The sequence below is a fragment of the Neovison vison genome, chromosome X, assembly GCF_020171115.1.
Source record: "Neovison vison isolate M4711 chromosome X, ASM_NN_V1, whole genome shotgun sequence".
Classification (NCBI taxonomy): domain Eukaryota; kingdom Metazoa; phylum Chordata; class Mammalia; order Carnivora; family Mustelidae; genus Neogale; species Neogale vison.
The window spans coordinates 95,948,280-96,091,923 of NC_058105.1; the positions used below are offsets into that span (position 1 = coordinate 95,948,280).

At 42.0% G+C, this 143,644-nt stretch overlaps 4 protein-coding genes across 5 annotated transcripts; 2 read left to right on the top strand and 2 right to left on the bottom strand.

Moving 5' to 3' along the window:
* The first annotated feature begins 1,316 nt into the window (after positions 1 to 1,316).
* Positions 1,317 to 74,727, top strand: MED14 (mediator complex subunit 14). Of its 2 annotated transcripts, XM_044235624.1 has the most exons (31): positions 1,318 to 1,769; positions 7,563 to 7,589; positions 9,886 to 9,991; positions 16,105 to 16,278; positions 16,944 to 17,073; positions 17,539 to 17,667; positions 17,998 to 18,105; positions 18,648 to 18,780; positions 19,783 to 19,933; positions 20,714 to 20,825; positions 31,081 to 31,206; positions 33,097 to 33,175; positions 37,198 to 37,357; positions 40,851 to 41,045; positions 41,428 to 41,562; positions 44,471 to 44,547; positions 50,332 to 50,492; positions 50,583 to 50,729; positions 51,767 to 51,858; positions 52,810 to 52,962; positions 53,284 to 53,553; positions 56,902 to 57,042; positions 58,603 to 58,714; positions 61,313 to 61,444; positions 63,281 to 63,463; positions 64,418 to 64,653; positions 66,831 to 67,010; positions 67,542 to 67,649; positions 69,307 to 69,432; positions 69,834 to 70,026; positions 72,577 to 74,727. In XM_044235624.1, the coding sequence occupies exons 1-31, from the start codon at positions 1,555 to 1,557 to the stop codon at positions 72,648 to 72,650; spliced, it is 4,365 nt and encodes a 1,454-aa protein (XP_044091559.1). In that variant the 5' UTR covers positions 1,318 to 1,554; the 3' UTR covers positions 72,651 to 74,727. The 2 variants fall into 2 exon arrangements, with proteins under 2 accessions (XP_044091560.1, XP_044091559.1); XM_044235625.1 differs by lacking the exon at positions 61,313 to 61,444 and having other exon boundaries at positions 1,317 to 1,769.
* Positions 74,728 to 76,996: 2,269 nt separating this feature from the next.
* On the top strand, positions 76,997 to 95,110 carry CXHXorf38 (chromosome X CXorf38 homolog). Its single transcript, XM_044235005.1, has 7 exons — positions 76,997 to 77,223; positions 77,374 to 77,508; positions 83,487 to 83,606; positions 85,618 to 85,767; positions 86,270 to 86,449; positions 92,086 to 92,268; positions 93,771 to 95,110. Exons 1-6 carry the CDS (start codon positions 77,008 to 77,010, stop codon positions 92,245 to 92,247), a joined length of 963 nt encoding a protein of 320 aa, XP_044090940.1. The 5' UTR covers positions 76,997 to 77,007; the 3' UTR covers positions 92,248 to 92,268; positions 93,771 to 95,110.
* A 2,999-nt stretch (positions 95,111 to 98,109) lies between these two features.
* MPC1L (mitochondrial pyruvate carrier 1 like) lies at positions 98,110 to 98,661 on the bottom strand. Its single transcript, XM_044235574.1, has one exon. It carries the CDS (start codon positions 98,659 to 98,661, stop codon positions 98,110 to 98,112), a length of 552 nt encoding a protein of 183 aa, XP_044091509.1.
* A 20,710-nt stretch (positions 98,662 to 119,371) lies between these two features.
* Positions 119,372 to 140,936, bottom strand: ATP6AP2 (ATPase H+ transporting accessory protein 2). The gene is made up of 9 exons (XM_044235928.1): positions 140,758 to 140,936; positions 133,887 to 134,017; positions 131,932 to 132,063; positions 126,343 to 126,438; positions 126,024 to 126,161; positions 125,111 to 125,164; positions 123,521 to 123,670; positions 122,645 to 122,764; positions 119,372 to 120,420 (listed from the first exon to the last, which is right to left on the bottom strand). Exons 1-9 carry the CDS (start codon positions 140,795 to 140,797, stop codon positions 120,226 to 120,228), a joined length of 1,056 nt encoding a protein of 351 aa, XP_044091863.1. The 5' UTR covers positions 140,798 to 140,936; the 3' UTR covers positions 119,372 to 120,225.
* Between the last annotated feature and the right edge of the window lie 2,708 nt (positions 140,937 to 143,644).

Below are 143,644 nucleotides of genomic sequence, written 5' to 3' on the forward strand. Positions count from 1 at the left end.
ATGATATTGCGTGTAAATGTCCTTTAAGGCCACAAAAGAGGGAGCAAGTGACTATACTCCAAAGGTTACACCTTCGGAAGACAGGTGAATGGCTTTCAAGAATGACTGAGAATTACACAAGTGGACAGTAAGAGTATTTTAACCTTAAAGAACAAGGGCATCTCCTGGAGGAAATCTGCGAAAGGATGTTTCAAAAAAGGGTCGCAGCAACTGACTTTTATTAACAGTAGATTTCTACCTTAGCTGCAGGAAGAAAGCGTCTAAAAACCTCGAACCCAGACCTCACGTCAGACCACTTAAAGCTGAATCCACAAGCGTGGCACAGTATTTTTTTAAAGCCCCGCCCCCCCACGCCCCGCGATTCCAACGTGCAGAGTTGAGAATCACCATTTTTCAACAGGAAACAAAATACTAAACGTGGATTTTGAAGGGGAAAAGTGAAGGTAGGGCACAGAAAAAGAACCCTGGGAGGGCAGGGCGTCTACTGCAAGAGCAGGAACAAGAACCGAGTGAGAGCCAGAGGTAGAGGATTTAAGGGCTGTTTCTGTGGTAGAACTCCCAGAATTTCGGGGTCGGTAACGAGAGCGGCGTATGTCCAACTCCATTAAAGTGAAGTTTTTCTGCCAGCAGCCCTGCTCTTAAACCCCATCATATTTTCTCACATCTTTTCCCACAGTTAAGAAAAAAAAAAAATGACGGAAACGTTTTCTATCCCACGAAAGGCGCATGAGCAGACTGTGGGAGGAGCAAAGATCTGAGAAGCCACAAGAGCGGCCAGAGCCGCTACAATTTCTTCGCGATTCCAAAACCACAACTCACGAACACCTTGGGAAGGAGCCTCCCCAGCAGTATTTGCATCCCACTGGGGAGCGCTGATAAATACCTCAGAGTAAATTGGAGCCTTTTAAGCACCGAAGGGCGGCGAGGGCAAGGGCGGGGCAACTACTGACGTCCGCGGTGACGTTGCCGGCTCCGCCCTCACACCCGCTTCCGGTGACGCGCGGCCCCCGCTTCCGCTTTCCCGGGCTGCGCGTGGGCCCCGCCTCACTCCCACGCGCCCCCAAGCGTCACGGCGCCGGATAGCCGGAGAAAAAGCACAGGTTGCTGTCGGAAGTCCCCCTGCAGGTTCCCCTTCCGTTTTGCCTAACGACTTCCGCTTTGGGCCGTCAACATGGACGCTGCGGCTGCTTGCCGAAGCGGCCTCTGATCCGTTGTGGAGGCGCAGCTTCTCTGCAGAGGCTGCCCCGCTTCCCCGCCCTCCCCGCCTCCCCCTCCTCTTCCCACCTCTCCCCTCCCCGCATCCCCCCGCCTCTCCCCGTCTTTCCCCGCCTTCCCCCGCCTTCCCCCGCCCCTCGCTCCAGTCGCTGGGGCCGGCGGGCTCGTCGCTACATGGGGGCGGGCCTCCGCGGCCGGCGCACGGCTTCCTGTTCGGAGGCGGCCTGGCGGTAGGCGGTGGCGACTCTGCCCGCGCCCACTTAGGCGCGGTGACCGAGCGCCTGGGAGGCTCGAGGGCTTCATCTTGTGCCGCTGCGCCAAACCCGGCCCTGCGCCGCCATGGCCCCAGTGCAGCTGGAGAACCACCAGCTGGTCCCGCCTGGAGGCGGTGGCGGGGCCAGCGGTGGTCCCGCGTCAGCCCCGGCGCCTCCTCCTCCCGGAGCCGCCGTAGCGGCGGCCGCAGCAGCCGCGGCCAGTCCGGGCTACCGGCTGAGCACCCTCATCGAATTTCTTCTGCACCGGGCCTACTCCGAGCTCATGGTGTTGACGGACCTGTAAGTGCCGCGAAACCCATGCCTGCTCCCCAGAACCCTCCCTCCCCCCGCTTCCCGCCCAACCGGCTTAGAGAGGCTCGCACCTCCCCACGGGGCTGCTGTTTTCTCCTTTCCTCTGAGCTACTTAGTCTAGAATTTCTGAACTCTTGGGGCTCAGAGGAGGTGGAGGAAACGCTTTGCATTTGGGGTCTTTCTGGAGATGGAGCAACGGAGAGTGGTTAATTATGTGTGTTGTTAGACTCACTGAAAATTCTATCTTTGGGGGTTTTGCTCGAGTTACCAGCAGAACCCTATTTATTTCTTGGTTGGAAGCTTTTAAGCCAAAAGCCCAAGATTAGGGTTTAGGAATACATAATGTTCGAATTCCTAAAGACAGAAAATCTGTTTTACAGATTTAAAATTTACATTTTAAATTTAGGTTGTAATTGTTTCTGCCAGGGTTTGAACTCAGGAGATCTATTGTGTATAAATTAATCAAAAAATTTGGTTTGCTTTTTTTCCCTGAAATGTTTGAGAGTGTTTGAAGTCTTAACGCGTTTAGCGTAAGTAAAAGGTTTATTGTAACTGGTCTTCTGTTACTGTTTCTTTGAGTATGAAGGGAGTTTGTAAATCACCAAGTTACCAGTGAAATGCCTTGGGACATGATTAGGTTGTTAATCCCTTCAAAATAGGGTCAGAATACACTAATTTTCAGTGTGTGAAGAAAAGACACCATACTATTTGGGGGGATATATACCTTAAGTACTGTTTTTCATTTTAAAAATCCAGGTTCAGAAAAAATAAGAATTTTAAGTTTTTACTTAGTTTTTATCTTTTATCTTGTTACACTGCAGATCAGTGTTTTCAGTTGTATACATTAATACATAGATATTAGCCTGTAAAGTGGCATAGTAATTTGTTACCTGAGACTTAAAATATTTGTTTGCAGATGACTGAAGGAGTTAGAGTAGGTTCCACTTATTCCTGTAAAACATTCTCACATAGTTTTGACATGTGGTACTTTATCGAATGGAACAGAAAGAAGGCTTCCCCGTCTATTTAAGAGAAACTTAAATAGCTGTTGTGATTAGGTGTCATTGTTGCAATATACTTCTCTGAACCAATTACTATTGGATTTCATAAAAATTTAAGAGTGTTCATGAAAATTTTTCATATATGTGAAGATCACCTACCCAATGTATAGCTATGGAAAAATGTTGAGAACTGCTGTCAATGATTGTGTAATTTGTATAATTTGTTCTTTCATAGAGGATTTGTAGAAATTTTTGAATTATATTGTGCTCTTTATTATACAACTTAGTTATGAAGAATGTCTATTTTATTGCAGTAGAATAAGTGCATAGTTTTAATCCTGCACCCTTTATGTGATGATGGTTCCCATACTTCTGTCTGCAGCAGAGACCTCTCCACTGAACTCCAGACTCTGTATCCAGATGCTTACTTTTATGTCCTAATAATGTGCCTAATGGGCATTTCAGTCAATTCCACTTGATATATCCCCCCACCCCCAAACCTCTTCTATCTCACTAAAGAGTATCCCCATTCTTCCTGTTGTGTCTTAGGCCACAGATTTGGAGTAATTCCTCTTCCAATTCCATGACCAGTAGTACATCAGCAAGTCTTGTCATCTCTGACTTCGGAATTTGACCACTTTTCAACATTTCCATCAAGTGTGAATTCTTCACCCATGTTAACTGCAGTAGTCTGCCAGTTGATACTTCTACTGCTACCCTTTCCCCTTTATAGTTTTTGTCATCCATAAAATAGCCAGGATGATCCTTTTGAAACTTTTCTGCTCTCAACTCTCCAGCGGGTCTCTATCTCACTTATGGTAAAAAGGTTTTATAGTCACCTGTATATGGAGTGACTGTAAAAGGTCCAAAGCAGTACACTTTTGAGTACAAAAGGTGGTGCTTTTAACAATAATGTTGGGGGCACCTGGGTGGCATAGTCAGTTAAGCATCAGACTCTTGGTTTTAGTTCAGGTCATGAGATCGCGCTCCATCCTTAGTGGGGAGTCTACCTGAGATTCTTTCTCTCCCTCGGTCCCTCCTGCCCATGTTCTCTCTCTTCTAAAATAAATATTTAAAAAAAAGTAATGTCGGAGCAACAGGCATGAACCAGAACTATCTTGGGCAAACCAGAACATGTGGTCTATCTATGCCTTCACCTCCTTTACTCTTTATCCTCATTTCCTAATACTCTCCTCTTTGCTTGTTCTGTTTCAGCCACACTACCTTTCTTGATGTTTTTTGATAGTGCCAGACACACTCCCACCTTAGAGCCATTGCTTTCCCCCCAGAAATCTGTGTGGTTTGCTTTCCTATTACCTTTAGGTCTTTGTTCAGATAGAACTTATCAGAAAGACTTTATCTGACCACCCATGAAAAGCATTCTGCCCCTGCCTTCTATTCTTTACTCACTGCTTTGTTTTTTCTTATCGCTACTGGGTATCCTTAATTTATTATCTGCTCCCTCTCCACTGGAAGCTCCATGAGGATGGGAATTTTTGTTTGGTATGTTCCCTGGGCCTAGAACATAGTTTGGCATATAGTTGAGGATTAACTAAGTATTTATTGATTTAATACATTAACAAATGAATTGTTAGAATTATCATTGTAGACCATGGAGGATTTATTTATTTTTTAAGGATTTTTTTTTAATTTATTTGACAGACAGATCACAAGTAGGCAGAGAGGCAGGCAGAGAGAGAGAAGGAGGAGGCAGGCTCCCTGCTGAGCAGAGACCCCCCCCCCCCAATGCGGGACTCCTTCCCAGGACCCTGAGATCATGACCTGAGCCAAAGGCAGAGGCTTTAATCATTGAGCCACCCAGGCACCCCTTGACCATGGAGGATTTAATGGGAAAATACCTTCCTGCTCTTGATACTTGGGTATATAAAATAACTCTTTTCTCTTTTGATTTGTGCTAACCAAAATTAGTTTTAGGAACTTACCTTGGTGTTCTTTTTTTTTTTTAATTTATTTTCAGAAAAACAGTATTCATTATTTTTTTCACCACACCCAGTGCTCCATGCAATCCGTGCCCTCTATAATACCCACCACCTGGTACCCCAACCTCCCATCCCCCCACCACCACTTCAAACTGAGTCCTCAGATTGTTTTTCAGAGTCCATAGTCTCTCATGATTCACCTCCCCTTCCAATTTACCCCAACTCCCTTCTCCTCTCTAACACCCCTTGTCCTCCATGCTATTTGTTATGCTCCACAAATAAGTGAAACCATATGATAATTGACTCTCTCTGCTTGACTTCTTTCACTCAGCATAATCTCTTCCAGTCCCGTCCATGTTGCTACAAAAGTTGGGTATTCATCCTTTCTGATGGAGGCATAATACTCCATAATCATGTATTTTTCCTTGTTCCCGGTGGGAACTGTCAGAATCAATGTATTGATGTAAAACTAGTGTGCTAGGTCTACTTTTTAAGAGTCTTATTTTTGCTGCATTTGATGCTTGTCTGTGAACTATTGAAAGTAAAAAGGACTGCCTTGATAATTTCAGTGGTTTGTTTTTGGCCACAGATTTCTGGGTGTTTTTTTTTTCCTTCTGCTTATCTACACCCACCTCCTCTCTGACATACATGCTCTCATCTCAGAGTTTACACTCTGCCTTGACTTCCTAAGGAATTAGGTTCTACTCCTTTTTTTTTTTCTTTAACCTGTTTTAATTAAAATTAGAAAAAGCTAGGATCTCAGTTATGTAAACTTGTCTTATTATACTTCAGTGTAAATAAATGTCTGCTACTTCCAAAAATTTGCATTTTGGGGCTATTGCCCCAAATCATGGATTTGTTATCCATAAAGGAATTTTAAATAGATTAGGAGGAATTGGGAGGAAAGGGATGCAGACAACAAAGCCTAATCTTTGTCCCGGAAATGATACCGCCTCTACATGAGATGATCCTTTTAGGGTCTCTGGGGCAGGTGGGAAGAGCTGGAACAATGTTTCCTGTTCTTTCTAACCCCCCCCAAAAGGCTCTCCTCTTTTGTTTCTCTCTCTTATGCACACATCAGCATCCATAGTTATCATTCTCGCCCTCCCTTGAGGATGAGGGTTGTGGCTTCTCAAAAGGAGTGTTCTCAGGAGCTTTCACGTGTAGAGGAACTTGCCAATAGCTGTTTTCCTTGCAGTCTTAAAAGGCCTTAATTTCTGCTTCATCTGATCCTGCTGGCCCTTCCACCTTCTACCTAGTTTCCTTTACCATCCGAATCATAATTTCAACTTCTGTCTCACTGTCTGCTCTCAGAATTATTGTTAACTACAAGCCAGAGCTCATTTTGATAGTTTCCCCTCCTTGTACCTTGAACTCTGGTTTTATTTTTTCTGCACCTGTGGCGTGTGGGTGGGAGAAGAGAATCAAAATGGCTCAGTGTGTTTTCTTCAAGAAGGGATTAGATGTAAAGGAGGCTTTACAATTGCTCAGGCCGTTGAATCCTGAGCCATGCAATAGAGGTTTCCAAAATGCGGTGATTCAGGAGGCACATCAGGACCTTTGTAAGCATCAGTGGATGTGAGAGTGTTAATGGTATAATTTAACAGGGAAAATGGTGACATTGGTTGCTGGCTATTGTACTGGAGAACTAGCAAAAAATAAATCAAAACCTTACTGGAGCTTAAAAGTAATCATGTACATCTAACCACCATGCAACATCATAATTACTGTAAAACCCTTGGCTGGCACTGGTTCTTTTGTGTGCTTAGCTTCCAGTTTTGCCCATCCTGATAAAACATGGAGAGATTATTGCTTGGAAGCAAGGTTCCATTGGATATAAGGAAGCTAGCAGCTAGTATTCTGCATCTGTGTCTGTTTTGGTTTTAAAAGAATATTTTCGGGGTGTCTGGGTGGCTCAGTGGGTAAAGCCTCTGCCTTCGGCTCAGGTCATGATCTCAGGGTCCTGGGATAGAGCCCCCCATCGGGCTCTCTGCTCAGCAGGGAGCCTGCTTCCACTACCCTCTCTGCCTGCCTCTCTGCCTACTTGTGTTCTCTCTCTGTCAAATAAATAAATAAAATCTTAAAAAAAAGATTTTATTTATTTATTTGACACAGAGAGATCACAAGTAGACGGAGAGGCAGGCAGAGAGAGAGGAGGAAGCAGGCTCCCTGCTGAGCAGAGAGCCCGATGGGGGGCTCTATCCCAGGACCCTGAGATCATGACCTGAGCCGAAGGCAGTGGCTTTACCCACTGAGCCACCCAGGTGCCCTAAATAAATAAAATCTTAAAAAAAAAAAAAATAAAAGAATATATTCGGGGCACCTGGGTGGCTCAGTGGGTTGAGCCTCTGCCTTCAACTAAGGTCATGATCTCAGAGTACAGGGATTGAGCCCACCATCAGGCTCTCTGCTCAACAGGGAGCCTGCTTCCCCTGCCCGCCCCCCCCCCCCCGCCTACCTGTCTGCCTACTTGTGATCTCTTCTGTCAAGTAAATAAATAAAATCTTTGTTAAAAAAGAGTATTTTCTCTGACTCTATGATATAGTAGTGTTTAATGTAAGATGTGAGCTTTTTAAATGTTTGAGGTTCATGCAGTATCTCTTGGATCATCTTGAATGGAGAGGAATGTTCCTTTGTTGGTTTTTTCCCTTGTAGCCATATTGCTAGAAACCCATAAAAAAGATCAGGTAGCCACATAAGCCTGTAGTGGCTATTTATCTAGTTTTTCTGAAACACTAAGGTATGTAATAGAGTCAAAATAAAGACCGTTACCATATTTTGGTGAAGCTTTGTGTATATTTAGTCAATTTCTTTTTTCTTTTTTTTTTTTAACCTTATAGATTACCAAGGAAATCTGATGTGGAAAGGTGAGTATGAAAGAAACCTTAAATCTCTGTCTGTGTTGGCATATCTATGAGAGTGTATGTGAGGAAGAGAGTGAGTGAGTATTGGCGGTGGGGGGGGGGTTGTTAGGGCTGTGGATCCGAAACCTAGGTCCAGAGAACCTAGGGTGATGTTTCACACCATTTGTTTAGGGAACCCTGGGAAATGTCATCCTTGACATTCTTGGTGTAGACCAGCTCTGGACCTTGTGTTCTAGAAACCTTTGTTGTCAAGTCCCTGAAGAGGATAGGAAAATGTAGAAGGTATAGAACTTAATAGAAAAAGCTGAGGAACAGACTGAATTAAGAAAGTTGGCCGCAAAGATGCTATTAGATGTCTTTAGAGAATTGACATTTGCATACTGCTATTGCTGTTTAATAGTTGAGAGAATTTTGATTGAGTTGGAGTTTGGGGCTTAAGACATAACTAAACACCAATGTTTCCATAGGCAAAAGGAACAAGATACATGAAGGTTTCAAAGTAATCCTGTGATGGAGAGTTAAGTTGTAGCCATAGAATTGGCTACTTGACTGTATCTCTGGCACTACTTATGCTCCTTGGTTATTTTTTTTTTTCTCCTAAATACCAAGTCACTAAGGAAGATTTATTAGTGACTCTGCTCCCCACCCCCCCCCACCAGCTATCTTTCTGATGGAATTGGATCAAAAAGGTAGAGATGGGAGAGACCACCAAAGCATACCTTTGTTATAGTTTGGCTGGTCAGTTTTAAAGGAAGGAAATGTAAATCTGGGTTTCTTCTGTCCACTCTGGGGTCGGAAGGGAAGCTGGGCCTTGAAAAACTGACTCATGCTGCTGATCACTGAGATTGCATGGTGTCAAAAAAAAGTCATGTTACAGTAGTTTACAAAGGTGGGTGTTTGCTTTCCAGTACAGGAGATCATTTGGGAGCCAAGTTAATAATATACAGATATGTTTGCTCTAGGAGAAGAGCAGAGAGCTCATGTGCTCTGTAAGTCATTGCTGAGTTGGAGTACTGAAGTACTGGGGCTCCCAGCCCTGAGATGGTGCCAGATCTTAATGCACATTTCCTATTTCTGCTGTGCTCCAATCCTGCCTGTGATGCTCTGCTTGTTTTGTCTGTTAAGATGCTTCGTAGACACTGGCAAAGAGTCTTAATTGTATCTGTGCCCTTGCTTCTTCTCTTCATACTACTAATAATCATATTGATGGTTGGATCTTAAGGAAGCCTTTTCAGGGTTTTTTGTGGGCTATGCACACATGCTCTCGCTAGGACTTAGACTCTGTAGTCCTCAGTCAGGATTATACTTCAACAAAAGCTTTTATTTTGGTGCATTGCCTCATGGCATTGCTGTTGGTGAGATAGAGAGATGTGGGTTGGATCTGTAGGCCATTGCAACTGTACTGAGATTATTATAGGTCAGAGTCCACTTGGAGGGAGGTTGATGTACTGCTGGGTCTTGTCAACAGGCCTGCAGAATGTTTTTTTCAGTATCTTAAGGTAAATTACAAAAGTGATTTTCAGTTTTATAGCTGACTGGAAATTGAGAGGTTTGGCTAACACACTGACTGACAAAGCTTTTAAGGCTTTATGAGATGATAAAAATACTGATGAGTATTGTGAGAAAAAGCATTGTAGTGCATATAGCACAAAAATAGATATGGACAGACCATCTAAGCTTTTATTTTTAGTGCTCAGCTTACTTTAACTTTGTTTAGATGATTTGATATCTAAATTTGTTGCTGCAATTAGTTTGGTAAAGAGTTGCATAGTTCTTTGATTACTCAGGTATTTAAATCACGCTCTTGTAAGATGGGAAATGGGCCCTTGCTTTTGTAGAAGTGAGACAGTTTCAAGCTTTGGTAAAGATCTGTTTCAGTTCCTTTCTCATACCAAAAAGGTTGCTAATACATAACTCATAGTCTCAATTATGAAATTCCTGACTCTTAATTTGTTCTCCTCTGGGACCTAGTTAACTTATATTGTACATTTGTATCTGTGAATTGGGCATAATTCAGTAAACAGCTTTTTTTGTCATGCAAAATTAATTTTAAAAATGTGACTGTGATTTATTGCTAAAACATTTTTTTGGACTTATTACTTGGAAGTTGAAAATAAAAAATGCAGGCAGTATACAAAATGTGACAATAATTCATATTTAGGTAAATACCTTATTTAGGTGTTTCATTTCATTGTAATGGTTATAAACAAAGATTGATTCATGTTTTAGCCCAGATGAAATAAATTGTGAAATACTCTTTTCAAAACGTTGGTTCATTAAGAAATGTTTTATTTTATAGGAAAATAGAAATAGTGCAGTTTGCTAGCCGGACACGTCAACTCTTTGTTCGACTATTAGCTTTAGTAAAGTGGGCTAATAATGCTGGCAAGGTGGAAAAATGTGCGGTGAGTTAAACTTTTTATTTTATATAAAGTAACCTTTTGGAATGTTAACTTATTATAGACATAGCTTCTAATTTTAGCTTTAATTTATATCTGTTGATTTCTTTCGAGAGAGTACTTAAGTGAGTAATCCTATTTCTGTATGAAAATGTGTAGGGAAGCCTGGGTGGCTCAGTTAGGTAAGCGTATGCCTTCAGCTCAGGTCATGATCCTGGAGTCTTGGGATCAAGCCCCACATAGAGCTTCCTGCTCATCAGGAAGCCTGCTTCTCCCTCTCCCCACCCCACCCCCTGCTAGTGCTTTCTTTCTCTCTTTCTCTTTCAAATAAATAAATGAAATCTTTAAAAAAATGTGTAATATATTTCTGTAGAAACTTAGTATTTGATCACCTAAGCAGGAAAAAAGAGTTGGTCGTATCTGGAGATATCATTATTCTAGAAGACATTAAATATGAGACTCAAACTGTAGGGGGAAAGAGCTTTACATTCGTATGCTTCCTTAGAGTAAGCAAAGTATTTCCTTGAATTTTACCTTTTGATTCTTCAGAATCCTCTGAGTATGGCAGAGTTGGTATTTCCTTCTTGTTTTACAGATGTGGGAGTAAGGTACTTAGGAGGTAAATGTCTTCTTCAAGGTCACGGATCTGGTAACAGCATTTATGTGTTTGTTATTCATCTATTGATTCTCCAAACCCTTTAGTGAGCACAGGGCATAGGGTATGGCAGATGAGATTTTTTTTTTTTTTAAAGATTTATTTATTTATTTATTTATTTGACAGAGATCACAAGTAGGCAGAGGGGGGGGGGAGGGAAGCAGGCTCCCCGCTGAGCAAACAGCCGGATGCGGATGCGGGGCTCCATCCCAGGATCATGACCTGAGCCAAAGGCAGAGGCTTTAACCCACTGAGCCACCCAGGGGCCCCAGCAGATGAGATTTAACTAAGGCACAGCCCTGCCCTCAAGAAGGTCATACATAGTCTTTGTCTGTTAAGTCACCCTTGAATTCAAAGGAGTGACACGTGATGAAGTTGTACCAAAGATGCTAAAATCTGCCAAACCCCCCCCCCCCCCGCAACAAAAAGAAAAGGAACCCAAGTTAGGAGCTCATAATTTGGGGAGGATGGCGCAGTGTTAACAAACAAGGCACATGATTACTCCCTTCTTTTTTACTTCAGTCACTTCCCATGAGGAGAAGGAAAGAGAGTAGGGTGCCCTTTCATAGTGGAAAGGGTAGAGTAATTATCATAAAATGAATAAAGTCCTAAAATAATGAGAGCATTTATTCACTTTAATTGAGGTCAGCTCTACAAGGCCAAGTAACCTTCTAACCATTGTCAGTTATATTTGGAAAGTGGGTAGATTCTCTGAGCTTGACATTGATGCTCATATTTATTCCCATTCAGTTATGTAATAACATTAAAATGTTTTATCAGTTTTTGTCAGTGAAGGCAAAAAAACAGCTTTACATTGGTTAAATTTTATTTGAGTCCTTTTCAAATTTCTCTTAAAGTTTACTGGACTTCCTGGATAAATTAAAATGAGCAGCCACCTGGTCAGTATGGAGGTACTGTAATTTTAGCACCCTGACAAGCTAAGTTGAAAATATTTTTATAGTACTTTTATATTTGCGACCCTTTCAGGGTTTGCCTTTTCCATAAAATCCCACTTCAGAAAGGAATCTAGGACACAGTTGTGTTTCTGTACATGATTTCCTAACCTCTACCCTCCATTGTAGCTGCTGCTTTCACTGTCCTCGGTTCTACTGGGTTACTCATCGTTAGACACAGAGCCTATGTGAAAGTTGCTAAAGTGAAAGGAGAAAAGGGGCTGTGAAAAAGTTGAGAATTGTAAATTCTAGAATAACAATTTTTTTAAGTTAAAAATAAAACCCAGTTTTCATTGAAGTTGATACTCAATTGGAGCTCTACCAACCAAGCTAGTGACAAGACTGGAAGAATTCTACCAAGGTACATTCTAGCCACATACCTTTTGTCTATAGGAGTAGGCTGTCATCCTTCTGAAATAAAATCTCAATCACAGGTTAGAGGGAAAATATTTTGTACCCCATATATTGTTTTTCTCATGGGGGGAAATGTTCTTTGATTCATCTGTTGTCAGTATGATAAGGAAGTTAAAGTTTGTATTTAGAAGGTCTTTTATCTACTGTAAAGCATCATTCGAAGAATAGTTTGATTATAAATGTTAATAAACAGACTTATGCCAAACTTATTTATCAGAAAGTTTTATAATTCATTGTTCTGGAAATTTGGACACCAAATGTAGTAAATCTATTTTGACTGAAATGAAGAAGCATGGTATAATATTTATGAAAAGCCTAGGGTTTCTTTTCAATAATTACTTAACTTGGGGTAATCTTTTGTTAAAGATGTTCAAACTTGTAATGAAAAGTTAGGAATCACTGAAGTATATCAAATCCAAGTATTCAATTTTTCAAACCTGGTGTTAAATCCCTACTTATATCATGAGTATTTCCATTACTTGTTTAATACTGCTGAGTTGTGCTTCAGTAGCATAATGTCAAGGAAAATCCAAGACTCTTGCTTTTGATATTGAGCTGTATTGTTTTTTGAATTGGCTGTTCAAATAAGTCACATTCTGAATAAAGTCTCATACTGAACTTATATAAACTTTTGGTATTTTTGTTTTGTGAATGTAGATGCTGCAATGTGTTTGTTAGGGATAAGGTCCATCAACTGGAGAATTAGAGGATTATTCATGTTTTGACTCTTCTGTTCTCAACCTAGTACCATTTGAGGTTCTTAATAAATAATTATTTTTAGCCATGCCGGACATATTAAGTGTGTAACAATGTATAAATACACAGATTATAACTAACAGTAGAACAGTTCATGTTTTATTTAAGAAAAAAGAAAATATCTCATATTCCTGGAGCTCTTTAAAAAACAGCTTTATTGAGCTGTAATTCATAGACCATACAATCCACCCATTTAAAGTGTACAGTGGTTTTTAGTATATTCAGATATGTGCAACCATCAGTCAATTTTAGAACATTGTTATTATCATCTCAGAAAGAAAATATGTAGCCTTTTGCTGTCACCTCCAAGTGCCCCCCCACCCAGCCCTAAGCAAGCACTAATCTGCTGTCAGTAGATTTGCCTATTCTGCACATGTCATATAAATGGAATTGTAGTAGGATAGGGGCTTTTGTAACTGACTTATTTCACTTAGCATCTAACATTTTCAAGGTTCATTGTAGCATGTAGTAGTACTTTGTTTCTTTTATAGTTGAATTGTATGGATCTACTATCTTTTGTTTATCATAAGTTTATGAAGGTTTAGGTTGCTTCTAGTTTTTGGCTGTTATGAATAATGTTACTGTAAACACTCATGTACAAGTTTCTGCATAGACATATGTTTTTATTTCTCTTGGGTATATGCCTAGGAATGGAATGGTTGGGTCATATGGTGACTGTGTTTAAGTCACTTGAGGAACTGCCAGACTGTCTTCCAAAATGGCTGTCCCATTTTACATTCCCACCATCAATGTATGAGCATTCCAGTTTTTCCATGCTGATACTTGTTATTGTCTGACATTTTGATGCTAGTCATCCTGTTAGGTGTGAAGGTGGTATCTCATTGTGGATTCGATTTGCATTTCTCTGCAGACAAGTGATGTTGAATATGTTTTCTGTGCTTTTGGGCATTTTTGTAGTTTTCTTAAGAGAAATATCTATAAAGTGCTCAGTTAAATTTGAAAAGACAATATTAACCATATAAACAGCTGGCATGTGAGTGGTTAAAAAAAAAGAATGTGATGATCACTAGGGACCTGTATAGTTTTGTTAAAAAGTTACTCAAAACTAAAATTTTATGTTTTTTCATTAGATTTCTGAGTCAGAGGTAGTATATTTTTCATTAATTACCCATATTAAAGGTGAAGCAATGTGGTCTAGATGAACTATAGAACTCCACTAGGGTTGATGCTTGTCTTCCCAGAGGGAAGTCTTTGGTATTCTTTGGCCTTGACTATGATCTGATAAGCATTTTTAACAGCGTCCTGGAGATTTGGGATGATCTAAATCAGTAAAAACCAGCTCAGAAGTTGAGAGAAGAAAGGGTTCAGTCTGTTCAACATCTGACTCCTGATTTCAGCTCAGGGTGGGTAGTGGTTTCAGGGTCGGGGGATGGAGCCCACATCAGGCCCCGCCCTCCATGTGAGGTCTGGTAGAGATTCTCTCTCTTTTCCTCTGCCCCTCCTGCTTGTCCTCTCTCTCTCCAAAACAAATAAATAAATCTTAAAAAAAAAAAAAAAAGTTGCGAGAAGTAGGATCCAAATGGTTTTAATGTGTTAGAATCAGACAGATTACAGTCCTCCTTCAGTTTCGGGGTGGAAAAAGGACCTTGCTTGGTAGATTCATATACAAAATATCAAGGCCTTTTAGTGGAGTCCCAGTTTGCTGTGTGTTAGCACTGTCATTGCTCTTAATAAGTTAATGGTGGCATTGATAGAAATCCATTTTAGTAGTCATGCAAGGTAGCACTTCTGGGCAGTCTAAAAGAAGAAACATTTTTTTGTTCTGGTTTCTCTGATTGTTGGCTTTCTTGGGCAGGTGGCTAAGTCTCTATTTTCTCATCTCTAAGGTGATAATAATTATCTAGTTTTATCTATTTCCTAGAGTTGTGAAGATCACATAATAAAAATGAGTATGGAAATACTGAGAAAATGTAGGGCATTTTGTGATGGTATTGTGGGTGTGATGTGGTATTAATTCTGGATACCATGTTTTAAGTTGACCACTGATATATTGGAGCATTTCCAAGGCAGCAGAACAAGGGTGGTGAGTTGGAAATTTGGAGATAACCGACTAAATGAAGTAACTTGGGATATTTTAGCTTGGAGATGGGGTGGGCTTCCGATGTTTGAAGGACATGAGAGACATTACTGCTCTAGAATAGAAGATAAACATTTCAAGGAAGTAGTTTTTAGCTCCTTGAGAGCTCGGCTAGTTCAGGTACCCTTATGAAATGCAGTAGAGAACTGATGGAAAGGATTTCTATTTGGGGCATGAGTTGGCCTAGATATCATACAACAGGCAACATTTATGGAGTATTTTATGTGTTCTGGTTAGTGTTCTGAAGGTTTTATAATGCATTAGCTCTTTCTAAAAAAAAAAAAAAATATATATATATATATATATATATATATATATATATATTTATTTATTTATTTAGTGTATTTGAGAGAGCAAGCATTCGAGAAGGGGGAGGAGCAGAGGGAGAGAATCTCAAGAAGATTCCCTGCTGAGGGCAGAGCCCAGTGTGGGGCTCCATCCTATGACCCAGGAGATCATGATCCGAGCCGAAACCAAGAGCTGGACACTTTTAAGTGACTGAGCCACCCAGGCAACCCTATACGCATTAGCTCTTAATCCTCAGAACAACCTTATGACGCTGGAAATCATTATCTTCATTTAACAGTTGAAAAAACCGAGGCTCAGAAAGGTTAAGTGACTTGCCTAAGGTTATAGGGAAAGTAAGTTGCAAAGGCAGTCTGGATCCAGGAGTCCATCTTTTAACTACTTTGTTACCAGCCAACTCTAGAAGTCTATGAAAGTAAAGAGCCTTTTATTCTATTTATTTTTCCTAACTTCTGGTACGTATGTGTAATGTTAAGGATGGGGAACAAATTGGAAAACCTTTTACTTAAAGTGATAGGAAGTTATTGTTTTTAGTGCCAAATACAAATGTATAAAATATTTCTTCACATCACTGGAAAATTTCTTTTTTTTTTTTTTTAAAGATTTTATTTATTTATTTGACAGAGAGAGATCACAAGTAGGCAGAGAGGCAGGCAGAGAGAGAGAGGGGAGGAAGCAGGCTCCCTGCTGAGCAGAGAGCCCGATGTGGGACTCGATCCCAGGACCCTGGGATCATGACCTGAGCCGAAGGCAGCGGCCTAACCCACTGAGCCACCCAGGCGCCCCCATCACTGGAAAATTTCTTGAAGAAATGTTTCAAAATGTGGAAAACTGTATTAATTTCCTCAAAGTTTACTTTGGAATGAATAAATGATATTTGAAGTGCAAAGCAGCTTGTTCTCAATGAAGCTTAATACATTTACCCTTCGCTTTAAAGATGATTTCAAGCTTTTTGGATCAGCAAGCCATTCTGTTTGTGGATACTGCTGATCGCCTGGCCTCGTTAGCTAGAGATGCCCTAGTCCATGCACGCCTGCCTAGCTTTGCCATTCCGTATGCAATTGATGTACTGACTACTGGGTCTTACCCACGACTGCCCACCTGCATTAGGGTAAGTGCATTGCTCACCATTCCTATTCTTAAAACTTGAAGGTTTTTGAATCAGGAAAAAGAAGTTGAAGGTTTTGGTGATGAAATCTCCTCTGTTAGCCCAACAAAACAAATATTATCTATTTTTAAAACAATTATTTCATGTAATTCACTTTTTTCTCTATAACTAAAATTGTGGTTTTTTGAAATAAATTGAGGCCAGAATATGAATACTATCAAAATGGATGACTATGTCTGTGTGTGTGTGAGGTTAAGCATGTGCACATTACCTTAGATCTATTTCAGATGTGAAAACACTACATGCTAGTTGCTTTTTGGAAGGTTTTTTTTTTTTTAATTACTGTTGTGGTAGTTGTTTACTGACTTGGTGCTATTGTATTTTATACTTTCAAGAAGTGGTGGAAGTCATCTAGTGACATGAACTTGGTCTCGTAAATAGAGCATGAAGAAGATCGTGTTGTATTACCATCTTAGCTGGGTGACTGGTGGAATCATTGGCATTCTAAAGCATGATAGTAATGGTCATGTTAGTATTACTGGATGTAAACTACAGAACTGAGTTGAGATTCTCTTGCACAAAGTACAAAAATACTATGTTAAGACAGGCACAGATAAAAATTGTGTCTCTTTGTACATTATTTTCAAATCACGTAATGTTTTTCGTAGGATAAAATTATTCCTCCAGACCCAATTACCAAAATTGAGAAACAAGCCACACTTCACCAGCTTAATCAGATTCTTAGACATCGGCTTGTGACTACAGATCTTCCTCCTCAGTTAGCAAATCTTACAGTTGGTATGTACCTGAAGTTTTTTTTGTTTGTTTGTTTTTTGTTTTTTAAGAATTAACTTATTAGAATTTCTTTTAAACAGCTTTTGGGGTTTCATTCAAAGGAATACTATTTTGAATTTTTGGCCTGCAATTCAGGTAGTGTTCAGATATGTGACTTGTCAACCCGATCATTTCTCTTATTACCTGGGGATAAAATACTGGTATGTGAAGCAGGGAGATCACGTGGGACTGTGGGACCGGAGAAGAGAAGAAGCCCCAGAGTTACACCTCAAGAGAAAATTGTTAGTTGGTGTTAGAAGGGTTAACTGCCTTTGGCTATTGCTTATGCAGGAACTACCTAATTTTTTGGATACTTATAAAAGAACTTGCAAGCTAATTAAAATTTATTTTAAGTTAGACTGAACGTTCTAAGTTAGTAGGAAGCTGCTTATTTTCTAGCAAGTAGTCATCTTTTTCTTCTTCTAAAAGCAAATGGCCGGGTGAAGTTCCGAGTTGAGGGAGAATTTGAAGCCACCTTGACCGTGATGGGAGATGATCCAGATGTTCCATGGCGTCTTCTCAAGCTAGAAATTCTAGTTGAGGATAAGGAAACAGGAGGTAAATTATGAACACTGACTTTAATTCTAAATATCAATTCAGATGTTTGGTGTTTTTATATTACTGAAACATTCTTACAGAATGATAAGTTTAGCAGTTTATCCTGTCATTTGAAGCAGGTGTTAGGATAATCATACCTACCTACTGATCCATAGAGGCTTTAGTGTTTCTCAAATATAATGTTCTCTGGTTTAGATAGATAACTTTAGTTCTTTCCTTCTTTCTTTCTTTTTTTTAATTTAGTGTTAGTATACTCTTCCTTAGTTGGTACTATAATATGATCTGTACACTTTTCTGATTAACCACCTTCTTTTCTCCTGCCAATGGAAGATGGGCGAGCCTTGGTTCATAGTATGCAAATCAACTTTATCCATCAGCTGGTGCAGTCTAGACTCTTTGCTGATGAAAAACCTCTTCAGGACATGTATAACTGCCTACGTATCCTTTTGAAATTTGAGACATATATTTATAAGGAATTCGTGTGTGTCTCTCTTCCACATATTTCCATTTGTCCCCCCATCCTGAACTATAGCAGATTAACCCCCCCTCCTTTTTGGGGGTAGAAACAGGGCTGGGGAACAGGTCAGTGTGAAGAATAATTATACATCTGTAATAAACTAGATTTAAAATTTTACTGTTCACTTTGCAGGTAAAAACTAAAATGAATTAGAAATAGTACTACCTGGAGGAAAAAAATAGTGCTATTTGGTCTACTCATATTTTCTAAACTGTGATGAATTAGTGGGCAACCTGGACCTTACAGTTCGTTTATGTTGGTTCAAAATTAAATATAAAACTTCTTGCTAAAATTGTGCCACAAATTATATCACTTTTTAGTATATGTCATTGGAGAAATGTAATTCCTGAAATTTCTTTCATAGCCAGCTTTTGGGGAAATAGAGCTTTCATTAAGTAAAGTTTGCTTGTGCTTCATTTGCTGTTATAGTGATTTATTAAGTTTGCTTAACGAGACCCATCAGATTCTTTCTGCTTATCGCTTCAGTTAGAAGTGCTACATTCCCAAACTCTAATGTTAATCCGAGAGCGGTGGGGAGACCTTGTGCAGGTGGAAAGGTACCATGCTGGAAAGTGCCTCTCCCTCTCAGTTTGGAAGTAAGTGAAGTTGATTATGGTGAGTTCATCCTATGACTGTTAAAATTCTTTTTCTTTCTTTTTTTCTCTCATGCATCTGATTTACTTTATACCAACAGTTGTGTACCTTTCAGCAACATGATTTTATATAGTAAGGTCCCTGGTATATAAACCACATAGGACATCTATAAATGATACCTCTCTTAGAACGTGGCATGTTTTATACACATAGACCTCTATTTGTACTAAGACTTGTTGTTCTTAAAAAGTTAGATTACTCTGGGCTCATACCAGTTTGCTTGAAAGACCATTTTAATTGGTGGATATGTTTTTAAAACATGTTTGCTTGTCACAGTTCCACATTTTGAATTGTGCCTTTTAAAATCTTTTTTGGGGAGGGTTTTGGGGAAAATCAGTATCAGGCTGTTTGCAGTCCTCAATTCCCTGGAACTTTGCTTGATTCCCATTTTCTGTAAAGGAATTAGATTAATAGACATCTCTTAGAACATACGTTGTTTTGTTTTGGGATTTGTGTGTCTGTGTGCATGTGTTTTGTTTTTAAATTGTGTGTGTGTGTGTGTGTGTGTTAAGAACATAAGTATTGTGTTGGATTATAGAATAGCTGTCTTCTCAATATTAATTTATTCCCTCCACAAACATTGAGGGCCTCTCATGTTCTAGGCTCTGGCTGAGGTACACAATAGGTAGTTTCTGTTTTATTCCAAAAGTTAACAGGCTGTTAACAGGCTGGAAAAAATTTTTATTCATATTTTTTTTTCTTGGGGTGCCTGGGTGGCACTGTCAATTTAGTGTCCAACTCTTGGTTTTGGCCTAGGTCATAATTTCAGTGTCATGAGGTCAAGCCCCATGTTGAGCTCAGCACTCAGTGCAGAGTCTGCTTGGGATTCATTCTCCCTCTCCTTCTGTTCTCCTGCCTGTGTATGCTCTCTGTCTCTCTGTCTCTCTCTCTCAAATAAATAAATCTTTAAAAACAAGAAACTATTTCTTTTTTTTTCTCTTTAGTCAACAGGTTCTTGGGAGAAAAACAGGGACGGCATCTGTTCACAAAGTTACAATTAAAATCGATGAAAATGATGTGTCTAAGCCTTTACAGATTTTTCATGATCCTCCTTTGCCAGCTTCTGATTCCAAATTAGTAGAAAGGGCCATGAAGGTAAAATATCGCAGTATATTTTAATATTATTTTGATTAAATGAATATATGTAACTTAATATTTTTACTTAAACTTCTAACACAAATTCTTTAAAATACCCAGTTGTTTCTAAAACTCTTTATGAAATTTGTTTTAAACAAATGTTATGCTTTTGCTTTTTTTTAAATAACTAATGTCATATGTGTAATTTTTAAAATGTTCTTTCAAATTTTTTAACTTAGGTCAGATCACCATTTTATTCTGAAGTGCTGCCATTGATAACATTGAATGTTAACACTGAATTGCTGCCATTGATAACATTGAATGTTACCATTGGGAATGTTAACATTGAATGATAACATTGAAGTGCTGTCCACTGATAACCAACACATTTACTATCTTGATATATACTTTCTAAAATGTTAACTGTGGTCTTTAAGCTACCAGTACCATATACTATATATTTCTTTTTAACTTGGACCTTGCTTTCTTTTACTGGTTAAAAAATCAGTGTGATTCGGGGCTCCTGGGTGGCTCAGTTGTTAGGCATCTGCCTTCAGCTGGGGTCATGGTCAAACCCGGCTCCCTGCTCAGTGGGAAGCTTGCTTCTCCCTCTCCCACCCGCCCTGCTTGTGTTCCCTCTCCTATCTCTCTCTCTCTGTGTCAAATAAATAAACCTTTAAAAACAAAATCAGCGTGATTCTAAAAGGAACTATCTTAAAACACAGTTATCTGCTCTCAGGCTTATAAAGTCAATATGTTTACATTGCACATATGATTCTGTTATTCTTGTTTATGCAGATTGATCACTTATCAATAGAAAAGCTCCTGATTGACAGTGTCCATGCACGAGCTCATCAGAAGCTCCAGGAACTGAAGGCCATTCTGCGAGGCTTCAATGCCAATGAAAACTGTAGGTTCTTTTAAACTGGCATTTCTGCCTTTCTTTTGTTTATGTTAGTATCCACTTTTATGAAGCATCTTTCTTAATCTGACTTTTTTCCCTGATTTTGTGGATGTTGGGCATTTCTGCATTTGAACTTGTGATCTACCAAGCTTATCCTAATTTTTCTCTTAATTTCTTCTTATTTAGCTTGGCCTTATTTCTGAAATGTATGCATAATTGAACCTCCTTAAAGCTTTTTTTCCTATTGAAATGGAAGTTATTTTAACATCTTACTATGAATCTTATTTCTTGTAGGTCTTCTAAGAATAAGGCGGCTTTGCAGATACTTACAATGTTATTTATAAAATACACCTCTTTGAGGGAAGCAGAATTTATCCCTGGTCTTTTTAAAGACTTTTTTAAAAAGTTACTAATACATTAGCAGGATTCAAAATATATACACACGAAATGCAATATCTTCTGGTTTACTTACTTAGTAAGTATGTTTAAAGCTTTGGGGGGCAGTCAGTTAGAAAGCCAGTGCTTTCATTCTAGAAATAGGTTCACAGTATCATAATGAGCATATTCACTCTCCCTACCCCAGTTGTTTTTGGTTGTGATTACCTTGTGCCCACAGTGAACAGCCTTTAATTCAGTGAGCTGGTATAGAGGAAATCCATAAAAATATGTCTTTAATGGTTCTGGTGGCAAAGGTACTGCCTTTCATCATCACAGAGCCAGCTCAGTCCATTATGCTTAAAAAAGCAGCTTCTTTGGTACCACTTTGCTGAGCTAGGTAAAAATACTGCCTGAAGGAAAGATACTCAGGAAAATAAACTTGTATTTAGAATACAATAGTCATTTCCAAAAAAGCGAAAGAAAAGAGGTGTAAAAGAGGGTCTGAAACAAACTAAAGACTAAGGGGAAGGGCAGCTTAACTTAACAAAACTGCAAGTGTTGGCCTTAGATCTTGTGTGAGGGGGCATGCTCACTAATTCCATTGGGGCTTAACAGTAGAGTTTTTGGGTTTTGGTAATTTTAATTGTAAGATGCAGTGGAAGTCCTCATGCCCCACCCACCCCCATTTTAATCCCTCAAGCAAGGATGTTCAATATAAACCTAAAGTTTTTGATTGGAAAGTATAATCAAAACTTTCTTTGGGGTTAGAAAGCGTACATCCCCCCCCCATTTTCTTCTTTTTTTATGAGTTTTGAGATCAAATTCATATATAGTTCACTCATTCAGTGGTTTTCAATACACTCAAGAGTTGTACAGCTAGCTCCACAATCCAATTTTAGAACATCTTAATTATTCTCCAAAGAAACACTGTATCCATTAGCAGTCACTCTCCTGTTAACCCCTCCCTTCAGCCGCTGGCAGCCACTAATTTACTTTGTCTCTTTAGAATTGCCTGTTCTGGACATTTCAGATAAATGAAGTCATATAACGTGTGGTCTTCTGCATATTGTTAGCCTAACGTTTTTAAGGTTTGTCCATGGTTAAAGCATGCTTCAGTGCTTCATCTTTATGGTCCAATAATCCATTGTACAGATAAACCACATTGTGCTTCTCCATTCGTCATTCACGGGGTTGCATTTCACGTAGGTTTTGGATGTTGTTGTGTTTGGTGGGGTCCAGAGCCAACAGTCAAGAAAAAATTCTTGAGACATCTTTGGTGCATAATAACCTGGTAGGGGCTCTTCCAGTTGGAGTTAAATCCCCTGCTGTATTAGCCTTCCAATTCTTTAAATAAACCCTGCCTCCAGGATTTGTATGGGGTGGGTTGCTAGTGACTGTCAGATCAGGTGTAGGGAGGACATGGCTTGCATATTCATTTAGAGATTTTTGAATTAACCCAGCCTCAAGTGAATAATTTAACAAAGCAGTTATATTCTCCATCTGTTGATAGGTTTACAGTGAAGAAAGGTTTTTCACATAGTACCTCAAAAGGACTTAATCCTGTTGGTTGTTTTGGGGCAGTCCTCATTTGGAGAAGCCCTGCTATTAAAAGAGTAATCCAGTTTTCTTGAGTCTCAATGCTTAAAATCTAGTATCTATAAAGATATGTTATTGAGATATTTTCCTTTTTAATCAGAGATAGCCAAATCGGGACTAATTTGTTTGTAAAACAAGTCCAGTTTTAACAAACTTATTTGTGACTTATTTATGACTTACATAAGCTCAGCAAGAATAGTGAGTGATCATAGAGATCTTTTACAATTGCTTTGCTGGAACTCTTTATAAGGAATCTCTAGGTTTAACTTTTAGTAGCCTCTCTAGGCCAGAAGCCAAGCCAAGTGCTTGCCTGCCATACTTGTAGTTGGGCAAATTCATCTTCTTTAGATCCCCAAAATATCTGCACCTGCAGGAAGTGATATTCTTTATGTACCTGGTATGGCTGCTGGGAACTCTGTAAGGTTGGTGTCAGGCCAACAGTTCCAAGGGGCTCTATGGGCTCCATGCTTCATAAAGTCAACCTTAGTTCCTTAAAGCTGTCTGGTCATATCTGAGTCTATGCATGTCTCTCCCAAATATGGCAGTATAGTCAAAGCCTTGGTAAAATAACCAGTGTTTCCACTGGTGTCCTGTTAATGAGGAGAACAGATTCTTATTGAACTTAACGCAAATAACTATAATTGCCAAGGAAGAGAGAATACTTTCCGAGACCTTTTGAGTTCCAGAGGGTTCAGGTAGAGAGAAAAGTTAAAGGCTTCTGTTTATTCAGATGAATATTTTATCTTATTTTTTATATCATAAACATCATAAGAGAAAGTTTACTTAGTCTAGAAGTACAACTACTAGAGAACAAGCAAAGTTTTAAAGAAGAGTCATAAACTATAATCATCCTCCGTTTAGTTAGTTCTGGAAATTCTTAACCATTTCAGTTTTTATGATCTTAAAGATTTAAAAAACCTATATTTGTCAAAAGCCCTTTTTATGAATCTCCTAGAAGATGAAACACGTTCTGCAAGAGAATAAGAACAATAACCATAAATTTAAAAAGACTCAAAATGGACATGGTAAAGGTTTGATGAGAGGTTACAACATAGCTGGCAAGGAAATCTGGTTATTTCTGTGACACATACTAGTTCAGTAATCAGAATATTAAGTAATGACCTTATACCAGAACATACTAAAACTTTAGAACTGCATATCATCTCTAGAATGGTTATAGCATTTACCCAAATGTAACCTAAGGCCTATTATTTAACAGTACTTCCAGAATAACTTAACATGCCAAATAAAAAGGTCTAATGAGTCAAAGAGACTTTATTTCCTATTTAAATGTTGGGAAGTTTGTTTAAAAAAAACCTCAAAAGTGGGGTGCCTGGGTGGCTCATTTGGTTAAGTGTCTGCCTTTGGCTCAGGTCATGATCTTGGGGTCCTGGGATGAACCCAGCATCAGGGCTCCCTGCAGCAGGGAGTCTGCTTCTCTCTCTGCTCCTCTCCCCTGCTCGTGCTCCCTCTGTCTCTCAAATAAATAAAATATTTAAAGAAAAAGTCCCAGGCACCTGGTGGCTCAGTTGGTTAAGCATCTGCCTTTGGCTCAGGTCATGATTTTAGGGTCCTGGGATCAAATCCCACATCAGGCTCCCTGCTCCATGGGAAACCTGCTTCTCCCACTCCCCCTGCTTGTATTCCCTCTCTCACTATCTTTCTCTCTGTTGAATAAATAAAATCTTTTTAAAAGAAAAAAAAAGGAAAAAAAATCCCTTCATTTTAATCTTAGTCTGCCCTGACCATCTTTAAAATTCTTTTCCAAAGATATCCCTACAACAAACCTTCTGCAACTTTTTCATTCAGAGTTACTTCCCTTAGTTGTATCAGTCTTGATTACATTTAGCAGAATTTTAACTCTTAGAAACCTTAGTCTCCAGTGAAAGCTAAGTAGTAACAAATTGTGAACTGTCGGGGCGCCTGGGTGGCTCAGTGGGTTAAAGCCTCTGCTTTCAGCTCAGGTCATGATCCCAGAGTCCTGGGATCGAGCCCCACATTGGGCTCTCTGCTCAGCAGGGAACCTGCTTCCCTTCCTCTCTCTGCCTGCCTCTCTGCCTACTTGTGATCTCTCTCTGTCAAATAAATAAATAAAATCTTAAAAAAAAAAAACTCTTTAGATAGCAAATTCAGGAATCAGTTAAGCACAAAGCATGTTTACTGACCCAAATATCCCTAGTTTCTCTGTACTAAGAAGTCAAAACACAAACTGACATCCAGTAATCAGTGCTTTAGCACTTTTTTCCTATTTGGAAATATCTAGATGTCCAGTGAATTCAGTCTCACTCACCCAAGCAAAACTTTAAGTTTCAGGTTACCAAAGACTTTGAAAGGTATCTTAACAATTACCCATGAAAGCTGGAGACAGTTAACCATTTTAAGTCCTCTTTTTGCTAACAGATTGCAACAGAGATAACAGGAGCTTATTTGACCTTCTGTAAATCTTGGTAGAATAAAAGTTTTACCTTTAATGCTGCTAACTTTAACAGGTTTTAAACGAAGTTAAGTTTAAATACTGGATTATATTCTACCTGACTCCTCTTTTAAAAGTCAGTTTGTTCCCCATTGTCCTTTTTTACCTGGGAACTGGCAGGGAAGTCTCAAGTGGGTGGTATTAAGTCCAGGGGATGCTCTTTGCTCCTTGATAGTGAGGGGAGGAGGAGGAGTAGCCTGTGGTACAGGAGGCCCCTAGGGTGGTACAGAGGCCAGTTATGCACAAACTCAAGGTGGTACAAAAACAGGAGGAGGGGGAGGCAGAAGAGGCGAGGTGCTGCCCGAACGCAGAAAAAAGGGTTCCCAACTCTAGAACTCATCAGCTCCAATAGAGGCGTGGATGCCATGTTTTCCTACCAACAAAAGGAAATAGGCAGTCCATGTTAGGCCACAGAAGACAGGGAATTTCCCTGAAACAAGGGGATTTTTGGCAGCTCTTTAAAGTCCCCATCCCAAGGTTGACTAACCAGAGAGAGTTGGTTCCGATTATATCCATTTACCTGGGAATTGAGGGAGAAGTCCCTACGTAATGCTAGAGTAGCCTGGATCTATTAGGAACAGTAAGAGTCAGAGTCCCCTTTGCTAGGAATGGCCCGTGTTTCCTCTACCAAACTTGGGTTTATTCAGAGGAGGCCTATGTAGATAATTATCATCCAGTATATCAGGAGGGAGTTTACTGGTCTGGTTATGACCAAACACGTTCTGCAAGAGGTCCTTAGGTCCAGGTCCTGATTTAGAGCCCTGAAGGCCTGGATGGACTTAGGGTACTTTCATCTATTTGCTGTTTCTTACAGAAGAGATCTAACTGATAGATCCTACTGAGGTCATACAGTACCTTTCTTAAATTTTTTAATCCGAGTGGTTTCCAGTGAGTTAAAAGGCATCCCAAGGGAGAGTTCTTGGGGACTGAAGAGAGATGGTTCATTATCAAACCCTTTCCCTACCCCCGCTTCCCAGGTGGGGTCCCACGCGCAGGTTATGTCAGGTTCCTGATGTCAAAGCTACGCAGGGCATCCCTTGAACAAAATCACTATGATCGCTGCCACCGTAAAGGCCCTGTAGGAGGGAGGCCTGCCTTCCCCTCGTTTCCCCATCGCATTCTAGACTACAATGGGTCCATATGCTGGTATGGACCCAGTTTACGTTTACGTGAAAGCCCCATCATGCTTTGGCTTGCCTTGCTGAAGGAATTACTGTGAGGGCCATACCACACCTTGGCTTGCCTTGCCCTGAAGGCCACGCTGCACCTTGGCTTGCCTTGCCCCAAGGGCCCCTCAGTAAAGGTCACACTGCACCTAGGCTTGCCTCACCATGAAGGCCGCAAAGAACCTGCCATTTTTAATCCATGGAAAATAGAGGAAAAGATTTTACAAGAGGAAGGGACCCAATTTTATAACTTAAGTAGTTAGAGGATATTGACAGAAAACAATAAAGGTAGAAATCCATCATGATCTAAGCGACATTCCAGCACATGTAGTCTTTACAGCCAACTTCCCTAGGAAACAGTCCCCAGTTGGGTTTTAATTCAGTTGGATACTGGTTCTGGCTGGCTCCCAGTGGAGGTCTTATGACCAGAGATGGAGTGGAGGTCTCATGACCACCAGAAGTGGCTAGACCAGAGATGCGGGAAGGGATCACATTTGACCAGTGAGGAGGAAACCTCACATGTGAGTCTTAAGATTGGTAGCCGTGCTTGTCACTTAGGCGGCCAAAGACAAACAGCTTTGTATGAAGGCAAGAATAAAGAGAGGGCATCAAGTGTCTGCGTCTCATTACCATTCCTGCCATTGCGGTAACTTGAAGCCAAAAGGCAGGCTTTCTCGAAACTTTGTAGATTAGCCGTGGGCTAGAGTATTGGAGCCTAAGCATTCGACCTGAAAATGTTCCAATAAGACCGTACTCCTTGAAGAGCTCCTGAAATGAGGGTAAAGGGAAAGCCAACTTCTCACCAATTATGTGCCGAAGCTCAGAGTCCAGATGAAAAGATATGAAGCCCCACGTTGGCTCTCCAGATAACACAGTGTTGGGCTGTTGGGCTGTTTGGTGGGATGCAGTCAACGCCTAAGAATTCTTGAGAAGTCTGTGGTGCAAAATGGTGGTGTTATTAAAGCAGGGAACGGGACCCATGGGCAGAAGGAGCTGCTGCCCCAGGACTGTGAGGTCAACTGATGGTATACTTTGGGGTGGGGCAAGTAAAGATAAGGGAAGTTTCAAAAGGATGTTCATATGCTAAAAGAAGACTAGGAAAACCTGAAGCCTTGCTATTGTCAAACTGAGGTTTTTCCCTGTAGCAAGGCTTTAACATTAAGATGATAGTGGGGGGCTTCCTGGAGGATAGTTCTACTCTGCCTGCCTCAAGTATTTGTCAGTGGGCTGCAGGTTATAAGGACATTTAATTTTATCTGCATTTCCTTCTGCCTTTATTTCCCACATCACTTCCCCCCTTTTTTTTTCCTATGATGAATAACACTGCTTTGAACATTCTTGTACAGGTTTTTGTGTGGACCTGTTTTCATTTCTCTTGGCCATATATCTAGTAGTGGAAGGGCTGGGTTGTATGGTAACTCTGTGTTTTACCTTTTTACACCTTTAATACAACCTTAAAATCCCATCCCCAGTAGTGTGTTGTGAGGCTTCCAGTTTCTTTGCATACTTACCAGCACAGGTTACTGTCTTGGTTTCTAGCCATCCTGGTGTGTGTGAACTGGTGTATCGCTGTAGTTTTTATTTGCTTTTGCCCAATGATTCTTGCACATCTTTTCATCTGTCTTCTATTTCATAGTTTTAGCTCTTACATTCAGATTACTTTTTGAGTTTACGTTTGCATGTGGTGTGAGGTAGGGGTCCACCTCTTTTTTGTTTGGGGATATGTAGTTGTTCAGTGACATTTGTTGAAAAAACCAGTTTTTGCATTTTGCTTGGTACCCTCGTAAACATGACTTCTCAGGATTTTTGCAATCTTATTTTTTTTTAAGATTTTATTTATTTATTTGACACAGATCACAAGTAGGCAGAGAGGCAGGCAGAGAGGGGGGGTGGGGGGGGACCAGGCTCCCTGATGAGCTGAGAGCCCGATGCGGGGCTCCATCCCAGGACCCTGAGATCACGACCTGAGCCAAAGGCAGAGGCTTAACCCACTGAGCCACCCAGGCACCCCTAACTTTTCCTAATAGTAAAATTCTAAAATTCATTTGTTGGGATTGCAGAAAATCAAGGAATCAAGGTTTGTGACCTTTTTTTTTTTAATTTGTTAATATTTGCTACAACCTTTTTGTGATCTTTTGATAGGCTCTGGTTTACTTTAGTATCCACCATAAACAAGGCCCAGTAGTAGTAGTAGTAAGTGAAAAACTCAGTGTGATTGCCCAGGGGATATTGAAGTTACTTTGAAAAATAGACTAACCAAGTATTTATGTAAGAAGAGTTTTGTGTCTTGTTAATATAAGGTGCAAAGATTTTTCTTCAGTGCCTTTTTATAGAGATTTCATTGGTTGGGTGGCCAGAAGGTCTGAGTTGAGCTGCATGCTCTTGAGCAAGTAGCACTCTTTGGGCCCCATTCTCTTCTGTAACTCAAGTATGTTAGTCCAGGCTCTTCCTAGATCTCTGACTGGTGGAAGTGTGCTCCAGCAGTGATTTTCATGTTCTGCACATCCATATAGAGTCCCGGGTATGAGAGAACAGTGTTTTGGAGGCTGTACTGTGTTTCAGAGGAGACGTAGGTGCTTGCGTGTGGGCTTGAGCTCCTCAGACCTGCTTGAATCAGAAATGAGGACTGCTACAGGAAAGGGCCTACTGACCCACCATTTTACAACATACGCTTTAACTTGTTTTTAAATTTGTGTTCATGCATTTGTATTCTTCATGCAGTCTTACTTGATCCCTTTAGTGATGGGAAAACATGCTTTAGTCACATCCTTTACTGGGACCAAGGACTGTTCTTGGAATCTTTTAGTGCAATCATCCTTAATCACCTGGCTTTTCTTACCACTCTTCACTGGAATAAGCCAGGGAATTGAGTAGTTTGGACAAGGGAGCATTTCAAGGGAGGGCTGGGGGAATGTATAGACAGCAGGTTTGGGACAGTCTAGATGGCAGTGTGTGGTCGCGTATTGTGGGGAGGAATGTCTCAAGGAAGAGCAGGCAGAACTTTGGAGAGGTCAAAAAAGGCAGTGCAAGGCATGTAAGGTCACTTGCCAGGTGGCCCCATTTGCAGCATTCCTGTCTCTTGAAAGCCAGGGGAGTCTCCCTTGTGTTGCGGTGTGTCAGCGCCAGAATCAGGATATCAAGGGCAGTTCGGAAGCTGTGAACCACGCACAAAAATAAAACAAAACTGGTTTTTTGCTTTGAAGAATACATTTCTAATCCATTAGGAATTGTAACAGTACAGATATGTGTTAAAAATCAGCAACCCTGCTTCAGATCTATAAGCACTCTTTATTATATTAACAGTAAATTCAGCAAAACATAATTTGAACTCAGTTCTCACACTGCTCTGAATTACAAAATATTGTAGAAGAAATTTGTACCTTTTTGTTCTTTTGTGTTTGTTTTAGGTGACAGCTCCGCTGGCTCTGTGTGTTAAACATTTTCTTTACAAATATATAGTAGATCTACTTAAAAGCAGTTTATTTTCTGATTTAAATATGTCTCCTGCTAATTTTTGGCTTTATTAACTTGTTTGATAATTTCTTTGTATAGATAGCACCAATGATAACTTCACCCATTTTAATTATTGTGCAAATTCCTAGTAAGAGCTTTTGGTTTGTTGCTTTGCTTCTTAAAGGACTACAGATAATGTACATTGTTGAGCACCTTGTTTTTTTAAAGCACCTTCACAAACTTGTCATTTCTTCCTCCTAAGGACCCATGCCATGGACAGGAAGATGTTATTGTTCTTGTTTAACAAAGTAGCACAGAGAAGTCACCTGGTGAAAGGCTGGGCCTACATTACCACTCACCTCACTGCCTGCCTTTTCTTCTGTGCTGTAGCGTTAGAGGAACGTGGTAACTAGAAGAGCATATTCCTTTTATAACTCCTCAGTCTAAGTAGCTCTGTGCTTTCAAGGCTTTGTTCCTTTACTGGGTTTTGTTTTGCCAGCTTGTGGGACTAAGGGGAGAGTTAATTGGGCCTGGTGGAAATAACTACGAAGCTCTAGAACAAGTATATTGGCAGCTTTGGGAATTGGTGTTTAACAATTGCTTATGTTCTTATTTCATCTGTGACTTGAAAATGAGGTTACATAAATAACTGGAAAAATTTTTTTTCCTATATAAGCAATAATGCTTAATAGTTTTCAAGTTCAGGTGTTTTTTTGTTTTTAAACACATGGGCCCTAATTGCCAGAAAACCCCTGTTAATGAAGAATGGCATTGAAAATATTGAGGCTGTAGATGAAATTTATTCTATTTACCAATTTTCTTCTCACTGTATCAAAAAAATCCTTAAAAACGAACTACTTAATAATTACTGAATGAAAGTAAAACTAGAACTCAGCTCACTGATGAAGTTATGTTTTCACTAGCTCTTTTAACCTTTTTTAAGGAATCTTGGGATTTTTTTTTTTTCTTACTGTCGTATCTGAGAGGGGTATGTTTATTTCAAAGCACCTCGAGGAATACATTCTTCCTTTTGAGCTACTAATTGACGTAATAGTACTATTCCAGTTTTGCAAAATCATGTTTTTCCTCTAACATTCAGGATTGTTTGATAGTTCATTGTTTCTACTCACTGAGAAATAATTTTTTCTGGAAAATATTCAGATAGAAATATGATTTTTTCATTCTAACTGTTCAGCTTCCATAGAGACTGCACTTCCAGCGCTTGTTGTTCCCATCCTGGAGCCCTGCGGTAATTCAGAGTGTCTACACATTTTTGTAGACTTGCATTCTGGAATGTTTCAATTGATGCTCTATGGACTCGGTAAGTTACTCAATGATACAGTCACTCAGTGTGAAGAAGAATGTTTTAATAAAAGCTAACTAAAATTTTTTTGCCATTAGGTATTGGAAGGGGTGGTATTATCAGTGCAGAAAGTAGATATGGAAGGAATAACTTTGGCTGACATCTGTTCCTTGAGGCCAATTATACTTTGGATTTTCTTTTATCAAAAATTAAACCTCCCAGTATGAAGTGCATTCATGTTGCTTCTCTTTTGTAAAAGTAGTAATGTTGATGGCTGATGTTTTTTAGATTAACAATATTACCGCTAATAGTTGGGTGACGTGGAACCAACTACAGGGGATTCTGTTGTCACTCATGGCTGATGAACAAATTTATGACGGTGTAAAACATCTAAATGTTGACCTAGGGTCCAGAATCCTGGAGAAGAGTGTTTTTGCTTGTTTGTTTGTTTGTTTTTATTTTTTTCTGTCCTAAACACAGTAGACACTAATGTTGGATTTCTAACATCATCTCTTACCAAGTTGGTGTTCTGAAATGATGAACTACTTGGCACTTAGTGTTTTTGTATTGCTAATGGAACAATGTTCTTGCACATATTAGCACATTTACCATTTGAAATTAATATTAAGCTAGATTGATAAAAGTAAAAGGTTTTCTCGTTATACTGTATAAAGATAAATTTGTCTATGAATTGTTCATGGAAAGCTGGTCTCATTACTTTGAATCACATTGCATTTATGTTGGCTAAACGATAAGTGGCATACTTAGGAATTACCTTTTTAACTGTGACCCAAAGCACAACGCGATTGTTCATTCTTTAAAAAAATTTTTATTTAACTGTTTTCTTGACTATTTACATAATACATATTCATAAATAAGGAAGATGAACATGTAAAAATGAAAGAAACAAAATAATTACCTATTAGCAGTCATTCTTGCTTTAGGGGATATATGTTTGGCTCAGTTCAGGCTACCATAACAAAGAACCACAGAGAGGGTTGCTGAAACAATAGAAATTTATTTTGTCAGTTTTGGGAGAGGGGGAGTCCAAGATCGGGTTGCCAGTGTGGTTGGGTTCTGGTGAGGGCTCTGTTCCTGGCTCGGAGATATAGGCCTTCTCTCTGTCATCACACAGCAGAAGGGAGAGCAAGCTCTCTGGTGTCTCTTCTTACTAAGACACCAATCACATTATGACCTTGGTCTTAATCTTGTGACCTCATCTAAACCTAATTATCTCCCAAAGGCCCCAGCTCTGAAAACCATCATGTTAGGAGTTTAGGGCTTCAACATAACAAATTTCCATTGTAATGCTTGCTCTTCTTATTTTCTTTGTATATTTTTCTTTGGTTAAAATCATTTTATGTTTTGCTTTTTGTGCAACATGTTATTATAACATTTTTTGGTGTCCTTAAAAATTCTAAGTGACATTTAGCAAGCTGACCTTAAGCCAACAGCTCTTGCTTATGCCAAAAATCATTTGTGTTTAATAAGTAAACATGTTAATGTAGTTTTATAGGTTTTGCATTTTTTAGTTTTTGTATAGTATTACTAAACTGTGTAATACTAGGAATTTGAAATACATGTAAATGAAAATTAGTAATTAACTACACGAAGAGTTTTGGGTATTAAAGTGTAGGCAAAGAATTAATTCATATGTTTGTTACTTGTTCTTCCTGCTAGTGTACATTTGCTATTAGTTGTCTTTATCTATATCTCTGTTTAAATGTTAAAGACGGTTAACAAATTAGGTTAAAATTTATGCCTAATGATGTGCTCAGTTTAGTTTTTCTCTGACTCAAAAATAATACTACTTTTGACTAAAACAATAATTTTCATGTAAGTTTTGGGCTACCTAAATATTTTATGCCTCATGTAAACAGTGAATTAATGAAGTGCTTTTTTCTATAGACCAGGCCACACTGGATGACATGGAAAAGTCTGTGAATGATGATATGAAACGAATTATCCCTTGGATTCAACAACTGAAGTAAGCTTATTTATTTAGCTCAAGACTAAAAATGGAAAGTTATTTTGACATGGTGTATTTTCTTCTCCATCATTACTCTTGATCAGTCACTGTCCTTAATGTTTATGACATGAAACTTGAGCACCTTTTGGTACTTGGAATTGAAATTTTCTTGGAATAGGGCCAAGATGGCAGTGTTTTGCATCTAGTTCCCCTCCAGAGCAAATACAGGTATGAAGGGCATGATACACTCTACTTTTCATTCTTTGCCACATTCCCTTCTGTAAAAGCACTGTACAAATCACTTACACAGTGAATTTTTTTGAGTCTAGTGTTCTCTGCAATAGAGTCTTACTTGTTCTTACCCCAGATAATCTTCATGGTATGAATCTACCAGCTGACAATTCCAGAATAGTTGTTTCTGCTTCTCTGATACTGTCATTTAATACTGTCTCAAAATCCTTTAAATGCTTCATACTGTTAAACTAAAGAACACTGGAAATGCAGCTAGAGATAATTCTGTGAGGTTTCATTACCATCCTGGTACACAGAGTTGCCATTAAAATTAATAGAACAGAATTCCATGGGATAAAAATAAGTTTCAGAGATCAAAACTGAAACTGGCAAATGGAGAAGGGGGCAGGGGGCTAGACTCTTCAAAGAAATCTGTTGGTTTTGTGATCTAGCCTTACCCCTTCTCCTCTTGCCAGTTTGAGTTGTATAAATATTTGAAGACTTCACTGTAATCAAGTAATGATTTTATTAACAAGATGTGATTTTTAATGCCAGTAGATAATGTTTTATGAGCCTCCTTTTGAATAGCTGCTTAGTTTAACTGTATATGAAAAATGAATCCTTACTCGGGTAACGCATTCCAAAATTTTTAGTGATTTAGCATATTTTTGTGTATTTGGCTAAACAAATAAGGTTTAAATACTTAAGTGCTTAATAACTCACATCTTAGGTAACTCAAGGTTATGTGGCAGACTAGCTAGCAGAAATATAACATAAAACCAGAAAGCTAAGTCCCCAAAGCCTTAAACTTATCAAATGTGTCTCTGTACTTAAACACATAATTTCTAAGAAGGTTCTCCTAGTTATCACTTACAGTAGTGCTTCTCAAATGACCTTTAGTTAATGCCCAGTTGCTTTCTGATCTGTCATGGGACATGAATGTTTTTGAGATGACTTTATTGAAGTACAATTTCTGTACCATAGAATTCACCCATTTTAAGTGTATGATTCAATGACTTGTAAATTTATTGAGTTTTGCAGCCATAATCACAGTCCAATTTTCGAACATTTGGAACATTTTCATCACCTCAGAAAGGTGTTCATTTATAGTTAACCCCCATTCCCGGCCTGAGCCCCAGGCAACTATGAATCTACTTTCTGTTCTTACAGATCTTTTTTCTTCTGGACATTTTGTATAAGTGAAATCATAAATCATTTCATTTAATGTTTGAGGTTTATCTACTTTGTAGCGGGTATCAAAGCTTAATTCCTTTATATGGCTGGATAATACTCCATTATATGGCTTTGTACCACATTTTGTTTATCCATTCATAAATTGATGGACACTTGGGTTGTTTTCACCTTTTTTTTTAAGATTTATTTATTTTAGAGCTTGCACATAAGCAGGGGGAGGGGCAGAGGGAGAGAGAGAATCTCAAGCATACTCCTCACTGAGCAGGAGCCTGACTTGGGGCTCGGTCTCATGATCCTGAGATCGTGACCTGAGCAGAAATGAAGAGTCGCCCACTTAACCAGTTGAGCCACCCAGGCGCCCCTGGGTTATTTCAGTTTTTGGCTCTTATGAATAATGCTGTTCTGAATATTCATGTTTCAGTCTATGTGTGGACATAACATTTTCATTCCACTAGGAATGGAATTGCTGAGTCACACAGTAAATTGATGTTTAACTTTTTAAAGAAACTGCCAAACTAGTTTCCAGAGTAGCTGTGCCTTGTTAAAATTTCATCAGATTTTGAGGGCTTCCATTACCCTGCATCCTTGCCAACGGTTGTCACTGTTTTTGACCATAAGCATCCCAGTGAGTATAACGAGGTATTGCATTGTTTTCATTTCTGTTTTTCTAATGACTGATGATATTGAGCATCTGTTCATGTGATTACTTTTCTTATAATGTGCAATGAAAACAAATTCTACAAAAAGGAAACGAAAAAAACATGTAAAATATAAGCCCCAATTTTTTATTGTAAGAACCAACAGACAAAATTATATCTCAGTAAACATAATCAGAATGAACAATATAAAAATAAAGAAATGTATACACATTTTTCATTGGAAGTATATATAGGCAGTTAATACAGAAAATTCATTCTTATGTTCAGATTTTTTGTTCCCTGAAATCAAAACAAACACTTACTGGCTATCCCATATGTACTTTGAAAAGATTATCTTGTATTTATAATTTATATAAATGCACACTTATATGTATTTAGAATTTATATTGTATTAATATTATCTTGTATTTAGAATTTTTTAATGTGACAGATGAGCTTGTTTCTTGCTTGTTGTAACTAATCTAGATTGGGTTGATGATCATGCTACTCACAGGAGATAGTGTATATCTTAACTGTTTCTGTTTTTCTTTAAAAACATACATAATGGAGATCCCAGTCTCACAAAGTCTCACATGTTAATGGGACTGGAGGTAGAGATTTGAAAGCAGTTTTGGCAAGTTCAGAACATTCATTTTGAACTTTTATCTAAAACATAGCAAGTATTGTTGCATTTTCAGAATCTATCTTCATTTCTTCATTTGTAGCCAGTTGTAGCAGTTGATCCTGTGAAGTCGCAGATAAATTTAAGTTGTTTTTCCGTGGGGAAAAAAAAATGCTTTCAGGACTTTATACATTTCTGGGTAATAGTTGACAAACTACCCTTAAAATTTTGTATGTTATGACATGGTTTTACTGCATGTGACTAGTACAGAGTTTTACCACATGCAGATCACTGCACAGATGCAGCAGCACCCGAACTGGGCTGTGCCTTGTTCAACAAGGCGAGCCTGCTGATCGTGAGCGTGGATGTTGTAATTGTTATGTTGCTCTGGAAAGTTTCTAAAGTCGTATTCTTACTTTCTGTAGTTATTTCATTGTGAACCAGTGAGGTTTGTGAACCCTTTTATGACATGGTTTTGAGGCATGGGACTAGCACAGTGCTTTTTCCATATATTTTTTATACACACACAGTGTCTAGCCTCAAGGATAGCTAATCAAATAAAAGTGAGAGGAGTACTATAAAAAGCATCAAACTGAAATCTGGTGGCTTAGTCAAGAGAGAGAGGAGGGAGAAAAGATCATTAATACTGGCACCTGCTAGATACATAACCGTCACTTTACACATACACAGAAGAAGAATAGGGACTGTAGATTTCTAGTGATACTAGAAAAATTAGGTACATTGATTGATTGATTTTTTTTAAAGATTTTATTTATTTATTTAACAGAGAGAGATCACAAGTAGGCAGAGAGGCAGGCGGGGGGGGGGAACAGGTTCCCTGCTGAGCAGAGAGCCAGATGCAGGGCTCGATCTCAGGACCCTGAGATCATGACCTGAGCCGAAGGCAGAGGCTTAACCCACTGAGCCACACAGGCACCCCAATTAGGTACATGTATACCTATTTATTGTTTGTTCTCTTTTGTTCTACAAATATTTCTGGCATTTTATAAAAGATGTTGAGGTTGGTTATTGCTGTCTTAGTAAACCATAGGAAATCCGCCATTTTCTTTAATACACTGCTACAGTGTCCCAGGCTTAATACTAGTTTAATTCTACCTTATGACTAATCAGTTATTCACATCAGAGTTTCAACTCCTTAAACGAGAACTAACAGACCAATGCAAAACTTAGAGAAATTGATTCATCGTTATGGTTTTGTGTCTTTTTACTAGTTCAGTTAAGTTTCAGATTGTTATTTTTTAGTGGTCTTCAGTAATCAGTTTACAAATCAGTTGCACACAGTTAATCAGAAGAATCTATGATTTTGTGATGTGAATTATCTCCTTTCAATTAAGGTTTTGGCTTGGACAACAGCGCTGCAAACAATCTATAAAACATCTGCCTACGATAAGCAGTGAAACATTGCAGCTGTCCAATTACTCAACCCATCCTATTGGAAACCTTTCTAAGAATAAGCTGTTCATTAAACTTACCCGGCTTCCGCAGTACTACATTGTAAGTATACAAAGGGGAGATTTGGGTGATCAGGGTCAGTATCTCTCACATGATTTTTCACTTAATCTAATCTGCAAACATATTTTATTGGATGTTTAACTTAAGTGATTCTCAACCTAGGTGGTAGGGATGAAGGACAGAGGAAAATCATGTCTAAGAAATGCTAAAATGATCAGGCAGGGTTGGGGAATATAAAGTATATCTCTGTCCCTCACCCTCAGATCTTTTGTGTAGTGAGGCCTAGTTTCTGCTTGGGATGAAGCATCTCCCATGTGTGGGAGGAAAGCAACTACTCTGAAGGTGTGGAGATGTTTTGGTGTCAGATAAACTTGCTTGGTTTTAATTGAATGTTAACTTGCATAATGCATCCTTTTTACTTTTTTTTTTTTAAGATTTTGATCTATTTATTTGAGAGAGATACACAGCAAGAGAGGGGACATGAGCAGAGGGAATGGGAGAGGGAGAAGCAGGCTTCCCACCAAGCAGGGAGCCCGATGTGGGACTTGATCCCAGGACCCTGGAATCCTGACTTGAGCCAAAGGCAGATGCTTAGCGACTGAGCCACCCAGGCGCCCCCATAATGCATCCTTTTACATACAGCTGGCTGAAGTAGCTTTATATTCTCATCCTTAATCGATTGAAGGCATACATATATTGATTTTTACTCATTGCGTTTTTATTGAATGCCTGTACCTTTCAGGGCACAGTAAGATCCTTTCTTACTCTTTTTTCACTCTGTCTAGGTGTTTTCTAGTTAGTTTCCTTGAGATCTTTGAATTGGTTAAAAGTTGCAAGAATTTGAAATATGAACTCGCCCTAAATATATTTCCCTGAGTATAGAAATAGTTGTGTATACATAGATATTTTTGGCTAAGAATCTGAGATGTTTGAAGAACTTCATTCAGGATTGTTGACTGAAGGTAGTGGGAGTGAATTTTTTTAAGGTTTTGAGCTGTATTTTAAAAAGATATTATCTTTAAAAAAAAAAAAAAAAGGTACCCTATATAGCCTGACATGTTTTAGGTTAGCATTATTTATAGAGAGCAATAGGTTTGTCATTGATAACGAACTTCACTTTTTTTCTGAATTTTAAAACCCCAGACCTTAAACCAGATTTGTCTGGTCCTTGGTGAGCCAGAACTTGGTGAGTTCTTTGTCTTCATCCTTGGTGAGCTCCCTGGTCTATGTATAAAATGATATTGGGAATACATGCATGATAATCAAACTATGAACACCCAAAGATCCTTATACTCAGCCACAGACAAAATGATTTTTATTATTTCTGATGTTATTTAGTATCAACAGAAACCAGACATTAGTTTCAATGACTAATGATTAATTATAAAGCAGTAATTTGTTTCATGTGGCTTAGACCAAAACTGAATCTGTGTTAGTCTTCATCCTTTTTATTTCTCACGGTTGCTACATCCATAGAAATGGCGAAAACTGCTACTGTGGACATGAACATTAAGAAGAACAGAGGGAAGGCTTGCTGCCTTTGAATGTCTGCCATTTTACTTTTGTCAGCTTTATTAAGATACAGTTTACATAGGGGCGATGTTTAGACTGTGTCTGAGTTGTAATAAATGCATATACTATTGTAATCCCCATCTCAGCAGAACACAGAACAGATCCCCTCATGTCCCAAATGCCCTCATGCCTGCTTCTCTATAATCAGACCCTCCCCTCACTCTCAGTTGGTGACCACTGACCTGTTTTCTGTCTAGATAGGTTTGCCCATCAGTCTAGTTTCTTTCACTCGCATAATGCCTTTGATTTTCCTCCGTATTCTGATGTGTATTACAATTCATTCCAGTAATTGGAGTAGTAGTCATTGTAATATACTACGGTTTGTTTAACCAGTCTCTGGTGATAGGGCATCTGGGTTATTTCCAGTTTGGGGCAGTTATGAATAAAGCTGCTGTAAGCGTTTGCACATAGGTGTTGTTTGTTTGTTTTCCTAAGTGAACCTCGGTTTTCACTTCTTTGGGGTAAGTAACTAGGAGAAGGATTGTTGGGTTAGGTTATAATATCAGTGTATGTTTAGCTTTATAAAAAATAGCCAAACTTTTTGCCAAAATGGCTGGGCCATTTTGCATTACTGATGGCAATGCAAGAGAGTTTGAGATGTTCTGCATTCTTGCCAGCACTTGGTATTATAACTTTCAAATTTTAGCCATTCTGGGGGTACCTGGCTGGCTCAGTAGGTGGAGCATGCAACTTTTAATCTCGGGGGTGTAGAGATTACTTAAAAAAGAAAATCTTTTAAAAATAAGTAAATTTTAGCCATTCTGATAGAGGTATAGTGGTATTTTATTGTAGTCTTAATTTATGCTGCCCTAATGACTGATACTGAATATCTTTTCATGTATTTTTTTTGCTATCTCTCTATCTTCTCTGGTGAAGCATCCATTTTTCTTTTAATTCTTCCATTTCCTCAGGTGCATCAGTGTTATATTAGGTGTTAGCTTGAGAATTTCCTGAAGAGATGGGGTGGGGTGAGGGAGAGAAGGGAGGCAGGAAGAGAGACAGGAAAGCGTACGTTTGTCAGAGCAATAGTCCAATGGCATATTTAGGGGACTTTTCTTAAATTTTAGGTAGAGCTTGAAAGAGTAAGCTGGTATAGTGGGTAAGAGCAAGGTCTCTGGAGCCAACTGGAATCAAAGCATGACTCCATCACTTCTGAGCTCTTGAGACCTTGGGCAAGTAACCCAAGTATTTCATGCCTCAGTTTCTTCATCAGAAAACTGAAGGCAATAATCCCTTCTTTACAGAGTTATTAGGAGGACTGAATGTGTTAACGTCTGTTGGGTGCTTGGCACAGAATGCGCTGTGTAGTACTCTATATCACCGTCGGATGTTGGTGGTAGTGGTGTCATTATCCTCACAATGACCTATCTGTCAGGGTTTATTTTTATGTGCTTCCAGTTGTGAGAGTTAGTTGTCATTCTTCTCTGCTCTAACAGTGGAATTCATAGGAGGTTTTATTTTTAAGATTTTTTTTTTGCGTAATCACTATACCCAATGTGGAGCTTGAACTCATAACCACTAGATCGAGTCACGTGCTCCACTGACTGAGCCAGCCAGGTGCCCCCTAGGATGTTTTAGCGGTTAAGGGAAATAGCACAATTTGAAATAGATAACATTCTAGAATATCTAGCAGATCTGCTGGACTTAGGCATGCAGTGTTTTAAGCTAAGGTATGAATATCTAGAACACTTAATGCTGTCATAGTCTAAATGTCCCATTTGGTATAGTTTATGGCGGTTTTTGCTTTTATTCATTAGGCTGATCTGTTTTTTAGAGAACAAAGTATGTATTTAATAGGAATGCTTTTTTTTGTTGAGACTAATGATTGATTGGTTCTTGTTTAAAGAAGAAAGACCATCTACGTTAGATGTACAAACCTGAACCCTATGTGCTATAAGGAGGAAAATATGCAACACTCATTAATTATTTCTCTGAGTCTCATTTCTGACTGGGGCCTTCTTAGGTTGTGGAGATGTTGGAAGTTCCCAATAAACCCACACAGCTGTCGTACAAGTACTACTTCATGTCTGTGAATGCTGCGGAACGTGAGGACACCCCTGTCATGGCGCTTCTGCTGCAGCAGTTCAAGGAAAACATCCAGGAGTTGGTTTTTCGCACCAAACCTGGCAAACAACCTAGGACCGGTCCCAAGCGCAAGGTAGGATCACATACAGAAGTGAGCACAGGATTTGTGTGTATTAACTCTGTCATGTTCTTTAACAGTTTTTAACCTGAGAAAGAATTAGATCTGGTTTATAAAAGACTGAAGGGCAATAAGGTTTAAATAACAATTTTCTACATTTTCTTGAAAATGCCTCTCTTTTCATTAATAATTAATTATACACCATTTCCACAAGGTTGCTGAATACACAATATTTACATAAGTTTCCAGTATTTAGGTTAAAATATTTGCTCAATAAATATTTGTTGAATGCATAACATTTGTTTTGGTTAACCTTGAGCTTTAGTAGTTTAACTGCCTTAACTAATTGCATCATCTGTACTTTTGTACCCACTTGTGTTCTTTACTTAAATTCTAGTTGTCTGATGATCCATGTCCAGTAGAACCCAAGAAAACCAAACGATCAGGAGAAATGTGTGCCTTCAATAAAGTTCTAGCTCACTTTGTTGCTATGTGTGATACAAATATGCCATTCGTAGGACTTCGGTTGGAGGTAATTTTTTTGAAACAGTTTTGACTATTCTGTATAAAAGAGTAATTTATAAAATTCCTTGCTAAAGCTACATGGATTCCATTAGGAGACCCAGAATGGCTGTGATCTTGGTTATTTTGGAAGGGTTGGGATTGAAATCATAGCATCTCATGGTATACCTGTAGAACATGACTTAAATCTTTTTTTTTTTAATTTTGTTTATTTATTTAAGAGACAGAGATCACAAGTAGGCAGAGAGGCAGGCAGAGAGAGAGAGGAAGAAGCAGACTCCCTGCTAAGCAGAGAGCCTGATGCGGGGCTCGATCCCAGGACCCTGGGATCATGACCTGAGCTGGAGGCAGAGGCTTTAACCCACTGAGCCACCCATGCGCCCCAGAACATGACTTATATTATTTCATCTTTCTGATTCCAAATTGTGAGCATTCTGCTCTTTATGGAAATGGAAAGTAAATTCTTCCCAATTTACAAAAAAGATAATTTTTTTTTTTAATTTTTTTTAAAGATTTTATTTTATTTATTTGAGAGAGAGAGACAGTGAGAGAGAGAATGAGCGAGGAGAAGGTCAGAGAGCGAAGCAGACTCCCCATGGAGCTGGGAGCCTGATGTGGGACTCGATCCCGGGACTCCAGGATCACGCCCTGAGCCGGAGGCAGTCGTTTAACCAACTGCGCCACCCAGGCGTCCCCAAAAAAGATAATTTTTGAGTATTAACATCTTACTAGCATACCTCTTAGTAGGAACATTATCTCTTAGAGTTGGTTAGTTGATAAAGGTGTGTCTTATTTTTGAGTTGGTAAAGCCATACATATTGCTTACACACTAATAAAACCAGGTTCCTTTCTTTTTTTTTTTTTAAAGATTTTATTTTATTTATTTGAGAGAGAGAGACAGTGAGAGAGAGAATGAGCGAGGAGAAGGTCAGAGAGCGAAGCAGACTCCCCATGGAGCTGGGAGCCTGATGTGGGACTCGATCCCGGGACTCCAGGATCACGCCCTGAGCCGGAGGCAGTCGTTTAACCAACTGTGCCACCCAGGCGTCCCAAAACCAGGTTCCTTTCTGAGAAACATGTCAGAAAGAATATTAAACCTGATTTTCACTCTTGTCACATGGACTAAGGAATAGACTTAGAATTAGTGTCTTTAAGAATACACAGCTGTAGTATCCAGCATGATCCCCAAACTTGAGAGTAAAGGGCAGTAACAGAACCTGCATTTTTATATTTCCAAAAAGGACTTCAGCCAAGGATTGGAATCCCTTTAAAGGGATATACCAAAACCTTAATTATTTCCCTCTGTTTTAAAGTTTAACTTTTTGTAAGACTCCTCCCCTTTGTAAATTATTGGGAATGAAGTGGAGACTTTGCCACAATAAAACAAAAAAAATTTTTTTAATGTTTATAAATATAACTGAGGTTTAAAAAAAAAATAAAAGAGGGGCGCCTGCGTGGCTCGGTGGATTGGGCCGCTGCCTTCAGCTCAGGTCGTGATCTCAATGTCCTGGGATCGAGCCCTGCATCGGGCTCTTTGCTTGGCGGGAGCCTGCTTCTCTCTCTCTCTCTCTCTCTCTCTCTCTGCCTGACTCTCCGCCTGCTTGTGATCTCTTTCTCTGTCAAATAAATAAATAAAATCTTAAAAAAAAAAAAAAAAGTAAAAGAAGAGACCTGAGAATGGGTGAATTATTTTAGTGAAACTGATGATGATAGTCTTGGGAAGACTTGTTGAATATCATGCATTAGAGCAGAAATCACCAAACTTTTTCTGCAAAGGGCCAGACAGTAAATATTTTAGGCATTGTGGGTCATATGGTCTCTTATAGCTACTCAGATCTGCTTTTGTAGTGTGAATCAGCCACAGTTGATGTTTAAACAGATGAGTACAGCTATGTTTCAGTAACACTTCATTTACAAAAACATCATTAGGCCGAATTTGGCCCATAAGCTATTATTGTATGCTGACCCCTGTTTTGTAGGGTTTCAGGGTCTGAAGCCAGAGTAAAAACTATGAAGAACAGGAACAGCCCAGAGAAATTGAGGCCCAGAAACAGGCATCTCAAATAGATACTCAGGTCCTTGATGTCCTAGCTCCTAGAACTGTGAGCTTGATGAATGTCAGATGCTTAACCCCTAGCCACCCAGACACCCCTGCATTCATCTTTTTAACTCACTTTCTGAATCCTCCAGTTGGGAAAGCTATCTCATTGGGTAAATGCATAAATTGGAAATCTTTTCTTGGGTTTCACACAGGAAGTATTTTAATTGTTAAAAATAAAAATGTATTCCAGAAGAGCATCTAAGTGGCTCAGTCAAAGTGTCTGCCTTCAGCTCAGGTTGTGGTCCCAGGGTCCTGGGATCGAGCCCCATGTCGGGCTCCCCACTCAGCCAGGAACCTCTTCTCCCTCCCCCCTGCTTGTGTGTTCTCTCTCTCACTCTCTGTCTCCGTTTCTCAAATAAATATATAAAATCTTTTTTAAAAATGTATTCCAGAAAAGTTTTACACTAAAAACTATTGTTTGTGAAAGTAGGATGTGACTGTGACTCAGACTTTGTTTTGAACAGATGTAATGAAGAAAGACATAAGAAAACCAGTCTTATTTTACAGTTGCATCATTCAGAATCACTAGGATTGATTCTCTTAGTCTCCAGAATTCTGAAGATTGGCCCCCAGAGGTGTTTTGTTGTTGTTGTTTTTTTAACTAGGGGCTCTGGGTCATCTTTGGGTTTCACAGCACTTAATATAGTTGCCCAGGAGATCAGGTGATGGAGGACAGTGTGCCTGTCTGATAGGTTCTAACTTTGGAACAGAGTGGCCCTAGAATGGGTGCCACGAAACAGACACTAATACTTAGAAAAGGTAGTTAGTTTCCTTTGTAAAGTTGCTGGTCTGATCTACCTGCTTTTTCTCTTACCAGTTGTCCAATCTGGAGATTCCCCATCAAGGAGTGCAAATGGAAGGTGATGGCTTCAGCCACGCAATTCGCTTACTGAAGTAAGTCCCGGTCCTGTGTCTCCCTTGAAGTCGCACATTACAGCCACAGTGCTAGAGCGGTTTCTCTCCCATGAAACAGCATAAAGCAGAGTTCGGCACCTGTGGATGTCACTGATTTCTGCACAGAATTACTATCATCTGGGGGAGGCTTCCTTTTCACCTGCCGAGTGGGGATCCAGCACCACTTGGTGTCTTAGGATGTCTTTCCTCTGCATTCCTTTTCATGCATTTAATGGCTCTTTACTCAGTGTGACTGGGTATCAGGCTTGAATTCTGCTAGGTCCCTTCAGGATGGTCTGGATTCATGTAGTAGGAGGATCTAAGCTAGTTTGGAAGTCAGAAAGGGTATCCCTGAGGAAGTACCAGTTGTATTTGGACTGAGGGAGAGGTGAGAATTAGCCAGAGGAAAGGGAGATTTAGGGGAGGGGTGGGGGTGGAGTGTGCATTACTGACCAGAAGGGATAACCGCTAGGGTGGTGGCAGTTTTTCTCTTCTTTCTCAGAGAGAGCTCTGTACCCTGGAACTGAAAGGAGGTCAGAGTTGAGAGAGATGACTCTGGAGCTGAGCTGTAAGCGGGAAGGGGTCAGATCCTAGAAGGCTTTGTAAGTGTCCTTAAGGAATGTGGACTTGATCCTAATGGCGGTATGAAGCTATCAGACGATTTGAAGCAGCAACTGACATCATTGGCTAGGTGTTTTTGAGAGCTCGTCCTGGAAGCCATATTGAGAATCAGTTGGAAGGGACCAAGACTGAGTGGTGAAACCGGTTGCTAAAGTGGTTCACACCAGAGTTGTTGGTAGCTTAACCCTGGGAAGGTTCCACAAGGACTTAGGGGATGGAATATTCAAGGGTTGTGAGGAGATTGATGATGAAAGAAAGAGGAGAAGATGGCACAGGTGCCTGTTGGTTTTATCTTGGGCATGTGATAGGTGATTGTAGTGTTTTCTGAGATAAGGGACACCAAAGATGTGAGTTTGAAGGGGCTTTGCTAGGTTTGAGGTGCTTATACATCCTTTTGGCCAGGCAGGGCTGGATCTCAAGCTCTGGCGACAGGGCTGGCCGGGAGGAGTAAATGAGTCATTGCCAAGGTGGTAGAAATTGAGCTGGGCTGTTACATAGATTGCCAGGAAAGAGTATACAGGGGGAGATGTGCAGAGGGCTTGGCTCTAAATGGATCGAGGACCAGGAGCCAAAGGATGCTTCGAAGGAAAGCCAACATGGTGCATGTGCTATGGAAGGTGACCAGGATGGACTTGGAAAATTAACCTCCCATTTACGAGATCAACCTTTCTGGTGCAGAAAACAGTTCAATGGGGGCGGGGTAGGATGGGCATTTGTATTGTTTCTTAGATGTTGCTTAATAATATAAATCACAGAAGCAGGTTTTTATGCGATTCCTCTGACTACCAAGACATGGCAGCTCTGCCAGTAGAGCTTTCATTTTTGTTACTTGGGAATCAGTTGGTTTCTGGGGCAGATGGGAAGAGCTAGCGGACAGCACGTACTCTACCTGTGTGTCAAGGTGCTCACTTGAGACAGTTGAAGAACTAGGATAGCTTCCCTTCCTGGCTGTCTGAACACCATCTCTACAAAAAGTTCTCGGGAGAGAGAGCTGGCCTTGTAACGGAAATCATTAGGCCAATGTGATACTTTTAATGGCTTCTGGTTTTTAATTACTTCTGTGTGAAGAAGTACAGGGGTTTGGGGTTTTTTGTTTTTTTAACTTTTCACTCTTCCTGGCAACTGCAAATAAATAGTGTTAACATTTGTGTTCTGTTCTCTTAGTTATATTTTTCATGTTTTGCAGGAGTCTTAAAATATCTTGTTCTCAGCATTTTTATAAAGAAATTTCAGTCCCCTTCCTTCCTGAATTCAAGAGAACCCATAATATAGTCCTACCTAGGAAGGAAGCATTTCCTATTTTTTAAGCTTCATTTAATAATAATTTTTGAAAAGTCTTTATTATATCCTGGCTATTATTTTCTTTATTGAAAACTTAAATGGAAAAAATATAGAGAAATGGATAAATTAAAGATAATTTGTCTAGTAACCGACATTATGAGGATTATAGGGATAGGATATAGAAATGAAGAAGGAAACCGTAAACAATAAATGTCTAAACACAATTTTACTAAGTAAAAATCTGACATAGGTCTAATATATAATTGCTCTCATACATTTAATGTTTAGAAAGTCTTAAGTCTTGGGGCACTTGGGTGGCTCAGTCATTAAGTATCTGCCTTTGACTCAGGTCATGATCCCAGGATCCTGGGATCAAGCCCCCCATCAGGTTCCCTGCTCAGCAGGAAGCCTGCTTCTCCCTCTCCCACTCTCCCTGCTTGTGTTCCCTCTCTTACTGTCTCTCTGTCAAATAAATAAATAAAATCTTTTTTAAAAAGTCTTAAGCCTTTATTCCTAGACATATTAATACTACATGGGAGTATGAGTTGATACATCAAAGCTTTAAAATTGAGTACAGTTTTCTAGTCTTTGATAAAAATATGTTCTGTTCTTGTTCAACTTATCTTTTTGAGTCTCTGTTGAGCAGGCCTCCCTGAAGTATCTGTGAAAGTTTTATGGTAAACGCCTTAGACTGGTATTGTCCATGGGCCTGTTACCTTGTGTAGATTCCCAAGAGCCTTGATCCAGCAGCACAAAGGACTCAGGTCTCAGGAGCAGCATGGTCACAGTGCCTCCATGTGAGCTCTTGAGCAAACTTCCCACCTTCTCCTACTGGGCCAGTGGCGCTGGTCTGCTAGCCACACCCACAAGGTTTTTTCATCTTGTCCATTGTGTTTCTTTGCCTCTTGTAGTTTATGCAAATAATGCATAGGCACAGTTCATTTTTGCACGGTTTGTGACTCAGCTTCTAGCAGTTATGTGACTCCGTCCTTCTGCATTTGCATGTGCAACCTTTATAAAACACTTTCCATTTTCCTTATGGGCACAATTGCATTTCTTGAACTAGCACATTTAGTGATCTCCCCGCTCATGCACTGTGGGGCCCTAATGTGGTTACTGCCGTTTGTAAAACCCCCCAGGATGAAACCGACATACAGCACAAGGTGGTGGTGCTGACACGCATCTGCCCTGGAAGACCAGAGCCCAGTTCCTACATTCTTCCCATACTCAGAGTTACAGGAGAAACCTCAGTAAGAAGTAGCTGTTTAGATCAAAAACCTTTTTTGGATTGGTAGAAATTTTCAGATAAAGTTAAGCCATTGTCCAGGAAATATCTTCCTCAGTTCTTCATTTTTGGTGATTCTAGTAGTATTTTGCAGTATCTTGAGTTTATAATAATTTTGTTTCAAAGGGTTTTCTTTTAGGAACTATCCATTTTCATCCTTGGGTGGGGGAGGATCAAAGTTACAATTACAGTTTATTCTGTTACATTAGTAACCTTAAAAAGCACGTAAATAGTTTCCAGGTTCCTTGAAGCTGAGCCAATTACTTGTGTATGACAGATGAAGAAGGCAGCATAGAATGCACTCTTAGGATCTTGCTGTCCCTAGAGCATAAACTGAAAGTCTTATTCTTTTATTTAGAGACATGCTGGCTTCTATGGGTTCATTTTCTAACCAGATGGATTTCACGAAACACCTATTTATATGAAAGGAAGATAATGTACTGCATTATTATATTTTTTAAATCGAGATTTAATAATCGATCTGAATTGGCTGCTTTATAACTCCAGTGGGTTGGGGTTATGTTTTCAGGGATATGGATAAGGAGAAGTCCTCAGTATACCTACGAAATTGACAAGCATATATGCAGTGTATGGAATTCCTGTAATTACCCCAGATAACGTTGGACAAAATCTTTCTGGTAGTGAGTGATAAAAATTATGTAGTGTGAAAGATTAACATTTTTTTTCAGGATTTTATTTATTTATTTGAGAGAGAGAGAGCACGGGGCGGGGGGTAGGGGGCAGAGGGAAGACTGGCTAAGCAGGGAGACTTGACATGAGGCATTGCAGGGCTCGACTCGAGGCTTATCCCAGAACCTCAGGATTGTGACTTGAGCCAAAGGCAGATGTTTAACTGACTGAGCCACCAGGTGCCCCGGAAAGATGAACTTTTGAAATGTTTATATATATATATATATATATATATATATATATATATATGTGTGTGTGTGTGTGTGTGTGTGTGTGTGTGTGTATATACACACATACATAACATACATTTAAGAGGAGCTGTGGTGGAATTTGTAATTGAGAAAATTTTAGTACTATGATATATCTCTTTTTATGCAAACTATAGCTGTTTTCTCCCTACAATTTTTTTTTTATCATTTGCAATCTCTGTCTCTCTCTAGCCCTCTTGAATTGTTTATTCTAGGCAAGTGGTTCTCCACCCCAGGGCGATTTTGCCCTCCAGGGGACCTTTAGCAATGTTGGGAGATATTTTTGGTGATCATTAACTGAGAAGGAGGGGTGGGAGGTTCTATTGGCATCTGGGAGGGAGAGACTAAAGGCTACACAATAAAGAATTACCCAGCCTAAGATGTCAGTATTGTGGAGATTGAGAAACCCTAATCTAGGTGTTTCTGAGTAAGGCCTGAATCAAGATACCATGTTTCCAGTTTTTGTTAGACTTAGATAGAGATAATCATTATACCAAGTCTGAGAATTAACTCACCTTCCCTAGGAGTTAAAGGATAATGTGTAATTTAAAAATACGTGATCGAGGGGCGCCTGGGTGGCTCAGTGGGTTAAGCCGCTGCCCTCGGCTCAGGTCATGATCTCAGGGTCCTGGGATCGAGTCCCGCATCGGGCTCTCTGCTCAGCAGGGAGCCTGCTTCCCTCTCTCTGCCTGCCTCTCCATCTACTTGTGATTTCTGTCAAATAAATAAATAAAATCTTTTAAAAAAAAATACTTGATCTTATTATCTTATCTATTACTGGGGGAAAAAAGTGAAAATACATTACCTCATAATGTTTTATGACAAGGTAGTTCCTAAAGCTGCAAGAGGAAAATGGGTAGGTAGGTATTTTAAACCAAAGCTAATACATTCCTCTTCTATATGTGATACATTTAAGTGAAAACATGTTAAAATGAGTTAGTACATGCAAAGCTTCATCACATTCAGTGTTACCTCTGCTGAAGAGGCGGGGAGAGATAAGGAACCTGGCATTTTATCTTGGCATCAGTTGAGACTTGGGTTTACCACAAAGGGAGCTAACCTACACGATTATCTATTTTATCAGCTGCCACCAGCACTTTCAGTGTACACTGTGTCGTGTTTAAAATCAGTGACGCGTAAGGTAATTATTTATCTCCATCATGTCATTGGGAAACTGAAATTCAGAGAGGTTAAATGTGGCTGGGTCAGAATTAGAATGCAGGTCTCTGACTCCAAAGCCTGTGTTCTTTCCACTTTACCATTGTGTTCTCAAAGAGTGGTTTTACAAGTATTCTTTTCCCCTTAGCTTTTCCAGTAGGATGTTCTAGATGGTTAGGTTTCATAGAAAGCCAATATTCTTTATTTTCATGCTGAAGAATCGTAGTGTTTCTGATAATAGGAATAAGGATGAAGACAGACATACTTTGTTCAAACACTCAAATACTTTATTAAAGTAAGAGGTCCTAGTCTGTGTTGATTTGAGAAGTGGATCCAGTGCTGTGAATTGCTGCAAATAGCTTCCTTCTTGCACAGAAGGCAACTAGTAGTAGAGCTTGAACTGAAGCTCTAATGTGATAGCCCGACTGTTGTTGTGTAGATTGTGCTCTTGCTTTTCTGTGATACAAAGTATACTTCATATGTTCTGTCTTTTGTCGCCAGAATTCCTCCCTGTAAGGGTGTGAATGAGGAAACCCAGAAGGCTCTGGACCGCTCTCTTCTCGACTGCACTTTCCGATTGCAAGGTAGAAATAACCGCACATGGGTGGCGGAGTTAGTGTTTGCGAATTGTCCACTTAATGGCACTTCTACTAGGGAGCAAGGTGAGATGCTTCACACACTTTGTCTTTGCATATTTCTGGGGTTTTCTTTTTAGTATTGATATCTTTTAATCCTCTTGTTTAATCCTGTAGGTCCATCGCGGCATGTTTATCTGACATATGAAAACCTGTTGTCTGAACCCGTTGGTGGTAGAAAAGTGGTTGAAATGTTCCTTAATGACTGGAATAGCATTGCACGATTATATGAGTGTGTGTTGGAATTTGCACGTTCTCTACCAGGTACATGTGATAATCTTCCTCCCCCTTCCCCCCCCTTTTTTTAACTGAAGAAGAAAATGTCGTGAAGAAAACATTTCAAAAGAATATCTAATGAGGGGCGCCTGGGTGGCTCAGTGGGTTAAGCCGCTGCCTTCGGCTCAGGTCATGATCTCAGGGTCCTGGGATCGAGTCCCGCATCGGGCTCTCTGCTCAGCAGGGAGCCTGCTTCCTCCTCTCTCTCTCTGCCTGCCTCTCTGCCTACTTGTGATCTCTCTCTGTCAAATAAATAAATAAGATCTTTAAAAAAAAAAAATCTAATGAAAAATAAGTTTCCCTTCTATCTCAGGCTTTCCCCCAGAGACAACCACTGTTAGTTTCTTATGTATCCAGAAATCTTTACTCCAAGCCTGTTATCGTAATAACAGGTAGTATTTATTGAGAGTCTACATACAATGTAACAGTTTGCTTGTGTTAACTGTTTAAAGTTACCCTGGGCACCTGGGTGGCTCAGTAGGTTAAAGCCTCTGCCTTCGGCTCAGGTCATGATCCCAGGGTCCTGGGATCGAGCCCCATATCAGGCTCTCTGCTCCGTGGGGAGCCTGCTTCCTCCTCTCTCTCTCTGCCTGCCTCTCTGCCTACTTGTGATCTCTGTCAGGTAAATAAGTAAAATCTTTAAAGTTACCCTGTGAGGTGGGTGAGTTACTCCTCAGTTCACGAATGAAGAAAACAAGTCACTGAGATTACAGAATTTACCAAAGGTTGCACGGCTAGGAAAGGGCAGAGCTGGAATTGGAGCCTCCTAACTGCTGTGCTGTACTGCTTCAGTATCTGCCCCCTGCCCTAGACCCCTTCTGTAGAAATGGACTTGGAAGCCTGCTATCTATGCCATTTCATTCCTTTTTTTTTATTATTTTTAATTTTTTTTTTTTGAACGAAATGCATCTAGAGATCTTTCCAGCTAGGCATAGGATACTGCCCAGATGCCCTCTTCTTCAAATATGTGTTTTAAAGTTTTGCATGCATCATTTTAATTTCCTTTTTGCTTCCTTTCTCTTTAGACATACCTGCTCATCTAAATATTTTCTCGGAAGTCCGTGTTTATAATTACCGAAAACTTATCTTGTGTTATGGAACCACCAAGGGAAGCTCAGTAAGTTTGTGAACTAATTAGAACTGAAGTTCCTCTCATAGATCCTTTAAAAATCAACAATTCAAAAGTTATAAAAACTGCCTTGAACTAATTGAGGACTCAAGTAAAAATTAGGGTTAAAATGGTAAATTTTAAGTACTTTGATGATATATAGTAGACTAGTATACTGTAATGCTTAACTCTTTTTAAAATTGGAAGCGAAAATTAATGCTGTCTTTGATGGGTTATATAATCTTAATGAGTTTTAGACCAGGTAATATACTTTTGGTGTTTGTATTTTTTTCTTTACTGATTTCAAATCTGGTTAGCAACATGATTACTGTCCTGAAGATTGCGAATGGTTTTGAACAATACTGTATGTTTATGCTTTTGATCACATGATTATTAACATTGTTTGATCCTGTCTCAATCTTAAAGGCGTTCCCTGTAATCTCTGTGTCCTCATTTTCTTCCCACTCCATATGTGAAGTCCTAGAAATTTAGTATAAAAATTCAGCCAACTGGCTTCTTTCTGGACTCTTCACATCAAGTAATATCAGAAATTAATCAAGTGTTTTAAAATCTATAAACTAAAAGCATCTGTGTTGGAAGAGGCTTCCTTTCCCTTTATGACAGTGCTCATGTAGACGGTGACTTTTCTTCAGTCCTGTATAAAAACAAAAAATAAAAAACACCAATAATAATTTCCAAATAAAGTTTAATCCAGATTTTTTTCTTTAGCACCTTCTCTGTTTTATTTGGTGGAGGTGGGCTAATAAATACCTACTCCGCAATTGCACCAGTCCATAGTAACAACACTTTTGGAGTTTACAGAGTCCAGTCTTCCAACTGGCTTTCCAGAAAGACCTCATGTAGATCTTTGGCATTTTGCCTTACTGTTTAAACATTGTTTTTTCTTCTGCTTGAATCTGTTCCTCTTTCCGTTTCTGAAACATGTAATCTCTGATTTAGATCAGCATCCAGTGGAATTCCATACATCAGAAATTTCACATTTCTTTGGGCACTGTTGGTCCAAACTCAGGTTGCAGTAACTGTCACAATACCATTCTCCATCAGCTTCAGGAAATGTTCAACAAAACACCAAATGTGGTTCAGTTATTACAGGTAATTAAGTTTATTTTCTTTGTAAAACTGTGACTCCGACAGTGTTAACTGTCTCATGTAAAACCAAAAATCATGTGGGCTTAGCTTGTCTTCAGTGGCAAGGGTGCGTGTTTTTGTCTCTTATATCTTGCACTCTTTTTGGAGAATTTTCTTTGATTCAAAGTGGATGCAGTGATATAGTTTGCATTCTCTTCAAGGGAAAGGTGTACGGAATGTTCCAGGAAGACCCTTGGCTCATTTATGACTGCTAGACATGGAAGATTCTGAGGCTTTAGCATTTGTATGGAAACCGTCTGCCCTCACTGTATGTGTTCCTTTTAGGTACTCTTTGATACTCAGGCTCCATTAAATGCCATCAACAAACTCCCCACTGTGCCAATGTTGGGCTTGACCCAGAGAACCAACACTGCTTACCAGTGCTTCTCCATCCTGCCACAGTCGTCCACCCACATCAGACTGGCCTTTAGGAACATGTACTGCATCGACATTTACTGCCGCAGCCGAGGCGTAGTGGCGATACGGGATGGTGCCTATAGTCTGTTTGATAATAGCAAGTTAGTGGAAGGTTTTTATCCTGCACCCGGACTAAAGGTAACTGACTTTAGTATTACAGCGTAAGTAAACGTAAATATCTTTATAACAACTCCTTTAAAAGGGGGAAATAACAGGGGAGAGCAACAGATTCCTGTTTAATAAGCAGCTGTGTTAGTTCATCACCTCTGCAGCATCCTTCCAAAGGAATGGGAAGTTCTTAAAAAGCACTGTGCCTGTGTTGTATGAGATGATAAAATTTCCTTTTCTTGTAATGCGTAAGGTGGATGATACCGAGGAGAGTCCTATTTGCTAGTTGGAATTTTAAGGAACTTCAACAATGTCTTTCTCATCGATTATTGAGAAAGTTTGATTCATCAGTTCAACCATGAAGTTTTTTTTAAAATGTAGGGTCCTGGGCCACAATCCCTGCAGATTCTTGTATAATAGCTCAATTGTATGTGCTTATAGTTTAGAGTCAAATAGTTCCAAAGGCTTGTTTTGAAAATTAGTGGCTTGCAGTGCAGTCTTGCCATTTTCCTGCTCTGTTTTCAACTCTTAGATGGTGATTCTTTTGGTATTTACATCCTTATCTCTAAGTAACATGCTTACAGTGCTGTTTGTTGACTTCTTAGTTGAGGGCATTATCTGATCCTCACAATGCAAGATGAGGGTTTAATTCTTATATGCCTCTTCCTCCTCCCAGGCTACTCGCAGTATGCCTTCTTTTTTTCCTCCTACCCTTGCAGTATGGTTAGACAGCAATTTTGATCAGATGATTTTTCAGTATTTTCATTATTATAAATATGTAAACAGTATCCACCAAGCTTACTATAATTACTTTTCCTTTCTTCAACATTTTATTTTCCTGGGAGTTAATAATTTACTTTTTTTGCTTAAGTTTCTGTATACTTATCACTAACTCAACCTTAAAGCCTCTCTCATATATGTAACTCTCCTCTCAGTGCGTTCACCTATCAGAAACCTCGCTGGTTTCATCTTGTACAACAACCCTCTGACCTCCAATCTGGAATGGTGTGCCCCAGACCCCTTGCACAGTGTTGATTTAGGAATCTACGGAAGGGTGGGGAAGAGGGAGAGTGCTTGGCCTCTGTCTTGCGTGGCACGCCCTATTGCGTGGACTGCCGGTCTTTTTCTCGGTTTATTCCATTGTTTTGGTAGAATACGGTCTACATAGTTTCCTGGGAGAAGGCACATGGGAGGTTATTTTGATACTTCTTTGTGCCTAAAAATATCTTCAGTTTACCCTTATCTAATTGAGAGAATGGCTATGTATAGAATTTGAGGTTACAGAGACATTTTCTGTTAAGAATTTTGAAGACATTGCTCCATTGTCTTCTAACTTCCATTGTGACTGTTGGGGTGTTTAATCTTGTTCAAGTTCTCGAACCTTATGTAACTAAATAGGCTCTTTCACTCTGGAAACTTACATCCTTATGCTGTGGGAATTTCCTTGTATTGTTTCTCAGTTCTTTTTTGTTTTCTGTTAGCTCTTTCTGGTACCACTACTATTCTGCTGTTTGGTATCCTGGACTTATATACCTTCAATTTTCTTATTTATTTATTTACTTATTTGTTTATTTTGTTTTTCTCTCTCTCTGTTTCTGGGAGATTTCTTCATTTTTTCCTTTGCGTCTTTCTGGGTTTGGTATTTTGTTTTGCCATCTTTTTAAAAAATTGCAGGAGCTCTCTTTTGTTGCTAAGTGTTCCTTTTATGACATCTTTGTTGTATATAGCTATCTTATATTTTCTTAACCCTTTTATTCCTACATAATCTCCATTTCATGCACCTTGCTTTTTTTGTTTTATTTTGTTTTGTTTTGATCTCTTTCATATTAGTGATTCTTAACTCACAGCTCTTACTAGAAGGTGAGTCTTGCTGACTGTGGTCTTCATTGTAAGCTTATCTACCTGGGCCATTTCTTTGAGTAACTCCCAGTGTCAGTAGATTTAGGTCTTTTTGTTGGGCTGGTATGAGTACCAAAAGAGGAGTATTCAAGTCTCTGCATAGATGGTGTGCATCTGGCCCCCAATTTTTGGCAAATCAAATAAGAGAAGGAAACTACTATTTTCAACATTCAGTATGTAAACTTTAATCATCTTTTTTTTTTTTTAAAGTAATCTCTACACCCAACGTGGGGCTCGAGCTCACAACCCCGAGATCAAGAGTCGCATGCTCTTCTGACTGAACCAGCCAGGTGCCCCATAATCTTCATTTTTAATACAGCATTCCTCTCGATTGATGCTAGAGTCCCCATAGCTAAAGAACCCTCCACCAGAGTGGTAGAAGTCAAACTCACTCAGTGAGAGTGACAGAAGCTCTGGGAGGCTTTCAGTGTCTCTTAAAGAGACTTTTGACCAGTCCTATTTTTAGTCCCACTTTCATCCCCACTTCCAGGGGTGTCTAGTGCTGCCAGTTCCTACGTGTCTTGAGGATCTGGACAGAAATAGCTTTGCTTCTTGGCTTTCACCAGTGTTAGCTTTAGGATACAACTTCCTCACATTGGATAGTTCACTTACCACTCAGCCATCTGCTCCGCAGCCTCCAGAATTCATTGCTATTTTTTTCTTCTCCCATTCTCTCTGTATTTGTAACTTACTGCTTTAAAAAAAAATTTTTTAGGAGTTTCAGTGGGGTATTGGGAAAAGATAAAATGTGTGTTGTAAATCCATCATCTTTTATTAGAAATAAGCGATGTACTTTTAAAAGCTTCCTAGTGATCCTGGTAAGCTTTTGATCTATGTTTTTGAAGATGGAGAAGGTAAAGAGTATTAAAAGGAAGAGAATGCTTGAGACACAGATTCTGGTAGCCTTGCTTAATTTTTGATGACCTATCCCATAAAACGAGATTGTCCCACTCTTGGTGGTTCAAAATTTCAGTCACGTTAAGATAAAAAGAGGAAAGATGGCTTAGTTTCTGCATTCAGTTTTCCTCTGTCATATTTCCTAGCTTACGAAGTGAGGACTCTTCACCAAAAAGGAAATTTCCCAAGTCATTGATATTACTTAAATGGCCAACATACAACTTTTCTTTTGTTTCCTGAATTTCTGGTTCAGAAGTTAATAATGAAATACTTATTATTTGTGAGGAGGTGCCAGGGTATACTTCTCTCTTCGACTTTGTGCTTGCACAATACTTCTTAATTGACAGGATTTTTAACTTAGATGTTGTTTCTGTTGTTGCAGTTAACCAGTTTCCTCAGTTTCCCCCATTCAAAATTATCAGTATATCTTCCAGGTTGTCCTCATAGTAGTGGCTGTGTACCAAACTTCTGTTATAGAGATGGGTGTAGTGTATTTGTTTCTCTTAAAATAGTCTAAATGATTAAAAATATGTTACTAAAGCTAAGTAAGATAATCTGAATTCTACCTGTTTATATCCATAGACATTCCTGAATATGTTCGTTGACAGCAATCAGGATGCTCGAAGAAGGTCTGTAAATGAGGACGATAATCCCCCTTCTCCCATAGGAGGAGATATGATGGATTCTTTAATCTCACAGCTCCAGCCACCACCTCAGCAACAGGTGATGTCTAGCTGAAATTCCAAATAGTATCCTATTCGTCTAACTTAATGGGTTCCTCAGGTGTCTGAGCGTCTTGGCTAAAAGGCAAGGAGATCCTTGGTGGGCCCAAGGTGTCCAGGAAGTCCATATGAAAAAATAGTGACAGAGGGAGAGAAGGCTTCTAGTGATGGCAAGTGAACAGTACCAGAAATAGCATTAACCTCAGTCTTGTGCACTTAAAATGATGTGAGGTGATCAGCCATGTGATCACAAAAGAGGATGATATCCAAATGGCCAGTAAGCACAGAAAGGGTGTTCAACATCATTTGGCATCACAGAAATTCAACTTAGAACCACAATGAGATAATACTCCATACCCACAAAAATTGCTCTAAGAAGAGAATTGATTATTCTTGGCAACATTTTGTGTTAGCAGCAACTGAGACTCATTTACTACTGGAGGGTACATGAAATGGTCTAACAACCTTGTGGGGGTGTTTAGGAATATTCCAGAGCACTAAATCTGAACATTAGGCATACCTGTGATTTTATAATTTTACTCTTGGATATATGTACGACAGAAATGCATCAAAAAACACAAGTGTTCATAGGAACGTTATTTATGTAAAAAGTGGAAACTAACCCGAGTACCAAGCAACAGAATGAGTGGATAAACTGGGTCTATTCCTACAGTAGAATGCTTTACAGAAATCAAGAAAACTATTGCCACGTGTAACTGTGTGGTGAATCTTACTGATAAAATGTTGAACAAAAGAAGCCAGACACTTAGGAGTACATTCGGTATTTATAGGAAATGTGAAAACAGGCAAAATCAAGCTTGAGTGACAGACGTCAGAACAGTGCTTACCTTTGGGGCAGTGATAAAGCCTTTGAAGGTGTATAAGGGAGGCCTCCAGGGCACTGGTAGTATTCTTCAGTGTCTTGATCTCTGTAGCGGTGACATTCGTAAAAATTCATCAGGCTGGACATTTTCTAAGATTTGTGTCCTTTGCTAGATGTGATTTTTATCTCAAACAAAAAACTAGAAAGGATTACAAGTCCTAGGTTTTTCCACTGCTGGAGATGAAGGTAAAGGTGAGGAGAGGTCAGGTTAAACTACTGTATTTCATTGGCTTTCAAAACTCCACCAGATGTAAGATGCACTACTTTTTATGAACTGCCAGAAACAACACTGCCGGGTAAACTGTGCCATGCCATGAATCAGAAGATACACCCTGATTTCAGAAATACTAAAGGGGTGGGGAAAGAATCTTGGAATCTGTGAAATGGTAGATAAATAATACAGATAAATCAGTGATATGGTAGATAAAGTAAGCAAAAAACATCTTGAGGGATATAGACAATGGTATTACAAGGTCAGAAATGAGTTCTTGCTGTTTTTCTAAACATTTTGAAAGGGAGTTTTTAAAAATCTGTGGTATTATTGTGTATTTTGCACATTTTCATATCTCGTGCTTCCTGTTTGGTAACCAGTGAACTGTGTGAAGGCTAACTCATTAGCCGTATGTACGATACACTATACACACGTGACTGACCAACATGTACTTTTTTTCTTTTCAGCCATTTCCCAAACAGCCAGGATCATCAGGTGCTTATCCCCTTACTTCGCCCCCTGCGTCTTACCACAGCACAGTTAGTCAGTCTCCCTCTATGATGCACACACAGTCTCCAGGTAAGATATTACTTATTCTCTTGTCATGTTCAGCTTTGACATCCAGAACATACACACGTGCACACACAAACACAAGCACCACACATGCAGCCTAGACCTTCAGAGACCACTCCTTATCTGTGGCTAGATACCTGCCATTTGTTCCTTACGGCAGGGTTATGAATGCTGCGTTCGTGACTCAGGAACACTTTAAAAGATCTGAATTAAGAGGAGGTATTGTCACCCAGTGCCAGGCTCACAGCACAGCTCCAAGAAGAGCTAATCACAACACGATCTGTGTCGGGCCGACAAATCGAGTCCTGCCCACCACCTGCCTGTTTTTGTAGTTTTGGGGGAGCCCAGCCACACGCATTCCTGCAGTGTCAGGGCTGCTCTCCTGCTAGGACGACCCCTTACATGACAAGTTTGCTGAGTCCTAGTATGTGTGAAAGGTGCCCTGCCCCACAGAGTGGGCCAGCGCACAGCCTGCTTGTCCCAACAAAATGGCTCTGTTGGCAGCCCCATGAAGCACACTATAGAACTACTTGAGGATGCCTAATTTTTACTCTTAACTGGACAGTTTGTTGGTGTAGCTTAAGCTCTTGCCCTGGGCCAGATGCTCCACAGCGCTGGGGATTCAGCAGCCAGCCAAATACAGTTCCGCTCTCAAGCGTGTCGTCTGGCAAAGAAGATGGGTATCAGATTTCTTGGGTAGATAACCCCCTTACCTGCTCAGCAGAGATGGCGGAACCACAGATGAAGATTTGGAAGTTATTGTTATGTTGCTGAAGGTCACTGAAGGCTGAGCTGGGTGGGTGAGCTCAGTCCCTGCGGAGTACCAGCAGCTGCTTCCCAGGTGTAGGAGCCTGAGAAGGAGCTGCTAGGGAGCAAGGAGCAGAACAGGAGATGTGGGCAGAGAACCCAAGGGGTGTACCTTTCTACGGTATGAGTGAGGTTTTATGTAGAAGGAAGTAGAAATAATTATTTGGAAATAATTACAGTGCCAGACAGGTATATAGTGCTTACTGTGTGCTAAGCCATGTTCTGAGCACTTTATCCATTTAATCCCCATAGCAACCCACAGCTGAATCTCTAAACGACACTGAAAGGTTATCATGTTGGTGAACATACTGCACATAAGGCACTGCTTTAGGTATTAGGTGGAGGATACGAAATTCTCTTAGACAGGAGTAGAGAGTTGGAAACATGTGAATACCGAGGATAGTGATGGTAATGTAGTGAGTGTCTCCATGTCACATTTATTCATAGTTTGGGGAGCATGGTTCCCCCTTTTCCTGATGCTCAGTAGAAACTAGTCCTGTGGCTAAATCCCATCTTTAAGCTCACTGCTCTCAGTTTTTTAATGTCTGCCATCTAGACCTCTCCCCTGAACTCGAGTCTTGTGTTTTCCAGCTGTCTAGTCAGCATGTCCTTATAGATGTGTAGACAATGGCTGAGACTCCACTCCTAACACCTGCCCGCCCACTTCCGCTCCCTGCCCCACCTCCCGGAAACGGCAGCCTCTTCCTGCCTGCCGCTTGGCCAGAGCTGTTTGAGTCATGCTGGACTCCTCTTTCTCTCACACCCACTTCAGTCAGTCCCAGATACTGTCCACTCTGAGCTGAGAATTTATCCAGATGCTAACCCTCCTCAGCCTCCACCTTCGCCCAAGCCATTAACCATCTCTCACTTGGGTTATTACTCTTGCCTCTAACTGGTTTCCCTGCCCCTGCCCTGTGGTCTGTTTTTTACACTGGTTGGAGTGATCCTTCCGGAACAGAAGCTAGTTTATAACTCCTTTGCTCCAAACTTTGCAGTGGTTTCCCATCTCGTTCAGGGTAAACCCTAAGTCCTTAGAATGGCCTACAAGTACCCGTATGATCTGGGACCCCCCTACCACCACCACCTCTCTGTCCTCAACTCCTCCCACTTCCCCGTGGCTCGCACTGATCCAGCCACACTGGCCTCCTCCCTATTATTTTTGCTACTGCCTTTGGGGCCTTTGGGGCCTTTGGGGCCTTTGGACTAGCTCTGCTTCTTGCCTAGAATATCTTACGCCCCTGGGTATCTTCACACCTTACCCTTCACTTACTCACGTGCCCCCTTCTTAGAGCAGTCTTCTGGGGTTGCTTTATAGAAAGAACAGCACCCATCTCTACCATTACATGATACTGCCCCGTTTCCTTGCCCAGGTTTTCTCCATAGCACTTATCACTGCCTGACATACATTTGATGTCTTCCTCATTCTACTAGAATAGAAACTACATGAGGGCAGGAATTTTTGTCTTGTCAACTGCTGCATCCCCAGTGCCTACAGCAATGCTTGGCATGAAATTAACATTCATGCCCACTTGCTGAAAGAGTGAATGAGCAAACACAAAAGTACACTGGGTATTTTTTTTTTTTAATTCAGTCACTATAAGAGCTAAAATTTGGGCCCCATTGAATTGATCTCTCTCTCTTTTTCAGTAACAGAATCATTCCACATTTTCTTTGTGCTATTTAAGGGAGCTTTACTACTTATTTCTTTAATCTGTAGAGAGAGTCTTAATTTGAGGTCCTTGGCCAGGACATAGTATGTGTCCTGCAAGATCATCTATAATTATTTTCCTTTATTAGGAAATCTGCATGCTGCCAGCTCCCCCAGTGGGGCTTTGAGAGCCCCTTCACCAGCGTCATTTGTTCCAACTCCTCCCCCATCCTCGCATGGAATCTCAATAGGACCAGGGGCCAGTTTTGCTAGTCCACATGGTGAGTCCATACATGGAAATCGCAATAGCTTAAGAATTTGACGTGAAGTAGTTTTTTGTTAAATAAATTCTTTTCTTATTGCAAAATTAGCACTTTGTTCGTTGGGGAAATCGTCAAAGAAAATGAATTTGTCCTGATCCCACCACGCAGAGATCTACCAGTTAGTCTGTCTGCTTTGGACTCTCTCTCCCCCTCGCTTCTGCCTTGCTATTCCCGTCTAACCCTAACCCCCCGGCTTGCCTGCCTGCTCGCCTGTCTGTTGCTTTCCACCTGTCTGCTTGTCTCTCCTCTCAGACACCTCCCCCACAACTGGGACTATAGCATATGTATTGTTTTGAGACTTGAATTCTTTAACTTTCCAACTAAAAAATTCTATTTTGAACTGGTTCAAATAAAGAATACAAGAGGTAGCCAGGGAAGTGTCTTTATGCCACCAACCACCTAGTTGCTCTTCCCCAGAGGCATTCAGTGTTACCCATCTCGTATGTGTCCTTGCAGAGATGTGTGCATACACAGGCAGATGCCTGTAACTGTTCTTACTGCTTTTACACATGGGACAGCATACTTCACTACAGTGCCTTACTTTTTTCATCTATTTTTTTCCTGAATGCCATGCCAAATCACAGCATAAAGGACTTCCTCAGTTTTTACAGCTATGTAGCATCTGTGGTTTTACTATCTACTATTAATATTTGTGATATCTACTTCGTCCTACTAAATGGCTTCATAGTATTCCCTTTTGTTGACATACCATGATTTAACTGCCCTCCTATTGTATGTTTAGAATGTCTCCTTTTTTTTTTTTTTACAACGGCAAATGGTGTCATCTCTGTTCACATGATTATTCCCTTAGGTAAGTTCCTAGACATGGAATTGCTGTCTCAAAGGGTTTGAGAAATTCTAAAGCTTTTGAAACATACTGCAAATTGCTCACCTGAAATGCTGTACCAATTTCCTCCAGCATCAGACAAGAATGTCTGTTTTCATGCATCATTGCCAACACAGGGTATTAGGACTTTCAGAAATCGTAGTCATTTTGATAGGTAAAGAATGGTATCTTCTTGTTTAATGTGCATTTATTTGATTATTAATGAAGTTAAACCTTTTTTCTTTCACTAGTCTTAGGTATTTCTTATTTTATGCCTGCCTCTGTGTTCTTGTGTTTTTTCTTACCAATTTATAAGACTTTAAAGTTAGGATCATTTACTCTCTGATATATGGTAAAAGTATTTTCTCCGTTTATGTTTTGATTACAGAGGGGCATAAGTAATACGTTAAAGGTAACTGCGGGATGAAATTTAAATAATCAAATGATTCAGGAAGTTACTGCTTTCAAGACTTGATTCGTGGTCCATTTCTCAGTCAGCGTAGCCTTTACTAAAGAAAGAAAAGGGAAAATTTCCCTCTCCTCAGCCTTGGGTAGAATGAAAAACGTAATTTGTCAGGGTTACTTGAAAAATAAAAGATTTCTGCCCTTAAGTGAGCTTTGAGATTTTTTTGCTCAACATTTTCAAAGACGTTTGCAAATAGGTTTTTGAAAATAGGTTGTTGTGTAGTGTGTAGATTGTTACACATTGAACATGCTGAAGCTTGTGTGAAGGTACCCTTTATCATTTCTCATTCTATATTTTTCTAACTTTGAGTCATGTTAAAAAGTCCATAAACTACACAAAATAGAGATTCAGGTGTGCCACATACAAAAGCCGCATACTTTAGTGAAATAGCGGAAGGAAAAAAAATGATTGCCTTGTAAAGTGTCAAGCATTTCAGTGGTGTCAAGTACTTTTCAGTTATTAAAATACAGGTTTTGAAAACGATCTGTTCACTTGTTTATAGGAACCCTGGACCCTAGTTCTCCATACACTATGGTGTCACCAAGTGGACGAGCTGGGAACTGGCCAGGGTCTCCTCAAGTGTCCGGCCCCTCACCAGCAACACGCATGCCTGGAATGTCACCAGCCAACCCATCACTACATTCTCCAGTACCAGATGCTTCTCATTCCCCTCGAGCTGGAACAAGTGAGCAGCATCACCATTTTTGTGTCTGTTTTAGTCTAACCTCCACATGATGTCCTGTTGTTTTTTTTTCCATCCTCACATTTGAAAGCTGTGACCAGCTTGTTAAATGGAGATACTTAATAACTTCAACTTTAATCCACTTAGTAAATTGGTTAATGGTAGTTAACTTGCACAGTTAAAGCAAAATATAGGAGAGGGAAATGTCTCCTCCAGAAGTCTTATGAGGTGAGCCCTAGTGCTTCTGTTATATCTACTAGCTTAGCTGCAAAACTAGACCTTGAGGGACACCTCAAGTTAACTGACAAGGTTGTACAAATTAACACAGAACAGAATTGTGCACATATGTTAGTTAGCTTTGCCAGGTAATGTTTAATGACTTAGAACAGCAATCTTACATTAGCTCACCATTCCATAGGTTGGTGATTTAGGCTAAGCCAAGCTGGGTGATTTTTCCAGTCTCTGCTTTGCTCACTAGTATATTTATCGTCAGCTCCTGTGTGGGCTGAGGCCTGGCTGGTGTAAAATGGCCCCAGGTGGCGTGGCTTCCTCAGCTCCCTGTGGTCTCATACTTAATTGCAGGCTTGTTCACCTGATGGCTGGGCGGGGTTCTAAGAACGTGAGTGGAATCCTAGGTTTGCAGCTGGTGCCACATCACTTCCCCTGCATTCTTTTAAGTCACAGCAAGTCACAGGGCCAGCCCAGATTCCAGGAAGAGAAATGGGCTCCGTCTCTCAAAGGTCTTGCTACAAAGTCACTTTGCAAGGAACCCAGCTATAGGGAGAGGAATCCTGGACATTTTGCTAACAGGAAGCTAACATAGGATTGTTATGCCACAAGGAGTAAGGAAAACAGTATGGATTGCTTTAGAGTAGCAAAGATTTATGATAAAAGCAAAATAGAACAGTGGGACCATGTGTATTTGTGAATGAAATGACATGTTTTCCTTCCCAAAAGGTTCCCAGACTTTGCCAACAAACATGCCTCCACCTCGTAAACTACCTCAGCGCTCTTGGGCAGCCTCCATACCTACCATCCTCACTCACAGTGCCTTGAACATTTTACTGCTGCCCTCTCCAACACCAGGCCTTGTGCCTGGCCTGGCAGGTAGTTATCTTTGTTCTCCGCTTGAGAGATTCCTTGGATCGGTGATCATGAGACGGCACCTTCAAAGAATTATTCAACAAGAAACGGTATGGGTACCTAATGAACTCCTCAGTGATGGTTGTCAAAGGATGGTGCTAATAAATTGCCCCACGGAACAGCATGTGAACTAAAATGATGTTCCCTCACTTCCTTTAGCTAGCTTGTTGGAACTGTGCTTTCCACACTGCTCTAGCATTAAAAATGGACCCCACTATTTCCTTTTCCATTCTTAAGTTAACATGTTCCTGCATTTTATAGTTTCCTGTGCTATGGCTGACAGGCCCAGAGATAGGTCCTACAGCATCCCCACAGTGTCATGGGAAAAATGCTCCCAGAATCTGCCTTTGCAGAGAGTAGCGTACAAGCAGCTGTTGGCCTCCTGGAATTCTCTTGCAGGCAAGCTGACTTTGAATTGGATTCTCCATTAAAATAAAATTATTTATGATCACAAGGTTCGTGAACAGCTGAATTGATATAGAAAAAGTCAGAAAAAGACTTATGTCCTGTGGTGATATCCTCAGGAAATAGTTCTGAGTTGATAGCCCTGGTTCTAGAGTCTGTCTGGGTTTGTACCCAGTCCATGCCACCAGCTAGTACAAGCTTTGGCAAATCCCTTTACCTTTTTGATAATGGTAGATAATTGTATTTACCTAACTCATAACAATTGTGGGACTTTGAGGTATTTCTTATAAAGCCCTTAGTGTAATGTCTTGGTATTATTCAGTACATATTATTTATAACTCTTGATACATGTATGTGTTAATGAGGTAGAATGGCGAATGTTTAAAATATCTGCTCCGTGGATGGCACCTAGCTATTCTGCAACCTTTATATTTAGATTTGAAAATAATAGAGGTCTTAACATAAATTGAATGAATTAGCATTTTAAAAAATCATTATGAGACCTGTGATCTACCCTTCTTTTGCCACGTAGAAGCCACATAAGCTTTCAGGCATTAGAACCTCATTTTGCTCATCTGCATAATTAATATGTTATGATAGAGCAGGGGTCAATAAATGACTGGCCCTGGTTGGGAGAGGGGAGCAATTCCTACCCACCACCTGTTTGTAAATGAAATTCTACTGGAATGTAGTCACATATATGAATTTACATATTGTTGATGGCAGCTATCAACTCTGATGGCATCATTGAGTAGTTGTGACAGAGACCATGTAGCCTAAAATATTTATTCTCCATTACTTTACAGAAAAATTTGCCAGCTATAAGGTCCCAACCCAGATCCAACATTTTGTAATGGTGCTCTTTATTGTTTTCTTCTACTGTGCCATTTTTTAAAAACTTTTTGTGAAAAATTTTAATCATATATGCAAGTTGAGAGTAGAATAGTATGAGAATATAATGAACGTCTGTGTTCTTATCACCTGCCTTCAACAGTGAACTCCTGTCAGTCTTGTTTCTTCTATAGCTCCTTCTCCCATATGGTTTGACAGCAAGTCCCAGACCTCATTTTATCCATAAAGACAATTTCTTTATCATCAGATAGCTAGTTGGTGTCCAGAGTTCCCAAGTTATCACGGTGTTTACGGTCTAAAGAAGTAACCAAGGGCGCCTGGGTGGCTCATTGGGTTAAAGCCTCTGCCTTCGGCTCCGGTCATGATCCCAGGGTTCTGGGATTGAGCCCCACATGGGGCTCTCTGCTCAGCGGGGAGCCTGCTTCCTCCTCTCTCTCTGCCTGCTTCTCTGCCTACTTGTGATCTCTGTCTGTCAAATAAATAAATAAATAAATCTTTAAAAAAATAATAATAAAATAAAGAAGTAACCAAACAAGTTTATGTCTCTCTCAAACTGGAGACTCCCGCTCCATCTCTTCTCACACAGTTTATTTGTTGAAGCAGCCTTATCTGTTGCTGTGTCAAGTTCCTCACAGTCTGGATTTTGCTGATTGCATCCCTTTGGAATTCTTTAACATGTCCTTTTGACCCTCACATTTCTATAATATTGGTCTACCCTACAAATCTAACTCCTGAATTGTAGCTCAAGTTTGTTACTTTACAAGAATATTCTGTAGGTTGTGTTATGTTCTTCCTTCGAGAGACATCTATAGTTCCTTCTTTGGGATGTTAGCAATTGATGGTTCTCAGGGCCTAGATATTTTTGATTGGGAGCAGGTATCAATTTTTAGTTTTCCCTCTGAAACAGTTCTCTGTTTTCGTTTCCTCTTTGTCTTACATACTAACTTGATGCACCCTTCATGTTTTGCAGCTGCAGCTGATAAATTCCAACGAACCTGGAGTGATCATGTTTAAAACTGATGCCCTGAAATGCAGAGTAGCCCTTAGTCCGAAAACCAACCAAACACTTCAGCTCAAAGTGACACCTGAAAATGCAGGACAGTGGAAACCTGATGAACTTCAAGTTTTGGAGAAGTTCTTTGAAACAAGAGTATGTGTTTCTTAATGCATAGTTTTAATACAGGCATAACTTGTTTTATTGCACTTTATCTTGCTTTGCTTCACAGATACTGGTTTGTTTTTGTTTTTTTAACAAATTGAAGGTTTGTGGCAACCCTGCATGAAGCAGGTCCATCAGGGCCATTTTCCTAACGGCATTTGCTCACTTCATGTCTCCTTGTCACATTTTGGTACTTTTTGTAAAATTTCCAACTTTTTCTTTATTATGGTGACCGATGATTGTGACTCTCTGACAGCTCAGGTGGTAGTTAGTGTTTTTTAGCAATAAAGTATTTTTTAAGATGGGTACATTGTTTTAGACATAATACCATTGCACACTTAATAGATAAACATGACTTTTATATGTACTGGGGAAGCTGAAAACTCACTCGACTCACTTTATTGCAATACTTGCTTTATTGGGGTGGGCTGGAACTGAACTCACATCTCCAAAGTATGCCTGTACCATAACAAAAAGAGTCAAAGTAGAATGTGGAGTAACTTGCTTTATTCATTCCTGTAGGTTGCAGGACCGCCGTTTAAAGCCAATACATTAATAGCCTTCACCAAGCTGTTAGGAGCTCCTACACACATCCTCAGGGACTGTGTGCATATTATGAAGCTAGAGCTGGTAAGTTAGAGTGACGCGCATACTTCTATATATAACAAGGATTGTCTGAAGAGGTTGAAGTTGGTGGGAGCAGTGTTTATTGGTTTTCACCTATTTATGTATTTCTGTTTTTCTTTTACACTCTTCTTATTTTTTAAGATTTTATTTTTCTTTGAATAGGTAACACAGCCCTTCTGTATCTTTTGAATTGAGATCAAGATGTGATACAGGGGAAATTTCCCATCTATCCCTGTCCAGCCGTCTAGTCACCCTCCCCACAGGCAACGCAAGTTACCAGTGGCTTACCTCTTACAAAAGCAAATACATTTAATTCACTCTTCCTGCTCCTAGATACTGAAATGATGCTCCTGTGGCTTCTTTTAGTACTGTTATGGATTTGTTTTTTAAAATTCTTTAAATTTTTGATCCATTTAAAATATACCTTGGTGTCAAATGTGAGGGGTGGATCTGTCTTTTTCAGATGCCCCCAATTCCCCTAATGTCATTTATCAAAAAATCTGTCCTCCCTGGGGAGATGAATTTCTCTTCTTTCCTGTGAAAGTATACAATTATATAGATGGAATCCAGGTGGCAGCTGATTATATTTTTCCAAGCTTACAGGATTTGCATTCAAATGTTTACAGTATTGCTTTGGGTAATTCCAAATACCTCGCTCCTTTTTCCAGTTGGTGTTTTGCTGTTAATATTGGGGACAGCAGTGTTCCTTTGCTGATAGTCTCAACATTTGGCTTCTGCTCTAGTAGCATGTAGGAAACATTTATATCAAAAAGATACCCATTTGAAATTTTGAAGGAAATGTGGCGAAAACAACAACCAAAAAGGCACCAGTGCGGGCGCCTAGGTCGCTCAGTCACTTAAATGGCTGGCTCTTGATATTGCCTCAGGTCTCAATCTCAGGACCCTGGCATTGAGCCGTGCCTCAGGCTCTGCACTCAGCAGGGCGTCTGCTTCCAGATTCTCTCTCTCTCTCTCCCTCTGCCCTTTCCCCTGCTCATGAGCATTCTTTCTCCAAACTACATAAATACATCTTTAAAAAAAAAAAAAGGCAAAAAACACCAGTGAACACAGTTTGAAATTATTAACACAGTTTGACAAGTATGTTTTAGAGAAAGAGCTGGGACTGAGGCTGGGACGTCTAGGTGGCATCGGTTAAGAAGGGCCTTGAATACCAGGTCTTGGTCCTGGTAGGGTAAAGGAAAGGAACAACATGTGTCACTGCATGTTGCTAAACATTTGTGAGCTCGATTAGAACCATGCTCAAGGACATTTTTCTGGCAGTGATAGATGGTGGAACTGGGAGAGGCAGCCACCAGAGGGGACCATTAGGGGCCACGAGAGAAATCACCAGTCCTGGAGCTTGGTTGCATCTGTCAAAGTAGAGAGGTGGGAACGGATGACAGAGACACCAAGGAAGCAGAATCTGTAGGCCTTGGGAATTAAAGGAGCGGGAGGAAAGGACAGGGGAACACGTCACACAGGTGTGGAGTTGACTTTGCATGTAGGAAGTCACGTATGCGTTTTCTTTGAAATAATGCAGGCTGTCATTTTATGTTCTGTTAATAATAGATTATATAAAATAAGATCCTGACCTTTCAGACTCCTATACTAGAGTGTAATTTTAAATGTTCATATGACTTTATCATGATTTCAAAAACAGTTTCCTGACCAGGCAACACAGCTAAAATGGAACGTCCAGTTTTGCCTGACGATCCCTCCCAGCGCACCGCCCATTGCACCCCCTGGGACGCCTGCTGTGGTGCTGAAATCCAAAATGCTATTTTTTGTAAGTACTACCCGATTATGTGTGAGTGTGTGTGTGCACGCGTGCACACGTGCAGAGCCCCTCAGGAAAAAGCCATGTGAGGATAATAGAACAACTCTGGGATTACTTGAGTTAACTGTCACTGTGAACACAGGCTCAGACTCCTTAATTGTCAGCTTAGATGTGATGTACTCCCGATTCTTCCAGTAATAACAGAAACATATTGAACTAGATAATTGTGTGGCACAGTTGCATCTTAACCATAATATTCAATCGTTTGTCACTTTTCTTGTCATCTCTAGTTTTCTTATGTCCGAGGTATCTTAATCTGATAGAGTAAATAATACCTTTGATAAATGGAGGCAAATGTTTTATTTTCTTACTACGTTTTTATTCTTTTTGTATGTGTTGTGTGTCTTCAGCTTCAACTAACTCAGAAAACGTCGGTCCCTCCCCAAGAACCTGTTAGTATTATAGTTCCAATCATTTATGACATGGCTTCAGGTACAACCCAACAGGCAGACATTCCCAGACAGCAGAACTCTTCTGTTGCTGCTCCCATGATGGTCAGCAACATTCTGAAGAGGTTTGCAGAGATGAACCCACCACGACAAGGTACTTGACCAGTAGATGATATTTTATTGCATATATGTTATAAAAGTTCTTTTGAGAGATTCCTCCATCTTTCCTCTGCTCCCACCTTACCCACCCCACCCCCCACCCCCCCGCCGCCAATCCTAGTAATAGAGCGCTGATTGCTGTGGCCCTCTTAATGTCTGCCTGTCGCTTTCTTCCTTTCTCACTGGTTCTTCATTTTTGTCCATGTCTCTGCTGCCTGGACCTCATTTTTGTTAGTGATTTACTATTGGGACTGACCCAGTTGCTAATGCCAGAAGCTTGTATTTCTAGCACACATTGCCACAGAACTGTAGGTTAGGACGATAGACTTTTTCATGGCTGTGAATTCCTGCCCTACCATCGATACCTGCCACTCTGTACATCACCAGTTGAAATGCATGTCGGTTTCTCATATTTCATGGTTCGATCATGAATAGAATATTATCATTCAAAGTTCTGTATCTTCTAAATGTTTTGTGAAGAATAAAAGCTGATACAAATGGCATCACTGCTTTTTGGGCTTCTTAATAAGTGTCAGGCGGGTGCAAGTGAACCTTTTCACCAAGTGCACAATGAAGCTCTCAGACAACATTTTCGAGGAATCCTGGATGTTTCTGGCAGGTAAACCAGGTCCCTTCCACACTGTGGTAGCCTACACGGAACACACAACTCCTAGCAGTGGTGAATGTTTGGTCACAAAAAGAGCACTTTTCTTCCATTTTGCTTGTTGCTAATTTTAAGGAAATTAAATTTCAATTAAAATTTGTTTATTTCTACTATTAAGGAAGTCCTCTAGCTTTCTGCTTAGGATGTATGATAACAGAATTACATTTTTAAATGAGGGAAAGTTGTTCTCTGAAACATTTTTTAGGTACCACAGTGTTAAAATTTTACTAGAAACAGGAATCACGGGAGAAATTGTTTTTCGCTATTTATTTCTCCATATTGTATATACGTAGGCAAGTTTTCACTCACATAGAGTTTACAAGGAATGCACTGGGCAGTAGAGAAGGGTATGCTTCCTTTGCTGTAAGACTTCTTCCACTTCTTAAAATTTTCTGCTTTCATCCTTTGACTTATCTCTTCTTTCAGCTACAAATAGGTCCTTCAGAAACAAAGTTTAAAGTTAAAAGAATTTTCAAAGTAGCAGTCCAGTAGAACTTTGATGATAAGACCATTTCTTCACAAGCAGATGATTATCATTACTATGTCTTGTGGAATTTACAATTAAAAGGAAAGAATGTTTTGATCCTCTTGGGATCAGACACATTTTTCTACCTATCAATAATGAAAATGTGTTTTTAAAAAAGGAAAAAGAAGGATATAACTTTTCCTTTTATTTGAGAAATTGTTGGGATATTTGGGGAGTGTTTTTCTTTACTTTTTTAGTCTTTTTTTTTTTTAATGTCTACTTTAGATTGAGCAAACCTGGGGTTTCATTTTTTCTCTGTACAGTTGGAGGAAAGCTTGCAGTAACTTGCACAGGGTCACTGCACGTCCCACCCTTTGCCAGAAGGCCATTCTTCCATTGAGGCCTCCCGTTCTCTCACTGTAGCATTAGGCCATGTGCCAGGAAAGGGACCCAGCTTTTGGTTAATATTATTTATAGCTGGTTTGGGTTTATTATATTTAAGTCTATGTAATGTTCAGAAGAAGTACGAGGCAGGGTCTCTGGTTTCTTTGAGCAAAGGGGAAATTGAAAGGATGAGTCCTTAGCCTCCCCCCACTTGCCCGCCCTCAACAAGTCTTGTTTTTGGATTGTCCGTGTGCCATATACTTCAGCGCCCCTCCCCGCCCCCCCGTACCTGTTACTTCCTCCCCTTCCAGTGAAGTGCTTTTAAGAATCACTCTCTTTTCATTAGCTGATATAGTTGAACTCCAGAAGTTGATCATTTCCTTTACGTTTGAGAAAAATCCAAAATGTGTCATAACTGCACTGCCCAATATAACTGTCACTGGCCACATGTGGCTATTTAAATTCAAGCTAGTTAAAATTAACTAAAATTTAAAATTCAGTTCCTCAGGCAAACTAGCTACATGACAGGTACTCAGGAGCCACAGTGCACATACGGAGTATTTCCATCAGCACAGAAAGTTCTGTTGGACAGTGCGATCATAGGCATTTTTACCTAGCCTTTAAAGCAACATTAGAAGGACATCGTTGCTGTTGTAACTGATGCATAAATCTAAACTCGATCTTTTCATTAGATTCAGAATGCATAAACAAACTCTCAGTAGCATCGAAACCCAATTTTAAAGGCTTATCCAATGCTCCAGTGTTTCAGTGGAGAAACTCAAGGCATTTCTCCTTAAATTCAAACCTAACTTGGACTTGCCCAGAATTTCCTGAGAAGAAAAACAACCAGAACCAAGTATCATAACACTGAAGCTCAATCCCCTGTAGCCTGTGCAGTTAAACTTTAGTCTTTTATTTTGACCCTCGAAGTTCTTGCTGATTTTAGATTTAATTATCCCTACCCCCACCAGTGTGTTGACAGCATCTTTCCTGTATTGCGAATAGCTAATGACCATTTTTCTCTGTTGCAGGTGAATGCACAATATTTGCAGCTGTTCGTGATTTAATGGCTAATCTTACACTGCCCCCTGGTGGGCGTCCATAGACACTATTGTTTTTAAACCAGGAAGGCTGACAAATGAGACAAAACAGCAAAAAAAAAAAAAAAAAAAAAAAAAGAATTTAGCCTTCAGTTTAAAAAAGGACTTTTTTGACTTTAAGAGCTAAATATTCTAAACTGGCAAAAATTTTCAGGGTGCACTTCTTTCATCAAAAAGACCATCAATCTTTTTTGTATAGTGAACTTGTATAGTATGTTTAAATGGGACACATTTCAAGCTAGGTAAAACATCGGTGTCCGCTTGCCAGTAATAGATTTAATATTCTGTTTTATACTATAAAGTTATGGAAATGCCAAACTTGTTTATTTAATTGTTTTCTTATGTTTTGGGTGTAATAGTCCTTTTTTTGGTTTTCGTTTTGTTTTTTAAGGCAGGTCTGTCATTTTTGAATACTGTAAAACTGTGATAAACTTTATATTGAAGCTGTATTTTAATATGCCCGCTTTGAGTCCTTACATGAAAATGTTCTGGGAGTTGTTATAAACACATCCCAAGGAAGCAATATTTAATAAAACTAGGTTTAAAAAAAAAAGAACAAAACAAACAGTGACACTCACTTGTGTGTATATCAGCTCTATAGACTTCTCCTGGCCTCCCTTCATCTTTCACCTGGTGGAGCCAATAATTAATTTCTAATGATAATGTCTGAAATTTGACCAAGAACATCTTCTTTGTTTCAAGATTAATTTATTTTCTTCAGACATTCCTAACTTGATTTGTGGTGAACGTGTAGCACTGTAGTTGTCTTTTAGTGTAGGATTCGAGTAAAAAACAAGGTGAACCCGTCTTTGAGAAGAGACAGCGGTAGTTCGTATTGATTAAGGATCTCAGATACTGCAATCATTCTCATCCGTTGAAGATACGGAAACTTTTCTGTTAGGCAAATTTAGTTTACAGGATACTTCTGCATACAGCATGAATTAGGAAACCTAGAACTTGAATGTTCTACCCTTGCATGAAATTTCTGTGACATTTCTTTATCTTGCTTAACTTCTCCGCCCTTGCCTTCCCCACCACGCTTGGGGTTGTTCTAAACAATCCTAACTTAATTCATTGTCAACAAAACGGTAAAGTGTTTCGCTTGGAAGAAACCTGGTTACAGTGCCCTCACTTTGAAGAATCCAAGATTCGGTGCCCGTCCAGGGTCAAGTGGAGTTTCTGGTACTGACACATCTCAGCAGAGTTTCTTTTTGGAGCACCGTGCTGTCTCTCCCGGGAGTCAGGGACTTTTTTAAGCTTCAAAGAATGTGATTAGAAGAGAAGCAAAGGTCTTCTGATGACCAAATGTTATTTGGGAAAGTTTTTTATGTGATAATACTGTACTGAGTTATTTGGTCACAGGAATATTGGCTCTCCAGTAAATTGTAGACACTCTAATTCCACTTTAAGACGATTTGAGCTTCTGTTAACTATCAACTACCAAATTCTAATTTCAGGCATCTCACTGCAGCTATGTTGTATCTGTTCTCAACTTCGCTTGATTCTCCATTCACTTCTGGTCAGAGTGCAGGCCTTCTTTGCCTTTCTTCGTTGTCTTATTTCTACCTTTATCCCCTGCTTCTCGCCCAGCTCTACCACTGTTTAGGAACAGGTGACTGGACTTTATCCTTCCTTTAACTTACCTTTTATCCTTCGGTTTTCAGTTCTCCTTAAAATGGGAATCACATCAGTTTGGCAATCTAACATGTCTTTATCAAGGGTCAGCCCTTTTCTGTTTGGAGCTGAATCCTTTCTTTCATGTAGAAATCTACATGTATATACAAGAAATGTATTTTTATCAGCAGGATAATATTGTCTCAAATTTTATGAAAAGAGTAAACTTTTCAGGTATTCTTTTTAAGTGTGGTTTTGAAACGTTAATTGTATTTTTTAAACACGATGCATTCAGTGGACACTTTTTTCCTGATATAACTCGTCTCTGAATGCCTCGTGCAAATCAAAATAGGATTCAGTGAGCAGAATTTGCTTTCGATGCGTAAGAATAAACCCATGAATATGAATTTTGATATGTTTGGTACTTGGAATTGAAATATACTTTATTAAAGCTTGAAAACACTAGCATTCAAATCTTAGGTTTCAGCATAAACCATGTCTTTTGCCTCTTTTGTTACCCAGGTTCAATCAAAGGGACTGGATGCCCATAGTAATTTTTTTTCTGATAGGTAGTTGGGGTCTTAACTTTGAAGGTGTTTTCAGTGTAATTTTAGTAATTTTGGTAATAAAATTTATACAAGTTTCAGAGAACTACCAACTCTCTCTAGATAATTAGCATGGAGACATTTTGGACTGTAGTCTGGCTTAGCATTATTTTGATCTCGAAAGAAGAAATTGGTCCTGATTTGCCAGCTTCTTTTTTTCATTTGCTGAAATGCTGTTTCAGAATGTATAGAAGTACTTTCAGAATTAGAGAGGAAGAAAGCAAAAAATTCAACAGAACATATCAAGTTACTAATTACAGGGCTGAACCTTATGTATGAAAGTTAAATCTGAGCTAGTGCAAGCTGAAACTAAAATACACATGATTTAAATTTAAATACCATTAATAACTATTGCAGTTAATACAGGAACTCATTCAGCCACAGGATACTAACCGTTCGTTAGTCATTCTGTGGACCATGATTAATTTGATAACTTCAAGAAGTATAATTTTGCTACTCTAAATTCAGAACCCAGTTTCTTCTTCTTTTTTTTTTTTTTAAAGATTTTATTTATTTATTTGACAGAGAGAGATTACAAGTAGGCAGAGAGGCAAGCAGAGAGAGAGGAGGAAGCAGGCTCCCCACTGAGCAGAGAGTTTCTATGTAAAAAAGTTTCTTTCATGATTTTCCCCTCAAAGAACTACCTATTATGTTTTACTTAAATATTTATTAATCCAAGTTCTTGATATAAAAATCAATATACAGAAAATTTTAAGAGAACTTACCAGGAAATTTAAAGGACAGAAAGGAAAAATGTTAATGCATCTTTCATTATTTCTTGGGAAATTTCCTCTTTCATTTGGTTTGATGGGAGTGGACAGTCTTATGTCTAAGGAAATGAATTGAAATTTACCTAGGGTGGATTTAGTATTGAGGTTATTAAGAAAAAAGCTGAGGCCAACGAGCATTGTGCTGCACAACCCCAGGAGACCAGATCTCACAATTTTCTATATATTGTCTCCACTTCCAAGTGGCCAGTGATGTGTTCAAATACCTTGCCCAAAAATATGACTGATTGATGGAAGGGCACGTTTAGATCCATGTAAAATAATAGCTAATAGTTACTGAGAGCTTTCTATTGCCAGGCACTGTCCTAAGTATTTCAATGTGTATTTAATCCTCACAACAACTCAGTGGGGTAGGTATTAATATCCTCCTTTTACAGATGAGTAAACTGAGCCCCAGAGAAATGAAGTAATTTGCTGAGATTAAAATTAAGTTTACTTAAGATCAGTGCTCGCTTCAGCAGCACATATACTAAAAAAAAAGTTTACTTAAGATCAAACAGTTGAAAGGGGGCAGTTGAAATTCGGAGCTAGGGCTCCTACATACTGGTGCCACTTTGCTCTTAACCACGAAGTCAGGGGAAAGTTTTAACACTCTTCCAAGCTCAAAATCTGATCCTCATGGCACGTATTTGGAAGTTAACTAAGAGTGCCTTATGTAAAAAGCACTAATTATAACCAAGAGTATTAAATAATCATCCAAGCTGGATGCTTCAGGACCATAGTGGAAGAAGCCCTTATCCGGCTCTGGGTGGTGCAGCCCTCCACAGAATCTAGGGGATGTGCATCTTGTTTGCTTCTGCTACATGGTCCAGTGGCTAATGTTTTTGAGCTTTGTGTCGCCTTGACACTGCAGACGCAGGGTAGATGCTTGATGCAGGTAGCCAGCAGTCACACTGAACTAATGCCCTTACTTGCTACAGCCAATCTGTTGGGCTTAGGAACTAAATAAACTATAGACTTGTATAATGCAAGGAACATATGTAATTCAAAAAGTGTGCCTTGAGCATCTTCTGTATTTCTACAATAAAAGAGCACAGACATTAGGAGAGGCAGTCGAATCGGGGACTGGCAGGGTCTCGGTTTGGGGGAACAGACAAGAGGGCGTAAAAGTTTCGGGTACAAGCTCTTTAGGCAAGCATCACACATCTGCTGTCACCTAACACGGGGATGGAGCAGGCCTACCCTTTAAGACATAAGGCTCCGCCCCGGGATCCTGGCCGCCGCGCGAGCTCTGGCTCCTTCGCCCTGCACGTGAGGGCGGGCTCTGGGCGGAGCCACGCCGGCGGCACCGCCCAGGCTTCCGCGCCTGCGCACTGCCGCCCGCCCCGCCCCTCGCCCCCGGGCCCCGACGGGAAATGGTGCTGGCTGAACTGGCCGCGCGTCTCAACTGCGCGGAGTACAAGAACTGGGTGAAGGCGGGCCACTGCCTGCTGCTGCTGCGCGGCTGCCTACAGGGCTTCGTCTCCCGCGAGGTGCTTGCCTTCCACCGCGGCCTGCTCGCCGCAGCCCCCAGCCTGGGCCCCCGCGCCGCCTGCCGCAGCGGCTCTCGGTGTAGCCCGCGCGCCCGCCAGGTGAGCCCCTGGCCCCCCTGGCCCCCGTCCCGGTCCCCGAGCGTAGGGTCCCGAGCCCTTCCTGGGGCAGGGCAGACCGCAACGCCCGGCTAACTTGCCCAAGACGCCGCCCCTCCCTCATGGGCCCCTTCTCACCGCCGCCCCCTGTAGTTTCAGCCTCAGTGTCAGGTTTGCGCAGAGTGGAAACGGGAGATTTTGAAACACCACACCAACAGGAATGGAGACGTCCACTGGGGAAACTGCCGGCCGGGCCGCTGGCCCGTCGACGCCTGGGAGGTGGCCAAGGTAAGCACCTGCTTGAGAGGGTAGGAGGTGAGCCACCAGGTAGCCGGTCACCTGGGGCCCAGAGCCCCAAAAACAAATGCAAAGATAGAGGAATGGGTGTTTGATCTAGGATTTAGTGTCCAAGCAGTTCAGAGCTGCTGTACAGGATCCGATCTAGCTTAGCGAAGTAGAAGCTTTCTTCTACCTTTCTGGTAACAAGACATTTAAGTTTGCCACCCCTGCTTGGGCAGCTATAGGAAAGATTTCAGCATGAGACTCTGAGGCAAGATGTAGAGCGAGCATCCTGAACACAGGCCCAGAGGGAGAGACAGTAAGGCGTTTTTGAGTGTAGGCTCCCTGAGTAGCTCATTTTGGCTGTAGGGTGCCATCAGGATGGCAGAGGAAGCCAAGGGAAGTTAGGGCTGAAACAGAATGGACTTTAAGTGGCCAGGTAAGGAATAAAACCTTGGGGAGGTTAGGTGGAGTGGGCAGCCAGAGAGAAGACTTAGAGCTTGGCTCTGTGACTTGCCAGTTGGGCCAATTGGGGATTTTTTTTTAATGTTTTCCAGAAGCCCAGTAAGGAGTGGGGTGGGGCAGGGCAAAGTCAGCCCCTAACACAAATTAACTTTTGTAGTCCCTCTATGTGCTGATTAGCCACAGGCACAGACTTAGTGCCTGGGAAGCAGGGATCAGAGTCCCTTCTCTGCTGCTGTTGCGTGTCCTTAGGCCAGGCTCTGTTCCCTAACCTCAAAAATGAGGAAGTTGGACTTGATCAGTGACCACAGACTCATGGCTTTCCTGAACCCATAAACCCACCACATTTACACCCTCTTCCCAATTTTTTTTGTTGTTGACACACCACAGAATTGCCAACTTTTACTTTTACTTAGAAAAGAGAAACTTAAAATTCTGCTCTTCACTGTGACTGTCCCTCACCTATTTGGTCTTTGTTGCTGCTTTCATACCCTTGGAGTCCTCTTGAAGCCCGTGTGACCTGCTCATGCCCCTTTTTGTTGCTGTCACTAGCAGACCTTCTAGTCCAACCCCAGTGTTTATATTCTTCGATCACATCCTCCTTTTATTCTCCTTCCTCTGCACTTGCATGGCCCAACAGCAGTCCCGATGCCACCGTCATCTACTTGTGCTCAGGGGAAGAATCTCACAAGGGAGCAGAATGGTTTCACTTTTAGTTCTTGATCATGAGCTCCCGTGATCTGGCCATGGCTCTGTATAGGGCTCCTGTTCCTGCCCACAGTTGTTGCTGCCTTTCCCTCACCAAGCTCCCATTCTTCCACTCTCACTGCCAGCTACTGACTTTGTGCAGTTTTTCTTAAGAGTTGATGGATGCCCCCAGATTTGTGCTTCCTCATCTTTTGACCAGACCTGCGAACCTACTTCCATGTGCATCATCATCTTCCTTCTGGCACAAAGGAGGAAGGGCAGCTCTCTTCTTACCACTTTGGCCCTTCACTTGTACTTCAGGCCATATCCCCTCCCACCTGCCTGTGGTCTTTCAGACCTCAGGTATCCGCTCTGTCTACCTCCCAGCTTATTCCCACCACCCTACAGATAGCTTTAATGTTACCTCTGTTTATTTAATTTTTTTTAAAAAAACACAGGATTAAACACAGGGTTAGTATATGACCTAGCAGTTCCACTTCTAGGTTTGTACGCAATGAGATGAAAATGCACATCCACACAAGAACCTGGGCATGAGTGTTCACAGCAGCACTATTCATAACATAACAGCCAGAGGTGGAAACCACACAAATGTCCATCAGTTGATGAATGGATGAGCAAACTGTGGCCTGTCCATACAATGAAATGTCATTTAGCCATAAAAAGTGATGAACTGGGGTGCCTGGGTGGCTCAGTCGGTTGGGCATCTGACTCTTGATTTTGGCTCAGGTGGTGATCTCAGGGTGCTGGCATCGAGCCTTGCATCGGGCTCCAAGCTCACTGGAGAGTCTGCCTGGGATTCTTTCTCCCTCTCCCTGGAGGAGGGCACCTGGGTGGCTCAGTTAGTAAAGCCTCTGCCTTCGGCTCAGGTCATGATCCTGGGGTCCTGGGATCGAGCCCCGAATCGGGCTGTCTGCTCGGGGGACCTGCTTCCTCCTCTCTCTCTGCCTGCTTCTCTGCCTGCTTGTGGTCTCTGTCTGTCAAATAAATAAATACAATCTTTAAAAAAACAAAAACAAAAACAAAAAAAAAACTTATGTGCTTCAAAGGGGTGAATTATATGATATGTGCATTATATCTCAATAAAGCTGTTTAGGGGCACCTGGGTGGCTCAGTGGGTTAAAGCCTCTGCTTTTGGCTCAGGTCATGATCCCAGGGTCCTGGAATAGAGCCCCGAATTGGGGGGGGTGTCTCTGCTCAGCAGGGAGCCTGCTCCCCTGCCCCGCGCACCGCCTTCTCTGCCTACTTGTGATCTCTGTCAAATAAATAAATAAAATCTTAAAAAAGAAAGAAAGAAAGAAAAAAAAGTGTCTCTCTCTCTCAAGGAGGGAGTACTTTGATATAAAAAATAAATAAATAAAGCTGTTTAAAAAACACTTGAATAAATATTTGGAAAACAAAATTTAAAAAGAAAAGCTTCCCTTGAGCCATTCCCTCCAGCTCTCTCCCCACATTTCTGTATTTACCTCCCGTAAGCATACCCAATGGAGCTTCTTAGAAAGGGCTTTGTGCCTGCGCTCTATTCCTCAGTTGCCCGTGACTCTAAGCCATTCCAGCCTGGCCCCTGGCCCTACCAGCCCTCTGCATCTGCCTTGTCGGGCACGTTTGACCTTCAGTTCTCCAGCCTCATCTTTCTCTCCTCTCAGGCATTTGGCACAACTGGCCCTGCTTCTTGAAGCACTCATCACTTGGTGACGTCACTGTCCCTCATGGGTTTCCTCCTAGCTCCCTTGGCTCCTCCTCAGCCTCCTTCCCGTCCCCAGCCCGCCTTTCTCAGGCCTCTTCTGTCCCCTTCTTCTGGCGATACTGCCCCGGCCCGTGGAGTTTGCCGTTCAATACTGTACTCATGCTGATGGCCCCCCTATTTGTCTCCCCAGCCCTGCCCTCTCTTCTGAGCTCCAGGTGTCTCTGTCCATCAGCATGCTCCACCCCTCGCCATACTCCCTCCTGGGCACTTTGAATTTACTCCTCAAGCAGGATTCATCTCTAACCCCCAAACCCGTGGCCAGGCCCCAGCAGCCACGACCTGCTACCACCCTCCCTCTGACTGTCCTGGTCACTGCCCCCTTGTTTATACCTGCAAGCTAGTTCCTTCTCTCTGCCTCCTGCCTGGCTGCTGGCTGCAGCCCCCCACCTGGCCGCCTCTGCTGCTGCTCTGGGTACTTCTCCCCACAGCAGAATGTGTGGTCTTCAAGAGAGGGAATCAGATCGCTTTCTTCCCTTGCCTAAAACCCCTGGATGGCTTCCTGACGTCCTTAGAATAAACTGCAAACTCCTTTCCAGGGCCAGTGAGGCCCAGAGTAATCCAGCCCCTGCTGGATTCTCCAACCTCGTCTCCTACTCACTGAAAAGGCAGGGGAGGGTAGGGGGACAGAGTACCATGCATTTCCCACCCCTGTGTATTTGACATACAGAACACAGTGGCGCGTGATACCATTTTAAGAAACTCCTTTCGGTGGCCCAGAGACAGCAGAGCCCCCCTGTCAGCTTCTAATGTGGAAGAAAGGGAATAATGATGAGAATAAAAAACATGAATGTAGAAAAGACAGGTCTATGTTGGTGAGAAAATGTCAGGCAGGACATACCATCTCATGGAGAAGAAAAATTATGCCTGGCTTTGAGGCACTTAAGACCCTCTCTAACTTGGGGACCATCCTCCCAGCAGGAGCAGAGGTAAGAAAAATTTTTTTCCTTTAATTTTGTTGCCCTAGTTTGGCTGTGATACATGAGTTACCTTCTGTGTTAACATCATAGCATCCACGAGCGCCTGGGTGGCTCAGTAGGTTGGGCCTCTGACTCTTGATTTCAGCTCAGGTCATTATCTTCCAGTCATGGGCTCAAACCCCGTGTCAGGCTCTGTGCTCAGCGCAGAGTCTGCTTGGGATTCTCTCTCCCTCTGCCTCTCCCTCTGCTGGTATGCTCTCTCTAAATAAATAAAGAGATAAATAAAATCTTAAAAAAGTAAATCATAGCACGCATCATAGACTTTCAGAGGTTCAGCATGTCAGTGGCTGTTAAGATGTGGAAAGAGTGATGTTACTGGCTACTGTACCTTCGGATATAGGTCATAGAGGGCATACAAAGTTTGTTTTTTTTAAGATTCTACTTACTTATTTGAGAGACCGTTCAAGAGAGCAAGAGGGGGCAGAGGGAGAGGGAGAAGCAGGCTTCATGCTGAGCAGAGAGCCCAACACGGGACTTGATCCCATGGCCCTGAGATCATGACCTGAGCCGAAGGCAGATGCTTAACTGACTGAGCCACCCAGGCGTCCCTACAGAGTTCTTTTTTTTTTTTTTTAAAGATTTTATTTATTTGACAGAGAGAGATCACAAGTACACTAAGAGGCAGGCAGAGAGAGAGAGAGGGAAGCAGGCCCCCTGCTGAGCAGAGAGCCCGATGCAGGACTCGATCCCAGGACCCTGAGATCATGACCTGAGCCGAAGGCAGCGGCTTAACCCACTGAGCCACCCAGGCACCCCCCTACAGAGTTCTTAATTATGGGAGGTTCCAGCGGAGGATTCCAGCACAGTGAGGAACATAGCCCTGACTCTCCTTGGCATGTGTGGGCCCCCGACCGCAAGCCCGTGTTGGAATCGCATTATAAGCAGTACTGTAGGGAGCAGTGCTTTTGCTTGCCTGCTGCGATGGATTTCTTTTCAAGGGAGCAGGTCTCCTTATTTAGAGTTCTTACTGCAAGCAGTATTGCATCTGTCATCTTTTCTAGTCCCTTGGCAGGAATGTACTGGTGAGCTTCTGAGCTTGGTGAAGTGGTTGCACTCAGGTGTAAAGTTGGGACTTTTCAGGAAAGAAACATACCCAAGACTTGCAGTAACACCACTCTGGGGTCCATGCCCTAAAATCCCGCAAAAGGCAAGATCATGCCAGAACAAGGCCCTTCTGGTATATCGAGCATCTCAAACCCTAGGATTCCGTCTGTAACTTCTGGGGAGGTCATGCTTGCCTTGCATCATCAACATGGTAATTGCCAACATTACAGCCTGTTGGTTTGGCACGTTCCAGGCACCGCGCAAGTGCTTCCCCTGCATTAACTCATTTAATTCTCGCAATGCCCTTCAAGGCGGCTTCAGACACTTATCCTCTACTTACTGATGAGGAATCTGAGGGTAAGTAACTTGCCCGGGGTCACTCAGTTGGCAAGTGGCAGACCTGGGATTTGAATCCAGCTGTGTCGCACTGCCAAGCCCAGGCTCTTAACTTTATGCTACCGTATGAACTTGCTCAAGTCATCTTTATATATTTTTTTTAAGATTTTATTTATTTATTTAAGAGAGAGTACAAGCAGGGGGAAGGGCAGTGGGAGAGGGAGAAGCAGATTCCCCACTGAGCAGGGAGCCTGATCTGGGGGACTCGATCCCAGAGTCTGGGATCCTGACCCGAGTCGAAGGCAGACACTTAACCAACTGAGTCACCCAGGCGCCTAAAGTGCCCACTTGGGAGTAACTTATTTTTAAATTTCAAATGTTCTCCACAACTCAGCCACTGAAACTTCAGTGCCTCCTACCCGTGTAGCCTGCTTATATACCGTTAGGAAAGGACAGGAAACCAGTTCTGTCCAGTGTTTAAAGTATTTCCGTATAGCAGAGGGACAGGCAGAGCAGCCCTTTGGCTACCGCCCTTGGCCAAGGCTTAGCTATGACACGGGTTCCCGAACTTGCGTTTTGGACTCACGAGGCTCAACCTCAAAACCTCAGTAAGAGAATTTCGGTCATCATTTGGGAAGCGGGCAAATAACACCTGTCCCCGCTAGCTCTTAGGGTTGGAGGAGACTCAGGTGTCCCTTGTGCCTCCCCTACTGTAGGCTTTCATGCCCCGAGGACTGGCAGACAAAACCGGCCCCGAGGAATGTGATGCGGTTGCTCTTTTAAGTCTCATCAACTCCTGCGATCACTTCACCGTTGATCGAAAGAAAGTCACCGAGGTAAGAGCCGGCGGATTTAAAACCACACAGTGAGAGTCGGTCGGGTGGGTACTGTGAAGACCAGCTGAGAGACGCACCCTGTGGTGCCAAAGCAGCCATGCACACATAGCACACAGGCTCTCCCCGAAACAGCGGTGTGCAAGGGATGTTAGGCTTTGGTTCAAGGTTGGCGTCGCTAAGTGGGCTAGCGGGGCACACGGCGCATGCGCCTTCTCTATGTCCAAGAAGCCCCATGCAAATGCAGGTAGGAGACGGACCCCTTAGTTCTCCCTCACTGAGGTTTCCCAGGACCTTGATCTTATACTGTTTGCTGCCAAAATAGATAAACCACAGATTTCTCTTCCGTGGTCTGCCATAAACAGAAGCAAAGTATTCCATATTAAAAAAAAAAAAAAATAGAGCAGTGCACCACCCTGTCCTTCATATGCCAACATTTGAATCCTGCCCTTCTGAATTTCTTTGGCTATAGTTGCAAGACCAAGGCACACGGGACTGAAGGAAGCATAAACACTAATGGACAATGTCAGAAGAGATCACGATGGATTTAGACTTTCTCTGGGGGATTTAGACTTTCTCTGTTACACCAGAGAACAGCTCTTGCACATTTATTTCTTTGAGGGTCATCAAAAAGCATATATAGCATACCTGGATGATATATAATATGCAGAGAAAATGCATGTATATTTTGCTGGCAGCCAGCAGTGGAAAAGACTGAGAATCTTGCATGCTCTCAGCAGAGGCAAAAACTGTCACAGTACCAGGTTGACCCCTTTGTATCTTTTAACTAAGAATGTGGAAGACTTTGTGTGAATTATATATTAATAAATGAAACATGGGGTGCCTGGGTGGCTCAGTTGGTGAAGCTTCTGACTCTTGCTTTCAACTCAGCTCTTGATCTTGGAGTTGTGAGTTCAAGCTCCATGATATATATTTAACCCCTTGACCCAGCTTCCTGGAGTTCCAACAATATTTACAAGATTTTCGCATTGTCTGCTTCAGCCTTTGGGTGTACCCAGAGCCAGAAACCAATATTCTTGCTCTTTGGCAGGTGGTTTTAAGTTAAGAGATTTGGGGATTGTGTAAGAGATAACCAGCCAGTCACAAGATTTCAAGAGCTAATAGTAGTTGTAGGCTTCTTTGTATTTCTGATTCCAATGACTCCTAGGTAGCAGGTGGTTGAATATCCCCTCAAGCCCTGGTAGCACCTACAGGCCTCACTTGTGGATTTTGTAATTAACAAAGCCTTCCTATCATTTTTCTTTACTTTTCTTTTTTTTTATTCCACTTGACATATGTGACATAGCTTTTTTTTTTTAAGATTTTATTTATTTATTTGACAGACAGAGATCACAAGTAGGCAAAGAAAGAGGGGGAAGTAGGCTCCCTGCTGAGCAGAGAGCCCGATTTGGGGCTCCATCCCAGGACCCTGAGATCATGAGGCAGGGTCTCAAGGCAGAGGCTTTAACTCAGTGATCCACCCAGGCGCCCCCCTCTCCTTTTTTAAAGAATTTATTTGTTGGGCACATGGATGGCTCAGTGGGTTGGACCTCTTCCTTCTGCTCAGGTCATGATCTCAGCGTCCTGGGCTCGAGACCTGCATCGGGCTCTCTGCTCAGCGGGGAGCCTGCTTTCCCCTCTCCCTCTGCCAGCCTCTCTGCCTACTTGTGATTTCTCTCTCTGTCAAATAAATAAATAAAATCTTTTAAAAAATGATTTTAAAAAAATAAAGATTTTATTTATTTATTTATTTGAGAGAGAGAACAAGAGTTGAGCACAAGCAGGGGGAGGGGCAGAGGGAGAAGGAGAAGCAGGCTCCCTGCTAAGCAAGGAGCCCAATGTGGCACTTCATCCCTGGACCCTGGGATCATGACCTGAGCTGAAGCCAAACATTTAACTGGGCTTACCCAGGCAGCCCTGTAATTTTACTTCGGAACTACAAAATCTCCATTTATTCTGTCATTTGACTTTGAAACCTTCTATCCTTTTTTTTTTTTTTTTGGCCTTTCGGTAGGTGATTAAGTGTCGTAACGAAATCATGCATTCTTCAGAGATGAAAGTGTCTTCTCTTTGGCTTCGAGATTTTCAGATGAAGATCCAAAATTTCCTGAATGAATTCAAGAATATTCCAGAGATTGTGGCAACATACACCAGAATAGAACAGGTAAAAATCAGATTTAATAGTTTTGTCCTAAAGAATTAAGGGGGAAAAGGCAACTGCAGTCTCTCATTTAGAATTTGAAGCTTCTTAGATTTAAATGACATTATAGAATGTGAGCAGGGGGAGAGATGCTGATACGAAATCCAGAATTTTTTTTTTAAGATTTTATTTATTTATTTGACAGAGAGAAATCACAAGTACACTGAGAGGCAGGCAGAGAGAGAGAAAGAGGGAAGCAGGCTCCCTGCTGAGCAGAGAGCCCAATGCGGGACTCGATCCCAGGACCCTGAGATCATGACCTGAGCCAAAGGCAGCGGCTTAACCCACTGAGCCACCCAGGCGTCCCGAAATCCAGAATTGTGCTGGGCTTGAGAAGTTTATTTCTGGTCACAGGGTATTGCTGAAGTGGATCCAGTCAAAGATGTTTAGTTACAAGTTCTTTGAGCAACCCAGTGGAGCATCTTTTCCATTCCATCATTCACACATCTGTTCGGTAATCCCACAGCTGCTGACATCTGACTGGGCTGTTCACATTCCTGACGAAGATCAGCGAGATGGGTGTGAATACGAAACAGGAGTTTATCTGAGTGAGAGTCAAGTCAACGAAATAGAAATGGAATTACTAAAGGAAAAACTTCAAGAGATCTATCTTCAAGCACAAGAACAAGACGTCTTGCCTGAAGAGGTAAAAAAAAAATCATCCGCTCGGTGTGAGTAAACAATACAAAGAAAGGCACCGGGGAGGAAAAGTCTCTCCTTTTGGCAGACTTCCAGCTATGTTTCTGATTTAGAAGTCAGATCGCTTCCAGAAATGAGTATGCTTTTGGCACAGACCAATATTACTTCGCCACAAATATTTTCACTCGGTCAGCCAACAGTCGAGTGCCCAGTGTGTGCACAGAGTGGACCAATGCGGTAAGGGATACAGCAGGGTTCCAGGCGTTCTCAGCAGGTCAGGGGATGGTTACAAGAAAAAGACTTTGCCAAGAAGGTGCCGTTGAGCTGGAACTAGCAGAATCACACGAGAGTGTGGCAGACCGGCAAGAGCAGAAGGGTGCTGCTGGCCGAAGGAGCTGGCAGCACTGTAGCACAGATGTCTACAAGAACAGTGGGGCGTGAGTGGTGACAAGGCAGGCGTAGGAGGGACGGTCCAAAGTGCGGGCAGTCAGGTGAGCTTGGAGCCGTATTTTGAAAGGCTTGCTCTGCTGTTCAAGGGGCTTGGGCCTTGTTCCCAAAAAGCAGCAGGGAGCCAACAGGTGTCTTTAAGCAAGAACGAGTAAATCGGATAGATCTGCTGTGGCTTGTAGAAAGTTAACTCACGGTAGTTGCAAGCAGGAGGCTAGCAGGAGGCTGTCACAGCCGAGTGAGAATGGAAAAAAACTAGAGGGGCCAGATTCTGGAGGCATTACTTGGGCAGAGCTGATGGCTCTTAGTGGCTGCTTAGATTACTTGGAGTGTGGCATGGGGCTGGAAGAAGATGGGGAAGGAGGGGTTAAAGGATCGGCAAGGTTTCCAGCTTAGGACATGGCAAGCTGATGATGGTCTTAAGTCCTGCTAGGGAATACAGGACCAATGAATCCCCTTTGTTACACACAAGGTACAAAAAAAAAGTGAACAGTAGTAGAATTGTACTAGGAAAGTTCAGACATATTCCAGTACTTGCTAGATTGGAGTTCTAAATCACCAGGAGATCTTAGACAAATCATTTTACCTCTCCATTCTACCTGTCAAGGAAAGGAGTTTTGCTGCTTACCTCTTTAAAGACAGAGTGTGTATTTAACACAAAGTGTGTGTTTCATTTATTAAGTCTTGCTCCTCACTGCCCCATAGGCCTCTATTAACCATTTTGACCTTGACCTAGATGCTTCATTCATTCAACTTGGTGAGTTCCTTTAGTAGAGGGATTGAAAACCACTGGTTTTTGGATGCTCCCACCCGAGCACACCATAGGCATGTACAGCAATGAAAAAGATGGTTACGTCTTCTGTTCTCTAAATCCGTGTGTTTTATCTGACTTTATTTTAAAACATGGTTAGAACCAGCCCCAGTTTTGTTTCTGCGGCTTCTGTTAGAAGCCTCCGGGAACAGGAGACAACCTGGTGGGGGAGGGGGGACCATCAGACTTAAGGCCCAAGAGGCATCAATAACTCCGTCTTCTCTCTTGAGGGAGCCGTAGTTCTTTTTTTCTGTTTGTGTAACGAACAACAAAATGCATCCGTAGTGGCGCACTCAAACCAGGAGTCTGTGTAAGTTCAGAGCTGGCAGGGAACCTGGCAGGGCCCAGATCCCTCTGCTTTCCATGGGAGGCAGCAACCGCAAGGACAGGCGCTGACAGATGCCAGGCCACACGGCTGGCAAGTGAGGGCAGGCCCGGGTCTCGCTGCCTAGTTCTGTGCCTTTCTGCATTGCAGCCCTGCAGTTCCCCTATCTCCGAGGAGCTAGCTACTGTAAATTCTGACCCTCATTATCTTTGTTTCACGAACAGGAAATTGAGGTGAGTGGGTTTGTCCTCTGGGTCCCCAGAGTCTCTAGATAGCACTGATAAATTCTCATTTCTCATGCTTTCTGTTCAGTAGACTATGGCATCCCTCTTGTTATTTCAATTGATCAAAATGTAAGTTAGGATTGAGTGGCCTATTATCTCGAAGAAGTTGAAAGTTGGCTTTCCACAGCCTGTGGAACTGCTCTCTTCTGGAAGGTTCAGTACCATATATAGGCATCCATGTACTTTAGGGTTAGTCTCCACAGTCAGAGGATTTGATAAACCAAATTCCATTGAATTGCAAGTGCCATCAACTGTAAGACAGCATGAATCCAGTTACTTCTAAGAAAGAAACAAACAATCAAAAAAAACCACTGCCAGTTTATTGTAAGACACTATCAGCGGTAAGGTGCCTTCTAATTTGAGATGCTAAAAGATGAAAAAACAGGCATCCAGGAATTTAGAAACGCCATGGTTATAGTAGGACCACGGGCTTTTTTGGTGACTCTTTCACAAGACCTGTTTCTGGTGTTCGTGAAACCAGCATGGCTAACTTTGGAAAGCCAACTTGAGAAAAAAATGGTTCGTGGTGGTAATTTACTGTGACAGTTTCCAGGCAGGGCATCACGGAGCCTGGGGGTGCCAGGGACTGCTGAGCAGACAGAGCTCATCACCTCCGTCCCGTTCTGTTGAGTTGACGAGCCTCCATGATGTCTAGCATTCTAAAAAGGGGTTCCCATTAAAATCCACTCTCTGTGCCTGCGAGATTCATTCCACTCCAAAGCCAAGTGGGAGCAGCAGCTACTTAGGCCCCTTGGGACACGTGTGCTGTGTGCCCACCATGGGCCCATCCGCAGCAGCCTCTGGCCACCACCCAAGACCCTTCCATCGTGCTCTGCCAGCCCTCAGGGCTCTATTAGGGTCCAGCAAGTTTAGCCATTTTGCGCATTCTTTAAAATCATTAGCGATTTCTTAAAACCGGGGTGGGGGGGACCATCTCCACAGAGATCCCTGGGGAGCCTTGAGCGGGGAGGGGGGGTGGAAATGACCCTTCATTTATGACATTTCAGAAATAGTTACAGACCATGTGCCTCCCATGTGCCAGGCCCTGTTCTGGAAGCTTGGTGTGTGTCAGTGAACAAAACAAAGACCCTGGTAGGGGGAGGCAGTAAACAGTCAACATTGTATGTATGCACTGCTTCTAAGCATTAGAAGTACTATGTGGAGCACAGTCTGGGTGATCAGGACTTAGCCCAATCGGCTGGGGCCCCTGGGGCTGAGGGGCAGGTTGTGTTCTGGTTGGGGGTTGCTTGTGGAGGATTAGGCAGGTGCACACCTGGAGGAAGGGCCTTCAGGCAGGGGTAAAAAGGGAAGGTGGAGGAAGCAAGTGTGGGTGGCTTGTTAGCCATTGGAAGGGCAGAGTCTTTCCCTCTTGAGCCCGGGGCAGCCAGGAATGGGGAGAGCTGGGAGGAGGCTGTTGCCCATACTGGCTTCAGAGCCCACGTGGGGTGGTGAGAAGGGGCACAGAGACACGTGCAAGACAAGCCCAAGAGTTTGGAGGAATGGAGGTGCTAAGCATCTTTTGCCTGGAGCAGTGCATAGCACGCAGTAGACTGGATCTGGATAAATATTTGTGGAATGACCATAGAAAGGAAAGGATATACCTGACACGAAGCTAAGCTCTTAAAGTAGATTATTTCTAGTCCTTTTAAGAATCCTAGGTAGCGTTGGTATCATCGTCCTCCATTTGCATACGTGCAAGGAAGCTCAGAGAGATCAGATGTCTGGCCCAGAGTCACACAGCTGGTTAAGTGGTAAAGCTGGGCTTCACAATCCAAGTCTGTCTGACTACATTCCTTAATTTTTCCAGACTTTCTGTTTTTCTACCTCTATTTCCTCTTCTCCCTTTACCTATAACCGTGCATAAGCCTTCCCCATTCTTAATTTTAAAAGTTTGTTTTGACTGTGTCAAACTGACTTTTCGCCTTGTTCCCATGTGTTCATTTTGAATTTTGTACCTGTATATTTATTACTATTAAAACATGTATATTTTATAAATATTTAATAGTAATAAGTATACATATATGTAATAGTAATAAATGTGCAGGTACAAATTCCAAATGAAAGGGCTTCATTTTATTTTATTTTTTAAAAGATTTTATTTATTTGAGAGTAAAAGAGCATGCGTGAGGGCGCCCGGGTGGCTCAGTGGGTTAAGCCGCTGCCTTCGGCTCAGGTCATGATCTCAGGGTCCTGGGATCGAGTCCCGCATCAGGCTCTCTGCTCAGCAGGGAGTCTGCTTCCTCCTCTCTCTCTCTGCCTGCCTCTCTGCCTACTTGTGATCTGTCTCTGTCAAATAATAAATAAAATCTTATGGGACGCCTGGGTGGCTCAGTTGGTTAAGCGGCTGCCTTCAGCTCAGGTCATGATCTCAGCGTTCTGGGATCGAGTCCCACATCGGGCTCCTTGCTCGGCAGGGAGCCTGCTTCTCCCTCAGCCTCTGCCTGCCTCTCTGTCTGCCTGTGCTCGCTCGCTCTCTCTCCCTCTATCCCTGACAAATAAATAAATAAAATCTTAAAAATAAATAAATAAATAAATAAATAAAATCTTTTTAAAAAAAAAAAAAGAGCATGCGTGAGTGGGAGGAGGGGCAGAGGGAGAGAAAGGGAGAGAACCTCAAGCGGACCCCACTCTGAGCACAGAGCCTGTCGCCGGGCTCTATCCCACAACCCTGAGATCATGACCAGAGCCAAAATCAAGAGTTGACTGCCCAACTAAATAAGCCACCCACGCCCCCCTTATTTTATTTATATATATATATATATATATATATATATATGCAAATGTGTGTATATACACATATAGAGATGGGGTAGATATATAGGCCTTTCCTACAAATGTAGGAGGTTTTAAAGCAAAAAAGAATTTATAAATTTTTTTCCATTTTTATTGAGATATAATTAACATGCAGCATTGCATAAGTTTAGGTTATACGACGTGATGACCCGACCTACATGTTACCACAAATGGTGGAATTTCCTTCTTTTTATGGCCGAATAATATCCCATTGTATATATATACCACATCTTTGTTACCCGTTCATCTCTCAGTGGGTACTTAGGTTGTTTCCATGTCTTAGCTGTTGTAAATAATGCTGCTTATGAATTCAGGGGTGCACATCATCTGTTCGACATAGTGTTTCCGTTTCCTTCAGATATCTTCCCAGAAATGGAACTGCTGGATCATGGGGTAGCTCTATTTTTAATTTTTTTTTTAAGATTTTATTTATTTATTTGACAGACAGAGATCACAAGTAGGCAGAGAGGCAGGCAGAGAGAGAGAGAGAGAGAGAGAGGAGGAAGCAGGCTTCCTGCTGAGCAGAGAGCCCGATGTGGGGCTCAATCCCAGGACCCCGAGATCATGACCTGAGCCGAAGGCAGACACTTAACGACTGAGCCTCGCAGGTGTCACCTCATCATGGTTTTGATTTATGTTTCCCTGATGAGGAGCGATGTCAAGCACCTTTTCATGTACCTGTTGGCCAATAATACATCTTCTTTGGAAAAATGTCTATTTAGGTCCTTTGTCTATTTTTAATTGGATTATTTGGAGGTTTTTGGCTATTGGGTTGTACGAGTTCCTCATCTCTTTTGGATATTAGCCTTTAAAAAGCAAAAAAAATTGAGGAGACAAACAAACAACCCCTTGTGTGGCCCCAGAACCAACTATTGGCGGACACGTGAAAAGGAGCCAGTCTCGGACCTAGTAAGTTTTCCATCTGAATTACAAGCCTGCTATTAAATGATCTAAGCCATACATCATATGATTTCCTCTTGCAGATCTTAAACCGATTGCAAGTGGTAAAAGAATTTCTGAGAAACAATAAGGATCTTAGAAGTGGTCTTATAGGAGATCTGCAGAAGCTAGACAGCCTCCATCTACAGCACCAAACTCCAGATTCCAAGGAACCTGGGGCCCAGACACCTGAAGGGAAGGCCTGAGGTGATTTCCTGCATTTGACGGTAAGTAAGGACAAAATAACCTCATCACCCTGATGCCTGTTCTCTTATGTAAGGCGGTGATGAACACACAATTTGGTCTAACCTGAAGTTTCCCCGTGTCCTTATTATTTGAAAGAAAGGACACTGGGCTCTGTGCTCTAATTGGTGGTTCTCACATCTGTGGAGTAATTCAACATAATGTCCCTGTCAGCTTTGTTTAGTCCAATATACCTGGAGTCACTGGTCTAGTCTTAAGTAAATCAACTTTCTGACTTAATCAAAAAGCCTGTCAGCTCTAAAACAATGCCAGTGATACCTAGCTTTTAACAACTTGTTCATTTCCATAAGAAAAATTTGTTAAAATGACTGTCTCCAATGTTTCATGGTTTTCCTTTCAAATAAAGGAAATTAAATATTTTCTGTTATTTTAGATTGCCCTCTGATAGAAATCAGACCTGTTATGTGAATGTCAGCATGGCTTCAATCTCAGCTTTTCTTTTCTGTGCAAAAGGAAACACTTATCAGAGTACCCTGCCCAGAAAGAAAAGGAATTTTTGTTGGTTTGTCCTAGACTTCTTTGACTTTTTGGGAATATTTTTTTTAATATTCATAAGCTTGGTGTTGTGTTATCTGTAACCACCCAGAAAAAGTTGGATGCTGCTGTGCCAAAACTTGCTGTCATCCAGGGTTTTTCTTGTTTTATTTGTTTGTTTTGATTTGGGGGTTTTGGGGTTTGGGGCATTGGGTTTTTGGGGGAGGGTGGTTTTTTGTTTTTGTTTTTGTTTTCCATTCAGAAGATAAGATTCTTTTCTGGCCCTAAACTTTAAACTGCTTCACACAGTAAAGTCTGTGGTTGGCCAGGCCTGTGCGAAGGGTCACACTGAGTGCTCTGCCCAATGGCACCCAAGCCCTGTCCCCACACCCATTCCTGAAAGTCTCTTTTAGGAGGATGCCCAAGCTGCAGCAGGGGATGGCGGGGGTGGGGGGGGCTGTGATATAAATGTTGAGGTATAAATCCTTCCTTTTTGGAAGAAGGCAAGAAAACAAATCTCTGGAAAGGCCATTTCCTAGCTTTTTCTGGTTAGTACAGAATTATTGGTCCCCGTTTCTGATAGGCCAGGCCGGTAGGGTGAGGAGGTGGGCCCAGGCTGGTCGCGGCGGACTGGAGAACACAGTGACTTGACTGACCAAAGCAGGCAGAGGGCCCAAGCCAGCATCACAGATGGGGACGTCGGGGAAAGCTCTGCAGTTGCTGGCTTGTGTATGACACTCCTGGGAAAAGTCACCTCCCGTGGCCATCATGGCCCTTTCTGGTCAGTTCTATATATTCTGAGTGCCAAGCACAGGGCCTAGCCCTCGTATGCTTCACAAATACTTGTTGACTGAAGGATCCACCAACAATTTATTCTTACACATGAATGTGTGTCATACTATTAACTAAGCTTTGTCCTTTGTTATGAGATTTAAGGATGAAATATCACCATTCTTAACGGAAATTCAGAGACATCATTTTCTTTCCACAGATTGACAAACTCATCTGTAACTTCATCTGTTGCTTTACCCCAAGAGTTCTCCACTTCTGACTTTGTCCTGTTTGTTTCCTCAACTGCAAAACCACTGTCCAGTCATATGCAGTGGTCCATGGTCTCAGCCTCCCTCCCCTCCATCTGCTCCTTTTCAAAGCCAGCAGTACTTAACCGGGCCAGGTCACTTCTGGACCTTCAGGGACAGAATTGCCACCTTCCGCACTCTGGAGGAAGTGTTTCCATTCCAAGCCCAAAGGAAGCCATCGTTTGCTTGCTCGGCTGCCCATCAAGGATGTGCTCTGTAGACAATGGGCAGAGGGTGGGGGTATATTTGGCATATTTTTACATTAAAATGCATGTATATAAGGCTGTAAACCCTGCATGAAGGCAGATGTTCCTAACTGACGGGTCTTGAATTGTACATTTTCTTTGTCCGTTCATTTCACACAATTTCTTTAAAAAAAACTTCCATAGTAAAGTAAGAATCTTCATTGTTCTCGCAACCATGCCCAGACTAAGAAATTTGCTAAAACGTTTCCCAGCTTCTAGATGTAAGGTGCATCTGGAAGGTAGGATCCAATTAAATCTTGATTCACTAACCAAGTTAAGACCTGCTTTCAAACTTTAGTAACTTAGGGTTATGAACACTTTCGTCTCATATCCCTTGTGTCCAGTTAGATTTTCCTTCTCTCTCAAACATTTATCAAGTGTCCGCCACAGCTGGGCACTGAAGAGGATGCCAGATGTGAGGATGTATAAGGTATGGACAATGTTATATGTGCCATCGTCTTGGATTTATTGTCTGCTCTGATAAATGAAAGATACTGTGCAGAAAACGTTATACTGGCAACATTTAACTACACTGAAATCGAAGAAAGGGAAGACATGTCCAGAGAGGGCTTTAAAGTAAATGGAGCGTGCACAGGGATGTCAGCCTGTGGGCCTCTCCTCTACGAATCTGGGCACGTGGCCCATGATGCACACACGGGGGGTGCTCACCGTGGCACCGGGAGCCTTGCATCAAGAGATGACTGGTGAAATCCCAGCGCATCCAAGCCACAGAGCACTCTGGTTGTAAAGAAGAATGTCGTCATGCTGCAGTGGAGGGATACAGAAGGATCTCTAACACACACGGAACAGAAGCAGAACGTTCAGCATTGCATGGTATACTGTAAAACTCTGTCTTTTTCAGTAAAAGGTCCGGAAAGTTGTATGCCTGTCCCAGGCTCCTTTGCTGTGTTACCGCTGGGAGAGGAATTGAGGTCGAGGGGGGGTGGTTAGAAGAAATGTGGCTATTCTGTTTGTGGCATTGTCCCATATAAAATTTGTCCAACAAACATGTGCTCCTGGTATTTTGAAAGTTCTTAATTACAGTCTGTTCATTTCAAGATAATCAAGAGATGTGAACAATATAAATTCAATCTATAAGACTTATGTGTCAAATTCCCTGGAATAGGTTGTAGCCTCCCATTTTTGCGGAGGTCAGCTCCACCTCTAGGGGTCCTGGGGAGGCGGTAGCATCTGGAGAAGCCCAGGAGGTGGTCTCCCTTTCACACAGGGCTGTTTCGTCTCCAAGGGCCTGGTTTCCATCCAGCAATATGATTTACTCTCTCCTCCTCTCCCTGTGACACAGTAGGTGGAAAGAATTAGAGGAGAAAGAGTTTTGACATTATGGTTGCAAAGCTAAGGCAATTCTTCAGATTTTAGCCTGTGCTTCTCCAGGGAACTCAGAGGACCCAAGGAGAAGGACATTACTTATTAAGCTCAGTATAAAACACGAATTCTAGGTAATAACAGAAGTGTGTCAGTAACAAAAACTTCTGGAAAAATAGCTCTGCGAATTCAAAATGTTATTGGCTTCATAAAGTAACAGAAGAGATCCGTAGACAGGTTAAATTGTGAAGGCCAGAAAGGACTGTATTTGATAGTTTGGGGAGATTATAAGTGATTGTTACCCTAATGATTTGAAAGCCTCATTTTTATTAAAGTATTAATCACTTATATGGCTTTAAACATGAATATCCTAGGCAACAAAGGGTTAGGCCTCTTGGGTGGGCATACTACAAATTAGATCCTGTAAGTGGAACATTGCCTTAGAGTTGGAGGCATTGGAATCTTTTGGATTTTTTTCTCTAATCATTTTGCCCTCTAAATTATAAATGTAGAATAATAGGAAATTATCAGTAGGGATTATTACCTACTTTTCCCTTACCAGGTTAATTAGAAACCTACCTGCCTTTGATTGAAATATACTCAAATTACAAAATACATGTTGTAAGACAGATCTAAAAATATATGAATTTCTACTCACATAGTGAAGGGAAAAATTCAAGTTTTAATAAAAATTTTGATAAAAGGTTATGACTCATTTCAAAACTTTAAGAACTAGTTTTTATTACTACATTATATAGTCTGAACTATATAAATATGAAAATACTATCTTCCAAAGACTTCTTTCCCGCTTCTCAAACCCATGCTCCATGACATATGCATGTTAGTAATGACCACACAACTGTAAACTGAGCATTTTGTGACATCTTTTGGGGGAAGGTGAGTGATGACCTGACATGCTTTATTTCTACTGAGTTTCAGAAAGGCATGAGAAATTTAATTTCAGAACCATATGTGGTAGCCAGCCTCCAAGATGCTCCCCTCCCCCCCCCCCCCCCGCAAAAGATCCCTGCCTCCCGGTATTCCCACCCTTGTATTTTCCTCCCACAACGTACTGGGGTTGGTTCACGTGGCCAATAGGAAACAGCTGAGTGATGGTATGTCACTTCCCAGATGACGACATAGAAGACTATGTGTGAGATGAGGGATTTGATCTGAAGACCCTGAGATCACAGCTTGAGCCCAAACTAAGAGTCAGATGCTTAAGCTACTGTGCCACCCAGGGGCCCTCCTTTGCATTTGAAATCTTTCTTTTTTTTTTTTAAGACTATTTATTTATTTGACAGAGCGCACAAATAGGCAGGGCAGCAAACAGAGGGAGAGGGAGAAGCAGGCTTTCCACTGAGCAGGGAGCCCGATGTAGGGCTTAATCCCAGAACCCTGGGATCATGACCTGAGTGGGCCGAAGGCAGCCACTTAACCGACTGAGCCACCCAGGCGCCCCTGCATTCGAAATCTTTAACAAAAGTAGGGTTTAAGCACTCTTTACCCCGTAGAACCCTCTGGAACTTCCTGCATCTCCAGAGGCAGATTTGGCATCAAATCCTAAAAGGCAGCCTCTGCTGCAGAGACAGTGGCCTTACACTCACAGCCCCACCCTTTTCTTTCCCCATGTCATGTAACCTGGTTTAAGACAAGTCCTTAGCACCCATGAGTCCTAAGGGGATACTGTGAGCTAATGCCGTTGACCCTCGTCCCCAACCCTAGCTAGCCACAGGGCAATAGTCTTATCATTTTTACTGACTGCCCTTTCCCCCATTTTTAGGCAAGAAGAGGAAACGATTGTGATTTTGTCATTTTTATTTTCTATTTACCTAGAATCCAGGGTTGACAGCAACTAAACTCAGGTTTGTTTATCCTGTTTCCACCATAGATTCTTTAATTGCTATCCAATCACCAAGAGATTCTAGGTTCTCTTAATAGGTACTTTTTAAAGGCCTAAATTGGATTTCACTGAATTCATTTAAACCCACTTCGAACTATTTCCCTCAGTAGCAATAGCCCCCGACTTGTTTTTGCTGTAAAGAGATTAATGCCTGTACCAAGTTTTTTTTTTTTTTTTTAAGATTTTATTTATTTATTTGACAGAGAGAGACCCAGCAAGAGAGGGAACACAAGCAGGGGAGGTGGGAGAGGGAGAAACAGACTTCTCCACGAGCAGGGAGCCCAATGTGGGGCTCAATCCCTAGACCCTGGGATCATGACCTCAGCTGATGGCAAACGCTTAACGACTTAAGCCACGCAGGCGCCTGTACCAAGTTTTAAAAATCATGTATGCTACCAACCATTATTTGACCTGGACACCCCGAAACAAGAAACAAAACACCATCTCAGGAACGCTATCATTCATTCCTCCTCCCCTGTAAAAACTAACCCTCAAGGTGCAGGTCCAGCGAAGAGGAAGACCAGCGAATCTACCCCCACCTAAGAACATTGTATTTCCAGATCACGAAATAAACAACACTCAACACCTTCAGTTCTGCTCTATTTTCTCTTCTTTATTAACCAAACTGCATGTTTCAGTCAGACTCGCAATTTTATTAGAGTAAAAACTAAACTTCACTGGTCTCTTTAGGGAGAACAGTTCAGTGTTTGCAAGCTGCAAAGTTTCAATCGGGCCCTCTCCACCACGCTTCTGGGACCATGGGTTGGGGCTGGCGGCTGCCTAGCAGGAGTCATCATTGTCAAGGTCGCTAACAGGTACAGGACAGCTGGTGGGATCGGGGGTGATGGCAGCTGTGGTACCAACAGCCTCCGACGCGCCTCCACCATAGTAGTAATTCAGGTGGCGGCTCAGCTGCACACTCTGCGCCACATTGGTGCTATGGCACACGAACAGCAGCAGGTTTCGAGGCTGTACACGGTAGGTGAAATGCATGAAGGCCATCAAGTAGAAGATAAGAGCGACTGTCATACGGCCACTGATGATTTCAGGTGATGCGTTCATGTCCTTTAAGGCAGCCAGCGGAAGGCCATAGTTGGCCACGGGACCCCAGAATTGAGTGCTGGCCAGGTAGTTCCGGAACTCCTTGGTCTTCATACAGTCCCTCGCACTCCGCCACAGTGCCGCCACCATCGCCATGATCTCCAAGGCATGAGAGCACCAACGAAATAACAGCCAACCCACGATGACGTAGGATGCAGAGCCTACTCCGCACAACCGGGACCTGTGACCTCGCGCCTTTGCGTGGTTGTCATAAAGTGCTCCACACAGCATGTGCGGCTGTCGTGCGTGCTTGTGGCGCGGGAGGTATAGCCACGCCCCCGCACATTCCCATGACTGCCGTAAAGTGCATTGGGCAGACACGTGCTGCTGTCAGATACGCCTTTAGGGGCAAGAGGCGTGGCCTCACCGTCATGCCTGAGCAGCACGGCCATAAAGTGTGCAGCGCGTGTACCCTGTCCTGTGTGCGTGTATTTCTGTTTCTCTGGCAGCCTCATCCTCCGCTCGCCCTTTTGCTGAGACCACCGTAAAACTCCCAGGGCTCCGTGCGCCACCCAGGGAGGTGAGTGTCCAGCTGTGTGCTTCTCCTCCGTATCCAAAGGGAAGCTTTGATTGTTCTGTCCGGTCTGTGGGCAGTGTGGACTAGATGTGATACAGTATCGTTCAACCAGGTGCACAAATTTAATCCTTACACAATTTGCCTGAGTGTTGCATCTAGAGTGACGTTTCCCCCCTAAACATTTCCGCATCTGGCTCTTAACAAGGACATTTCCCTACTTAATCACAGTACAATAATCCACTCAGATACTTTTTTGTACAGTACTATTTAATATGCAGTGCATACTTAAAATTTAGAGTTTTGTGGCTGTTTCTTTTCTTTTTTGTTGGGAGAGGGGAGATCCAGTCAAGATTCACATTTAATTACCTCTTTTAGATTAATCTTCCTTAGTGTAGAGGAGTTCCCAGCATTTTTTCTTTTTATGACATTGACATTTTTGCGAAAAGTCAGTGGTTTTTCAGAATATCCTTAATTTGGATTTATATGTTTTCTCATAAGCAAATATTTGGGGGCAAGAATACTACACATGTGATGGTGTGTCCTTAGTGCATCACAGTGGAAGGCACCTGATGTTACTTTTTCTATCATTGGTGATATTAAGTTTGATTTTGTTGTTGTTGTTGTTGTTTGTTTCATTTTGTTAAGGCTTTGTCTGCCAGGTTTCTCCCCTCTGTAATCAACAAATAATCCAAACTCTCTCTGAGAGTTTATGGAAATTCTACTCCAAATTCTTAATGACAAAACTGATGATTATTTTCCATGTGTTTTCTATTTTTTCTAACTGAAAATTTGAAAAGTAATTAAGTATACATTGAGGTAACTAATACTTTAGTGATTTATGAACAAGACCGTGGTATCTTTAAAAATTAGTACATTCATTATCTTTATTTACATCCCAAGTATTTCTCAGCTGTAGCTTAGGATATATGGTGTAACCATTGCTCAAAAGGAAAACAGCATAATTTTTAGATAACCTTTTTAAAATGCTGGGCTTCCAAATAGAGATGACTGGTATACTAGTGTAAATTAGTTCAGTGTAAGTTTGAATCAATAAATCAGCAACCGTGAATTGAAAGACATTTTAGACCTATAATGTCAGATGCTCGATCCCCCAGTGTCCTAAAAGAAAGGTAGGTTACCACTCCTATCTGCAAAAAAAAAATTTCAGTACTTGTAGATCTTCTCACTTGATTTCACTTTGATTACCTATTGCTATGTAATAGATCACCCTAGAACTTAGTGGCTGACAACAGTCCTTTATTTTACTCACACATTTGCACATTCGCTTGAGCCATTTCAATCTGGGTCAATTCTAGAAGCCAGGGACTGATGATGTCAGAGATTTGAAGTGTGAGAGGGATTAGATGTGAGGGAGATTATCTACAGCTGGCTTTGAGGGTGGAGGTGGCCATGTTAGCAAGGAATTTGGGTAGCCTTTAGGAGCTGAGTGCAGCCCCCACTGACAGCCAGCAAGAACAGGCAGACCTCAAGTCTTACAACCACAAAGAACTGAATTCTGCCAACAATGTTGGGAGCTTGTAAGCAGATTTCCCCCTACACCCTCTGAGAACTCAGTTCAGACAACACCTTTAATTCATCCTTGTGAGACTATGAACAGAGAACCCAGCCATGCTGTGCCTATAATTCTGACCTATGGACCAAGTTAATAAGTGGGTATAAGCCATTAAGTTTGTGGGTAATCTGTTGTGCTGCAATAGGAAACCAGTATCAGAGAGGTTGGCTTTTGTGATCTAGCCTCAGAAGTCACATAACATTGCTTTCTCCAGTCACAAGCCCACCCCAGTTCAGTGAGAGAAGACATAGACCCACCTCTCCAAGGCAGGAGTATCAGATTCATACTTTAAGAAGATCACATGGGATGGGAAATATTGTGGCCACCTTTGGAGAATGTAGTTTACCATATTACTTAACTTGAAATCATATAATTCTGTTGGAGTTGAAAGGATCTCATGTATTATCTGTAAAATAGAAATAGTGGTTTCTACCTCATAGCAGGAGATTTCACTGTATTAATCCTTGTTCAGTGCTTACTGTAGGGCTTGGTATATAAGTGCTCAGTACATTTCTACCCTCTTCATTGTCATCCACTCCAACCCCCTCATGTTACAAATTAGGCATGAAGCCTTAAGACATCATCATTTGCCAGGGTGACACAGTGAATTTGCAGTAGACCAGGATTAAGGTTTCTTATTTCTCCCATTAGTCCTCTGTACACATCACTTTATTTATTTTATTTTTTATTTTTGGTTATTTTTATTTTATTTTTTAAATTTGATTTTTTGTTTTATTTATTTATTTTATTTTCTTCTCTTTTCTTTTTTTAATTTATTTTTTTATTGTGTCTTTTTTTTTTTTTTTTTCGTTTCTTTGACAGAGACAGCGCAAGCAGGAGGAGTGGCAGCAGAGAGGGAGACGCTGAGCAGAGAGTACTATGCAGGGCTCAGTCCCAGGACCCTGAGATCACAACCTGAGCAAAAGGCAGACGCCCAACCAACAGAGCCACCATGGGCCCCATGCACATATCACTTTAACATCTGATGTGTTTCTGTCTTTCCAACTAAGTTGTTAAGTTCCCCCAGACCAGGGAAAATATCACCAAAGAAACTATTCCTTCTCCCCATGAGCCTTTTGCATGTGCTGACTGGACATGGTCCAAATTGAACGTGACAAGGTCTGCCTTTCAGTGGGGCGTTTTACAGCTAGGGGAATGGAGGTACAGACAATTTGTGACTTTCCTGGTTGGTTCCAGGCCAGTACAAGCAGGCTGAATACAGTCTTCGTATAATGTTTGTGCCTTCTAGATATTTGTTGGTGGTTAGAGTTGCAACGAACGGCCCCATCGAAGTGTACGGCATTGTCATGGAGCTTGGCCAGCACTTGAAGAGAGGAAGCACACAGGGCTAGGAATGAGCAAAGCTATCAAGAATCCTACCTGACTGAGGCAAAGATGGTGACCAAAGAGTTTTAGGATTAGAGAACATAAGTAATATTACCGAACCCAAGCTCGACTGCCCGCTGCCTGAAAGGCCAGTACTCAAGAGATGACTATTGACTGGAAAGGAATATGAACTTTATTCAGGTGGCCGGCCCCCTGCGGAGAAGGCAGAGCCTTGTCCAAAAGCCAACTCTGAGGTTTCTGCCTGGTCCAGAGATTTTTTTTTTTTTTTTTTTTAGAAGTATAGGAAATTTTTTATTTCCCACATTTTTTTTTTTAAGACTTTATTTATTTGACAGAGATCACAAGTGGGCAGAGAGGCAGAGAGAAAGAGGAGGAGGAAGCAGGCTGCAGGGAGCCTGCATGCGGAACTTGATCCCAGGACCTCTCCCATGGAGAGAGCCCGATGCGGGACTCGATCCCAGAACCCTGAGATCATGACCTGAGCTGAAGGCAGAGGCTTAACCCACTGAGCCACCCAGGCGCTCCTGGCCCAGAGATTTTTAAAGAGATTTAATCAGTTAAGGGAGTGCAGTGGTCTGTGGCATTTTTTTATTACGTTCAGACTCCATGAGGCCGGCTACAGAGTTCTCTCAGTGCTCGGGGGTTGTGCAGGAAGTTCTAGAAGTTCCTTGGTGCCCCACGGGGTAGGGAAGTGGGGGCGGGGAAGGGATGGTGCAAGAAGGTCTGGTTCCTTGGTACTTTGGGGGTTGTGCAAGAATATTCTGTTCTTTCTGCAAAGGAAGGCAGGGGCTGCAGATGCACAGAGGATGGTCAGTAAAGTCATTTATGTGACCTTAAAAAGAGAAAAAAACATTTTGCCAAAAGATGTTTTAGCTCATCAGAAAGCTGAGGCAGCCTCAGACAGACTTGTTGGCCTTTGTAGCCTGGGAAAGTTCTGGTCCTACACTCCCCAAGGCCAGTGGTTTGCAAATCTCAGAGGAAGTAAATTAGTTCTGTGACTATCAGAGGCCTTAGGTCAGCAAGCCGGGAGTGTGCTAACCTGAAGCAAGTTAATACATAAGCCCGGCTGGGTGCTATGACACTAATGCTGGCCCGTGACTATCCTTCCCTACAGGTAAATTAGCCTCGCTGTGTATTTCACTGCCTTTTAATGGAGGAGACTAAACAACTGAAGGTTTTTCATTAAATAATATCTCTTTACTATTAATATTATTGGAGGTGGTATTTCTTTTACATAAAGCGGTCCGAGTCTGCTGTGTGACTCAGCCTAGAGACATTAACATGAACGTAGTAAGCTCAGAGGGGAGAAGACACCTAAATACAAAGATGGATTCAGATCTCTGCCCAGCCCCCACTCCTACCCAAGATCGCAGCACACAGGGTCCTGTGAGATCCTGCCTGACATTAACAGCTCTAGCCCAACAGGACCCTTCAGTGAGTTCCCATGCAGTAGATTGTAGAGAGCATACCTTTTTATTTTAACTGCTCTTCTTAACTTCCCATTGTGAAGTAATTTCGAGCTCATAGAAAAGTTAAAACAGTTTCAAACATGTATAACAAAGCAAGAAGTGTCAAAAAAAAAAAAAACAACCCCACATATCCTTCACTCAGATTTACTAACTCTCAACATTGTGCAATATTTTCTGTAAAGTTTTCTCTTCCTTGAAGGGTATTTCTTTTTTTTTTTTTTTTTAAAGATTTTATTTATTTATTTGACAGAGAGAAATCACAAGTAGATGGAGAGGCAGGCAGAGAGAGAGAGAGAGGGAAGCAGGCTCCCTGCTGAGCAGAGAGCCCGATGCGGGACTCGATCCCAGGACCCTGAGATCATGACCTGAGCCGAAGGCAGCGGCTTAACCCACTGAGCCACCCAGGCGCCCTTGAAGGGTATTTCTTAAGAACATCAGTGTGCATTTCCTAAGTACATGGAGGCTCATGACTTTTTTTTTTTTTTTTTTTTTTTTTTTTAGAGTGAGGGATGAGAGAGAGAGTGAGCATGTGTCAGGGGGTAGGGCAGAGGGAGAGGGAGAAGCAGACTCCCCACTGAGCGGGAAGCCTGATGTAGGGGCTCAATCCCAGGACCCTGGGATCAGGACCGGAGCTGAAGGCAGACCCTTAACCAGCTGAGTCACCCAGGTGTCCCTCATGACTATCTGTTACATTACCACAGTACATCCATCAGAATCAAGACGTTTAACAGCGTAATACCGTAATCTGCAGTCCCTCTTCACATTTTGTTCATTGTCCCCATAATGTCCTGTATCACAGTTCTCTTTTTGTAGTCCGGGATCCAGACAGGGATAACCCACTGCATTTAATCATGATGTCTCTTTTATCTCCTTCCATCTAGAACAGTTCTGCCTTCCTCTGCCTTTGTTTGTGGTTCATGACCTTGACATTTTAGGAGAGTGCAGGCCCGCTATTTGATAGAATGTCTCTCATTGGGTTCATTTGATGTTTCTTCGTGACTGTCCTCAGGGTTCATTTTGGGCAGGAACCCCACAAGAGTGTTGTGTCCCCAGTGCAGCAATCACATTAGCAGGCATGTGATGTCTGTGTGTCTGGTGATAGCAAGGCAGTATTTGCTGGGTTTCCCCACTGTAAACTCTGTTTTCCCCTTTGTAATATAGGTAGTTTGTGGGGGAGATATTTTGAGACTATGTAAATATCTCTTTTCTCATCAAATATTTAACCTACTAATTTTAGCATCATTGTTGATTCTTGCCTAAATTAAGTATTACTTTAGTGATAGCAACATTGTTTTCTATTTTTTTAATTTTTTTATTTTTTAAAGATTTATTAATTTGAGAGAGCGTGCACGTGCATGCATGCAGGCGAATGAGCAGGGTGGTGTGGAGGGTAGAAACAGAGGGGGCGAGAACCCTGAACCAGACTCCCCGCTGAGCATGGAACCCAACCTGGGGCTTCATCCCAGGATCCCCAGATCATGACCTGACCTGAAACCAAGAGTCTGATGCTTGAGGGACTGAACCACCCAGGCACCCTGGCAACATTGTATTTTTTAAATGATTTTATGTCTTCCTTTTTTTTTTTTAAAGGCTTTATTTATTTATTAGAGAGAGAGAGAGAGACAGACAAAGATAGTGACAGAGAGCACAACCAGGGAGGTGAGGGAGAAGCAGCCTCCCCAGTGAGCAGGGAGCTCGACATAGGGCTTGATCCCAGGATCCTGAGATCATGACCTGAGGCAAAGGCAGATGCTTACCTGACTGAGCCACCCAGGCACCTCTTTAAAAAAAATTTTTTTTTAAAGAATTTATTTGAGAGAGAGTGCATGTGAGAGAGAGCACAAGCCGGGGGAGTAGCAGGCAGAGGAAGAAGCAGACTCTTCACTGAGCAGGAAGCCCGATGCGGGGCACGATCCGAGGACCCTGGGATTATGACCTGAACCAAAGGCAGACGTTTAACTGACTGAGCCACCCAGGCATTTCGTATCTTCTGGTTTAAAAGAAAAGTAAAAAATGTACTTCATTAAAGTTGCCCTGGAATGCTGGCCAACATTTACAAAACATATGCCTATTCATGAATTACAGCTGTGAAAACTGAACATTTAGGACTTGGATATTTAATGAAAAAGATTTTTTTTGGGGGGGGGGCCACATCTATGCTGATATCCTTGGAGTATTTGCTCTTAAATTCTACCGAAGGGAATAAATAGCAGAGTGCCTCAGGAGAAGCTGGATGAATAAAACAACAGGTGGATATATTCAGTTACTGCTGAAAATAATTTTAGAGCCGTCTGTGGCCCGGATTCTCATCTTTTGCCTTTATGTGTGCTCTTTTTCCCTCCTGTGAATACCGTGGCTAAAAGCTGGGCAGGTGCATCTTTCCGTGGCTGGGAGGGTGTCAGTTAAGTGTGTCGATCTCACTTTCTCTAGCTATAAAGCGTGTCGTGGCTGGTCCGGGTCCAATCAAGAGGCAGGAGGGGTATGTTGGGTCCGGCCCCCAACAAACTGCTGGTTTTGTGGGGGTTCTGCCTTCGTCACGTGTCCTCTGATCAGGCCGCTAGTGAGCAGAGCAGGAGGCTACAGAGCCATCTCCTGCCAGGGCCCCACTGGAGGCTCCTGCCATCAGAGCTAGCGCAGTGCCGCCTTCTCAGACTTAGTAGTCTTTGCCCCAGAAATGAAATGAACCTCCCCTTTTTTTAACCTTTGAGTGAATGGATCATCCAGTATTTTAAATTCTACAGAAACAGAATTTTGAATGGTGAAAACTTGTTTGGAAAGTATTTCACATTGACCGAAAAGTTGTAAGAATACGTAGACCCTTTTTACTCAGATTCACCAATGGATTCCGTCAGGGAGGCGGGGGCGCTGTGAGCGAGAAGAGATTTATTATAGGGACTAGACGGAACAGAGCCATGGAAGGAGCTGGGGAAGTGACGGTGTCTGAAAGGGGGGACCTGGAAGGAGAGAGATCACCGACCAGTTATCGTGAGGAGCCAGGCCCGTTCAGCTACCAAAGGAGGGTCTAGGGCGCTGAAAAGGAGGCTGGCAGACAGGCCCGGGGAGCTGTTGCCTCTGGGGTGCTACAGCCAGGAATCTGGCGATGGGCCTACGGAGAGCGGGGCATTGTGAGGAAGAAGAGCTGGCCACAGAGCAGAGCCTAGAATAAGCTGGAATCTGCCAGCAACTCTGCGTCCCTAACCCTGAATGCCTTCAGAGTCCCGTGTTACTTCTGAGTGCCAGATCTCTGCCATGGAACTGTAAGGGGAGGAGGCTTCTGGAAAACTGGGTTCTGGCTCAGCCATGCTGACACAGTATGGCACCCCACCAATTTAAAACTTTGCTGAGTTTGGGGCGCCTGGGTGGCTCAGTGGGTTAAAGCCTCTGCCTTCGGCTCAGGTCATGATCCCAGGGTCCTGGTATTGAGACCCGCATCAGGCTCTCTGCTCAGTGGGGAGCCTGCGCACCCCCACCCCCACTGCCTGCCTCTCTGCCTACTTGTGATATCTGTCTGTAAAAAAAAAAAAAAAAAAAAAACTTTAAAAAATAAATAAAACTTCTCTGAGTTTTATCATTTTCTTTTTAGGGGTGTGTGTGTGCACACACGCATGTGTATACCTGTGTGTGTTATATATATCTGTGTCTGAACACACATTACTGTGTATTTTATCCAAACCATTTGAGAGAAGGAGAAAGAGGTTCTCTCACATAACCACAATAATCTTTGATGCAACATTGTTTACAATACATTTTGTCATTTTAGGCCTGATTTCAGTTTTGTCACCTGTCCCAATAATGTCCTTTACAGCATTCTTTCCTTCAGTGCAAGGTCCCATCCAGTATCACGCAGGGCATTTCCTCTGGAACAGTTCCCCAGCCTTTCTCTACTTTTTATGACTTGGCCATTTTTGAAGAGCTCAGGCCAGGTATTTTGTAGAATTGGTCCTCAGTTGGGGCCTGCCTGATGTTTCCTCACAGATTCAGGTTATACTTTCTCAGCCGCAGCACCATCAACGGTCTGCATCCTCAGAGCATCCCATCCACGAGCGCGGGCCTGTCTGCCCGAGGTGTCGTGGGCGTTTGGGTACCTGGTCAGAGCTTTGTCCGGTTTCTCCACTGCGGAGTTCCAGCTTTGCCCCTTGCAGCTAATAAACGGTCCGTGGATGGTTCTCGTCCAAATCAGTACTTACTGTGATGGATAAAAGGTGAGGCTTTTCCAGTGCTTACAGTCCTTGCATTATCTACGTCAGCACTGCTGTCGGGAAGAGCCTCCTGTCTCCCCCCATCTGTGTACTTACCTATTGTTCATACGGTCTTGTGGATTCCCGTTTTATTCTGTGGGTCGGAATCCTTCACTGTCGTCTTAATTTTGATGCTCCAGTTGGTCTGTATTTGGACTGTGGGAGCCCTTTGAAGCTGTCTTTTCTGACCCTGGCATTAAATGACACAAAAAGATACACCTGGCAAAGGCTGTTCTGTCCCAGATGTATTCCATGCCGTCCACCCTGCCACGCATGCGCACATAGTGCGCGCGCGTGCGCGCACATACACACACACATTTTAGGTAGCTACATTGTTTTGTGGTTCATCCTTCCTATGTTTCCTTTTGCAAAAATAAGGAGATGCATGCATATTTACTTATTTCCCCTTTCTTACACAAATGGGAACAGACTGTATTCTTTTTCGCTTTATGATGTGTCTTGGAAACTAACCCCGTATCGCCCCATAGGGATCTTCCACCTTCTTTTTATTTGTTCCCTGCTACATAGTACTCCGTCATGTGGGTGTGGCATCGTTTATTTATTCAGTATCCTTCATTTAGACAGTTAGTTTCTATTTTGCAAATACGAGTAATAATGAGGATCCTTGCGCATGTGTATTTTCTTGCTATAGGTGTATTTTAAGAGTAAGGCCCTAGAGGAGTGGCTGGCTGGCTCAGAAGAGTGTGGAACTCTTGATCACAGGGTTCAAGCCCCATGTTGGGTACAGAGATTACATACATACATTACATACATACATAAACTTAAAAAATTTTATTTGACAGACTGCAAGCAGGGGAGCATCAGGGAGAAGGAGAAGAAGGTTCCCTGCCAAGCAGGGAGCCCGATGCGGGCCTCAATCCCAGGGCCCCCCGGGATCATGACTTGAGCCAAAGGCAGACGCTTAACCGACTGAGCCACCCAGGTGCCCCACTTAAAAAAATTTTTTTGAACAAAAATAAGACCCTAGAAATGTTACTGCTGGCTCAGAGGGTAAACACAAATACAATCTTGTCAGATATTACCGAATTTGCCTTCCATTTTGCATTTGCACAATGCACAGGAGTGTCTCTTACTCCACAGCCTTGTCAACAGAATGTATGGTCAAGCTTCAGAATGTTTGCTGATGTGATAGTTGAGAAGTGGTATCTCATGGCCGGTTTTTTAAAATATATGTATGTGTACATACATATACTTACATGTATACATATAGAAAGTTATGTATAACAGCAGTATTGAGGCGTAATCCACATGCTGTGCAATTGATCCATTTGGGGTGCACAGTTCAGTGCTTCTCAGTATATTCACAGAGCTGTGCCTCTATCACCACAGTCGATTCTAGAACATTTTTATCACCCCAACAAGAAACCCTATACCCATTAGTAGTCCCTTCATTCTTCCTTCCCTAAAGCCCTTGGCAACCTCTAAACTACTTTCTGATTCTAAGGAGTTGCCTGTTGTGGACATTTTAGATGAATGGAAGAAATAATGTGACTTTTATGTCTGGCTTCCTTCACTTAGCTTATTGACTTCAAGGTTCATCGTGCTTCAACCTGTAGTACTACTCCGTTCCCGTTCCTGCCAAAATACTGGTCCTCTGCATGCAGGGGCCACGTTTCATTTGTCCACTCATCCATGGATGGGTATTTGGCTTGTTTGCACGTTGGGCTGTTGTGAATAATGCCACTGTGGACATTTGTGTACCAGTTTTTGTGTGGATGTATGTTTTCATATCTCTTGGCTGGATACCTAGGAGCGGACTTGCTGGTCGTATGGTAACTCTGTTTAATATTTCGAAGAGTTTCTAGACTGTCTTCCAAAGAGTCTGCTGTTCTTTACAGTCCCGCCAGCAGTGCACAAAGGTTCCTTCCTCCACAGCCTTGCCAACCCTTGTTACTACCTATCTTTTTTTTTATAGCCATCCTAGTTGTTCTCAATACAGTTTTGCACTCTTATTATGAGTGAATTTCTTTTTGTATGCTTAAAGGTCATCTTAATATCTGTTTTTTTAAGATTTTATATATTGAGAAACAGAACACTAGCAGGGGGAGGGGCAGAAGAGGAGGGAAAAGCAGACTCCCCACTGTGTGGGGAGCCCAGGACGGGCTCAGTCCCAGGATCCTGACATTGTGACCTGAGCTGAAGGCAGATGCTTCACTGACTGAGCCACCCAGGCACCCCCATTTTAATACCTTTTTAGGGGAATTGTCTGTTCATGTCTTTGCCTCATTTCTAAATAGGAATTTTGGGCTCCCCCCAATTTGGAAAGCTCTTTATTAGAGATATTAGTATCTTTATCTGTGATGTAGTTTGCAAATACTTTCTCCTTATCATTTGTATTTTGACTCTTTTATGGTGTTTTTGGCAGCATTATTCATTTTGTTTTAAAGATTTTATTTATTTGAGAGAGAGAGAGAAAGAGAGCACGTCGGGTGGGGCGGAGGGGGAGGGAGAAAGAATCTGAAGCAGACTCTGTACTGAGCGCGGAGGCGGACGTGGGGCTCAGTTCCACTCCTGTTAGATCATGACCTGAGCCGAAACCAAGAGTCCGATGCTTCCCTGACTCTGCCACCCAGGCACCCCAGCAGCGTTATTCATGCTAGCCCCAGATCGTGAATAGATAGACGAAGTGTGGTATATCTGCACAAGGAGTATCATTCAACAATAAAAAAGAACAAACTATGGACACATGCTATGACATAAACAACATATGCCCAGGGCACCTGGGGGGTTCAGTTGGTTAAGTGACTGCCTTCAGCTCAGGTCATGATCCTGGAGTCCTAGGATGGAGTCCTGCATTGGGCTCCCTGCTCAGCGGGTAGTCTGCTTCTCCCTCTGACCCTCTCCCCTCTCATTCTCTCTCTCTGTCTCTCTCTCTCTCTTTCATTCTAATAAATACATAAAATCTTAAAAAAAAACAAAACAAAACAACAAAAAAAGCAAAGTATGCCCAGTGAAGGAAGCCACACACAAGAGACTCTATACCACATGATGTCATTTTTATAAAATGTCCAGAAAAGTGGGGGTGCCTGGGTGGCTCAGTGGGTTAAAGCCTCTGCTTTTGGCTCAGGTCATAATCCCAGGGTCCTGGGATTGAGCCCCGCATCAGGTGCTCTGCTCAGCAGGGAGCCTGCTTTCCTTCCTCTCTCTCTGCCTGCCTCTCTGCCTACTTGTGAACTCTGTCAAATAAATAATAATAATAATAATAAAAATGTCCAGAAAAGGCAAATCTGTTGAAATAGAAAGATTAGGGGTTGTAGGGGTGGGGGAGGATAGGAGTAACAGGAAATGTACATAAGGGATCGTATTGGGCTAATAAGAATGCTCTAAATTGACTGATGGTGATGTTGTACAACTTGGTAAATTTACAAAAACATCATTATACTTCATTATATTTGAAATAGATACGTAATATCTAAAATATGCCTCAATAAAAATTTTTTAAAGATTTTGTTTGAGAGAAAGAGCACAAGCTGGGGGAGAGGCAGAAGGAGAGAGAGAAGCAGGCTCCCTGCTGAACAAGAACATGATTCGGGGCTCCATCCCAGGACCCAGGGATCATGACCTGAGCCGAAGGCAGATGCTTAACTGGCTGAGCCACCCAGGAGTCCCTCAATGAAAATTTTAAAATTCATATTCTTAGAGTTAGGGTTAGCCAAATTTAGCCAAATTTATCAACATTTTCCTTTATTGGATCTGGGATTTTGATGCACTAGAAACAGAAAAGCTGTTTCCTACACTTGGGCTATGAAATAATCCTGTTTTCTTCTACTACTTGTGTGGTCTCTCTCTTTAAAATTTAGATCTTTAATCCATTTGGAGTTTATTCTGGTCTATGCTGGGAGATCTGGAAGTAGTTTTATCTTTTGACAAACGGGTATCCTGTTGCCCCAGCCTCATTTATTAAAAAGTCCACTGATTTGACATGTACCTTTATCTTCTACTAAATGTCTCTATTTCTAGATCTTCTGTTCTATTCCATTGGTTTGTCTGTGAACGGACCAGTACTGTACTGTTTTAATCATAGAGGCTTTAGGTTTCCATATCGGGTAACACTAGTTCAGCCTTCTAACTCTTCCTTTTTAGTGTTTTCTTAGTTTTCCAGACATAAACTTTAGGATCTCCTTGTCCAGCTCCATAAAAACATTTTGATTTTCGTTGGGATAGCATTAAATTAATTTAGGGAGAACAGACTTTTTTAGGATGTTATACTGGGTTGAATTTTGTCCACCAGAAAGACATGTTGAAGTCCTACCCCTGGTACCGCAGGACTGACCTCATTTGGGAATAGGATCACTGCAGATGGAATGAGTTAAAATGAGATCCTACCAGAGTAGGATGGGCCCTTCACTATAACCATTCTTCTAAGAAGGAATTCTGCCTTAAGACTGTAGCAGGCCTTCGGCTCAGGCCCTGATCCCAGGGTCCTGAGGTTGGGCTTTCTGCTTGGTGGGGAGCCTGCTTCCTCCTCTCGCTCTCTCCCTGCCTCTCTGCCTATTTGTGATCTGTCAAATAAATAAAAATCTTAAAAATTAAAAAAAAAAAAAGACTATAGCAGGACGGGCGCCTGGGTGGCCCAGTGATGAAGCATCTGCCTTCAGCTCAGGTCATGATCCCAGGGTCCTGGGATTGAGCCCCAGATTGGACTCCCTGCTCAGGGGAGAGCCCACTTCTCTCTCTCATTCTGCCCCCTGCTTGTGTTCCCTCTATCACTGTGTTTCTCTCTGTCAAATAAATAAAAACCTAAAAAAAAAAAAAAAAAACTGTAACAGGAATAATACCTATAATACCTGAGTTTCTAGCCTGCTGGCCCCACCCCCACAATCACATGACTGTGGATTTCTCAAAAATACATCTGTGCACATGTACGGATATATGCATGTGTAGAAACATTTATTTTTTTCATTTATTCTCTGAAGTGCACAAACTGGCATACATGTTTTCCTATTCAGAAGATGTCTTTTCATTTGTCAGGTTTATTTTTGTCTCTTTTTAGGAGTGTTTGAAAATTGAAACTTATTTCCTATATACATGATTCTTAAAGGGCAACCAATATAGATAAACTGTTCTTGGCTTGCATTTTCCTTCCTTGGCTTTCTTGAAAATGCTGTTCCATTGTTGCAATACTCTGTGTATTATGTTTGAGAATTCTGATGCCAGGCAAATTTTCTTATTCATGTATGTAATTTGACCTTTTGCATGGAAGCCCTGAAGATCTTTTGTCCTAAAAGTCTAAAATTGTATTAAGGTATGTCTCAGAGTTGATAGATTCAGGTCAATTTTCCCCGAGTACATGGTGGGCCCTTTCAATATGCAGACTTGTTTTCTCTTATTTCTGGAAAGTTTTCTTGAATTAGAGTTTATAAAAATTCTCTTCCATGGTTTTCCTTCAAGGACTCGAATTAAGTGTGTCTATGTTGGAGTTTTCTTGAATGTTTTCTATATCGACTACTTTTTTTTCTGAGCCTTTTTACTTACTTCTTTTTTTTTTTTTTAACTTACTTCTTTATATGCTTTTCATTTTCTTGGGTCCCCCCCATCTTTATTCAGTATTCTTTATTAGATTTTCATTTGACTCTGTTCTCCCTTGGGTGCCTTGTAATTTTATTCATTTATGAGATGGTTGTCTTTTATTTTTTACTTCAATTTCGTTCCTGAGTTAAATCAGCTCTCTTGGATTTCTACCTGTTTTTTTTGTTCATTTCCATTCTTAGTTTTTACATTTCTGATTCTAGGAATTTTCTTTTATACTGAAAAACATACTTAAGAGCATTTAACTCAGTTTGGATTTTTGTGTTGGGGTTTTCTTTTGCTTCATGACTGGCTTTTATGGGCAGAATTTTCATCAGCTGATTTTTGTTTTGTTATTGCAGTATTGTGCACTGAGTTTAATTCTTTTTCTACTCCCAGGCATTTTGTGGACAGAGTTCTTAGTTCAGGAGTTCCTTCATCTTCCTCTCAAAGAGAAAAAAGGGTTGTTGCCACACCAGGCAGGAGTGGGGTGGAGGGACAGACAGGGTTCTCCTGGGGCAGTGGTTTGTGCTACCTGTGGTAAGGGACCAGTTTTTAATTAATTTATTTATTTTTATTTTAATTTTTTTTAGTATATGTGCTGCCGGAGTGAGCATCCAGTTTTTAATTTTCATTTCACGTCTGTTGTGGGGACCAGTATTTTTCGTAAAATACAATGAAAATGAATTACTCTGAAAACGAATATTTTTAAATGACCCCCAAAATACAAGCCCAGTTGTTTTATTTAACAGATAAAATTGCATTTTAATCAGTATAATCAGAAGAAACAAAGGAAAAAATTATAAAAACTGTACACATTAATTGAAAGTGAACATATAGGCAATTAGTAATCACTAATATTCATAGCTTGATCATTACACAGTTTAAGTAACAGTTAATGGTTATGAGACAAAGCAGTTTTCCCATATCTGATACCTATATGTACTTCGAACAAAAACCATGTAGATATTTTTTAAAGTTTTGAATGTGACCGGTAAGCTTAGTTGCTTGTCAACTTACCTAATTCATGTTGGATGGAGGACAGTGCCACACGTAGGGGTGACATGGAGCTGGATAACTTCTCTGTTTGTATATGTATTTATAGTAGAGAAACTAGTTATGTTGACAGAAATGAAAGAAGCTATTTTAAATAATTCAGCAAGCTCAGGGTATTTATTTTTAATTTTCACCCAAACTTTTTTTTTTTTTTTAAGATTTTATTTATTTATTTGACAGAGTGAAATCACAAGTAGATGGAGAGGCAGGCAGAGAGAGAGGGAAGCAGGCTCCCTGCTGAGCAGAGAGCCCGATGCGGGACTCGATCCCAGGACCCTGAGATCATGACCTGAGCCGAAGGCAGCGGCTTAACCCACTGAGCCACCCAGGCGCCCAATTTTCACCCAAACTTAAAGGAAGTGATGACTTAGTTCCAAAATAGGTCTTCACAGCTTCAGTTCTAACAATTTGTGATGTAGAAGTTAAATTTTTGTATGTTGGGGTAACAGTTGGCAAACCTCAAAATACCTCCCACAAGGACGTGCTTTTTGTTTCCGTGACTGGGACGCAGCTCGTTCCGTGTGGGGCTCACCGTGCAGGCTTTCCGCCCAGAATGCTCTGGGGTCTGTAGCGCCTTCATCTGAGAGGAGTGTGCCCATCACGTGTTTGGCTATCACATGATGTCACATTGCAGTAAAACTTCTTAGCGCGGGTCCCCATTTCCATACCTACTGCCACACAGACTGGAACAGCCCACAGTTTGGCGTCAGTCCGTGGGCCACTCTAAGCAGCCCACTGAGTCTGCTGGCAAGTTTCTGGACGATTCCTTCAAACTTCAGGGATAGAGGGTTTCTGCGATAAGTGAAGGACCAGCTGAGATGTTCGCCAAAGGTAAAGGGAACATGAAAGGAGTAGACCAAAAAACGTCCTCTCAAATCCAAGTCTGAGCTCGTTCCCTTGTGAAGCAACAAGAGCAGCTCCCCCTAATTTCTTATGTTGTTGCATGTGTATTTACATATTCCAGCCGATACCACTTGTTCTTTCCTTACTTGTCCCCCCTCCCCACCCATCTTCCTCTCCATCGTCTAAGTTTGCTGGTGATTAACTTGAAAATTCAGTCCATAAATATGTGGTGCCAGAAAGTAAAGAAGTGCTCAGAAAATGATAGGGAGATGTCAAGAGGACATAGGAACGAACCAAAGGGTCCCCCAGTGACCAAATCTGGGACAACTGTGCAACAAAAAGGATAGTGTTGGCTTGTGACACGGAGCCCAAGATATCCGTCAGTTCATGCTGGTGTAAATAATGGAAGAAATAATGGGGAGAAGGGAAAGCTCTTCTTTACAGAATTCCAATTAATATAGAATGAAGGAAATAAAACATCATTATTTGGCAAACACCACAATAATTCTTTCAGGCAAAAATACCAGTATATGCTAGAATGGGTGAAAGATAACAAATGAAATATGTCTTTTTTTTTTTTTTTGGTAAGATTGATTTGTTTGTTTGATAGAGACACAGCGAGAGGGAACACAGAGTGGGAGAGGGAGATGTATGGAGCCCGATGCGGGGCTCAATCCCAGGACCCTGAGATCATGACCTGACCTGAAGGCAGACGCTTAACAACTGAGACACCCAGGTGCTCCTGTAAGTCTTTTTTTTTTTTTTTTTTAATTTTATTTATGTGTTTTAGAGATAGCACAAGTGAGGAGAGGAGAGGGGAAAGGAGACAGAATCCTTAAGCAGACTCCCCGCTGAGTGCAGAGTCCGAAGTGGGGCTTGATTTCACGACCCTGAGATCAGATCAAGAGTCCGCCACTTGGGGCGCCTGGGTGGCTCAGTGGCTTAAAGCACCTGCCTTTGGCTTGGGTCATGATCCCAGGGTCCTGGGGTCGAGCCCCACATCAGGCTCTCTGCTCAGCGGGGAGTCTGCTTCCTCCTCTCTCTCTGCCTCCTTGTGATCTCTGTCTGTCAAATAAATAATATCTTAAAAAAAAAAAAAGGGTCTCCCACTTAACCAACTGAGCCACCCCTTTGTGCATATATATTTTTTAAGGTAAACTCTGTGCCCAATGTGGGGCTTAAACTGATAACCCTGAGATCAAGCGCTGCATCTACCGACTGAGCCAGCCAGGTGTCCCTGATTAATAGTTCTAATTACAAAAGGAAACATAAGTAACTGTATAGGGGAGAAAACTGACCTCACCACAGTTAATGTCACCAAAAATGAGACAATGACATCCATGTGCCTCCTGATAAGAACATACTAAAATGGACACACCCTGTCTGTGGTATTCTTTTTGAGAGGGAGCACGTGTGAGCAGGGGGAGGGGCAGAGGGAGAGGAGAGAATCTCAAGCAGACTCTGTGCTGAGTGCAGAGCCCAACATGGGGCTCGATCTCCCAACCCTGAGACCCTGACCTGAGCTGAAATCAAGTCAGATGCTTAACCTGAGTCATGCAGGCATCCCACTTCTCCAGTATTCTTTCCAAAAGCATATAACCTGGATTTCATCATAAGCAAATATCAAACCCAAAGTGAAGGACATTCTGACCCTTACACTTCAAAAATAAACTGTCCCAGATTAAAGCCTAAGGAAACACGAGAACTAAATGCATTGTATGAGTCTGAACTGGATTCTGGGCCAACAAAAGGTCCTTAGTAGGGCAGCTGGTATAATTTCACCAAACTGTTACTGCTGTTTGCAACCAAGAAAACTAGCTAGGACACGTCCATGGGATGAGACAACCATGGGTGCACGCAGAGCTCCTTGAATTTAGTACTGTTGTTTTAAGCCTTCACAAACCTTAGAACATGGTAGTGCACTTAAGGCTCATTCCCACAAACCTGGGGCATTATCACCCCCATGTCGATTTAAAAACTTTGATTTGGGGGGTCCTGGGGTTGGGCCCACGTCAGACTCCCTGCTCAGCGGGGAGTCTGCTTCTCCTTCTCCCCTCCTCCCCCATGCTCTCGCTCTCAAATTTTTTTTTTAAAATAATTTATTTATTTATTTGACAGAGAGAAAGCACAGGTAGGCAGAGAGGCAGGCAGAAAGAGGGAAGCAGGCTCCTCACTGAGCAGAGACCCTGATGTGGGGCTCGATCCCAGGACCTTGAGATCATGACCTGAGCCGAAGGCAGAGGCTTTAGCCCACTGAGCCACCCAGGCGCCCCTCAAATAAATATCTTAAAAAATAAAACTGATTCAGAGAGTGAGGGATTTGCCCGAAACTGTTCAGCTATTAAATGGTGACATGGTGAACTGAATTCATCTGTAGGACTCTTGAGACATTTTAAACCTAGTGCGTCTTACTAATGGCCTTCTCCAGCAACTGTTGTTCCAAGAAGCGATTCTGTAGTCTTTCTGTCACAAAAAGGCTACAAAGAAACTGCCCAAGCCCAGTTAGGAGGCTTGATGCCACTGCAGGACCCAGTAGGCCTGGCCACTGACCCCAGTTCCTGTGTCCCTTAGAAATTGTTGAAGAGGGGCACCTGAGTGGCTCAGTGGGTTAAAGCCTATGCCTTTGGCTCAGGTCATGATCCCAGGGTCCTGGGATTGAGCCATGTATCAGGCTTTCTGCTCAGCGGGGAGCATGCTTCCCCCCGGCCCCCACCGCCTACTTGTGGTCTCTGTCAAATAAATGAATAAAATCTTAAAAAAAAAAATTGTTGAACATCCATTAAGAAGTGTGAGTTCATATGGGCGCCTGGGTGGCTCAGTGGGTTAAGCCGCTGCCTTTGGCTCAGGTCATGATCTCGGGGTCCCAGGATCGGGTCCCGCATCGGGCTCTCTGCTCAGCGGGGAGCCTGCTTCCTCCTCTCTCTCTCTCTGCCTGCCTCTCTGCCTACTTGTGATCTCTGTCTGTCAAATAAATAAATAAAATCTTTAAAAAAAAAAAAAAAAAGAAGTGTGAGTTCATAAAAAAAAGAAGTGAGTTCATGGCTTCCACATTATTTGGTACCGGTGAAAATGTGTTCAGATGACCATTCCTTCAAAACAGGCATAGCCAAAGAGTATGTCAATTCTGTATCATTCCTAATCGAATTAGGCCCTAAGCAGTACTTAACACATGCAGAATCTCAGATTTTTATAAACCAGGAATAGTCTACCAATTAGGTATAAAGGGATTGGGTTTTTTCAGCTTGTCGGTAGAACAGTCTGTCACGAGTCTAGCTTTCCTGCCTCTCACACAAATCTCGACACTGTGATTTATGTTCCTGAACAAATTAGACTTAAGAGCAAATCATCAGCAACAGGTGTAATAATCTTGGCAGAACATTTGTTTTAATTAATTGCTTTCTGCCTAACAGATAGAAGGGTGCTGATGCCATTTACCCTCTAAGGATAGTGCTGTCATGTAATTCTTTTCTCCCCTAGAACAGTCTCATCAGTTTTAAATTACAAAGACACTGGTTTACCTCCTATGTAACCACAACCTTCTATGGCAGTGTTTATATAAGAAACTTGTAAAAGAAACATGGATTTGTAACTACTCTGGAGCCTTATGGATTCCTGGCTTCCCAAATATAGGCCCTGTTGAGGGGCCAGGCAGCTAAAAACACCCTCACCCCCATAAACCTGCCAGGCAGTAGCAGTAGAGAATAAGTGATTTTGAACAGTGTCTCTCTTCTGGGTGAAGGTGCTTACTGGCTTGACCATTTGTGTTAGATGAGAGACAAAAAAGAAAAACCTTCCTCTATGGAGCCTTCATACTGTCACTGTTAAAGGCATCGTGCATTAAGTGGTAAAGACGCAACTAGCTTGATGCCCATCTTTTCAAACCTGCTAGCTTCAGTGTTATTTAGGAAGGATTTGGTGATTTTTCCAAAGAGGCACAGAAATGGCTCATACTAAACCCAAGCAGGGCTCCCAGAGGCAGGGCAGCGCAACCCTCAGACTGATTTTGCTACATAATCATGAAATTTAAAATTCTAATAAGTCTTTAAAATTATAACCTTTAAGCCTTTATCTTAGATAGTCCCTTATTTTGACCAATTACTTACTCATCTTTTAAATACTATAGGGAAATTTAAGCTTTCCCTACCTGAAGTCTAATGTGAATTCACATATTCTGTATAAATTCAATAACAAGATGGTAATAAAAATGTCTTCCTTGTCTTGATACTGAATCCCAGGAGGCAGTGAGAATAAACAAATGTAAAAAAAACCAAACAAACATGAAACCGTTTGTGTAACAGCCAATTCTGATCAAATAAAACCCGTAAGGATTTTATAAATTAAAATAGATTTAGTATTGAAATAACACAAATTTGGAATCATTATTAACTTTATTTGTCACTCTTTATAGACATTGGTCCACTTCCACATGAAAAGTAGAGAGCATTTACTTCCACTTAATATTCTAGAGAATGATGTACCACAAGCCATTAACAGTAACTTACACAGAGGAAAGTTACTAAAATACATTTTTTATAGTCAAGCTCCAAGATGTCCCCCCAAAATTGGTTTTGGGGTATATAATTACAGATATCTCTAACTCCACAAAGCTGGTTTCTTTTTAGATCAATGTATTTTTAATATCCACCCAACGATGTGGATCACCAGACTTGCAGAAGAGGTTACAACACAGCCACCCTCTGTCAGGTGCAGTTCTCAATCTGAGTCACTGGGGAAGCCCTCCCACAGTTTAGGGTGACTTGAAGTTAACAACCTTCTGACTTGTTTCTGAAATATTTACATCAGATTAAGACATTTAAAATGGTTCATGGTATAGAACAGCCCAAATGTCATTTTCACCTAGCCTGTGTAAGGAAGTTAAGCACTCCTAAGTTTGTCTAATAAGTTCAGTGCATTTTCCCCAACATAAATAATGCAAGCTATTCTAAATGTTTTACATTTATTTCAGTGCACATTTCCAATGTTAAATGGAATGAAATTGTATTAAATGGTTATATTTGAGCATATTATGGACTCTACAGCACACAAATCAATTCACATCAATACTATAATTCACTCTAAAAGAACATCACAGGGCACACGGAGAGCAAATTTTTTTTTATATATATAAATTTGAAGTATACCATCTACTTTTAAACTACACTTAAAGATTTAATAAAACAGCCAATTTCCAAACCCCTTTTCTAAGTCTGGCTTGAGGAAAGTTCAATCCATTCGAATCTTCTGGTTTGTCATCCTATAAATAATGCTGTCATATCCAGGATCCATGTTCCAGATATTATAAGAGGTGATAATCACAGCCAAGGCCAAGGCAATCATTATCCAAAGTACCATGTTGAAAACCACCGCATATTCAAGGTTATACTTATATGCAAGGTTATAGGGGCTCGATGGGCTCTTCTACAACGAAGAAAAGAGGGAAGAATTTTAAGATCGGAAATTATCCCCATTTGGTAGCTCTGATTCGTTTATCAAACATTTATTCCTAGGTGGCATTAAGACAAGCTTGTACCAGGAGAAGCCAAGAAGGGGAGCCTTCCTGGAAAGGGGAAATGCATGGTCAGTGGAAGTATAAGCCAGTCCAACTGCTTGAGAAAATGTGGTGACACCAGTATGGTCAAAGTGTGTGTATCCTGTGATCCAGCAAGTCCATTCCTTAGCGAAACCTTGTGTGTGTACCCAGAGCCACGCACAGCCATCTCCATTAATAGCACGGAAAATGTGGCAGGTCCACACAACGGGAGCCTGTGTGCCTCTGAAACGAGACTGGGCAGCAAACAACACAGAAGACGAGCAAGCAGGATTCAAGTGCCCGTAAAACCGAACAACAGTGTTTAAGGATGAAATCCGTTTCATGGTCAAAATGTAAAGAAATCAAGGGCAGGACTCATAACTCGGGACAGCAATTACTGGCGTGGGGGCACAGGGGTAGCACTGGGAGGCTCAGAGGAACAGGTATCTATTCCCTTCCCCACATGTTATACACTTAAGTATGCTCCATTTTCATTTTAAGAGGAACACAAATGGCTCATTCAAACCCGTCTTCCTCCTGCCGGGGCCGAGGTGGAATCTATCTACTGCTGGGCAAAGGCACTAGCCTTTGCTAGCCTTAGTTGTTCAGGAGACTTCTTCCACTCTGGCTGAGGAACAACAGCAAGGAGGAAACCAGCAGATGTGGCTAGACGCAGGTAAGGCATGGGCAACCTGGCCCTGAGCCTAGGTGCAGGGAGAAAACGTGCAGGAGTGAGTGACAGGGTCAGGTTTGTCCTAAAGGGACACAGAAGACAATGGAGCCCCAAAACCCAGCAACTGGCACACTATAGGCACCCGAATGTTTCCTTCAACCTGGACTCTTTCCCTCAGACTGGTGAGAGTGATTTCAGTGGGAGAGAGAGCGTGTGCAGTCACCCGTGTGGGGAGCTTAGGAGACAAATGCAAAAAGATTTCACTCCTGAAGACCACTTTCTTTTGGGGGGCAATCAGGTTCTTTCTCCCTGTGTACAACTCCCCGCACCTTAGTATGTTCCCAGAGCTGCCCAGCCGTCACCACCATCTAGCTGCAGGACGTCCCCGTCACCCTATGCGGACACTCAAGCTGAGCACCTCATTTCCTGGGGGGGCTGGGGAGACCGCCCACACAGAGCTGAGGGGCAGAATGGTCTTCCCAGGGATGCTGGGCACCAGCCTCTCGTCTCCAAGTGCTTTAGTCTAGTAGAATGAACAAATACGACACTGCAATTTTCAGATTACACAGAAATGTTAATTCTCTTCAAGTTCCTCTTCTTTATTTGCTCCCTAAGAATGTCTGTCTTGAGAGCTAAACTGTGCTCTCAAAAGCTCTTTACATTTTGTCAGTATTTCTAGATGCTCTGTACTAGGAAAATTTTCAGGATCGTCTAGCCTGCCATATGGTCTTAAATACAGGTCCTCCCACGCCCATTAGAATAAAACCATCTCTAACCAGGCACATCTAGATTAAGTCCCACACTGAGATCAGTAAATGGGTTCATAAATAAATAAAAGGGGAGTGTCTATCAATGACTGTAGCTACTGGCTCCAATTGCTGAGGCCAATGATAAGTAAGGTTCCTGGCCACAAATGTTCTGGAGCGTCCCCAGAGCTGCTCTGGTTTACATGCAAGGTACACACACGCTTTGCTCTGCCTGGTGCCCTGGCCTAGGACCCTCTAAATGCTTCCAATCAAAGCAAGAGCCAGGCCAAAAACTTGCAGACATAAATCAAATCCTTAGGTGTATGCACAGCAGATCCTGGAAAATGAGAGACGGGTCCACACAGACAACACACTTGCAGGAAAAGCAGACTCCAGGTGCGGAATCCTACATCGCACTCCCCCACAATCACTTCTGAGGTCTTCTCCTAAGAGCAATGTTTGAATGATCTTACTGGCTCCGACAGACTTACGCCCAACTCAGATTCTTGTATCATCTGATTACAAACAACCTGAGCCTCACTGTCAAAATACACATGCCTATGTGGATAAGCAATCTAGGTTTTCAATGAAATTGTTTCCCAGATTTACTGTTCATCCATGTCACCCACAGGTGATTGAGGATTTAGTGGGTTTTTAAATTTTAGTTTTAGAACAGTATAAAAATGTACTCACCGCTTGTTTTGCCTCAAGAATAGTCCTTGTCTTCCTGACAAGAGAGGTGTCAAATGATCTGACAGTCACTAATTCCACCACTGCATTCCCGCCATAAAGGTTGTACATGTCATCTGCAAACTGAAGACTTACTGACATTACTATGAACCACGAACAGGCACTTCATGAAATAATGTGGAAGCTCTGCGCACCCACGAGAGTATACACTCCCCTACTGGCTAACGAAATATGTGGTCTTAAAGGTTTGACTGTCAAAATACTCAGATAAGTGTTCATCTTCAACATATATTCAAATGCTCAAAATAAAATTGAGACAAGTTGTTGGCATATAAATTGGGGGAAGGGAAGTAGGAAAGGGAAATGAAAATTTTCCCAAGTGCTCGCTGGTTAATCACAAACACCTATAGAATTCACCTCACTGAAGAGCTGCAGGAGAGCAACTCCAAGGCCAGAGACAAACCAGCAGTTACCACATGTCTACTCAATGTCTGGTTCTGTGCTCAGGGTGTTCCTCCCATGATTTCATAGGGTTGATGGGGACAGAGTTTTGGGTAGGAAAGAGAAAAAAATTCTGGCAATGGATGGTGATGACAGTTGTACAATGTAAATGTACTTAATACTACAAAACTGTACACTTAAAAATGGTAAATTTTTATGTATTTTTCACAATTAGAAAAGTATTATGCTGGAGTTATTGACCCTTTCCTCTGCCATCTTTGCCAGCATTAGAGACATCCCAGCGCACACCACTGACCCACTCCAAGCTTCGTCACTAAAATTAGAGGTCCTCCAAAGGGGAGAGACTTCAGACTTCCATGAAGAAGCGGAAAGTGAAATGCTCATATTCTAACCTCTCCCACCCCATCAATGATTTACCTTTTGCAGAGCATCAACAAGGATCTTGGAAGCATCTCTGAATTGTTCAGAATCTTCCCCATAATGCTTCCCAATTTCATCCAAACCTGCCAGCTCCAGCGAATATAAATCAGGAGAATGATCCTTGGCTAGATGCTTATGTCGAGACAACTGAGAATGAACAAAAGGAAGTGGATAAAGTGATGTCAGACATAGCCACCTTGAGTTTGTATTGAACTCAGCTAGGCTGAACCGGGGAGGGGGGAAGGGGCTCAGTCTTTGGCTCAGGTCACGATCCCAGAACCCCGGGACTGAGCCCCACATCAGGCTCCCTTTCCCACTCCCCCGCTTGTGTTCCCTCTCTCACAGTCTCTAATAAATGAAATCTTTATAAATAAATAAATACATACATACATACACACAAACTGGGCTGAAGGGAACCATAGCAGTGTGCCTTAAGATACAAATAGCCTAGGCCCAGTGGGTTAAGCCGCTGCCTTCGGCTCAGGTCATGATCCCAGGGTCCTGAGATGGAGTCCCGCATCGGGCTCTCTGCTGAGCGGAGAGCCTGCTTTCCTCTCTCTCTCTCTCTCTCTCTCTCTCTCTCTCTCTGCCTGCCTCTCTGCCTACTTGTGATCTCTGTCAAATTAAAAAAAAAAAAAAAAAAGATACAAATAGCTTAAAATGGTGGCAAGCAGAATCAGTTGAAATGGGAGTTTCTGATAAGAGCAAGTATAACTCTCTGAATATTTAATAAAAGCTCTAAAAAACAAACAAACAAACAAATAAAACAAAACAAAAAAAAAACACCTTAAGCCAAAAAACCTCTGATATGTGGAGCTCCTGACTGGCTCAGTGGGTAGAGCATGCGACCCTTCATCTTCGAGTCAGGAGTTCGAGCCTCACACTGGGCCTACATCTGGCTTAAACAAACAAACAAACAAAACGCCCTCAGATTCGGGCATCAGTATGAAAGAACAGCTGGCTGGACCAGTTGGATCCCAGGAGAACATGAGCTACCCAGTGCTCAGGGAGCAGATACCTCCCGCGTGCCCTCCTAGAGCACTTGGCTGGCCCCCAGCAAAAGACCTCCAGACCTCCCCCACACCAACCTGCTGAATACCTTGGCCAACACCTTCAAAAGATGGCATACAGGTATGCTTTATTTTAGTCACTGGAGAAGTTTTTTTTTTTTTTAAAAATCACTCACACATACAAAATACACTGCAGGTTTGTTTTTTTTCCTTCCTGACTTGGTTGACAGCATTATTAGCCCAAACTGTTATTTCTATTTTAGACCCAAAGATACAGAAACAGGAATAAGTCTTAATGTCTTTCAAGAAATCAACCTAGCCAAGTCAGGTCTCTGGAGAGGGAGGCCTCTGAGGCCTGTGCCCTTGAGGACATACATATACTTACTGTCTCTCCTGGAAGGAAAAATGCAAAATAATCCCACTGTAACGAGAGAGGAGTTCAGAATTCCCATCACCACTAATTTCTCAACTTCCGTGGTACTGTAAATCTAGGGTACAAACTTCAATTGGTCTATCAGGATTCTTGGGAAATGTCTTTGGAACCAAAATAAATGAAATACTAGAGAAGCCAACTTACCAAACTTGAAATATCATGGAGCACTTGCAATTCAGAAAGAAAGAGCAGGTCAACCTTTAGAGGGTCAAAAGAAATAAGCACTATTTTAAATCTGCATCCAAAATCTGTATTTGCCATTTATCAAGCAAGGCACAGGACAGGATATTACAAATGTCAAGCACAGTAAGTGATTTTATGCAACAACTGTCCTCTATTTGGTAAGTTCATCTCAATTGCAAACTCGCAAAAAAACATTTCCTAATAAAAATGTCATTCCCAGCACAGTGACTAGCACTCAACAGCTAGATCTTTGATAATGGTATGATAAAACACCCAAACTCTCAAGTGGTTTTCCCTCCGGGCATTCCAGTACTCGGACACTGTGGTGAGGCCCTGCCAGCGGCCCGCTCTGCTCACATTCCTTGAACATGTTCCGTATTGGAGAAGAAAAGATGGCAGTGCTGGTCGTCCACGGTAGGTCAAGAGAAGAGGCTGCCACAAAGGTGGCATGCCACGTGGTGAAGACAGCGGGAAACTGACAGGAGTCGAAAGTAAGAGTGCCTCCCTCCACTAGACTGCTGAGAATGAGCCAGAAAGAGGAGGCAACGCATTCGAGATGGCAGTGAGTAACGGCCTCTACGTGACCAGACCGACACAGCTGCCAGTCAGTAGTTTGTATGACTCCTGGCCTGTCTGCCTTACCTGGTGGCAACCCCTGCATGAGAACAAAATACTATTTATTCAAGTCACCAAAAAAAGGTCTATTTGTTCATGAGATTCATTTAAAAATTACACTGAACAATCTACTCCAGCACAGTAAACTTGCCAAACTTGTCATTTCCTAAAATTCCACATCTGCTCTAAAATGAGGGAGCATAAGATGGAGAATCAGTAACGATATTCACGTATTCGATTCAATGACGGCGCGTCTTACTTCACTGTTCCTGCTCAGAGAATTGAGCGGAAGTGAATTGAGAACAGAGTTTTCTTGGAACAGGCGATTGCGGAGCTGTCGTAATGTGACGGAGAGATCTTCAAAGACCGAGTTCGCCTTCCCCACCATATACACTCTCTGCAAGGAGAATCCAAAATTTTGTTACAGTCTGCAGAAGAATTCCAATATACAGAATCTATATTGAAAAAAGTACATACACTACAGAGAGTATATGCAATTTTTCATACAAGTAGTTTTAATGTTTTCATTAGGGAAAACATTTTTTTAAAGCATCTGAAGTAAAAACTGCATCACTTACCTCCTCACTGGGAGCCAACTGCAAAACTACAGGAGTTTCTTCAGAAAATAAGGAGTGAATGGAATTTGCAACGCTGTCAAGACTGAAAGGAACTGCCTGAAATTTAAGAGTAAGACCTCAATTATCGTTGGAACCCGAGGGGAAAGAAAAACCACTCAAAAACAAAAGAACCTTAAAAGAAAACAAGAACCCCCACCACTTATGGAAATTCAGAAGACCCAAATCATTTCCAAACACAGCCCTTTTGAGGGCACGCATAAAACAGCCCCTTAGTGAGCCACAAGTCTATCTCCTGTATGTCTAGATGGGAAAGAACTTGCCAACATGAAGGACACAACACTCTTGCACAAGCCATCAGTTTTTAGTGGCAGTTCATGTACTTTAAGCAATTCATTCCGTTTTAATATTGTGTCACAATGAATGTATATTCTATTTTTTATTTTTTAAATAATTTTTAAAAAGATTTTTTATTTACTTAGTTGACAGAGAGGGAGAGATCACAAGTAGGCAGAGAGGCAGGCAGAGGGGGAGGGGGAAGCAGGCTCCCCGCTGAGCAGAGAGCCTGATGCAGGGCTCGATCCCAGGACCCCGGAATCATGACCTGAGCCAAAGGCAGAGGCTTAACCCACTGAGCCACCCAAGCACCCCGAATGTATATTCTATAATAAAGTATTGACTTGTGGGATGCCTCGGTGGCTCAGTCGGTTAGTCCCACATCGGGCTCCTTGCTCAGTGGGGAGCCTGCTTCTCCCTCTGTCTGCTTGTGCTCTCTGACAAATAAAATAAAATCTTTAAAAAATAAAAATAATAAAGTATTAACTTGTAAGAGGAGGTCTGAAGAATTTAAAGAATTAAATTTCGGGGCGCCTGGGTGGCTCAGTGGGTTGAGCCGCTGCCTTCGGCTCAGGTCATGATCTCAGGGTCCTGGGATCGAGTCCCGCGTCGGGCTCCCTGCTCGGCGGGGAGCCTGCTTCCTCCTCTCTCTCTGCCTGCCTCTCTGCCTGCTTGTGATCTCTGTCTGTCAAATAAATAAACAAAATCTTTAAAAAAAAAAAAAAAAAAAAGAATTAAATTTCACTGAAAGAGTACTAGACCTCATTTTTCATTTCAGAATTTAGAAAATGTTGGACTTAAGGGTTTATCTCCAGATAGACTGAAGACTCAGATAAAGCCTGTCACAAGAATTCAGAAGCCTCTATCTTGGGACCACATGATATCAAACTGAAATAACCAATTGTAGTAAAATCTACTTTTTTCTTGAATTTTTTATTAAAGTGTAACATACATACAGCATAGTGCATAAATCCTGGACTAACAGCTAGAGGAGTATTTCCAAATGGATACCTTCATAAAGCCTAACCAGATCAAGACAACATTATCAGCATTCTAAAAGGCTCCCCCAGCCATGCTCTCCACTCCCAAGGGTAACCAAAAATTCTGACTTCCATCCGCATAGGTTAGTTTTTACCCATTTTTTAAAAGAAGTTATGGTCACTCTTCCCTTCAAAAAATTGTTATTCTCAGTATTACTGCAGTAAAACAAGCAGTATGATAGTGTTTTAATGGAAATTTTTAGTGATTTTTTTTTTTTTAAAGATTTTATTTGTCAGAGAGCACAAGCAGGGAGAGCAGCATGCAGATTCCCCACTCAGTAGGGAGCCCTGACGTGAGACTCGAACCCAGGACCCCAAGATCATGACCTGAGCCAAAGGCAGACACTTAACTGAGCCACCCAGGCATCCTTAATTCCCTTTACTACTGAAAGGTTAATAATTATAAGTAGCAAATTAATGCTAACATGGTATAAGCAGTAATAAGTATGATTAATCTTTGATAAATTTAATTTTGATGCTGGGATTTCATCTAGTTCATGATACTGTGAAATAAAACCAGTTTCTTCTTAATCAAGATGTGTATTAACTCTTCACAGAATTCTCTTAAAATAAGTTGTGGAGTAACTGCGGAAGGGGGAAGAGTCCCATTTGCGAAAGCACCCGGTCACAGGGCCCTCTCCTCTGGCCGCCACACAAGCTTCGGAGGAACACAAGCGCTGGGACACTCTCCCGCCTTTCAGGTAGGGAAAATGGCACTTGTATCAGGAAAGTTGAAGATTAAAGGTAACATATCCTTAGCAATCAGCCTGGAGAAGCTGCTGAATCAGAGGAAAGCCAAACTGTGAAGGAAAAGAAAAAATAATACAGACCATGAAGCTCAAAAGGAAAAAGCTCAGCTGCTTAAAATCTCCTGTTTCCTTCCACTGTAGTACAAGGATGTGTGTGTTTGTCCTGGAGAGAATGAAATTTCTGTATCTATAGAACTTGAAATTCTAATGAAAGGCGCTAATCAAACAGAAGCTTCATTACGGAGAATTAAGACACTCTGGTTTATTTTAGATTTTGTGGATTTTGCCCTCTGAGTCTTGTATTTCATTCACCACCCACTGTCAAGAAAAGTGTTAGCAGTCAGTCAGGGTCAAGCAACAACATGAGCTCTCTTCACAGCTTCTACTCACGTAAAATAAGGCTAGTGTGTTAAAAATGTTGAGTTCTGGAGTGCATGCAAATTAAAATCTTAATAGCATTTTGGATTTGTATATATTTATTTTAAAGGGATCTTCAACAATAATTTTCACAGAAATTACATTCTTAATATTACTAACATTAAATTCTTTTTTTAAAACTGCCTTTGGATTTTTATGGTCTCCTTTCTTCCATTTATTCTAAAATTCTTCTGGTTTCTTCAGCTCATTAATTTCCAATCTTTTGAACTGTTTAACATGTGCAGTTATCAATTTTCCCTTCCTTACCACTTTAGCAGCACCCCACCATTTTTAAACACACGGTATATTCACTGATACTCAGTTTCAAATAATTTCAAAATTTCCACTGTGATTTTTCTCTTCAACTCATGAATTATCTGGGAGTCCATCTATTCCAACTAACTTTTCCTGCTGATTTTTTTTTTTTTCAAGAGAGGGGCACCTGGGTAGCTCAGTCGGTTAAGCATCAAACTCTTGATTTCAGCTCAGCTCAGCTCATGATCCCAGGGTCCTGGGATCGAGCCCCACATAGGGCTCTCTGCTCAGCAGGGAGCCTGCTTCCCACCTCTCTCTGCCTGCGTCTCTACCTACTTGTGATCTGTCAAATAAATAAATAAAAATCTTAAAAAAAAAAAAAAAGACACAAATAGTTCTATGAGACTTTCCCTGAAAAATAAGTTTAAAGAAAAACGTTTGCCTCCCCGTTTCCCATTCCCAAGGCCCCACTTTCAAATCCTTTGTTTTGGGGCACCTGGGTGGCTTCACACACCAGCGTGTGCCTTCAGCTCAGCTCATGATCCCGGGGTCCTGGGATCAAACATCAGGCTCCCTGCTCAGCTGGAAGGAAGCCTGCTTCTTCCTCTTGTCTCCTCTAGCTTATGTTTCCGCTCACTGTCTCTGTTACATACATACATACATGAGAGAAATCCTTTGTTTCCTTTTCTTTTTGCCACCATCTCTAAATGTGTTTTTAATACTACATCTTGATTTTTCCATTTGAGAAATCTATTTACTGCTGAGTATAGAAAACGAGGATTTAGCTTTCCCATGTCACCAACCACAGCAACCCCCCCCATTAAGTGCACTCCGTTTCTAGGTCTTCACCTTCCTAAGAGTCATAATTTTCATTGGATCCATATCATTTCACTATGATGACAATGTAAACTGTATTCTCGGCCTGCCCTTATACTGGACAATCACTGCTTTTTGGTTCTTGCTCCTCTAGTCCCTAATGGCAATGAGAAATCTGCTTTCTACTCATTCCTTTGAAAAGACAATGTCTTTTTTCTGATAGCTTTTAAGATTTCCAGTGCGCTTTAAACCTGAGGAACCATCTATTTTGCTTTTACCATTTCCAAATACATTTTTATTTACTTCTTATTTACTGAAGTATAGTTGACATGCAGTATTATATTAGTTTGCAGGAGCACAACACCGTGATCTGACATTTATACACATTATGAGATGACTGCCACGGCAGGTCTGGTTACCATCTGTCACCAAAGTGACTGCAATATTACGGAGTGTATTCCCCAAGCTGTAACTTTACATCCCCGTGACTTGTTTATAACTGGAAGTTTGTACCTCTTCATACCATGCAACTATTTACTCCATCCTCCCTACCCTTCCAAATACATTTTTAAGGTTTCATTTTCAGATTTAACTGCACTGTGGTCAGAGAGGGTGGTTTATTTGATAGTAATTACCCATTTTTTTTTTAAAAAAAAAGATTATTTATTTATTTATTTGAGAGAGAGAGAGAGACAGTGAGAGAGAGCATGAGCGAGGAGAAGGTCAGAGAGCGAAGCAGACTTCCCATGGAGCTGGGAGCCCGATGTGGGACTCGATCCCGGGACTCCAGGATCACGCCCTGAGTGGAAGGCAGTCGTCCAACCAACTGAGCCACCCAGGCGTCCCAGTAATTACCCATTATTTGTTGCGATTTGCCTTATGGCCCTTTGCAACTATGTACATGGCCCTTTGTAACTATGTCATATATGCTTAGAAATTATTTGTATTAGACCACAGAAAGTCTGAAAAATCCCCCCAAATCATCATACAGACCAGTCTTACAATGCCATGAGATTAGAAGCTGAAAAATTTAAAGTTATTTGAAAAGAACCCACACATTAAACCCTTCTAAATAACTCATGGGTTAAAGAAATCACCAGATAAATTATGAAACATTTAGATGTGAATATTAATGAATGCACCACATATCAAGGTCTTCAAACTGCCTCACGGTTTCTGTCCCTTTCTTGAACTCCTCCATGATCGTTAACATGTGGGTTTTCTCATCTCCTGGGGACTGGTCTATTACCTGTAGTTCTAAGGGGATGAATTTGGTTTTTGCACCTAAGGACTCGCTCATGGCATTTTTTCCTCACAAGTGCTCTGTAAATTATGTTTCCTCTTCTTCTTCTTCTTTTTTTTATAAAAAACCAAAGCAGCCCTGAGTGGTGGAGGCATCCCAACGGGGTGGATCGTGTGAACTGGGAGCACACAGCCCTGCACAGCTTGAGTCTGGAGTTCTGATTTCCCTTAGGGGACACTTGGGGTCCTCCCACCAAGAGAAGCCAGCCAGCTCCTCCGTGGCAGTCCCAGGGCAGCTGGGGTTTTACCAGCCCTCGTCCCGAGAACAACACATTTTATAGCCTCCGGCTTTCCGCAAGAAACTTGGAGGTCTGGTTCACCACTGTGGCTCCTGAGCTTTCCTTTCCTATCTGGCAGCTCTGTGTATCCCTGCCTTGCTCAAAAGTTCAGCTACGTGAGGTCTCAGTTGATGACTTCTCTGCGCTGGCAGTGGACAGAGGGCCTCTCACAACAGCTCGGCCTGCCCTACCGCCTGAAAAGCCAGTGAAGGAGTAAGTGAACGAGCAAAAGAGCCTCCAGTCTCCTACTTACACAAAATCACAGTTAAAATTCGGATGGGAAGGTGACAAGATAATGGACAAGAAAATGTAGACAAGAGAAGGGTGTTTATAACACAATTCAAAAAAGACAGCTGACAAGATTAAAAATGCATGCCTTTAATTTTTTCTAATACTCACATTCTCCAAAGGGTACGAAATGACACGGCCCGGGGGCAGAGCAAGCTTGTCGACTCCCTTCACCATCACCATCACCGTAGCCCGAGGACGATGGAACAGGTTTCCCACTGCAAGTCCTGGCCAAGAAAGGTCCTAAACATTGGAAAGCAGGAGATGGCGCTTAATTATCCACTCCAGGAACCATTTCCCCAACATCGGGCACTGAGCAGAGTCAAGGGGCTCCTGGACGACCCTGGCAATGAAAATTCAAGGCGTGGCGGGTGGGCAAACGTTTCATTTAAGGCAACAGTTGCCGTCTCCAAACCAGGAACAGGGATTTCGACCTTTATGTTCTCAAACTTCCACAGAACTACACAAAGTCTACTAGCAAGTCCTCTCAAACTTTTTGTGGAAGAAAGCGGACAAGGAAACAAAATGCAGGTCCTTTTCAAATCCCAGATTATAAGCTCTTTTCACAGAACCATGGGCGTCTTCTCCCCCGACACCGTCACTTGCCCTTAAGGACAGCCTGGCTTTTCTCTTTCATAAGGATGCAATAGAACTGCCATTAAAAGTCTTCTCTTCAGACTAAGCTTGTCATACATCAAATTCCCGCTGAAAGTAGCTCACATTAATTTACTAATAATTATTTCTCAGGGTTACTTTGACAGCCATTCGTAATCAAATTTAAGTCTGTGAAGGAGGTACAAACTTCATCCTTAAATGTAAGCAACCAGCCACGGCCCTACAGGGCGCTCAGGGGCTCCAGACCCAGGCCCGGTCGAGGCAGCACCCTCGCACTGCTGCTTCTGGCTTCAAGGGCACTCAGGACCCAGGAGGAATGATCCTTCGGCTGACTGGTGGTATCTAGAAACCACAGCAAAAGCACTGAAGTTCTGAAGTGGGAAGAGAGAAGTGGGAAGACAGCAAGACAGGGCAGACTGCATCCGTCTCCATGCCCTCAGCCGCAGACCTCTTGTCCCCCCAGGCTCTACACCCCCTCCACCAAGTCACGCAAGCAGCCAGGTACTCAACAGCTTACGGCTTTACTCCCACAGCTACTGACTGCACTAAATTCTTTGACTCAAGCAGGATGCAGATACATTTTATCACGTATAATACATTGCAATAGACTGAATGTGTTCCCCCGCAAAAGTCACGTTGAAAGTTATTCCCCAATGTGACAGTATTAGCAGCGGGCCTTAGGGAGGTTATTAGGTCACGAGGACAGAGCCCTCACGGTGGGCTTAGTGCCTTAAAAAAAGGAGCCCAGAGAGTTCTCAACTTCTCCCCACCATGTGAGGACATGAAAAGAAGTCAGCAGTCTGCAAACTGGAAGAGGGCCCTCACTAAGAATCCGACGGGCTGGCACCCTGATCTTAGACTTCTCACCCTCAAAACTGTGAGAAATGAATTTCTACCGTTTATAAGCCAGCCAGGCTATGGGATTCTCTAACAGCAATCCAAACTGAGACATACATCTATTGTGTACTGAAAAAAAGGTAAAATTGTACATCCTATTAATGGGGCAGATAATTCTCATATATGAAGAACATCAACACTATGAATAATTACATGGTTAATGATTGATGATGATTTGGTTTCATAAGCCAAGCTTGTAGCACGTCTCCAAATCTCCTCTCGACTACAAATGAGTTTTGCCTTTGTAATCTGTACCAAATATACCTACGTCTGCTTCTTGCTTTCTTGGGCTGTTAGCAGAAAAATCAACAAAAATACTTTCAGAAGTAGCTCCCAATATCTTTTTTAAAATACACATTACTTCTGGGCGCCTGAGTGGCTCAGTGGGTTAAACCTCTGCCTTCAGCTCAGGTCATGATCTCAGGGTCTTGGGATCGAGCATCGGGCTCTCTGCTCAGCAGGGAGCCTGCTTCCCCCTCTCTTTCTGCCTGCTTCTCTACTTGTGATCTCTCTCTAGCAAATAAATAAAATCTTAAAAAAAAGAATACACATACTTCTTTAACAGAGAAGCCCATGGACAATGCAGCCACGTCTGGGATACGTTCTCCTGGTATAGGCCAATTTCCATCTCGGAAAACAACAGACCCAGGTGATCTTAATATACTAAACTCGTTCCCCAAAACACCTGGAAGAAAACAGATTAATAAATGATCAACATCATACATCTTTTGCACCCATGTAGAAAATTATTAAGTATAAAACATGTTTACCCACTTTCCACCGACTTAAGATACTACGTATTACTGGACAAAATGCTGAATCCCAAACATCAACAAATTCTTTTTCAAATATTGCTCTATAGAACCGAAGTACATACATTCTGCAGAGGCACACTGATGAAACAGGATTCTCCCAATAATCAAAATGCCTTCCTACAGGTGTCTCTTAAAACGGGCAATCGGCAAATCGGCAAGAATTAGAAATAAATGGCATTTCTCCAGAATTTAAAAAGCAAACGAGGGGCGCCTAGGTGGCACAGGCAGAAAGGCATGCAACTGCTGATCTTGAGGCTGTCGAGTTGAGCCCATGTTGGATACAGAGATTAAGTAAATAAATAAAACTGTAAAAAAATAAATAGGGGGTGCCTGGGTGGGTTAAGCCTCTGCCTTCGGCTCAGGTCATGATCTCAGCGTCCTGGGATCAAGCCCCTCATTGGGCTCTCTGCTCAGTGGGGAGCCTGCTCCCTGCCCCACCCTCCCCACCCACGCCCCAGCGCTGCCTCTCTGCCTACCTGTGATATATGTGTCAAATAAATAAATAAAATCTTTTAAAATAAATAAATAAATAGGGGCGCCTTGGTGGCTCCGTAGTTAGGCAGGCATCTGTCTTTGGCTCAGGTCATGATCCCAGTGTCCTGGGATGGAGCCCTGTGCCAGGCTCTCTGCTCAGCAGGGAGTCTGCTTTTCTTCTCTCCCCACTGCCCCGTGTTCTCTCCCTCTTGCAAATAAATAAATAAAATCTTTTAAATAAAAAAGCAAACAAACCCCTGGCACAGACTAAAAAGAAACTTGAAATCTCTAAATTATTTCTGCCATCCACCCTGTCTTCAAAATGCAAATTTGTAAAATTCCTAGTATTTCACTCTAAAACTCGAGTAAGTCACCAAATCTTAGGAGAGATTTTTCTTCACATCCCATAAGCAAACCTAATGAAATGAGGACAGTCAAAGGCAGAGGGTCGGAGGAGGACTGGGCACGTTACTAGTCAGAAAAGAAACACTGCAGAGTTTTTAGAAGCCAATTGTAAGAAACAGTATTTCCAACGGGTGTATCAAGAGGCTAAGAACAGGATTTCTGTAATAATAAAGCCAGCAAGTCTTAGGGTAAGGAGCCTGAGATAAACAGACCAAGGATGAGAATAAAGGGCCTGTTTCATAAACCCTCCAAAGATGAGGTATCTGGCCTCTTTAGCAATTCTATGTTAACCCAATGATGTCCAGCTTGCACAAAGACAAGTAACTTATGGAAACTTTCAGATTTCTATGAGAAGATCAGCTCCAAGTCCAAAACAAATCTTGACCCATGCTTACCTAGCATGGGAAAATCAGACTTCAGTAAAGCATCACGGTTATTCTCTTGACCTAAAGAAAGCACCACTTACAGGGTATGGGAATAAAGTCAGAAGCAACAATAAATGTTTTGGTGTTGCGGTATTGACAGTAAATAAAAGGCCTCAGGATGGTGCTGATACAACATGAAGAGTCAGAAGTTTCAGTTCTGCACAGCTGCTAGAGCAGGAATTTCCAAAATGTTCTAGACGAAGGCAGGCCAAAAAGAAGAGCAGCACGGAATGGTTGTCGGTAACTGACAGACAGCCTGGTTCACGACAGCGGTGCTCACTGCCAATGCTAAGGAAAATGGGGCAGCAAGAGACCTACCCTTTCCAAGTCCCATACACGAATTTAAAGAACCATATTCGGATCTGGAGATAGTCCTGTTTGCCCTATTTGCTCAAACCTAGCAAAGAAAGCTCTGCTAAATTACTCTGCCCCAACACTGTAGGTAGACTCCCCACTTCTGTGCCTGCACAACAATCCTTTGGGAACCCTGGGCTTTTAGGAAAATTATAGGTGAGGCCTCCTAAACTGAGAAACTGCTGCTTAATCCAGGTTTCTCCTGGAGAGCCAACAGGAAGTCACCCATTCTCTACTAGAATATACCAGTCAAGAGGAATGCTGCCTCAACTTACATACCCAATGTTGGCCAGCAGTCATCTCCACTGTCCCAACTTTCCAATCCCCCCAAAAGTCCCTTGTGGTACTCAACTGAAAGGAGCTTCCCAACTTCTTGCAACTTATTTTATCACCCCTGCCTCAGTCTTACCAAATAACCTCACCTCCAGCTTGGAAAGAGAGCAGAGGAATCCCACCCACTGCCTGCTTCCTCTCCCCACCAACCACAAATTTATCTGCACCAGCGTCTGGCCTTATCTTCTCTCCCTCCAGAGGCTGGCAGGGACGTCCCTCCTCCAGTCTAACATGATCCCTGCATTCAGCCTTCTCAGGGACCTTCATTCACTCACCACTTAGTCATTCAGTGTTTATCACAGGCCGCTATTCTGGGAGGACAAGGGTCAGGAGTTAGGGCGCTATGTGGCTGCAGGCATAAAAAGCTGGCCAGTAGGACAAAAGCTCCACGAGGGCAGAGATTTCTATTTGTCTTGTTCACACAATATCCCCCAGGAGCTGAAAACAGTGCCTGACACACAGTGCTCAAAAAATAGTTGCTGAGTTCCTGAATGAAGCCACGCCTCCTACTACCAACTTCCCACTTTCTACGGGCTCTTTCAGCATAAAAATACACTTTGGGAAGGGAGGGGGCCCTGGGTGGTTCAGTCCTTAGGTGTCTGCCTTCAGCTCAGGTCACGATCCCAGCGTCCTGGGATCGAACCCCACATAGGGCTCCCCACTCAGTGGGAAGCCTGCTTCTCCTCCCACTCCCCCTGCTTGTGTTCCCTCTCACTGTGTCAAATAAACAAAATTCTTAAAAAAAAAAAAAAAAGTCACTTTGGTTGCTCCCTTTCTAAACGACCATCACAAAACCCCTCCTCTGGTCCTACCAGCCTCAGCCTCCCTTTAGAGGAAGGATCCTAGAAAAGCAGCCAATGACTCTTTGCTTCTCTACTTCTTCATCTCACATTACCACCTAACCCACAGCTCTGGACTCCCCTGTACCACCGAAACGCCTCACCAAATCCAAAAGACAATTTCAGCCCTTAATTTATTTAACTTCTCACAGCACCTGATCCTGGGCAACTCCCTCCTTAAAAGTCTCCTGGCTTGACCTTCACGAAGCTGGGCCATACCCCGCCCCACCCCAGTCCCTCTAGCAGTTTTGCCTGTTTCTTTCCCTTTCATTTTAAAACAGATGGCCAAACTTTTTCGATTTCAACTCTTTCAGTACAAAATATGAAAGCAGTCCCAACATAGATATATTTATTTATAAAGGGCACTCTTGTAGAATAGACTGTACATTCATAATATATTTCAAAGCACACAAAAACAAAATTTTAAAAAAGGATGAGATCTTGTGTAATATTTTTCCCAATTTAATCAGAAGAAAACATGAGACAAACCCAAATTTTTTAAAAAAGATTTTATTTACTTATTTGAGAGAGAATGAGTGAGAGAGAGCATGAGAGAGGAGAAGGTCAGAGGGAGAAGCAGACTCCCCAAGGAGCTGGGAGCCCAATGCGGGACTCGATCCTGGAAGTCTGGGATCATGACCTGAGCCGAAAGCAGCCGCTCAACCAACTGAGCCACCCAGGCGTCGCTGAGACAAACCCAAATTGACGGACATTTTACAAAATATCTGATCGGGATAGAGCCTAGGTGGCTCAGTGGTTGTCTCTGCCTTTGGCTCGATCTCAGGGTCCCGGGTCTCAGGGTCCTGGGTCTCAGGGTCCTGGGATTGAGCCCCGCATCAGCCTCTCTGCTTAGCAGGGAGACTGCCTCTCTGCCTACTTATGATCTGTCTCTGTCAAATAAACAAATAAAATCTTTCAAAAATATCCAATCGTTACTATTAAAAAAAAAAAGGAGATAAGAAAAGCTATAAAGTTCTAGTATCTTCTTCTGGAATCCCAAGAGATCACCTAGCATACTCCACTTTTGAGATGTAAGGGCTCCATTCTTGAAACTTGCTGCTTTTCTATCCTATATCCCTTTCCCTGGCCGAGCCTATCTATGACTCGGGCAGCAAACGCCAAAAACACTGATGGCTCCCAGACTTTAACTGACAGCCCAGACTGCTCTTCTGCCTTAGACCTCCGTACCCAACAGCCTGCTATGCATTGCACCCCAACCCCCTTTTTTTAAAAAGCATTTCCTTCTAAGTTCCGTGAGTCCTTCAAACTCATTAAGTTCCAAACTGAACTGACCCTCCTTCCACACTCTCCCTTTGTATTCTCTATCCGGAAGGATGACAGCACCTTCCAGGCAGCTGCTCCCACTGGCCATCTTTAAATCAATCCTCAGCACCACAGCCAATCACTGAATTCCACTGATTTTTTTTTTTCTTCTTATCTCAAAAACTTTCCCCTCCAGGTCCAGTGCACACTCCCAGGCCCTTACCGGGCTTGCCAGAACTGGCCACCTTATGACCTGTCACACCACTCTGAGCCAGCCTTTCCAGCACTTTTTCAAAACACAAGCGTGTTCATTCACCCATCAGCTTAAGTACCTTCACTCGCAGCCCAGAGCTGCTGAGACCAAACCCTAAACATAACATCCAAGAAACCTCACCAACCTTACTTCTGGGGGCTCCGCAACTTAACCCTTGTACATTCCAGCACCACCAAACTATTGGCTCTTTTGCTCTCACACAGGCCTTTCTGTCTAAACTGCGCCCCACCCCCGCCAACTACGTATTTCACTTATTTCCCCTGAAGCATTCCCCGCTCCAGGGGTCGGGGGGAGTTCCCTCCATCTCCCCATCCCGGGCTAGGGGGTAAGTATCCTTCCCTTTGGGAACTCCCACCATGCTATGCTGTGATCAATGAACAGTGGATGGAATCAATAAATGAAAAAATAAATAGGTCCTACTCTTGACCTCTGGGGCATTACTGATAACATCAAATCCCTCTCCCACATTACACTCCTTCAAGTTCCACGTGTTTGCCCTTGGCCTTCCTCTCCAGGACAAGCATCTGTTTTTCAAATACTCCTCATGACATGGTATTCATAACCCTAGTTCCCTTCCTCTAGTCTCTCTCGGGTTTAGTTAACACCATTTTAAAGGACTTATTTACTTCCTCAAATAGAGAAGTCCAATCTCTTAGAGATGTTTTCCACTAAATCACATTTAGTCATTGTGGAAAACAGTAATTTAACCTCAGGTGACAAGACCAAGGAATACAGAAACTGACAAGACCAGATTCTTAGTCTGTATGAACTAGACTATTCTAGTTAGGAAAGCATGCTCAAACGGTGTACAGAAGCAAATACTTTGCCTCAGACCAAAACAAACCAAAAAACCCTGAAACCTCACCGAATCAAAATAGTATCAGTCAACATTAAAAGATGGCATTTCAACAGATATTCAGTTAAATCACACTATGGAAGTTAAGATTTTTAAATTTCGAAAACTGAATTTAAAACAGAAGAAAAACATCCCTCAAAATAACTTACTAGATAGAGCAGGATAACCATTCCGGAGCCAGAAGCAGAAACCAAAGGAACAAAACATCCCTAAAACCTTAGGGATATGAAAGTAAGTATAATTATCATCGACACACAACCCTGAGCAGATAGATCTCCAGGAATGGAGCAGACCTACAGATTTCAAGACCGTCAGTGGCCTAAACCTCATGCAGAATTAAACCACCATTCCAAAAGTGGGTCGTGTCATCCCAACACCTCACACAGATTTTTAAGCTATAGATTTTAAATAGGCAGAGCCGCATTTCTCCAAGTTCTCAACTTGGCCTCTTGTTCGCCACCGTGGGAGTCCCCAGTCCAGGCCCTCATCATTCCCAATCAGGAGCATTTCCATCACCTGTGCCACAATACACATAATGATGTTAAGACCCATGCTCTGGGGCCAGCTGATCCGGGTTCAATTCCATCTTTGCTGCTTACTACCTGCGTGTTGTCGGGTAATTTATTTAAGCTTGACTACCCTGTAAATCGAGGATGTTGTCCTCTTCTAAGGACTACTGTAAAATTAAATGACTCAAATGATAAAAGGCCAAATACTAGCGGACTTGGTGAACACGAGGGAACCTAGGTTCCACTCAGAAAGCTACCATTTACTTGACATAGGGCTTTCAGAACGTGACTCACATCTTAGTTTCCAAATGCTTAAAATGGAGAACCCTAAAAAACTACTCAGAGGTACTCTGAATTGGCCTTTAGGAAGAATCCTACAAAAACAATTAACCACACCTCCAACTTTTGTATTCTGAAACATGTAAAGGAGAAGACTTCACCAATTACCGATGACAACCGCTAGAAAGGAAAACACCAGAAAAATGCAAGAAAACGCAGCATCTGATGGCAGCTCAGAAGTCGACTTTCCCTTCCTCGCAGACGGCTGCGGTTCCACAGTTAATTGGGAAATGCATCCCCGCGCCTCCGAATCCGGAAGACACAGGCGGCGGGACCCGCGGCCGCGCCTTCCTGGAAGAAGCGGAGGGCTGAGGCCGGCTCAGGTGCCCCCACGCAGCCCGGCCCCGCCCTGGCAGCTCGCCAGGCCTCGCCGCCACGGGTCGGTCCGACTGAGAAGGCCCAAAGGGAGGCGGCTGGGGCGAGGCCGCCGCCGGTTGCCCGCACTGCGGCACCCGCCCCGCTGCTGCCCACCTGCGGCCGCCCCGACCCCCCGAGGCTCCCGGTCACTCCTAACGCCCCCCGGCCGCCCCGGTCCTCACCCGCCGCCAACAAGGACAGGAGCACCACGAGCGCAGCCATGGTCCCGCGGTGGCCACAACAGCAAAGGGCGGCACGGACCGGGCCGGCAGAAGGTAAGCGACCACCGCAACGATAGTGGGTGACGCGCTCAGCCTCGTCCCGATTCCTTGAGACCGCCCCGTCGTCGCCTCCGCTGGGACGCTGCCGCCTTCTCCACCAATCGCCAGCTACGTCGCGGCCTGCGCGAGAGGCGCAAGCTGAGGAACACCAGCCTTATGGGCGGAGCCTAACGTGATAGATGCAAGGCCCTACCAATGGCAGGCAGCGATCGGAGAGCCGGGCAGCTCCGCCCCCCGGCCCGTGACCACCAGTCACGAGGTGGAGCGTAGGGCCGAGGGTCGGGGATGTGGGGGATGACGGAGCCCTTGGATGGATCTCAACGGCCCACGGGGTGGGGCTGCCGCCCAATTGCGGATCCCTTGGCCAATCTCCAGTGATGGTCTCCAACCGGGGTGTCTGCCTTTCCCGGTGACTTGGCTCCGCCCCGTTACGGGTGCAGCTGTGGAAGCTGCGGGGTTGGTTTGGATTTTGTTCTAACAATTGCACAGATGCTGAGCACCTGCTGGGTAGAAGCCTGGCGCCTCCGGGAGGACCTGCTCTCCAAGCAGGAGTGCCAGATAAAATACAAGACGCCTAGGTAAATTTGAATTTCAGATGAACCAAGAATGCTTTTTAGTATAAATATGTCGTGAATATTTCATGGGGCATGCTTATACTTAAAAACTATTCGTGGTTCATCTGAAATTCACATGTGACTGGGCGTCTTATATCTGGATTTGCTAAATCTGGTAACCCTATCTCCTAAGACTTTCCTATCCACCAGGAGTGACAGAACAAGAACATTAATTACTTCCTTCATCCATTTGCTCAGTGATAGGTGAGGACTAGACCTCCTATTTAGACCAGGATCTTCTCTTCCGACTTTCAAGGGTTTTTTTTTGCCTATAACATATTTTCTTAAATTTAAATTTTAGTTAACATACAGTGCAACATTGGTCTCTGGAAATAGGATTCAGTGATTCATCACTTACATATAATAACCAGTGCTCATCATGTGTTTTTGGACTAGCATTGTTGGGGTCCGGAACCGTGGACCAAGAAAGAATTCGTGAGACCTTTGGTGCAAAAGGGTGGTTTTATTGAAGCACAAAACAGGACCTGTCCGGGGGCGCCTGGGTGGCTCAGTGGGTTAAGGCCTCTGCCTTCAGCTCAGGTCATGGTCCCGGGGTCCTGGGATCGAGCCCCGCGTCGGGCTCTCTGCTCAGCAGGGAGCCTTCTTCCTCCTCTCTCTCTGCCTGCCTCTCTGTCTACTTGTGATCTCTGTCTATCGAATAAATAAATTTAAAAAAAAAAAAAAAAAAACAGGACCTGTCGGGAGAAAGAGCAGCTGCCTTGGGATTGTGAGGAGCAACTGATTACATAGTATGAAGTTGGGGGAGGTAAAGAGATGGGAAATTCCGAAAAGGATTTTCATATGCAAAAGAAGACTCACAGGGTACTGATGGCCTTTCTATTGTCAAGCTAAGGTAGTTTTCCCCTTTAGCAAGGCATTAACATTAAGACAGTAGGGAGCTTCCTGGAGAAACGTTACACTTGGCCTGCCTCAAGTATTTGTCCATGGGCTACAGGTTATAAGGACCTTTAATTTTATCTACATTTCCTTCTGCCATTGTCTCCCACATCAGTCACAAGTTTTTGCCTATGATATTAAGCAAGAAGTGACACTTCGTAGCATCTAAGATCAGAAAAGGATGCCCCCGCCCAAGACCTTGAAAGATGTTCATGGTTTCAATATGCAAGTATAAGAGAGGGGGTGGTTCTGGCAGGTAAGCAAAAACTGTAAGGTGCACCATGGAGAAAGCCTGTGAGGTTGAACAGTAACTGTTAAATTTAACCAAAGAAGAGATCATATGGGCGAGCGGCACATAGGGCTAAAATTTTCGATTAGGGACATGTTTATTGAGAATGTTAAATGTTAAAAGAACTACACATCAACTGACAGGAAATGGGGAGCCAATGAAGGTGTTTGAGCTTTGTAAAGTGCACAAATGCCAAGACAGACTTGGGGAGGGGTGCCCTACTGTTTACACAGTTTCTGATCTCCATTTTCTTCTTAGGATTAATTGAAGGAGAAAATAAGAGATGGCTTGAAAGCAGTGATCCCAGGATTTCTCAGGTAGCAGTTCTACGCCAGGAAAAACTTGCCCAACTCAAAACAGGAATCAGAACATTCCCCAAATACTCAAGTTTTGAACTTTCTAGAATGCACTATCCTTACCAAAGCCACTCTCAATTTATGGAATGGAATCTGGATCTGCTCGTTCAACTTCAGAAAACTCTTGACTCTCAAATTTGCATTCTTTCAAAGGAGAATTTACACAAATGTGACTTTTTCTTAAATTTTAATTTATTTAAGTAATCTCTACACCCAGTGTGGGGCTCGAACTCACAACCACGAGCTCTAGAGTTGCCTGCTCTTCCGACTGAACCAGCCAGGTGTCTCTGTACAAATGTGACTTTAAAGAAATCTGAAAGGGAAATAAATACTTTTAAAAAGGGGGTGGGGCACCTGGGTGGCTCCGTGGTTAAGCTCGGGTCATGATCCCAGGATCCTGGGATGGAAACTCTCAGCGGGCTCCCCACTCAGTGGGGAGCCTGCTTCTCCCTCTCCCACTCCGCCTGCTTGTGTTCCCTCCCTCGCTGTGTCTCTCTGTCAAATGAATAAAATTCTTAAAAAAAAAAAATCTGAAAGGGGAAGAGATAATTTTCCATTAGGAGTGTGAAATTATTAGATTACCAGTAAAGTCTAAAGTAGCCTCAACTCTGAAATGACTGGCTTGCGGTGGG

Coding starts and splice junctions, on each gene's coding strand:
- MED14 (XM_044235624.1), top strand. CDS start 1,555: ATGGCCCCAGTGCAGCTGGAGAACCACCAGCTGGTCCCGCCTGGAGGC. Junction 7,590..9,885: donor AGGAAATCTGATGTGGAAAG/GTGAGTATGAAA, acceptor TTTATTTTATAG/GAAAATAGAAATAGTGCAGT. Junction 19,934..20,713: donor TAGTAGAAAGGGCCATGAAG/GTAAAATATCGC, acceptor TTGTTTATGCAG/ATTGATCACTTATCAATAGA.
- CXHXorf38 (XM_044235005.1), top strand. CDS start 77,008: ATGGTGCTGGCTGAACTGGCCGCGCGTCTCAACTGCGCGGAGTACAAG. Junction 77,224..77,373: donor GTAGCCCGCGCGCCCGCCAG/GTGAGCCCCTGG, acceptor CGCCCCCTGTAG/TTTCAGCCTCAGTGTCAGGT. Junction 83,607..85,617: donor ATCGAAAGAAAGTCACCGAG/GTAAGAGCCGGC, acceptor GCCTTTCGGTAG/GTGATTAAGTGTCGTAACGA.
- MPC1L (XM_044235574.1), bottom strand. CDS start 98,661: ATGCTGTGTGGAGCACTTTATGACAACCACGCAAAGGCGCGAGGTCAC.
- ATP6AP2 (XM_044235928.1), bottom strand. CDS start 140,797: ATGGCTGCGCTCGTGGTGCTCCTGTCCTTGTTGGCGGCGG. Junction 132,064..133,886: donor TGGGCTTCTCTGTTAAAGAA/GTATGTGTATTC, acceptor TCCAATGTTTAG/GACCTTTCTTGGCCAGGACT. Junction 125,165..126,023: donor CTCTGAGCAGGAACAGTGAA/GTAAGACGCGCC, acceptor GACCCTCTAAAG/GTTGACCTGCTCTTTCTTTC.